The sequence below is a fragment of the Glycine soja genome, chromosome 13 (assembly GCF_004193775.1).
Source record: "Glycine soja cultivar W05 chromosome 13, ASM419377v2, whole genome shotgun sequence".
NCBI classification, from domain to species: Eukaryota; Viridiplantae; Streptophyta; class Magnoliopsida; order Fabales; family Fabaceae; genus Glycine; species Glycine soja.
Genome location: NC_041014.1, coordinates 238,752 through 382,930, shown reverse-complemented (window position 1 = coordinate 382,930; position 144,179 = coordinate 238,752). Strand labels below are relative to the sequence as shown.

Here is a 144,179-nt window from a genome sequence, read left to right as displayed (position 1 = left end):
TAAACTCGTCACTATGGAAGATGGTGAAGATATACAAACCATGCTTGAAATCTTCTAGGGACTATTTTAAATGAATTATGATGTATTAATAGAACTTTTGATAATTATGATAACATTGACAAAATTGTAAGAAATTTGTCAAAGAAATGGAGACCACAGGTGATAGCATTGAGAATTGTAAAGAACCTGGACTCCATCTCCATTGAAGAACTAATTGGAACCTTAAAGGTTCATGAGTAGAAACTTCAACAAGATGAAGGTATTAAAAAGAGTAAATCTTTGGCTCTAACAGCACTAAAAGCCAAAGCTTCCCCAACATGTAAAGAATCCTCATCCAGACTTGTGTCTAGAATTTCATCCAAAGTTATCAACACTGATACATCTTATGATGATGAATTCAATGATGAAAGCTCAGAAAAAATGATCAGTTAGCTTTTATCACAAGGAAGATAAGGAACATGTGGAAGAAAATTAGTGGATTAGTTTGGAAGGGATCCGAGAAACTATATAGAGAAAAAAAAGGACAAGGATAGAAGTTCCATCATATTCTATGAGTGTAAGAAACCAGGAAACTTCAAGTCAGAATGTCTAGACCTTGATAAGACAAATCACAAGAAGAGGTACTTCAAGCCAAGGGACAAGAAAGTACTGATGAGCACATGGGAAGAACTGGACGACACATCATCTAATGAGGAAACAAAAGAGGAAGAAGAAGTCAACCTCTATATGATGGCAAATATTGTATTAGAAGGATCAAACTTTGAATCAAATGAAGAGGTAAATATAAACAAACTTGAAACTCTTCAATTAGCATATCATGAACTTCTCTCTAACTCATCCATTTTGTCCAAAGCTTATCAAAATATGAGAAAAGACTTTAAAAGTCTTTCAAAAGATTACAAACAATTTCAAGGACAACATGAAGAAAAGATAGATAACTCTTCAAAAATTTCCACTCAATCATGTGATGACTTTGAAAGTCTAAAGCTAAAGACAGTAGAGATTCATCTTGATAATGAGGTTTGTAAAGAAAGATCTAGTCTATTGGAAGACCTTCAGAAGTTGAAAAATCAACTGGAAGGCATACAAAATGAGTATACCACACTCAATAAATTTCATGATTGCCTAAATGATGAAATGTGTAATCTTTTGAAAGAATGAACAAGGGTCCATAAGAATTATGGCAACTTGGAAGCAAGTAAACATAACCTATGGGTTGAATGTGAAGGATATAAGAAAAGCCTGAAAGTCTCAAATGATAAACTTGAACAATATGAGGTTCTCTAAAAACAACATCAAGATGTTGTCACACTTCATCAAGAAATTGTATTTCTAAGAGAAACTTTATCCAAATTTGTTGGAAGCACTGAGAAACTTAACAAAATGTTAAGGTATAGCAAATGCCCAACTGACAAATTTGGAAATAGGTATAAACGAAAGAAGTATGTTCATGATGAAGAAACCATAGTATGTTACTTTTGTGCAAAGGTTGGACATATGACATCCAAATGTAGTCATCTACCAAAGGCTAGATTGTCCAATGCTTTTAGAACTAACCAGAAAGGATCCAAGAAAATTTGGGTACCTAAAGAGAAAATAATTCCTGTTGTAGATATATTCAACCACAACAAGAGCACACCAATCATGGTACCTGGACAGTGGTTGCTCACATCACATGACAGGAGAAGAGCGTATGTTCCAATGTCTGACTCCCATGCATGGTGGAACAGTCACTTTTGAAGTAAATCAGAAGGGGAAGATAGCAGGAGTAGGAAACATAAGAATTGATTCATATCTTTCCAATGATAATGTGTTGTTTGTTAAAAGGCTTAAACACAAAAATAGGTGTGTCATCCAACACAAAAATGGGACCCAACTTTTCACTTCTATGAGGAAAGGAAATCTTTATAAGATTTATCTTAGTGAATTATCCAATCAAAATGCAACATGTCTATTATCTATCAAAGGAAATCATTGGGTATGACACAAGAAACTTGGGCATGCAAGCTTGAAATTAATCTCAAAATTGTAAAAACATGACCTTGTGAGAGGTTTACCAAAGATGTCATACAAAGATGACTTACTTTATGAAGCATGCCAAAAGGGGAAATAGATTAAAACATCATTTTCAAGAAAAAACTTTGTTTCCACCTCAAGACCACTTGAACTATTACATATTGATCTATTTGGTCCAACTAGAACAGCCTATGTCAGTGGAAAAAGATATGGTCTGGTAGTAGTTGACAACTACTCAAGATGGACATGGGTAATGTTCCTTGCTCACAAGAATGAGTCTTTTGAGGTATTCTTTAAATTTTATAAAAGAGCTCAAAATGAAAAAGGAGTATGCATTACTTCAATCAGAAGTGATCATGGTGGAGAGTTTGAAAATGAGAGTTTTTGTCTATTTTGTGAAGAAAATAGAATTCTTCATAATTTCTCCACTGCTAGAACACTTCACCAAAATGTTATTGTTGAAAGAAAGAATAGATCATTGTAGGAAATGGTCGGGACCATACTTAATGACAACTCTACGCCTAAACATTTATGGGCTAAAGTAGTGAATCCTGCCTGTTATTTTCAAAACAATATTTATATAAGACTTATTCTAAAAAGGACTCCTTATGAATTGTGGAAAGAAATAAAACCCAACATTTCATACTTTCACCCTTTTTGGATGCCAGTGCTTTATTCTTAACACTAAGGAAAACTTGGGAAAGTTTGATTCCAAGTGTGATAATGGAACACTACTTGGATACTCCTATGGGAACACCAGGTATTCCATGTTTTTGAGATACTGGACGAGGACTACAAACACTCCATCATCAGCAAGGGAACCTTCGTTGCCAGACAGTTACACTTCAGTGTTGTTGTTATGACTTTTGGCAAGCGTACCAATTGTCCTAGTAGGTTTCATATTTATAAAAGAGTTTGTCTCCATAGGGACTCAAGCTTACTTAATTCATTCAGATAAAGGTTATCAGTTTAATAGTTATGTACAAATTTAATCGAATTTCATTGGCTTTAGTTTGATTAACTAAAGACAACTTAAAGTAAAAGAAAAGTAAAAATAATGGATTTACAGAAATAACAGAATTTAGTGAGTCAGAAATACGTAAATTACGGAAATAATAATAATGACTTGAATTAATTTAAGAAAATATAGGATTGAATTTCATCGTTCATACCCTTAGTATCCTAATAAAATTAACATATATAAATCATTTTCTAACATTACTGATGCACACATAATTATCCCAAGTTGATTCCTCGCACTTGGAACCTAAAAATATTTACTAAATATCAATCCCTCGTATATGTCATAAATATCTCAGCATTACAATTATATTCTCGTGTTTTTTGCAATCAACATGTTATGTTCTATTCCTAGAACCGCAACGTAAAGAGTAAAACCATTCGATTCAAATTCTAAGATTACTTTTTGGTCTCACTTAAAATCCAATTTCATGACACTAGTGATCAAATAGAATCAAGCATTATGAGTAGAATAAAATTACCAATAATGAGTAAAAAAGATTAATACATATATAATATGAAAAGGGATACATAAGGGTACAAAGATTACATCCAATCCTTAAGAAAAATTAACTGATCATTGCGCAAAGCACAAGACTGACAAGAGAAATAACGAAGGAAGTGATCCATGGTCACAACTCTGCAACGCCTCGGCTCCATGCAACGCCTCGGCTCCACTTTTCCTCTTCTCCTTCTTCTTATGTGTTTTCTCTATGGTTTTAGACTGCTGGACTATTTTTCTCTTCAACCATGCATGGCTATTTATAGAAAACAACCAAGGAGTGCAGGGAAATTCGCCCAGGCAAGCTGTAGCTCGCCCAAGCGAATTGTGGCTTAATGGTGAAGGCATCGACTTGCCCAGGCGAGTTGCTTGCTTAGGGTTGAAGTTACATCTTAGCCCAAGCGAGCTAGATCTAGCCTGGGCGAATTTAGAGTCAGAAACCTTCATGAAAAGACCATTTTGCTCTTCCTTTTGGCTTTGTCTCTGTATCTAACAAACAACCATCAAAACCTACAAAATCATGGATGAATCTTTCGTATTTAAACAACAATTTTAGTAAATGTACAATATATAAAAATAACTAGATTTAAGGGTAGTTTATAAGAAAACTATTACAATTAAAGAATAAGTGCTAACAATTTAATCTCAAAAATAACTAAAATTTGACACTTATTAGTTGTCAACTTGAAGACAATGAATGTTGATATTAGAAGAAACAACCTTGTCCCTCTTGTTGATCAAGATGATATTCAACAAAGGAGGCAGAAGAAACTGGCCAGAACAGTGGCTGATGAAGACAAAGCTTTGGAGATCTTTGGACTCGCTAAAAAGGTTCAAAGGATTCTTAGAGAGCAGCAGGGCTTGGTTCAGACAAGAAAGCAAGCCCAACAAGAATAAGAACAAGAAATTGTGTCCAAGGAGAAACAGACCAAGAAAGGACATGAGAAGTCTAAACCCTCCTATCCAATATAGTCCTAACGGACTTGTCCATTGACTACTCCAGTCAGGAAGAGTCAAAGGCAAAACACTGAGCAGGCAACAAAGGCTCAAATACTAAGGGGCATGAGTGATACAGAGGACAAACACCCTCTTATCATCCCAAGGAAGCAAAAATAAGACCCTATCGTCCAACAAAGGACTGACCAACATATGATCCCCTCTTCTTTGGAAAAGAAGAGGAAGACAAGAGTTGGACGCAAGTCCTTGACACCAAAGGAACCCATCAAGAACCCATCAGGATCCCATCATCTAACGACTTTATTTCATATGATAATAAAGCCACACCCACTCCCATTCCATAGCCATCTAGTCCACTACCTCTGCAGACCAAGAAGCCTCTCTCTCCAATTAACACATCCATGTTCTCGGTACCTGGAGCCACATGGAGAAGAAATTGGAGACCATGGATTCAAAAAATAAGGGAAAAGATTTCCCGCAGGAAATTCCATGTTGCATTTCTCACCAGGAATCAACAGAACCATTACCCTAAGCAAGACATCGTCCACCGGCCGCATATAGAACCCATCCACAAACAATATGAGGTAGTAACTCCACCTCAATGGACGTAGTTCGAGTATGTTCATACTTCATCTGCTGAATATGCTGCACTGTCACCAGATGCTACAGTGGTTATGGATACACCCTCCTAGATGAGACTAGTGTATCCCAACCTAGTGAGAACGAGTCCTTAGTGGTTACCTAATGGTACCACCAAAACTACGCGTCCATCACCTACACAGGCCAAGGACAAGCCGAAGCAAGCAACCAAGTCCAACTATCCATTTGAGAAGGCGTCCAAGCCCACTCCAGTTGCAAGAATTACCATCATGGATCCTTAAAAAGAACCCTCATTCCTCAACCACTATGGTCCAAGGAGGTGTAGATCTGGACTCCTCATGTCAGATTCATTCCTTCCCATCATGCCTACTTAAGACCCTCCAAGCAAGACCTAAACATGATAAGAGACATCTTAAAACATATGTCTGCCTAACACTGCCCATCTGTGATGAAGGGAAGAAGAAGGGCTTTAAGCTCTACTTCAATGAGGACATGCACAGTAGAAAATGTAACGCCCTAAAATTTTGATTACTAAAAATAGATGTTTGATGCATTTCTTGTATTATTTGATTACTTGATTAATTTGGATTAGTTGAAGTGTTGTGTGAATTATCCTTGTGCAGCTGGTTAGTGTGGATGTTAGGTTATGTGGAGTTTGATTGATCTGTGTTGGAACTATGTGATTCTGAGATTGACCCAAAACATGTTTCAATAAAATCACAATCTCAAACTCGTTAATCGTTGGTTTGCCTTCAAAATTGGGTTGTAGGCTTGCAACCCACGTCTACACGTTTTGACCATTGGGATTTTGCGAAATAACATGGAGCATGAGATATGGCCTTTGCACAAAAGTAATGAAATATATTGGAGCACCTTGGAGATTTGCTCAACAACTCGCTCAACGATGTTAGACAAATGGCCTCAGTTATCTTAAGAAGGGGGGGGGGGGTTGAATTAAGATAACAAGAACAATTCCCTAATTTAAAATTTCGCTTTCTCTTTTTAGATTAACAATGCACCCTTAACATGAATTACTCAAAAGATAATTCAGAATAAACTTCTTTAAAGGCAAATGATAAATAACAATAAATAAAAGAAGTTTAAGGGAAGAGAGAAATGCAAACTTGATTTATACTGGTTCGGTCACTTCCTGTGCCTACATCCAGTCCTCATGCAACCCACTTGAGATTTTCCACTCTCTTTGTAAAATCCTTTTACAAAGTCTGAATCACACAGGGACAACCCTTCCCTTGTGTTCAGGAATCCTTTACAACAAGAGACCCTCAGTCTCTTAACTCTTTTTCAAAAGTAAAAAGAAAAGAAGAAGAAATCTCTCTTGAAAGAGACAGATTGTACAATGAAGATCAATCACAATTCCTTATTTGAATATGCAAGTGTTTGACCAAGGAATTCTTTGAGAGGATAAGACATTTCAATTTAGAAAAACTCTCTTAATCTTTTGAGAGGATAAAACTTTTTGGCCAATCAAAAACTCTCACATTATTCGTGTTTCCAAGTCACATATAGATAGACCTTTGATGGCCATTCATAAACCATTTGAATAGATGTGACTCTTGAAAGTTATTTTCTGAAAATCTCCTCTAGTAATCGATTACAATAATTGTGTAATCGATTACAGGCTTTAATATTTGAATTAAAACGTTTATTAACTGCTGGTAATCGATTACCAATATGGTGTAATCGATTACACAGTCTAAAATTTGAATTCAAATATTTAGTAGCTGTTGTAAACCATTTTTGGCCACTGGTAATCGATTACATCCTCTGGTAATCGATTACCAGAGAGTAAATCTCTTGAAAAACACTTTTTAACTCAAATTACTTGGCCAAACCTTTGCTAAATCAATTAGGAATTCCCTTCCTAAAATACTGGTGATCATCTTGATGTTGTGGATTGTATTTTTGAATCATTTGCATCATTTGCATCAAATCATCATGATCATCATCAAAACATCAAAGTCATTTGCTTCTACAAACGACACCAGCACGTTAAGCACAATTCTATTTAGAGGAAATAATTCACCTAGAGATACCAGCTTGGTAAACTCGAGTTTACCACTAAGTTAGCAAGTTTAAAAAGTTATACTAAAATGCAAGTCATGTTGGGTTATTTTATGTGAGTTTAGGGTTCAACATGTCTCAATTTGGTGTATTGTTCCTGAATCAAAGAAATTATCTAAAATGTAAGTCATTTTCGCAAATTATTATCTAGTGATACATTATTAGACTTAGTTATTTAAGTATTATGAAATTTATGGTTAACTATTTTGTTTTTGCAATATTTACTTGATATATATTATTTATAGGTATTTTGTTATTATTTTTATATGAAGAGTTTACGAGTCGAGTTAAATTCCCATAAATCTATGTAAATTGTTGAATTTAATAATCTCATGAGATTCATAAAAAATTATTTAAGATCAAAGGAGATTGATCTCAACTGTGGATTTTATTAAGTGATGTTATTTGAAATTTTTGATGAAAATAATTATGGTGTCTATTCTAATTAATGTTAACAAAAATAAAGTTCACTCAGATGAGATGAGTGTTTATGTTTTTATTTTTAAACGAAAGTATTTTAAAAATCTATTCTGACCGTATTATGTTTCTTTAAAATGTTATTGAAATTTTTTAATTATTTATTAGTAAACGCTAACCATAACTTTACTGGTGTCCTGGCAATCTCAAGTTGACTGACTAGTTTGGTGTGGTGTCTGTTGATTAACATTACATTGCCTGCCGACTAGTTTACGGTATCAGCAATAGCAAGTGGCTCACACACGCACAGATCTGATCTATCTGAAGCTGAAAACGCCGACGCCCGACGGTGATGATGAAGATGGGGTCCTCACCTTCACGTTGCTCCTTCTTCCTATTCCTCCTCCTCCTAGTGGCGCTCTTCCCCTCGTCGCTCTCCGAGATCCGGTTCTCCGAGATCCGAAACGACGATCGCTCCATCGTTCCCTTCGATCAGTTTGGATTCACCCACAAGGGTCGCCTTGAGCTCAGCGTTTCCAAAATATCACTCTCCAATTCCAATTTGGACCTCTCCAAGGTGGGATTCTTCCTCTGCACCCTGGATTCCTGGCTCCATGTCTTCCAGCAACTGGAGGATGGCGAGATTCGGTGCGCCCTTCAATCCGATCTGGTCAAGTCCGTCTACACCTTCAATTCTCTCAACGGCAAGGACTCTTTCAGCACGCTCTACAAAGAAGAAACCGACGCCGATCAGTACAACCTCGTCTTTGCCAACTGCCACTCGCCGCAACTCAAAGTGACCATGGACGTTAAATCTGCCATGTATAATCTCGACGGAAAGAGCGACGTCCGCGACTACCTCTCTGCCGGCAGAACCATCCTTCCGAGGGTTTATTTCCTCTTCTCGCTTGTGTATTTCACCCTCGCAGCTCTCTGGATCAGCGTCCTCTACAAGAAGCGCTTGACCGCCTTCCGCATCCATTACTTCATGCTTGCCGTGGTTATCTTGAAAGCCCTGAATCTCTTGTGCGAGGCCGAGGACAAATCCTACATCAAGCGCACCGGAAGCGCCCACGGTTGGGATATCATCTTTTACATTTTCAGCTTCCTCAAGGGCATCTCGCTCTTCACTCTCATTGTCTTGATTGGCACTGGCTGGTCCTTCCTCAAACCCTTCCTTCAGGATAAGGAAAAAAAGGTTCTCATCGTTGTCATCCCCCTTCAAGTCATTGCCAACATTGCTCAGGTCGTTATTGACGAGAATGGGCCCTACGGCCATGACTGGGCTACCTGGAAACAGGTCTTCCTCCTTGTTGACGTCGTCTGTTGCTGCGCTGTGCTTTTCCCCATTGTCTGGTCCATCAAGAACCTCCGTGAGGCCGCTAGGACCGACGGCAAGGCCGCTGTTAATTTGATGAAGCTTACTCTCTTCAGGCACTACTATGTCGTCGTTATCTGTTACATTTACTTCACCAGGGTTGTCGTTTATGCCTTGGAGACTATTACCTCCTATCGTTATTCTTGGACCAGTGTGGTTGCTGCTGAGTTGGCCACCCTTGCTTTCTATTTCTTTACTGGCTACAAGTTCAAGCCAGAGGCTCACAATCCGTATTTTGTCATCGATGACGAAGAGGAAGAGGCTGCCGCAGAGGCCTTGAAGCTTGAAGATGAATTTGAATTGTAATTTCTTTCAAAATACAAAATTAGTTGTTGAACAAGTTGGTACCATGCTCAGCAATGCTCTCAGGTTTCATCTCAACAGCCAGTAGAAATTTGCATGTTACATTTTATGGGTATAGTCATTATTCATAAATCATTGTGCTATATTTTGTGTTCTGGACTCATGCCAGTTTTTGCATTAGTGTTATAATATCCTAAACCCTTGTGTAGTGCTCTGAACATATATTACTTCTAAGTATAGATACTGATACCTTGCAAATATTTTTTTGTCATGATTACTTTTATTGTACCTATCTTCCAATTTGGAACTTCTTTTCCTGCAAATTTGCATTGGAATTTGTTTGACCATTGATACTATATTTGTTGCAAACATTAATCCAACTATTACCACTGGAATTCTGAATTTGCTCAGAGGTAAAAGTGTCATGTTAGCTACACCCCTGAGCTAGTTGTATGTAAGAATCAGGGTCGAGGTAGTCATTGTGCAATTTATTTATACAATAGAAAAATGAAATCTCTTACCCAAAAAAAAAAAAAAGAAATCTCTGGTATCCTTGGTTTCGGGGGAGGAGAGGAGTATTCTGGCATGAATTACGGGCCCAAGCAGCATCTATTCCTCAATCCTGTTCCACCCAAAATTAAAGCCTTGTTCTGATGTGACCAGGAGTGCAGCGACACTGTGAGTGTGTTACAGAAATAGAGAATTCAATCCTCTGGAGAATTTGAGAAGTAGCAACCAGCGCCCTTTCACCTGTTCTTTTACCCCTTTTTGCTCTACTACTGCCCCTCCGTCCTAACCATCGCAAACTTCTTTCCGCTGACCTTCAATCATAGTTGTATAAGTAATTTGTCATAAACTTCCATTCTGTTTATTTAAGAGGATGACAAGCAAGATCAAGGAAAAGAGCCTTGTGATGTTGGGAGAAGAAGATTTGAGATTGGACAGGGTTATGCCTAGGCCAAATAATCAGAGAACACCCTCATTCCCTCTCATTTTCCCAGGATTACTATTATTGGTCAAAGTTTTATCTTTTGTGATTCTTGCAATGAATCTTGATTTTTGCTGTGTGGATTCTTTTGTCTTTATTTAAAGCCCATTGAATGTGACTGAGGCTTAATGGCATTGATTGAACATGATTATGGTCACTTTCCTTTCATTATGACCTTGACTGTTAGTAATTGTAAAGCTTTTTGAAATAATTTCATTATAATTCCTGTTCTCATTTTTAAGTTACAATTTGTGGAAATTTGGTAGGAATAGTAAGCCTTGCTTTGTTACATTACAATTTAGCGTTGGTGGTGTGTGTGTGTGTACGAGTACGAAAGGTTATAGTTTTTGTTAGCTTTTCAGTATACATTTGATATTGTGATTGGCATGTTTACTAAAGTAGTAGGTTGTCTAATCTTTCTTTGTTCTAATATCATTGCGAGTGAGAAGACAAGGGGCTGTTTTCAAAAGTAATGTAAAAAATATCATACTATCTCGATTGTATCTTCGGAGTATTTTGGAATATCTTAGATAATATCTTACGAGTTAGGACTCAAGAATGATAATTGAAAGTCTAAATTGAAAATTAGGATTTATGAGTTCATCTTCTCAAAACAAATTGCTAAGCTTTGCATTGATTATCAGTCCCAAAAAATAAAACAAGTTAGGAAGAATGCCCATCCTAGGTAGGATGGATAAGCCACAAATGAAGATTCCTTGTTGGAGAAATATCTTTAGCATTTTGTGTTCTTTCAATATTTTTTTTTATCATTTATCATATTTAAGTTGTTTTCTAAAGTATTTTTCTTTAAGAAATCAAATACTTGATTTTTTCTTACAATAGCCAGGTGCTGTTAAATATCAGGCCATATTTGGGTGTCTGCTGAATTGCTAGGCGGCCTAGACCATCATTAGTGCATGTCTGAGTTGGCAAAGTTTTTCATTTGGATACTGGTTGAGCAGTGTCAATACATTCATAGTTACATACTCTATATAGGTGTTGAAGGAGTATCAATCCAATGCTCTGATACAAGAAATAACTATGTTGGTGGCGGTGCCTCATTTACCAACATAGAATATTATCCATAGTTATGTTCCAAAAAGGAATCTCATTCACAGTCTATTTTATCTTTCTGGGCCTTCTATACCATCCTCCCATCCCTATTCCTTTGTGAATCTAATTTCCACACTGCGAAGTTCTCTTTCACCTGCTGGCTCTTTTGCTTACCTTGATGTGGCCAATCTGATGACACCCAGCCTCATTGGTCTGGGTTCATGCCCCTATGAAAGGTGTTTGGCTGTGTTTTGGGTCTAATTGTCTTCTGACCCATTTGACTGACTCTTACCTTATGTTTAGATTTTGAACCGCCTTTCCCTTGGTCAATGCTGTTGGTGTATGTTCTTCCATCATTTTTAGGTTCTTGTTAAATTTTCAGCTTTGATGCCTTTTTGGTATTATCATTCGTTTTCATTGTTGTCCTGTCTTTTTGTCCAAAATGCAATGACCATTGTCTGTCTCGAATGAAATCTAGCACTCAATCCCCTGCTTGGCCTTGTTTTTGTCCTAGATGCAGTTTGGCTCTAGCTCCAGTCCCATGAGTCACCTAACTTTCACAAGTTTAAAGCTTAGTAAACTTTTGCCAGTGGAGAAATCTTAGATATTCACAGCAACTGGTTTGATTTCACAGCAACTAAAAAACAAATGTTGACATGTTTCAGCCATCTTACAGAAAACACACAAACCATCAATGGGCATGCCAAACCTGATCATTCTCTCTTTTGTTAACAACCGCTTATTACAAGCCAACCACAGAGTGAAAATTGCACGAGGTCTAGCATGGTTACCTATAATAATTTTTCTCCATTCCACCTGCGATTTAATACCTCTAATCACTTGGTATATTTTCCTCGTATTATACTTTCCAATATCACACATCTCCTTCCAAACCGCAGACTGCGTAAGTAAATTTTTATACTTGAAAATAGCTTTCAACGTCCAAGAACAATTTTGCCCTGGCTGGAAGTTATCTGCATTATTATTTTTCATATAATAAATGTGTATCCAATGAATCCACAACTTGATCCTTTTTCTCCCAAATATTCCAAAGAAGTTTACCAATTGTAGCTTTATTCCAATCCTCAAGACCAATCAGATTCAGTCCACCTGCATTTTTTGGATCACAAATATGATCCCAAGAAATAGGGGCTTTCCTACAGTTACTGCTCTTACCTGTCCAAAGAAAACTTCTACAAATCCCTTCAATATGCTTCACCACTTTCTTAGGCAAAGGAAAGATTTGGAGCCAATAATTTGCGATGGCAAATAACACGCTGTTAATTAATTGCACTCTGCCAGCATATGATAGCAGTTTGGAGCTCCAATGTTGAACTCTTTTCAACATCTTATCGATCAAAGGTTGACAATTACTAATAGTGAGCTTTTTGCTGTCAAGAGGAACACCAAGGTACTTAAAAGGCATTTTACCAACCAAAAAACCAGATTCCTGCTGCATTCTAACTTGAGTATCCTCATCCACCCCTCCAAAATAGATTTTACTCTTGGAATGACTTATTTGAAGACATGTTGCTTCTGAAAACTCTTTCATTTTGTTCATCATCAACTTCATTGATCCACGACCCCCTCTTAAGAAAATCAGAATATCGTTCGCAAAACACAAATTAATAATTTTCAGCTTCTCACACTTAGGGTGGTAATTGAAGTTATGGTTTGAACCAAGGCCATGAAGCACTCTATGGAGGTATTCCATAACTAGAACAAAGAGGAGAGGAGAAATTGGATCACCTTGCCTCAACCCTCTTTGAGCTTTTAAAATACCCGTTGGAGCACCATTAAGGGAGAATCTGTAGGAAACAGAATTAGCACAAGCCATCACCCAACCTATAAACTTCTGAGGAAATCCCAACTCCACCATAATATGCTGTAATGCTTGCCACTCAACCGTATCATAAGCCTTCTGAATATCCATTTGCACCAAGCATCTAGGAGACACATTTTTCCTACCATACCCTCTCACCAGCTCTTGAGCGAGAAGAATATTGTCCTGGATATTACTACCAGGAATAAATGCTGATTGAGTGTCTTCCACCACATTGTTTATCACAACACTCAGTCTATTAGTCAATATCTTCGAGATCACCTTATATATTGTACTACAACAGGATATTGGTCTCATGTCTTTGATGGTTTTTGCCTCTGGGGACTTAGGGATCAGAGAAACAATAGAGCAATTTACAGCTTTGTACAACTTACTAGTATTAAAAAATTCCAGAATAACATTCTGCACATCATATTTAACAATGGGCCAGGCTGCTTTGAAAAAATGTGAAGTGAATCCATCTAAACCAGGAGCTTTGGTCTCACCAATATTCACTAAAGCATTCCAAATTTCTTTTAGGTCAATAGGTCTAATGAGCTGCTGAGCAAGATCTCTAGACAAAGTTTTACCATCTCTCAAAACAGGGATATCAATTCCTTTCAAATCAGTTTCTTTACTACCTACCAACTTTTTGTAAAAGCTCACAATCTCTTTTTCAATACTCTCTTGTGCGCACAACAAATTTCCATCTAAATCTGTCAAAGTATAGATGCCTTTATTCTTATTTTTTTCCTTCACAGTTGCATGGAAATAAGCATTATTGCTGTCACCAAGCTTAAGCCAATTGACTTTAGATTTTTGCATCAGAATGTCTTCTTCCATTTGGGTCAGCTGAATAATTTTCTCATTCTTCTGCTTCACTTCCTTCAACAGCAAATTATCAAAAGGATTATGTTGTAGTAAATTTTGGACCTGATGTAACTCCTGCCTAACTTGCTGGATTTGATTTTGCATATTGGTGAACTGTCTAGACAGAGGTCTTAAAACACTTTGGAGCCTTTTAAGCTTGTACCAAAGTTTTTCCATAGAAGTCCCTCTAGATTCCACATGCCAGCTACTAGCAACCAACTGCATAAAAGATGGATCTTTAGTGATACAGTTGATAAATCTAAACAAGTAAACTCTTCTAGGCTTTTGAATTTGCAGGCCAATTTTGATAGGAGAGTGGTCTGAAATATTAGGATCCAAAACTTCATAAGAGGCATCTTGATACTTCTGAAACCAATCAACATTACCAATAACTCTGTCAATCCGAGAGTAAATCACATCAACAACATGCTTATTCGACCAAGTGTAATGGTTCCCTTTCATATCAGCTTCAAACAATCCCATATTTGACATAATGGTTTTAAGGTCCCTAACTTCAGTCGCAACAACATTATTATCACCAATTCTGTCCTGACTATTCAGAACATTATTAAAATTACCAATCACAATCCAAGGCCTATTTAGATTTCTAACAATGTCCTCAATTTTGTTCCACAGCTCCTTCCTTCTATCCAGTTGATTAAAAGCATAAATCACCAAAGCTACAAACTTAAGAGATTGATCCAAGGAGTATATTTCCACATGAATGAATTGCTCATCAATTTGAATAAGTTTCAGATTCACTTCCCTGTGGTCCCATAGCAACCAGATTCTCCCATTCTCATGTCTATCATAATTGTCCATATAATTCCAACTGCCACCTATGTTATTCCTTACTTTCTTAGCATTATGCATTTTAACTCTAGTCTCTAGTAAAGCCACTATAGGAACATTAAAAGAATGGAGGAAGGAGCTAACCTCTTTATTCCTAGCTACCTTGTTAATGCCCCTCACATTCCAACTCACCATCATTTGTCAAGTTGTGTTGTTCCCCTTAGGACAATCTCCAATCCTAAGTGGGGTGAAAATGATTGAGTTCTGATAAGGCCCAAATGAACTTTTAGGAGTATGGATCATAGCTCTTTTACCTCTATCCACTTTTCCTGATGTAACAATTGTCCACTCATTCTGTGTCTCTTTATGTGGCTCATCTTGCTCTCTTTGTGGTTCTTCCTGTTTCTTTTGTGGTTCTTCTTGCTTCTTTTGTGGTTCTTCTTGCTGTTCTGCACTCTTAATGACAACATTCATGGGTTTCTCTTCATTCTGTGTCACCTCATTTTGCTTGGTAGGTTTCCACACCTTTTCTTGTATAAGCTTTTTCCCAGGACCTTTCTTAATGGCACAATCATGTCCAATCTTCAAGCATGATTGACAATACATTGGTCTCCATTCATATTCTATTTTCTGCTCCACGAGTTTCCCTTTGTGATCCATGATGTCAACAGTTTCAATAGGTTTTTGAGTAATATCCACTTCAACCAGAACCCTCGCATACGAGATTCGTAGTTTCTTCGCAGTGCATTCATCTGTTGTTATAGGTTTACCAACCACACTAGCAATTTTCGAAATACTCCTTTCTCCCCACAGATGCAGAGGCAATTGAGGTAAAGTTATCCAGATTGGGAGAACTCGCAATAGATCTTCCTTCATCTCAAAATCAGATGTTCACTTGCGGAGGAATAATGATTTATCGTAAATGAAATTGGGACCTTGTTCCATCACCAACTCCATGTCTTCCCTATTCTTGCATTTCACAATGAAGTAACCATCATCATTGTAAAATAATTCTGGTAGTGAAATGAAATTCTAGGTCTTCTCCATAAACTTCTTCACAACATTCATAGAAAGAGACTCACCTAGTGCAAAGCGAATAATCCAATTTTCCCAAAATTCAAGTTCCCAGATACATCAGATTCATCAATCGTAATTTTAGCTTTACCGTTCACAAATGTTGGAGCTACAAAATCAACCGCCATTCCACGATTCAAGCTTCTATTACCCTAAATTACCTCCACCCACGGTTTAGGTTTACCGTTCACAAATGTTTAACATTGTGTTTCAATGTGGCTTTGATGCTTGTTTTACAAAAGGGTTTTGGTAAGAGTCTTTAACCTATGCTTGTGTTAACTACTCTACATCATCTTATAAACAGACGATATAAAGTCTTTTGAAAGATTTGCATTAATTGTTTTGAAACAATTCAACCTCCTTGTGTTTTCCTATGTTTTACAAGGTTTGTCTAAATGCATCTTTTCATAACTTTATCCAAACAAGTATCAAAATACGAACTATAAACTAAAATTATCCATGAAAACTTTAGTACAACTTTCAAGAATATCAGAGAAAATAACACCATGTATCACTCGTCTATACCCAAAAGTTCCAAATAAACATGTGAATGTGGTCTTCTCTTTTCTTTTCTAGTGTTATGAGATTATACAAATCATTTGAAAGTCCATCCAAAAAATAATAGTGATATTTTCAAGTTAGCCTTTCAAGCATTTGATCACTAAATGGTAAAGGAAAATGTTCAGTCTGGTTGCTTGATTCAATTTTTTTTGTAATCAATACAAATTCTTCGGCTATTCTCCACTCTTGCTGGAATCAATTAAATTCTCTTATTCTTCACCACAGTATTTGTAGTTTTCTTTGGAACCACCACTTGCACAAGACAAATCTCTTTATTCTATGAAATGCGATAAATAATCACACCTTGCAGAAGTTTAGTTACTTTGTTTCTTTACCAAATCAAGAATTAATGGGTTTAGTCTTATTTGTGATTGTCTCGTTTGTTTAACCTCTTTTTCTCTTTTAATAAAATTCTATGCATAGATCTAGAACGGTTATTCTAGGAAGATTTGATAAAAGTCCAACCAAGTGCTTTTTATTTCTCTCCAAAACTTGTAGCAACATCTCCTTTGGCTGAGCTTTGAGATTTCTCGCCTAAATTGCAAGAAAATTTTCATCATCTTTAAGATAAACTTACTTGAGATACTATGGTAAAGGCTTTAGTTCTAGTGCAATAAGTTCTTGAATGGATGAAAGCAATTCAATTGTTAGCATTTCACTCATAGATTGTATTTATGATACATCTTCAATCAAAGGAAACATGTAATAGAATTGATTCATCTTATATTCAACAGATGGCCCTTTAATTTATTTTTCATTATTTTCTACATAACAAAATTCAAAAATTAGAATTAGAAAGGAAAATCCTATGATGTTATGCTAGAGGAAACTTAGCATAGGCAAGCCTAAGGTGTATGTTAGCAAATGAAGTGGGTTGCTATTGGCCCCTACATAGGATTGACCCCTTTTTTATTCCAAAATATTCTTTCCATGGAATCAAGATTCCATTGAATAGAATCACGATTCAACTGTGCATTCATCTTCGCAACCCCACAAAGAAATTGTGATTCCATTATATAATGTATATGAAATCACAATTCCGTTTATATTTTTTTGTCAACCCACACATTACAATGAAATCAAGATTCCATTGTAATTTCTTTTGGCACCTTAATTAACACAACGAAATCTAGATTCCCTTGTCTTGTAGAAAAAACATAACAACAGAATGATGATCCTGACATAGTTTTTTTGGCACCGCCTTTAAAAAAATTCTCGTTTAATTGACTTCTAAATCCCCTTTTAAATCTATATGTTGAGAATATTGAAGATGAAGATGAAAGTTATATCAACAGAATACTTCAAGTGTACAAGATAAATAAAATATGCAAGATAAAGTAATCAAGATAGGGAAGAGAGGAATGCAAACTCAGTTTACCCTGGTTTGGCTACTTCCTGTGCCTACATCCAGTCCTCAAGCAACCCACTTGAGATTTCGACTGACTTTGTAAAAATATTTTTTACAACTTCTAAACACCCGAGGGATCTCTTTCCCTTGTGTTCAAGAAACTCACAATTCAAGAGACAAACAGCCTCTTGATCTCAATAAGTCTTTCAAGAAAGTACACATGTTTTTCTCTCTTTTAGAGAAGAAGATACAAGATAAAGTTCTTAGAAGAATCCTTAATTGATTTGCAAGTGTTTGACCAATGATTTGTTTTTGAGAGGATAAGATAATGATGTTCTAAAAAACTCTCTAAAAACTTTCGTAGATAAGTCACATATTTATAGGCTCTTGGTGACTTTTCAAAAACTTATGAAGGGATGTGACTTTTCAGAGTAACTTTCAAAATTTCCCCACTGGTAATCCATTACAACTCTTTGGTAATCGATTACAAAGTTATGTAATGAGGAGTCATGACTTTTCAATTTCAATTTCTGTAGTTCCGTTACTGGTAATCGATTACAAATTTCAAATTTTAAATTTCAAATTTTCTGAAAAAGCTTTTTAAAATAATTTTGCTTCTGGTAATCGATTACCAGTGGAAAAAATGCCTTTTTTCAAAAAATATTAAAAATATTTTAAAACCTTTTTATAATCAATTTAAAAACTATGTTGTGAGGGCAAACGTTTGCAATCACTAAGAGACTCTTTTAACAAAGATAGACTTAGACTTAGCTTTCTTCTTGATCTTTGTTTTCTTGGTCTTGATTTGGACTTGAAATAAAACTTGTGTTGCTTTTGTCTTTGCATCATCAAAATCTTCACACATACATTCACATATTGTGATGGTAACATACTTTCATCATCTGAAGGGATATTGTTTGAATGTCCTAGTGGTCCTAAAATCATCAAAATAAGTGAGGACATGCCGCTTGATGCTTTAAGGAAAACAATTATGGATGCCATTGGAGGTTGTAAAATTTTACTTGATCTTTTTTTACCGCCAACCTGTTTATGTAAGTGATGGTTGTGTTGAATACGAGTGTATGGAGCTTAAATGTGATGATGATGTGAGAAAATGTTTTTCATCTTTTTAGAATTTAATAACAAAGGTCCAATTGAGTTTAATGCAACTTTTGGTTGATCTCCATATGAAATCCTTGCCCTGTTGTGCAAATCGAGTAAACCAAGATCTGCTGATGAGATCATTGCTCTAATGCGTACTAAATTCGTATATCCATGTTTTTGCTTTATAAATATCGTACATTGGTCTTTTTTATAAAAAAAACTCTGTATTATAAGTGCTTCTTTAGTTGTTGATGTTTGTTTTATGAATCAATTGAAGAAATCATTGTTGTTAAATTACTAGGCGCATGTTGTTTAAATAGTTTATGAACAAAAAAAAAAGTAATTCAACCACAACATATATTGAAAAAAATATTTCAAAACAACATTAAAAAAATTGTACATATTACATCAAATCATTAAAAATATAATAATAAAAACAACAACAACGGCAATAACATATGTCCAATGCAATAATCAACCACCTCTGTCAACTTTCTTGCAACCCTTGACACCATCCTTGCCAACCTTCTTCCTAGGTTTCTGTGTATTTGAGCTACACTCGGCTGCTATAGCCTTTTACAATATTTGCAAAGCTTATTGTATGAGCTGATGATGACTCGTGTCATCGAGCACAACTCTAAGGTCCAACAAGCTCTACATAGCTTCAGACACTATTCAGAATCGATTATGCAATAATATTTACAATTAGTAACTATTCCTTTAGTGACAATTCAGGAAAAAAATCAACAAAATCCAATTTGCAATACCTAACAAGAGTAGTCTCCACCATGTACACAGTTCGCTAGTGGCTACCTAGGTTGTAACTGTATTCTGATGAGCGGTAAACGTACAAGACCATGTGGTGGTTATCCCTCCTTCGATAGAATGACATAGGGATGTGAAACCTAGTAAAACCAAGGAAGATAGTCATAGGTGCAAGGCCAAGGACCCCTAGGTGGCACAACATCGCCAAGAGGAATGATATTTTTCTGCCACTCTGCCTACACCTGATCACAAAGCTAATACGTAGGACAAAGAGGCAGCTAGCTTGGAATCGTATGTACATGGCCAAAATTCCTTTGCACATTCTCTAGATGATAAGGCCTCACGTCAGTCTTGCATCTGGTGAAGCCAGAGAAATGGGTTTGTTGTGTGAAAGGCCTTATATCTTTATGGTCCTCATATGGGCACCACACGATAACATCCATTTGTAGGTCATCTAGTCTCTCCCTGACCAGAAAAGCACGCTCGGTACCTCAAAATATGTTCCATCTGGTGGTTATTGGATCCTCCACCACATAATCCTTCATTCCATATGAGTAGCCAACATTGGACATATGCGCAAACACCCATGACTGTAACAAATATTAATTACAGTAATAAAAAATAATTAAAATACTAAAATAATTTACTTACCATGAGTAACGTCATATGACCTCCACACTGCTTGTTGGTATACCAGCTCACATAGGAGAGATGGTCATAGAGGTACACCAATGTATGCATACAAATGGAAAGCATCTAGGTTGTTGAGGTACTAGAGGTAAACGACATGGACATGAATCGAGGACTTGTTAGAAATATCGTACTATCGATTAAGTGCCAGAGATATGTTGTGGCTGGCCAACATATGAGCCTAACTCAACATAGTGGTGATAAAGGTCTTCCCCTCACGTCAACCTCACCCTAACACATGTATTTGCCACCGCTGAAGCCTTTGTCTCTATTGGAATGCTCAGATGAGTCATCCGCAGGATCTTCACTACTTCTCTGTCAAAGAGTGAGGGGATATGATCAATGGGTCTACTTGTCACAGGAAAGTGTAGCAAACAAGACACATCATCTAGAGTAATGGTCATCTCTCTAACAGGCAGATGGAAGGAAAATGTCTCCTAGTGCCACCTCTCAAAAAAGCATTCACTAAGCCTGTGTTTGTAGTAGGATACCGTGCAACAACAAGAGCTAATAATCCCCATTAATCCACGTAAGCCCTAACTTCTAGATGAGTAAGGAGTGGTAGCACCAGGGCACCATGGCTAACAAGCTTCAACTCATGATGGATCCAAGCATTGCCTACACAATGGTCCCCATAAGATTGAAGATAGGACAAATCAACTAGACCTCTTTCAAATGGAGGTCCAATGATCCTATCAGTAGCTAGCCTTAACTATGGCAGTGGCTCTAGTTGGTACTGTCGTCACCACTCACCATAGGAGTAATGATCCAAGTGAGCACACAAGCTAGAAGTCTGTGTTCTAGGAACAAGAGGCATATACCAAATCTCTCTTTGCCCTTGCCTTTGGACATAATAGCAGTGTAAGTGGAGGGGTCCTTCATCAGATTCTTGTACTTGGTGATTTTGTTGAAAGTCACACCAACATCTTTCATTCCTCTATCATTTACCATCGTCCCTTCAGATGACAAACCAACAACCTTTACTCACACCTCAAGGGTCATCACAATCTGTTTCCTTTTTACCTTGGCACATAGATAACCAGTGTCACCATCAATGTTAGTTGTAGTATAGATGAATCTTACAAAGCCAGGGTAGTAAGTGCCCTTCATCTCCACAAGCTTCTTGAACCCATGGTACTCAAGGAGTTCTGGAAAGAAAAATCCTTGAGACTTCAACCATTGTAAACTTAAGTACTTGGGTTGAATCAACTCCTTCTTAACATAGTTGAACTTGTAGGATTCCTCATAATGTTCCTAAAAAAACCACGGAGTTACCTTTGAAGAGGGTAGTGGTGATGGAGACTTTGTTATCCTCTTGCCCTTGCTGGAAGAGTGACTCTTTATTGTTTCCTTCTCCTTCTTCAAGCTTGGTTTTAGGGTTATAGGTTTGTGCCCAATGCTCTTCATCCTCTTGCTTTTGGTTTCTGCCATTGATGGAGGTTGAGGATAAGAAAAGAAAGAGAGATGGAGAGGTTTGGAGAAGATGAAAAGATGTGGTTGTAGACACTTAGGTTTTGAAAAGGGACTGAGAGATAAAGTATTAAGGTTTCTTGGTCAGGAAAGGGTTTAATAAAAATAAAGCAAGTGTTCTTTCATTTTTGAAAATGTTTCAGACACTTTGTAATCAATTAACCAATTGTTGTAATTGATTACAGCCTAACCCAAAAGGGGTTTAAGGCCTCTGCAAAGATGTAATTGATTACCAAACATTGTAATAGTACATACCCTTAAATCCTAGGAAAGTAGCCTTAGCTCAAATTAATCTATTATATGCCTATGTAATCGATTAAGATGAATGAATATAAATTTTTTTACAAAAAATGATATGCAAAAAGGATTTTCATGCTTTCTAATGCACATAGCAAGCAGACACTTAAACAAGACATAATGCAATCATAAACATAAAAACAAATGCAAATGCATATGTACATGAAATGAATGAAGGCTATCTAATTAACTCAAGTGAGATTAGACTTACTTAAAATGACAAGTTCATTTCGAAGATGGTAGAACCTATCCCTTGCTAGAGGTTTGGTAAATATGTCAGCTAGTTGTGAGTCTGTATCAACAAACTTAATATCACAATCACCATTATGAATATGATCCCTAATGAAATGATGCCTAATCTCTATATCCTTTGTCCTAGAAGGCATGATAGGATTATTGGTGAGACTAATGGCACTAGTGTTATCACATCTTAAGGGAATATGTTCTAAATGCAAACCAAAATTAGAAAGTTATTGTTTAAGCCATCATATTTGTCCACGACAGCTTCTTGCAACTATGTATTCAAGATCAGTTGTAGACAAGGCAACATATGCTTGCTTCTTACTATTCCAATGAACTAGGTTATTTCTTAACAAGTGACAAGTACCATTGGTGCTCTTCCTGTCCAACTTGCATCTAGAAAAGTCTGAATTTGAGTATCCCACAAGAGAGATATGAACACCATTAGGATACCATAGTCCAACATCTAATGTTTTCCTTTAAGGTATTTCATGATCATCTTAATAGTTAAGAGGTAAGACTCCTTAAGACTAGACTGATAGCGTGAACACATGCAAACACTAAACATAATGCCTGGTCTACTAGCAATCAAGTAAAGTAAGGAATTAGTGATAGCTCGATACCTTGTTTGATCAATGGATTTTCCTTTTTCATCAGCACTAAGGTAGCAGTTTGTAGCCATAGGAGTTGCAACCTCATTACTTTTGTCCATCTTAAACTTTTTAAGAAGTTTCTTGTAGTACTTTGTTTGACAAAGAAAAGTTCCATGATCCAATTGCTTTACTTGAAGACCAAGAAAATAATTTATCTCCCCCATTATTGACATTTCAAACTCCCCCCTGCATCTTGTGCATAAAATCTTCACAAATAGATTTGTTAGTAGAACCAAAAATGATGACATAAACTTTCACAAGTAAAATTTTATGAGAGGACTTTTTGACGAAAATCATTTTATCAACTTTACCTCTCTCAAACTTTTGTTCAAGAAGAAAGTTGCTAAGTCTCTCATGTCGTTGCCTTGAAGCTTGTTTAAGTCCACAAAGAGCTTTCTTAAGCTTGTATACATGATTTGGATTTTTATGATCCTCAAAACCTAGAGTTGGGAAACATAATCTTCCTCTTCAATGTATCCATTTAGGAAAGCACTTTTGAAACCCATTTGATATAACTTGAAATCCACAACACAAGCATAAGCAAGCAGTAATCTTATAGCTTCTAATTTAGCTACTGGTGCATAGGTTTCACCAAAGTTTATATCCTCTTGTTGGTTATAGCCCTTGGCTACTAGGCTTTCTTTATTCCTAGTGATCAAACTATGTTCATCCAATTTATTTTTAAACACCCATTAGGTGTTAATGATGTTCATGTTTTTATAATAAAGTACCAATTCTCATCCATATTTTCTTTTAAATTTATTTAACTCATCATGCATAATCATAATTCAAAATTGATCTTTGAGTGCCTCTTCTATAGGAAAAGGTTCTACTTGAGACACAAAAACAATATTTCTCACAAAACAAGTTCAAATAATGTCTAGAAGTTACTCCCTTTTCTTAAAGGTTATTGCTCACCACCTCTTCACTTCTGAGAGAAACTTCCCTTGGGCTTCCTACATCATCATAAAAAACAGACACGTTTCCTTCCTTTTGGGAGTTAGATTCATCAAATACAACATGGACATATTCTTTGATCTTTAATGAATGTTTATTAAAAGCTCTACATTCCTTGCTAGTAGATGAATATCCTAGAAATAAACCTTCATTGGCTTTTGCATCAAACTTGCCAAGTGACTATTTTCCACTATTTAAAACAAAGCATTTACAACTACATACATCTAGATGTGATATGTTTGGTTTTCTTCCTTTGTAAATGTCATAGGGTGTCAATTTCAAAATTTGTCTTATAATCGTTCTATTGAGAACATTACAAGCTTTACTTACCGCATCCGCCCAAAAATACCTAGGCAGGTGGTTTATGTTTAACATGGTTCTTGCTGGTTCCTCAAGAGATCTATTTTTCCTCTCCACAACTCCATCTTGTTGAGGAGTTCTTGGAGCTGAAAAGTTGTGGTTAATACCACATTATTCACAAAAAGTTTCGAAAACATCATTTTGAAATTAACCTCTATGATCACTTCTCAAAGCTTTGATTTTCAAATCCTTTTCATTTTGAATCAATTTGGCTAGTTTGTGAAAGCGGAAACCTTTTGCGAGTTTAAGTTAAATTTCTCTTAGTGACACCAGCTTGCTAAGCAAGTCTTTCAGGTTATAAATACGTCCAACACCGAGAAAAACACGATTTTCTACCCTTCTTCTCCCCTGACCCTAAACCCATCTCCTCCTCGACCCACGACCACCATGAGTTGTCACTGCTTGCCGTCAGACCACCGCATGCAGTGGAATCCTTTGATCGGAACGGAACCTTCAAAACCCAACTCATGAATTTGGTAGAGAACGGAGCCCCAACCCTCTATTTGTGATTTCTGAGGTAACTGCGATTTCTATGCTTTCTCCTAGTTAGATTGAGCCTATCATTGTATCTCTTGTGATTTGGTTACCATTATTGAATGTTTTTACATTTCCTTTGAAAAACACTTGAAAATTAGATGTTGTAAAAGTTTCCTTTTTATAAAATTGATTTAATTTTTGTGACCTTTTGCTGAACCCCGATCACATTGGCATGATTGGAATTTAAAAATGATGTCTCTTTGATGTGGACCCCAAAAATAACACCATTTTAGCCCTTTTAAAAACTGAATAGGTATTTGACCCCAAATGTTAAAATTGACTTTGTCTTTGAAATCTATATTGAATTGTCTTCGATTTAGAATATAGAGCTCTACATTTGGACCAACGGACGTGAACCTAAGAGATCTCAAAATAACACTATGAGGAGCTAACAGGGAGATATAGATAGGTAGGGGGAGTTTATAGTTGTTGATGCCATAGTTGGGGTTTGGGGACCCAATTATGGGGTTGTATGTTTGTCCATGTTGCATGCTAGTTTTCAAGAAGAAACTATGTTTTAAACTTATAGGATACGATATATTTGTTATTGATGAATAAAGTCGTGAATGATGTTGTTGTTGTTGTTGTTGTTGTATCGATTGGAATTTTTGGGAAAAGTCTTAATTATAAAGGAGACTTTATCCAAAATTTTATATATGTCCTCTTTATTACTTTTTTATTAAATTTTAAATGGTCTTAAGATTTTGCTTTGTATACTACAACTCTTCTCTTTAATTTAGAAATTTTCCTAAAATATCTGTCTCGTTATATTACAAATTATTTTTATATGTGATTTATGTTGTCTGAAGACCTGGGGAATGTGAATCTCAAGCATGAGTTTATATGTATATATGTGGAATGCGATTGCTTGTGATGTTGATGACATTGAGATGAGATGATGTTGATGTTGATGATGTCATTGAGATGAATGTATGTTGTGTATGTACATAGGGGTGTAGTGACCTTGTCTAAATATCCCTGGAGAGGGAAGAAGATTGGTTTAAAAACTATAAGCATCCCTAGAGAGGGAAGAAGATTGTTTAAAATTTTTAACTATCTAGGGTCAGTGTTTTGTTGGAGGCCATGTTTCATATTGCATAATTGCATGGAAATAGTATAAACTTGTTCATGAGGAAAAATCCTAGTACTTGGGGGGTATTTCACTCGGTTTGAAACTTCCTTGAGACTCATACTGATCAACATGTGGGGAGAGTGACCTGTGCTCGACTGGGTGACCTCGATAGTTGCTGCCAAGTTTTCCTGAGTGAGAGTGTCATGAGGGCATACATAGGCTATTTTCTTTCGAATGGTACCACATAGCATTTTAGAGTTGAGTTAGTGTATGCATCATTTTAAGCATAATTGATTTAAATTGTTGAAAAGTTGTTGACTAGTTTGTTAAGTGTATGTTGAATTGATAGATTATTGAGAATGATTGCGATTATTTGGTATTGTTTTCTTTCTAATTATTTTCTTATAATATTCGTTAATCTTTTACAATAAACTCACCCTTGCATTTTGTATCGTGTGGTTGGTACCTATGATGATCTTGAACTTTCGCTTGTGGGAGCAAATAAGCAGTAGTAGGGGTCTTTGGAGGGAGGTATTTTGTTAGAGCATCCAAGCCAACTTGATAACGTTGGAGTTTCTTTTGGGAAAGTTGTGTTTTGTTATCAAACTCTTCCTTAGTTAGTTTCTTGATGTTATGATTGGGCATGTAAATTTCAAATTTAGATAGATGTATGATGTATAGTGGTTTAATATATGTGTATATACATACGTGTTTATGCGTTATTTGGTGAATGTACACTTAAAATTGAAATTTTGAGTTTTGAGAGTAGTGATATCGTAGTGACGAGGCGAGTTGTTATACTTTCAACTACATTGCTTGAATATTTGCTTCTTCATTGCTTGAATAACTTGAAGTACTAGAAGCATTCTCATCCCTTGCTATGTAAGCCCTCTTTTTCTTACTATGACTTTTTGGCTTCTTTTCTCATCCTTGTTGTTTCTTTAGGAAAATGGAGCATACAGAGGATCAAGAACCAAAGTCCATCAAGGATTATCGACAAAGAAATGATTTGCCAAAATGGAAAAATGCAATTGAGGCAGAATTAGACTTATTTTCTAAGCAAAAGGTTTTTGGACCTATAGTTCGTACACCTAAAAGTGTAAAGCCAGCTGGATATAAATGGGTTTTGGAGAAAAATAATGTGAGAATGGGAAAATTGTGAGATACAAAGCATGACTTGTTGCATAAGGATTTTCACAAAGACCCGATATTGATTTTGAAGAAAAATATTCACCTGTACTAGATGCAAGTACTTTTTGATACTTAATTAGTCTAGTTGCACACGAAGGACTCAATTTACATCTAATGGAAATTGTTACAACTTACATGTATGGTCTCTTGAGAATGACATTTATATGAAACTCCCTGAAAGATCCAATTTGCCCAAGAAAGCATGTTCTAGAGAATAATACTCAAACAAATTGAATAAGTCTCTTTATGGGCTAAAGCAATCAGGATGAATGTGGTACAATCATCGTAATGAGTATTTGCTAAAGAAAGGATATAAGAATGATCTCATTTGTCCATTTGTTTTCATAAGAAAATCCTAAAATGGATTTTCCATAATTGTTGTTTATGTATATGACATAAATATCATTGGAACTACAGAAGAACTTCCAAAATCCATAGATTGCTTAAAGAAAAAGTTTGAGATGAAGGACCTAGGAAGGACAAAATTCTACTTGGGATTACAAATAGAATATTTAAAGGGCAAAATTTTTGTTCATCAAGAAACTTATATAACAAGGTGCTTAAAAGGTTCTATATGGACAAATCACATTCATTGTGTACTCCAATGGTTGTAAGGTCTTTAGATGTGAACAATGATCCTTATAGACCTAAAGAAAAGCATGAAGAACTACTTGGTCTCAAAGTACCACATCTTAGTGCTATATGAGCATTAATGTATTGAGCTAATTATACACGATCTAATATATCATTTGCAATTAATTTATTAGCAAGATATAGTTCTTCACCTACATGAAGAAATTGGAATGGAGTGAAGCACATACTTCGTTACCTTAAGAGCATTATGAACATGAGCTTGTTTTATTCAAATGTTTCAAAGTTAGATCTAATTGGTTATGCATATGCAGGTTATTTGTCAGATCCTCATAATGATATATCATAGACATGTTATTTTTTTACATGCGGTGTTACAACTATTTCATGGAGGTTTGTGAAACAAACCATAGCTGCTACATCATCCAATCATGCAGAAATTTTAGCATTACATGAGGCAAGTAATGAGTGTATTTGGTTTTGATTCGTAATTCAACATGTGCAAGAAAATTGTGGTTTATCTTCAAGGAAATGGTGTCAACGATTATATTTGAAGACAATGTAGCATGTATTGCTTAGTTGAAAGAATGAAACATTAAAGGAGATAGAACAAAACATATTCTACCAAAATTCTTCTTCTCTCATGATCTTCAGAAGAATGGTGCTATAAATGTTCAACAAGTTCGTTCGTAGGAGAATCTGGTTTATCTCTTTACAAAGTCGTTGCCAAGAAAGACTTTTGAGAACCTAATTCATAAGATTGGCCTTTGTTGTCTTAAAGATGATTGTCTACATGAGGAGGAGAAATAAATACATTATGCACTCTTTTTCCCTTCGCCATGGTTTTGTCTCTTTGGGTTTTTTTGATAAGATTTTTAATGAGGCAGGTGATAACGTATCGAATGATGCTTTCTTTTCCCTTCACTAGGTTTTTATCTCATTGTGTTTTTTCCTAATAAGATTTTAATGAGGCACATTCTCAAATAATAAACATCCAAGATAGAGTATTATGAATAATCTAATTGTGATTCCATATTATATATGCTTAGGATATTTCCACATTTATATATATTATTAAGGTTTAGGATCTTTCCACATTTATATTTATTTTTTGTAAACTCTCATATGTCTTTTATACCTATAAATAGGTTATTCTTGTTGGAAAGAATACATAGAGTTCTGATTCTGGTCATAGTGTTCTCTTCTCTACTTTTCTCTCTATTCTTATTTTAGTCAACAACTATTAAATTTTTATAGAGACTAAAATTAAATTTTGAAATAATTTTCTCTAGAAAAAGAAATAGGCATTAAAAAATAAGGCCCCGCCCCATTAATACAAGATATCGTTGAGAGTTTTTACAGGCCTCACTCGGGAGACTATAGGATACGGCTTTTTATCCGAACTGAACTCTTGGGGAAGGGAATTCCACCCACTCATCGTCTGCGAAAGAATCAATGGCATCTACTCTCTTCGCTTGCCCGTCGTTGTGTTCCTCCTCTTCTTCTATATTTTCTACTTCCGTCAAATTCTCCTTAAACCCGAATAAAATTTCTCTTCCGTTCGCCGGAAACAAAAAACCTCTTTCAGCTCCAATTCGAAGGCGGTTCAATGTCATTGCTATGGCTCCCCCTAAACCCGGTGGGAAGGCCAAGAAAGGTAATTTCCTCTCTCGTCCGTTATATATTTACATCACACTCCCTCACCCAAAATTAAGGATATTTTTTGTTTGGTGTGTGCAGTGGAATTATAAAGCTGACTCTTGAAGCTGGGAAGGCTACACCTGCTCCTCCCGTTGGCCCTGCTCTTGGTTCCAAGGGTGTCAATATTATGGCTTTCTGTAAGGATTACAACGCTAGAACCGCCGACAAGCCCGGTTATGTCATTCCTGTGGAAATTACAGTCTACGACGTCAGTTCTTAGCTCTGCTCTGCTCTTTTTATCTTCTTCTTTTTTTCCCTTTCCTGAATCGCAATTTGCATCATATGTTTTACTTACCTTACCCTTGTAGGATAAAAGCTTTACTTTCATATTGAAGACCCCCTGCTTCAGTTCTACTTCTTAAAGCCGCTGGTATGCTCTCTAGCCTCCAAGCTGTTTGATATTATGTTGTCCTCTGTAGTATAAGTTTGAAGGTTCAAAAGTATGAATTATTTTAGCCTCCTTTTACTTTACTTTTCAATTTCCTGTGATTTTAAGCTGGATTTGTACATGCGAATTTCTTGTATATTCTAGTCTAGTGTAATAATCTCACCAGTTGAGATCTGTTACGAACCAAGAATCACGAATACAAAATAAACGATGGATTTTATTGAGTTGTATGAAAGGGACTGAAAATAGGAGAGAAATCTCTCCTCCAATGGTTTACCTTTCACAAAGAGCCAATTTTCAATTTACAAATGAAATAATAATACATCTCTCTAAATCCTTCCATCCTTCTTCCCTTATTTGTATCTAATTAACCCCTCTAACTAATTAATATCCTAACCGTCTTATCTAACTCCCATTCTCCATCCTTATCTCTAGGACCAGGAAGTCAGGAACCAAGAACAGAATTGAAAAAGAAAAGAGACTTTTTTGAATAGGATGAAAAGAACAATGAATAGGAGAGAAATTTCTCATCCAAGGGGTTCCCATTCACACAGGGTCAATGTTCCATATACAAATGACTCTAACTAATTAATATCCTAGTCTCTTAACTAACTCCCCCTTCTTCTTATATCCTAACAAGATCTGATTTAAATTTTATATTTTATAATACTTTACATTAATCCAATAATGTTATGCAATGTCTTTCGTCTCATATTGCATAAAATTTTCTCCTACACTAGAAACAAACGAGTTCTTCTTTGTGAGGGTTTTATTTACTTATTTGTTTATATTGTGGTTATACAACGATGTGTTCTTAGCTATTACACCCTTTGAGTATTTTGGACTAACCTCTTGTCATGGGTTGACTTGCCTTGGCCACAAGGGGTGCTTTTAATGGGTGGAGAACTCTGCGTTGCAGTACCTAAAATCTGTCTATACGGATTATGGAACTAAGTTTGTCTTTCTTTGTGTGAAATTTTATTATCATTAACTCATGATTGACTTCATATAGGTAGATATCGGTGATTGTAATAGCGTTCCTAGCATAAAATGAGTTTTACTTTCGTTAGCTGAAATTCAGTTTTTGAGCGAGTAGTCTAGCTTCGTTATACTCATAATCAATCTAAATAAATAAACAAAATGCAAGAGACATGTTAAGGTTATTATTTTGATAGAGCATCTGGCATTAAAATACTCTACGCCAAGCTTATTGTGTTTTTCAATTTTCAAAGTTTCAAACCGTCTAATTATATTGATCTGCTATTTAGGGGTGGAAAAGGGTTCAAAAGACCCCAAGGCGGAAAAGGTAGGAAAGGTCACGATTGATCAATTGCGTACAAGTGCTGCTGAAAAGCTACCGGACTTGAATTGCTCGAGTATCGAATCAGCTATGAGAATTATAGCGGGCACTGCGGCAAATATGGGGATTGTGGTTGATCCTCCTGTTCTTGAACCCAAACAGAAGGAATTTGTGTAGAGAAATTTCAGTTTGGCCGAGTGTAAAATCGCCCAGGACATATTTACTGACTTGTTTTGTCTTCTAAACAGCAAGGGAAACAGTTCTTTTTAGTTATTTGTTATTTGCATGAATGATATTTAATTACATAGCATATCATCATAAAGAGATGTGGCAACTAGTGTTGTTCACTGGGTCATTAACATGGAAATTCAACTCAAACTAAATTAATTTGGTTTGTTTCGAATTAACAAGTCAGATTAGGTCAAATTCAACCAAACAAATCAGATTTGATCATTAAAAAGTGAATATTAAATTAGTTAATATAAAAAGTTGAAATTTTGTAGATGGGTTTCAAAAGTGAGTTAAAAAGTGAATTTGTTTGATAGGTACTTTCCTCTCTTTTTCTCATGTTTGTTGTTCTCTGTCTTGTGTTGTTCTCCACTTCTCCTTGAGTGATATGCCCATTTGGATCATTTTTACAAACTTTTTATTAAAATGGTTTGATTCTAAAACAAATTAGTGGCATGGGTCTATTTTTTACTAAGGCAAAGGTGAAACAACTATTTTGACTTGCTATTCTATTGTCACGTATTTTTTTGGTTTAGAAAAATTGAGGAAAGCTTCCATGTAAACCCCCAATTTACAATTGTTGGTTTAAGATTGTCAAGTTAGTTGTATTTTGTTAGATAGTTGAGACTAATGATTGACTAATAATGCTTCATGAAAAAAAAATACATAGCAGGTAGATGAAACACAAACAAACAACAGCCTTGAACTGCTGATTCAAGCAATGCACGCTACCTGTCTCAGCTAGATATAAAGTAGCATCGCCAATTTGTTGGTTACATAATAGCAAATGTTTTGTTAGTCACTATTCACTTAATGTGATAGATACTTGAAACAACAAATTCATTTTACTGGTCACCATGTGCTTGCTTGCATGTATCATCAGAGTAGGAGGTCACTAGTTGTGTCCCATCGACGCAGAAGGTCATGTAAAAATAGCTTTGATCCAACAAATGTAAAAATGTTGACTCCCTAAGTTGAAATAATAATTGTTTTTACTCATGTTAAATAATGGGACCTGGCTGTTTGTAGTTGTTTTCACTTCTATTCTTTCACTTTCTCCCTTTGTGTTTGGATACTTTGAGACACTTCATAATTGGTGGGCTCTCTTTGCACCAATTAGTCAAGTTTCAAGTTTTGCTAGCTTCTAAAATTTGAAAGTCAAGTACATGTTTTGTAGTTCTTACAATATATTGTATTTGAAACATTGCTTTTAAAATTTTTGTAGGTGGAACATCGTTACGGTAATTGAGTTATAAGTGATTTTAGTATTCCAATAAAGAATTTTTATTTTTTAAAATTTAAAATTTATTTACATTATAAAAATAAATTTTTTGTATGTAATTTTTTTTTCATAAGTTGATCTTTTGTAATTTTCACAACTAATTTTTTTTCTTAAAAAGCATAAAATGAATAATAATTAAACTCATATTAAAAATTGTATAGCCCTTTTGTTATTGCCTTAATTTTGTGATTATTTAATTTTTTGTTCCTATAGAGTTTAATTTTTAATGTTTTGTATTTAAATTCTAAATTTGTAAATTAAAAATTGTGTAGTCATTTTGTTATTGTAGTTTAAATTTTTGTGATTATATAATTTATTCTTATTATAGAATTTAATTTTTAAGTTTTTTTATTTAAATTATAAATTCGTAAATTAAAAATTGTCAAGTCTTTTTGTTATTGCAGCTAACTTTTTGTGATATATAATATTGACGGTAGTCAGATGGCTTCTTCTTCACAATCTTCATTAACTGACATCCATTTTGGACCTATTGATGATGATATCTTATGGATGCAAGAAAAACATATTTGTCAACACATTTGAAATGGTCACACTAAATGTAAATTATCAATGAGAGGCGCCCTACCCAAAAATGACAAAGAAGATCAAATTCCACCCCAAATTATAGCAGTTGAAGCTAGTTTTTATCATGTTGCCTATCTTGGATTTATGCACATCAATGCAGGATTAATAATTCCCTTTGTAGAGAGGTAGAGACCCGAAACTCATGACATACAATTATAAATACACAATTTGAATTCGAAAGACTTTCTAGGCTTGTACTGAGGCTGGGCTGCAATCAATTCATGGTTTTTCTAGGATGCAAAAGCTTAAGTTCTAGGAGAGCATTCATCCTTAGATCAACTCTGTTTCTTTTTATTCCAGCTTCGATTACTTGACTTTTACATTTAAGGCACTTAGCTTCAAATAACAACCTACACAACATTTATTCTTGAAATTTCTTCTTCTTTTTTATTTTAGCAGCTTTTACTTTCTGCTTCTTGATAATAATTTGTGTGGTTGTTATTTGTCTTACCATTCTTATCATCACCCAATAATCTCCCCCAAATTTGCTTTGAACCACAATTCTCTCCTACAACCTAAGAAAAGGTAAATGGAGATATGACTTACAAGCTTAGGGTTCGAGTCAATCAATAAAAAACAAGCTCAACATGGGTGCAAGGGATTCAACATTCATAAACAGTGTAAGCTCTTTTGGCTAAGTGACTATTTCAATCAATCATGGCCTACATCATTTCCAAAATTCATGCATTCATTCAGTATTCAGAGATTTATGCAAAAATCAATACCCAATGCTAGTCATTCTCTCACAATTAAGGATCACACAACTCACCGGATTGTGGCTAATGATTACCTTCACAATTTACCTGTCAAACCAACTAACATTTTTAGTCATGCTCCTAATTCATGTTCTTTATCTTCTAATTACCGCATACTCATTCAAAGCATATGATCTAATCATTGCAATTCACTCAATTCATGTAATTGATCAATCCAATTTCATTCACAAACACACAATTTCCAAATCAAACAAACCACTGCATAAATCAGACTGTAAAGTGTTCAACAAGCTTCAAAATTTGCTAACTAAATAAACTGAATATAAAAATGAAATTAAAAGCATAAAATAATCATAAAAATGTATTAAAATCAGGAAAAGTGCATAAAAATCCTGTCAAAGCTCCTCCCGTGTTGCAGTAGGCTCATCCTGAGGTGAGGAGGGAGTATCTTGGGTTGGATGAGGTGTCTCCTGTGCAGCTGTAGGCCAGGGATCCTAGGTACTCTGCGTTGCTGCCATGTCTGCTGCATAATCTGTGTCTGCAGCACCATCATTCTCCTCTGAGACCTCCACAACTGATGTGGTGACTGGTGAGGTCCTAGGAGTGGTCTCTAGAGTGGCCTCTGGTGCAACCTTCGGCTATGACTGAGGCTCCTGGGTTGCAGAAGCCCCGCCTCCCTTCAAAGGAGAAGACTGGACTCCTGGTCGGGCCACCTGAGCTATGAACTCCTCCATGCTAATAATGGGCCAATGTTGAGCCAGGTCGTGGATACTCTGCATCACCAGGCATAAGCCATGGTGTAGGCTCTATAGCATCGACACTGTAAGGTCAGAGCTCGAAATGGAGGTGCCGACAGGTGCTGGAACTGATGGTGAAGGAAGAGCTAAAGTAGAGGGAGCTGGAGTAGAGGTAGAAGCAGGAGCAGAGGAAGGAGGAGCAGCTGAATCAGGTCCCCTAGCCTTAGACTTGTAGGTCCCTGGAAAAGTGATCATGGGATCATCCAGGTTCCAGCAGTTCTTCTTAATATATGCCAAATTAATGGCAGGGCTAAGGACTCAAAAGTCAAAGAATTAGATACTACCCCTCTGGCGATGCATAAGGCTATGATAAGAGCTGGGAAGCTAAGCTTGGAGGAGCTGGACTGGGCCATCTAAGATATCTGGCCTGAAATGAGTGAGCCCAGATCCATATCCCTTTTCATCACAAGTCTATAAACCAGCATCGCCCTGTCCATGTTTAGATCGGACGTATGAAAAGTGGGGGTGAGGTTAGAATAGGACAGGGCGCTCCAAGTCTGCGCCAGAGTAGTCAAGTCCTTCCTCAGGAGCTTCCAGGGTGCTCCTTCATCATTTAATACAAAATTGTGCCCTGGAATACAGAGCTTGGAAGCAAGCTCCTGAGGATTTGTGTGCGATCTACAAAAAAGAGAATAAGAAGTGTACTACTCCCTTGGCTGAATGATTGGTGGTGTCTCTAGGAAAGCATTCAGAGAAGCAACATCAAATTTAATCAATTTGCCCCAAACTCTGACTTGTCTCGGGGACTTATCCTCTGGATCATAGAGATTGGCATAGAACTCTTTGACTAGGGCCACATCAATGTGATCGTCAAGCTATTTGGTCAAGGCTCTATGCCACTGCCTCCGCTCGAGCTCCCTGCAGAACTCGTCGTACTCCAAAATATATAAGGTGGTGTTCCTCTCTGAAAGGATGTTCTAGGAGTGAACGTTCTGAGCATATAGCTCCTATGCGACCTTGGACACAAATCTGGTCGTGTCATATGGTTCCCAAGGTTGGGAAGTTGTAGCTTTCCTCATCCTGGAGGCCATCTGCATCAAAAAGAGTCACAGGATTCAAGTTAGACAGGTTTTTATTTCAAACTGAAATCAGAAAAATAAAACAAAAAAACAGACTAGGTGCTTAGCGAGACTGCTCTCTTAGTGCTCCTTATGAAAATAAAAAAAACTCGCTTAGCGCGCATTACGTGCTTAGGGCAACAACACAAAATTAAAGACTCTGGCTAAGCAAGACACCCTCGCTTAGCTTGACATAGCACCATGGCTAAGCAAGCATGGCTCGCTAAGCCTTATTCTCTAACAGAGAGCTAATTGTGCTTAGCACGCAGGGTGCGCTTAGCATGACACACAACACAAGCTTACCACCATCGGGCGCTTAGCCCAATTATACTACTGGAACTTAATTGGCTTAGCGAGCAGGGCTGACTTAGCGCATGAACAAAAACTTAGAAAACATAATTTCTTTGCGCTTAGCGAGGCTGACTTGCTTAGCCCAGGCTTATTCAACCTACAGAGGTCGATTGGCTTAGCGAAGCTAACTCGCTTAGCCACCAATAGAAGACAAAAAGCCTCTTAGACTTTGACCCAAGTAACACAACTCACTAAGCGTGGCATGCCGGCTAAGCGAGTTCATATGACACATAAACAAAAATTGGAAACTTAAACTCTCGCTAAGCCAAAGTGCAATGGCTTAGTGACTTCATACAAACATTCACATTTTCAAACAAAATTGATGAACATGCTTAGCGGGATAGGGTCGGCTAAGCAAGTTCATCCAAAAACCCAGAAATTCAACAAAAATTGATGAACTCGCTTAGAGTACAGGCGGGCTTAGTGAGCACATCAAATTTTCTAGAAAACTTGGAGCTTTTCAGCCCCTAACCATAGGCCCATATTAGACCTCAAAACCTAATCAAATGACAGAAAAATAACATACATTGCATGTGAAATTAAACCCCTAAAAACATAGCATCTAATAACTAACCTAACAACAAGATTACAAATCACAAAATTGAAACTTTAAAACAGTACAGTAAAGCTTCTACCCTAAGGTTTAGAACAAAATTAAAATGAAAAGTTAAGAACAACTTACCTGAGTTGCAGTGGGTCGGCTTAGCGGTCCATGGGTCGGCTTAGCGAATAAAATGCTTCCTGATGCAGTAGTGGGGCACGCTTAGCGAGATGGTCTCACTTAGTGCAATTCCAAACCCGAGAGGGATTTGGGCTTAGCGGGTTGACCCACTGGGCCTAATTCTCATGAATGGTCCAACAAAGAGGGAATTGCGCTTAGCGCACAGGGGTGCTTAGTGAGATGAAGTTGTGCGCTTAGTGAGATGAATCACTTAGCCCCATTCCAAGAGATAAAATTCCAAAGAGGTTTTTGGGCTTAGCGCACAGGGCTCGCTTAGCGAGACCCTATCAGCCAATGAGTGGGGGTTAAAGTGCTTAGCGGGAGAAGTGACTCGCTCAGTGCGTGTACAATTATTCGCTTAGCGCATAGGGCGCGCTTAGCGAGTGGATGACTGAAAAATTTTCTAAGTTATTTTTCCATCCATAGCTTCAAAAAAGCTTAAACAACCCCATTCCAAATGCAAAACATTCTGATGACTTCACATACAATCACAAATAAGTTAGTCCTAGCTAGATGAAATGAAAATGAAATTAAAAAAAGCTGGGAGGCATCCTCAACCATTTTCTTCCCTAAAAATCTGTACTTTGTGCTGAACAGTTCATTGCTTGTAATGGAAGGTTAAATATCTTGTTGGGGAGTTCTGCTGAACCTTTGATGTAAAACTCTCTTACTATGTATTTAATGATGTTTTTATATGTTCATTGCTTTTATCTATGCTTATTCATGTATGTTTGTGGCTTGATCACCCATTAATATGCATAGTTGGGATTTTTAGTACTAGGAAGTGCTTTAAAACCTTAGAACTTGATAGAGCAAGCTAGTGAACTATATGTTGTTGGATCAAGTGACCTTGGAATAATTAAGAAGGGGGGGTTGAATTAATTATTAATGTGCCTTTACTAATTAAAAAACTTATCCTTTTTAATGTTACTAGATTCAACTAGGCTTTTACTACTAAGTTAAGAAAATAAAGAACAGAAACAATAACTTAACCAAAAATAAAAGCGGAAATTAAAAGTACACAGCAGAAATTAAATAGTGTAGGGAAGAAGAAGACAAACACAAGATTTATACTAATTCGGTCACAACCTGTGCCTACGTCCAGTCCCCAAGCAACCACCGGTTCTTGAGATTTTCAGTAACCTTGTAAAAACCTTTACAAGCAAAGATCCACAAGGGATGTTCCCTCCCTTGTTCTCTTTGAACAACCAAGTGGATGTACCCTCCACTTGAACTGATCCACAAGAGATGTACCCTCTCTTGTTCTCAGTATAACAACCCTAGTATATGTACCCTCTACTTGTACCACAAAGGATGTACCCTTCAATGTGTTAAGACAAAGAATTCTCAGGCGGTTATTCCCTTGAATCTTTGTAAGGGGAAACAAAAGATATCTCAGGCGGTTAGTCCTTTGAAATCTTTTGTTTAAAGGGAAAGGGAAAAAGATATCTCAGGCGGTTAGTCCTTTGAAATCTTTTGTAAGAAACAGAAGATATCTCGGGCGGTTAGTCCTTTAAAATCTTTTGTCAAGAGGGAGAAGGGAAGAAACAAAAGAATTCTCAGGCGGTTAGTCCTTTGAATCTTTTGGCAAGAGAAAGAAGAGAATGAAGAAGAAGAATAGCACAAGTTTTTGAACAATGAACTTTTCTTGAAAGAGAAAGTATTGAACAAAAACTCTATGAAAGATGAATGAATGAATGAAAGAAATTTGTTTTTCATCTATTTTTTGAAATTCGTGTCATAGTCATGTATTTATAGTCATTTGATGACTCAAGTTAAAAGTTTATGACTCTTGGCAATTTCTTCAAAACTAGCCACTTTAAGAGTTATGACTCTTGTGAAAAACTAGTCACTTAAAATTTGTGACTCTTTTTGAAAAATAGTCACTTTAAAAGTTATGACTCTTAAAAAATCTTCAGAAAACTAGTCACTTTAAGAATTGTGACTTTTGGTAATTTATTTTTCAAAGTAAGTCACGGGTAATCGATTCCCATCAAGGTGTAATCGATTACACATCAACAGATGTGACTCTTCATGTTTAAATTTGAAAATCAAAACGTTTAGAAACTTTGGTAATCGATTACAAGTATTGTGTAACCGATTACACAAGTTTGAAATGATTTAAATAAGTTTTATCACAAGTTGTGACTCTTGAAATTTGAAATCTAACGTTTAAAACATTGGTAATCGATTACATGCTCATGGTAATCGATTACAGCTTTGTAAATCAGTTTGAAAACAATGTTGGCTACTGGTAATCGATTACTACCTTCTAGTAATCGATTACTAGAGAGTAAAACTCTTTGGTAAAAGATTTTTTGAAAAATCCTTGTGCTATTCAATGTTTTGAAAAACTTTTTTAGTACTTATCTTGATTGAGTCTTCTCTTGATTCTTGAATCTTGAGTCTTGAATCTTGATCTTGATTATTCTTGATTCTTGAAACTTACTTGACTCTTGATTCTTGAAACTTTCTTGACTCTTGATTCTTTGGCATCATCAAAATAATCTTGGAAGGCATTGCTTCCATATATGTCTGGGGACGGAGTGCAATAATCTAGTCCTTATTATGTTGTAATCTTAATGCAACTCGTTTAGACTAAGTTTGTTGAAGGATCCAGGATGAGGTTTAAAGAGAGTTAGGCCCATTCACTAGAGGGATCTTGGTTTGGGTAATTTCTCAGCATAAGAACACTAGAACACCGTTATATAGAGAGAGAAATATTTAGCAACATCAAAGGAAATTTAGTAGAACGACCCAACACTTTTTACTTGACTTTTTTACTTCTCAACATCTAGATATTTTAGCTTGTATTTAAATAGATTTTCATACAATATCCCAAGTTAAAATTTACTTGCTTTAAACAAAATGTTTGCTCATTGAACATATATTTTATGAGTGAAACAAGTTCCCTGTGAATTCGATACTCAGTTCTTAGCGTTTTATATTACTTGCGCGACTCGGTACACTTGCCGATTAGCATCACATACAAACCCAACAAACAGAGTTGCAGTAGAAGATAAAGGAGTAGAGGTGAGAAGAGGCGTCATCCACTAGAGTATACGGAAGGATAAGCTTAACCATCAAGAGAATGCCTTGGATAAGAAGTTTAGAGAGGAAGCTTCAGTGGAGGAAGAGAATGAGAGAGGGGGGGTGTAGGAATTGAAGGAGATTAGGGAGAGAAGTTGAACTTTGAAGTGTGTCTCACAAGTTTCTTATTCATCAAAGTTATGAAAAGTGTTACATGTGTTTCTATTTATGGCCTAGCACATGGGAAGCTTCCTTAAGAAGCAAGGAAGGTAGCTTCCTTGGGAAGCTAGAGGAAGAAAGTTTCCTTGAGGAGCTAGAGGGGGGCTACTCACACCTCTCCAATAGTTAAGCTCACCCCATGCCGAAATACACAAAAATACACAAAAAAAATCCCTACTACACAAACTACTCAGAATGCCCTGAAATTGTAGGCTAAAATCATATACTACTAGGGTATCCTTAACTTGTAGGTTATGGTGCCCTTAATTTGTAGGGTACCCTATAAACCTTAAAATGGCCAAAATACAAGGCCCAAAGAAAGGAAAACCTATTCTAATATTTACAAAGATAAGTGGGTTCATACTTAGCCCATGGGCCCAAATTCTACCCTAAGGCTCATGAGAACCCTAAGACCTTCTCTTGCATCTCTGGCTCAATCTTCTTGAAGTCTTCTATCCAATGCCCTTGGGGGGTAGGATTGCATAATGTTAGGAATCCATACTTATGGCACCACACATAACAATAACATAACAACTTGGATAATGAAAAGTTGAAAATTGTCCACATTGACTTTGTCGTTCATTCAAGTTAACAATCCACTTTTTTCCACCTTGTTGAGTTTTAGGATTGAATGACTCCTTAACCTCAAATCTTGTGAAAAAAGATGATGGAACTCAATAAACCAAAAGGGGGGTGAATTGGTTTTCAAAACACAATGTGCTTTTGAAAATAAAGTTTACAAAATAACTTTTTTATGTGAATCATATCACAAAATAAATATGAATCGAATGTAATCAATACTTAATCAATCCTTCCTTACACATGATCCTTCATTAACTTCCTTTCTTCCAAAATCATAAAAATTGAATCTTTAAAATCTTGAATGAGTTGATTAAACCTTGAATGAGTGAACGATATGATCAAGAAAGAAAAATAGATAATCTTTTATACTGGTATCTTTAATCATTAATCATTAACTTAGGCATAAATGCCAAAAGATAAGGGAGTAAGGGTTGTGTGAAACGCCCTATCAACTTGTATATAGTTCATCTTGATTTTAGGATTGTCATCATAAAAAAGGGGGAGATTGTAGAAGCAAGATATCATGAAGTTTTGATGATGCCAAAGGAAGATGCTTCTCAAGATTAATTCATGAAAATACTTCATGAAAATCAAGATAAATGATCAAGTTGATGCTTCTCAAGATTAATTCATGAAAAGACTTCAAGAAAATCAAGATAAATGATCAAGTTGATCTCTATAGTCTTAAGAGAAGTTTCCAAATTGAAAAAGAAAAAGGTTTGGCCAAAGAATTTTACCTAAATTATTTTAAATTGAGATTTACTCTCTGGTAATCGATTACCAGAGTCTGTAATCGATTATCAGTGGCCAAAATGTTTTCTGAAAAAGGTTTTAAGTTATTTCAAATATTTTTGAAATGATGTAATCGATTACACATTGCTTGTCATCGATTAACAGCACTTTTGAACATTTTAAAACAACTATAAGAAATTTGAATTCAAAATTTCAAGTGTGTAATCTTACCAGTGTGAGAAATTCAAATTTTAAGTGAAGAGTCATAACTCTTTAGAAAAATAACTGTGTAATCGATTACACCAATATGGTAATTAATTACCAGTAAAGATTTTCAAAAATTATTCCCAACAGTCACATCTTTTCATTTAACTTTTGAATGGCCATCAAAGGCCTATATATAGGTGACTTGGGACACGAATTTCCTGAGAGTTTTCATTGCCCAAAAAGTCTTATCTTCTCAAAAGGTTAAGAGAGTTTTTCTGAACTGAAATGTCTTATCCTCTCAAAAAATATTCCTTGGCCAAAACACTTGCAATTCAATAAGGAATTATTTGAGTGCTTCATTGTACAATTTGTCTCTTACAAGAGAGATTTCTTCTTCTCTTTCTTCTTACTCAAGGAAATTGATTAAGGGACCGAGGGTTTCTTAAGTTGTAAGGATTCCTGAACACAAGGGAAGGGTTGTCCCTGTGTGGTTCAGACTTTGTAAAAGGATTTTTACAAAGAGAGTGGAAAATCTCAGGTGGGTTGCTTGAGGACTGAACGTAAGCACGGGAAGTGGCCGAACCAGTATAAATCTTGTTTGCATTTCTCTCTTCCCTTAAACTTTTTTTATTTATTGCTATTTATCTTTTGCTTTAAAGAAGTTTATTGTGAATTGTCTTTTAAGTAATTCATATTAAGGGTGTATTGTTAATCCAAAAAGGAGAGAGTGAAATTCTTAAATTGGGGAATAGTTTTTGTATCTTAATTCAACCCCCCCTTCTTAAGATAATTGAGGCCACTTGTCTAACAGATAATCTTTTATACTAGTTCACTCTCTATTTCTATAGAAGCTAATATAGTTATCTAATCCACAACTTGAATTAGATTTCTACTATGCATCAAGAATTCTTACAAGCATTCACTATCAATCTATAAATCCTACCTCGGAAAAAGAGACTAAGGCATCCAACACTAGGACCCTCTACAAATATAAGCCAAAGAGAACCTTACTCTTAGCCTAGACTAGAAAACCCTATTCTAGCATGATGTAAGCAATTCACACATAAACACAAGATCGTGTAAAAACCATACACATGAAAAAACCAAGTAGGAGAGGTATAACCTGACCAATCTTTCCACAAAAACCTTGTTGGATTGAGAAGTTGATCTTCTTCTACTCAAAAGAAACATCTCACTTCCAAGAATAGATCTTCCAAATCAAAATATTAAGAAGTTGTGAGTTACTATAAATCCTTTTTCTTCTATTTTCTCGTTTACCAATGAAAGCACGAAATTTTGCTCATTATAAGGCTAAGAAGTAATTTTTGCAATGTATTGAGTATTCTCTAATGATCTCATGATGTGTAGATGTGAACACAAGCTGGTTATTTATAGAGAAAATAGTTATAATCGCCTGTAGTTGATTAAATCTATAAGGTAATTGATTATTTTAATGAAATAATCGGTTATATTATCTAACTAATCGATTAAAGTGTTCATCTAACATCTGGAAAGCAACTCAAGAATAATGTAATTGATTAAATGACCTAAGTAATCGATTAAAGTGTTATTGTTTACCTCTGAATAACTTAAAGAAGAGAGAAGTAATCGATTAATTCACCTGGTAATCGATTAATGTAGAGACTTCTAAGAAAATCAGTCATTGTCTCAAACAACAGTGTAATCAATTAAAGTACTATTGCAATCGATTAAATCGATACAAGACTTAACTCTTTAAGCTTCAGACAACTTGTTGTAATCGATTATGACAACTCTGTAATCGATTAAAATAAAGAGTTTTTGCCTTTGAAGAAATTTTTTTAACTAAAAAAATTTCTTCGCACACACTATGATGATGCATAATACAAAATAGATATCAAATGTACTAAGATACAACAATCAAGTTAACAACCAATACAAATGTCACTCAAAGGAGTTCGACATGTAAAAGCCAAAACTTCTTCAAACTTTTCCTTGAGCTTCAAGCTTTAGCCTTAGGTTGCTCCATGCTCATGTTGTTGCTCCCCCTATCTCTAACACCTTGTTCTTTCGATGTCATATCGACATAGAATATGAGAGCATTCTTCTTGTTGAATTTTTTGCATTGCCTGAAGTAACTTTGCACAATATTTATTACTAGATGTCAATTTAGCCTTTGCATTTTCTCCCAATTGAACAAAGTAGTCAATGCATTAAGTGTATGTAGTCTTCACCAATGCACTTATTGAAATATTTCTACAATCCTTTAGAAACTTTATTCGCACTCTGATAGATTCGTTATCATGTTACCAAATCTATGACTTTCCGCATCGTATGCCGTACTCCATTTTTCTTTTGATATTCCACTAATCCAATATTTCACTTTTGGACTCGACTCACAAAATTTTCCAAATTTTCATCAAATACGTGTTTGCATGGAGTATATCTTGTAATGTTAAAAAATAACATCAATTATTTCATCATGGACTATTAATAATATTCATAAATTATATTATAATTAAACCATGTGACATACCTAACTTGACCAACATTTTTTTGTTTGGCATTTTTAAACTGATGGTTGAAGTTGCTTGCAATATGTTGGATGCAATACATATGATACGCATATGGAGGTTGAAAATTGAGTTCTTCATTTTGTACAACAAACTTAATCACAATATGGTGATCAGACATAAGACATATTCCTTGTTTATTTGTCACACGTAGATGTATATAGGACAAAAACTCTTACCATGCCAATAATGTCTCACTTTCTACAATGGCAAATGCATAAGGAAGAACATTGTTATTCCTATCTTGTGTGGTTGCAATAAGTAAAGTTCCATGATACTTCCCATATAAATGTGCTCTATCCACTTGTATCAAAGGCTTAAAAAACCGAAAATCATCAGCACATTGCTTATATGTCCAAAAAACACAATGGAACTTACGATATCCTTGAATGACACGATTTGCAAACACAATTTCATCAGCACAAATCTAATAAAAACACCTCTGAGACACCTTGGATAAATTTCAAAAATTTAGGAAGAATGGAAAATGACTCATCCCAATCACCAAAAACACGAACTATTGCCTTTTGTTTTGCTTTCCATGCCTTCCTATAAGATAGTATGTATGGATATTTGCTGCAAATTGTCTCCTGAATCATGACAACTTTCAATGATGGGTCTTTTTCCACCATTCCTAGCACACAAAATAACAACTTTTATTCTAATTAATCATGTTTGTATTATAATAAAATAATTGAATTTCACAGTCCATGAAATATTATACCAACATACCTCCTACGATATTGACAATTATTTTTTAAATGTCATGATCTTATGATACTGTTTGACTCAAGCATGTGTGTTGACCATCCCCATTGAGTCACTTTCTAGGAATCAGTTTTTGTAGACAAAATGCCCTCATATAAAATGGACACCCATTGTGCATGTTCTTGGAATTCACAATGTATTTCTTTGATTTTGATTCAACAACAAATATATGTTTGGTGTACCTTAATGTGATATGGTATCAATGCATTTTTTAACAACTCTTTACTCTCAAAAATTAATCCTTTGTCTAATTCATCTCTAACATTCCAAGAGTCACGGACATGTTCACCCATAATGTCTTCCTGGTCAAGATGACTTTAATTAGTGCTATTATAATGTGATGCATCATTCCAAGGTGGTCACTAAGTTTGTGCTAAAAAATGTGAGTATTATGAAAAATTACAAAATAAATAAAACATGCATATATTTTAATTAAATTAAGAAATAAAATAAAATAGATTGATATTGTTAGAGATAAAGGGAGCAACATGAAGATCAAGCTATAAAGAGTTTTGTCTTTTACATGCTCAACTCCTTATTGAGTGACATTTGTATTGATTGTTGTTTTTTTAGTCTTAATCTATCTGTGTATAAATCATGCACCATCATATAGAAGTAGTGATGCAATCCTACCCCGCAAGGGAATTGGATAGAAAACTCTAAGTAGATTGGATCAGAGATGCAAGAGAAGGCCCTAGGGTTCTTGTGAGCCTTAGGATAGATTTTGGACCCATGGACTAACTATGAGCCCACTTATCTTTGTACATATTAGAATAGGATTTCATTATTTTTTGGTCCTTATATTTAGGGCTCCATAATATAGGTAGGGTACCCTAGAAATGTAGGATTTTTCAGCCCTTGTATTTTAGGGCACCTAAACTAGTTTTTGTATTAGGGGTAGTTTTGTAATTTTACATGCATTAAGTGAATATTTGATGTGCGTGTTGGGAAATAAATTTAATTGAATTGGGAGAAGCCCAATCCAATTAAATTTTAAAGGGGGAGGTGAGCATTTGATTACTACACCCCATTGCCACATCATATAGTCACACTTTGTGCATGTCCTTCATGTTTTATATGCCTCATGACACCTAAGCACACTTAGTGGAGAATCTTGGAATTGATCTTGGATTAGTGGGCTTAACCATAACTGAAATTCACTAATCATAATTACTGAAAATTTGGCTCCAAAAATTCAATTTCAAATTCAAGTGAAATTTGAATTGAAATTCAAATTTTCCTCCAATTTTGAGTGACACTTAGGCTATAAATAGAGGTCATGTGTGTGCATTTTTTGAACTTTGATGATTTGAAAATTAAACTTTAGATTTTAGAGATCTTTTAAAGTACAAAATTTTGTGCTCCTTCTCTTCCTCTCCCTCCATTCATCTTCTTCTACCTTCAAGCTCTTATCCATGGCTTCCTATGGTAGTGAACTTCTTCTAGACTCATCTTTTCCTTGAAGTGGTGTCTCCTCTCTCTCTTCCTTCTCCATTCCATTGCAATCAGACCTCAAGAAGTAAAGGAATCCAATGATGAAGAAGATCCAAGGCCTACAAGCTCCACATGGAGTTACATCAAGTAGGAACATAGTTTCTTAGGTAAGAAACATCTTTAGTGCTATAACTGTTTGTGTTAATCGATTACCATAGATTCGTAATCGATTGCACAAGTCTTTTGAGAAGCTTGCATAGATAACATAGTTATGGTTTAATTGATTATCATATTTTCATAATCGATTACATAATTCTTTAGAGACCATATCCATTTTTCTTGGGTCTCTAGTTTAATCATTACGAGGATATAATAATCGATTACATCATCCTTGAAAGTGTTCCCAAAAGTGATCAAGAACACTTTAATCAATTAAATCAAGAATCTAATCGATTACACCGTTCTTGAATACTTCCAGGTTTGGGGAAGAACATTTTAATTGATTAAAATGATAATTTAATCGATTACCTTCTCAAGATAATTGATTACATCACCAATTTAATCGATTACAGGTGGTTGTAATTATTTTCTCTATATATAGCCACCTTGTGTTCTTGTTTTTAAGAGATTGAAAATCATTTTCAACAAACCTTTATGACTCACAAATTTCAGCTTTTGTTTCTTGAAGCTTTCAAAAGGAAAGTGAGTTATAAACATCTTTGAGATCAAGAGAGGTTCATTTAATCAAGTTTTTTGTTCTTGCATTTGAATGTAAAGGTTGTATCTCTCGTTGACTCTGTTTTGATATGTTTTTACATATTGTTGCTGCATGTGCATGAGTCTTTACAATATTTTAGGATAGGTGTTTCTAGTTTGAAGTTAAGAGTAGGTTTCTCTTAGGATTAGATTCACAAAGAATCTTAGGGTTGGGTGTCTAAGTTTCATTTTCTAGGTAGAATTTGAAATTGAGTGCGATTGCTTGTAAAACTCACATTGCATAATAGAAATCTAATTCAAGTTGAATTAGATAACTAGAATAACTTCTCTAGAAATAGAGAGTGAACCAGTATAAATCTTGTTGTTTATCTTCTCTTTGACTTTTATCTCTCTATGCACTTTAACAAAAGGATATTGTGTTCAGGTGATTGATTCAGTATTGGTTATAAACAAAAAGTTGTGATACGATCCTCAAAAGTTTTTAAAAACTTATTTTTATTTTGATTTGATTTTGAAACCAATCCACCCCCTCTTGGTTTGGTGAGTCATGTTATCTTTTTTAGGCACATTCTTTAGATAAATTATAAAATATTCTAAACCCAAAAACCTCATGTGGGATAATTGATTTACAATATTCTGATGTATCATTAACTCTATTCTTCTATACATGATATGTTTCATCAACTTCAAAGTTGGTGAAAGATATCACGTGTAGTGGAAAAAACTTAATGCCACATCAAAAAAATTGTAAACTGCAATTTCATTATTCCACATGTGATGTATGTATATTGGAGGAAGATTGATGTTTGTATGTCACTATTTATGATGCACGATGATCAATTTTTTCTTCAAATGTATTTACTTATTTTAAATTTACATTATTTATTGAATTTTATTATTACTTATTTACATGTTTTACATTTTAAATTGTACAATATATAATAAATTAATTTTTTACTTAGCAAGGTTTTTTAAATTTTTTTAACAATATTAATCTATGCTATTTTTATTTACTTGCTTAATTTTTTTATCAAATTTAATAGCAAAGGTATCTTCTTGCAATTCATATATTGATAGTGGTTGGATAAGCTCACTTGGCTCAATAGATGTTGCTTCATCATTCATGTCAGAAGAATCCATGTTCGCTACATGTTCTTCATCAGATGTTTCCTCAACAAATGAGTTTGACACAACATAGTCACCATCGTCTTCATTCGAATCCACAATCGTTTGCAACATGCAAGAACTAACTTCATTAAATTGTGATGGGATAGTAGAACAACCCAGACCGTCTACTTTAACATACATTTCTAATACTGCTATGTCATTATGTTGATCAAAATCATTAATCATGATTTCTACATCTTCATCATCATATATATGTAATGCAACATATTTTTCACTTGCTATGAACCTCGATATTATACATGACATAACTTGATTTGAATGTAGCTTTAATTTATCATGTATATTAATCTAGAATACATCAAAATTGATACCACGTCTAATCTTAATTGCTTTTCTAGTGCCTTCAAATATCAAACCCTCATCACCATCATGCATCCTCCCATTAACATACACAAATGCTACAAAAGCACATTATTAACTTAAATTGAACAATTATACATAATTTTCGGAAAATAAAATAGAATTAAACTTACAAATACATAATTAATAATATTTTTTAAAAAATAAAGTATACAATATACCAAAAATAAAAAATAATGTTTTATTGAAAATCATTTCAAAAAAAAAATTACATAAATCTTCACAAAATAAACATAATCATATTAAAAAAAAACAAATATTACATATTTATATAGTTATACATATGCATAACATTTATGTCTTAACATATAAAAAATGAATTGGTAAGAAAATACTCAAGCCTTTGGTGTATTTGTTGAATGTGTGAAGAAGATTGAAAGAGGGCTATATTTATAGTTACAACACAAGTTAATGTAAATTGTTGTTTCGATGCTAAGTATAATGTTGTTTTCACGTGACTGTACTTGATCCAATGATTAATGATTCATATATTCTATAATTTTTTATTGCGGACTTGTGCTTCTTGCACACAAACCAATGAGCATGGATTGCTGTATCAATGAACCAACAATTTTAAATTGTTGGACTGGTCATGCTGACATGAGAAATCAACAATTTTGAATTGCTACCTTCTTTAGACGTGAAAGACCGATAATTTCAATTTGCTACATCCTTTTGGCGTGACAAACCAATATTTCTGAATTGCTACCTTCTTTAAAGTGACCATCTAGTAAACCCCAACTTGTTGTATCCTTGGTAAACTGTTAGCACCTCTTATTCTCATAAAAAGCACGATCAAATCACCCACTTGGGTGATTTTGGTAATGTTTCAACAACTATTAGTCGTCTTATACAACTAACTTCTGTATAGAAAACATTCTCTAAAACTTGTATAGTTCCCCAATTTATAGTTATTTTGTAGGAATTTGTATATAAATCTTGTTTTGTTTTAATAGCTATCTTTAGAGTATCTCCCATGTGATTTAATGATAAAATTTGCATAATTTCAGGTCAAAAGAGGCTAAAATCTTGAAGTGCAAAAAGGAGCAGTCACACTTAGTGGACCATTTGGGCTCAACATGCATCCGACGTTAAGCATAGCTTCAGTGCACTTAGCGTGAGAAGAGAATCTGGCAGAGTACAAGAATCAAGGTCGCGTGCTAAGCGCGATATCAGCTTGCTAAGCAAGACGTTTGTCCTTAGCCAGACTCAGCGCACGATTGGTGCTAAGCAAAAATCCACTTACTCGCGCTAAGCGCGAGGGTGGCGCTAAGCGCGACGTCGCGATTTCAAAGCCTACTTAAGCCTAAATTGTCAGAATTAGGGTACAACAACACACACAATTTTTTAGATTCCAGAGTATACTACTTGGCTCATACTTCGAGAGAGACTCTAGAGGCAGCAAAGAGAAGCAGTTGTGCAGAGAAACCTAGGGTTCTACATTTTTAGAGATTAGTGAGTGTTAGAGTGATTGTGAGGTGCTAAGAAGAGGAGGAGGGATCCCCCTTCTTGTGTAATTAACAATTATTCTGTACTCTCTATCTCATTTGTGTTAGGGTTTCTTTGTATGACTGGCTAAACACCCTCGTTGGGGATTTCTAAGGAACATTTGATGTAATTATCTTTAATATCTAATTAATTGTGTTTTGTGTGTTCAATGCTTCTTTCAATGCTTAATTATTGCATACTTTTGGTTTGATCACCCATTTGTGTGTACTGTTAGGTGACTTTAGCATTGGGAAATGTATTGTTGTCTTAGAACTTGATAGAAGCAGGACTAAATAACTACATTACCAGGGATGGATTGTGGGGTTTTGGTTTTCTAAATATGTTGTGATGATAATGCTATTTAAGTTAAGCCTAGTCTTACAAGAGGGATATACGGATGAAGCTTAGGTTAAATTAGTCTAAACTTACGAGGGATCAAAGTTTAGTACTTCAGGCTACATCATAGAACACAAGAACATGATTAATTAGAAAAATGTCCTCAAATGCATCAACTTGTTTGTTAGAAAGACCCAACACTTTTCACCTATTGCTGTCAACTTTTACTTGCATTTACTATTTTTACCATAGAATTAGTTTATTTCTATTTTTAATAATCAATTATCAATGTTTATTTTGCAATGCTTTACTTATGAATAAAACTTTGTCTAATAAATAAGTTCCCTGAGTTCGATACACAAATTACTTCGTTTTAATTTTAAATACTTGACAATCCGGTGCATTTTCTGGTATTTCATTTCCCTTGAATATATTGCTAAAAATTGGAGAAAAAGGAACCATATGAAAAATTGAACAACAACTACTAAAATTTATAGTTCTAATTAGGATGAAACAACTATTTAAAATCATTGTTTCATCATTTTTATTAACTGAACTCTAACATCCTCAAATTGTCAGTTTGACCTTAGATTTTGCTCAAAACAAACTTATGCTAATAATTTGTTTTAGAAAGAACCCATTTTAATAAAAAAAAATTAAAAGTGACCTACAAGGGTTAATCATCCCTCCTCCTTTATTCTCCTATATTTTGTGAATCCCTCTCTTTCTCTGATTTCCTAACCCTCACATTGCATATGCATTACGGATTATTTTTCCTAACCATGTTTGTGCACCCAGCAAAATATGTAAAGTGGCAAAAATACCCTTCACTTAAATTTTACAAACCTTACTTTCTCCCACGTTTCCGTACAACGTCTCTAGGTTGTGCCTCCTTCTTCCTCCTTCATTTTCTTATTTCTGTCGCGCCACCGCCACCGTTTAGCCAGTCATTGCCACCACCGTCGCGTATTCACTGGTGTGGTAAGCGCTTCTCCTTGTAGATTTCGTTGTTAATGGGTGTGTGTGTGACTTGTTTGGATTGGCAATCCATATAGGTTATACAGATTACTAATCCGTAAAACTCAAAACGGATTGTTAAGCCATATATTTAAGTAATTTTTATTTTATTTTATTAAATAACAAAATAATAATATATTCAATTTTTTATAAATAAAGAGAATGAAATCATTTATTTGTAAATTTTATTTATAAGAAAAAAATATTGTTGTACATTTTTTATGGGTTTATATTTAATTAATTATATATTTTTTAAAGTTGTTCTTAAAAAAATTAACTATTGTGTTTATTTGAAAATGAATGTATAAGTATTATTGTTATTTCTTTATTTGTAAAATGTAAGTAGTTTATTTATATTTGGCATGTAAGTAAATTATTTTTTATTCATATAGTGGTGTATATTTTAGTACAATCATAGTTATAAATATGGTATTAAATATTTTTATAAATAGTGGTTGCAAGTATAAAAAATTATTTTGTTTTGTTTTGTTTTAGAAAATTAAAAGTTTTTGTGTTTGTAAATTGTTAGAAATGAAAACCAAAATTGTACTTACATTTTGGTCATTAATTTAAATTTACTTCATTATTGTTGTCAAGTTTATATATTTAGAAAAAAAATTCCACATACATTTAGAATTTATAAAAGTAATAAAAAAAGTAATTTTAAAAATAATTTTTTATATTTAAGAATTATAAAATAGTAATTAACTGTAGTATTGTTTGAATGAATGATGACTTTAGTTGTTATGATTGTTTAAATGTGCAGATTATGCTTAGAAACAAAGGTTTGGGTTGGCCTTTAGCCAAGGTTATAGGAAGAACCCTAGGGAGAGAAGTAAATCATGATTCGGATGAAGCTCTCCAGAGACGAAGGCCCACAACACCTACACATAAACCACAAGAAGCTGCACCTGTTGTTGAGGATGTTCAACATGTGGATCATGCAACTGACAAGTAAATCATGATCACATGTTCCTTGAGCAATGACAATCGGGGACTTATATCGGCCTATACGGAGAAGTGACATAAGGAAACTAGTAGTTTCCATCTTCCTGTAGGAGGGGTGACTATCACCCTCAATGATGTGGCATTATTGCTTCATTTTCCCATCACATGCACCTTTCATAGTTTCGAGGCTCTTCATATGGATGAAGTTGTGTTGTTGTTAGTTGAATTGCTTGAAGTGAGTGCAAATGAAGCAAGAGCTGAGATAGTACAATGTCATGGGGCATATGTTTAGCTGTCATGGTTGCGAGACATTTATCGTAGCAAATGTGATACCACATAGTGGACTGTAACAGCTCGAGTTTATCTGTTACATCTGGTAGGTTGCACTCTCTTCGCTAACAAGATTGTCACACACGTGCATGTGCTATCCTTGGACGCCTTTCATGACCTCACCCAAAGTGGAAGCTACACATGGGGAGTTGTCGTCCTAGTCCATATGTACCACAATTTGAATGATGCGTCTAAGAGCAGCACCATACAACTTGCAAGATATATCACACTTTTACAGGTAATTATAATTGAATTTAGTTTTTTTGTTTTGTAATGTATTTTATGTTGACTATTGTGGTATTTTTTGTTTGTTTTCAAAATATGTGTAATGTTGGATTTATGAGCATTTTTCTTCTGTTGTGGAAGATTATGATGAGAGGAAACCAAGTGCCTGCGACTAGAATTCTGTGAAGGCATTACCAGTGTTGATGTATCGAAAGCATCTAGATAGATTGACTTCTGATGCTATGTGTTGGATTCCTTATGGTGATCGTCATGCAATTAGAGAATTCGAGCTGATTTATTTATTTTTTGGACATATTCGATGGGATTCATCTATTGTCATATACCGACCAAAAAAGGTTGTGTGGCAATTTGGGTATGCTCAAACCATTCCTCCATACCCTAACGCGTCAACGTTATGCATATAAGATATTGATGATAGATGAATTCAGTTTTCCGAATACCTTGCACCGATGGGTGAGATATGTGTTTTGTCTAGACAATGTGTAGCAGACTACATAGAGTGGTTCTACATGATTTCTTATCTCTTCATGAATCCAACACAACCTGGGGATCCACCTAGGCATCCATTTGTCGTGCACAATGACATATTTGTTGAACCAGATATTCCTCAGCACTCGGTGGCGGCAACAACTATGGACGAAGCACCTGCTTACTGTGTCACTCATTTTATTTGAACATTCAATATGTATAAACCTTTTACATTGTCGTCAATATCATAGGAGGCTTGCCAAGCAATAGCTAAAAGGTTGGAACGGTTACATAAGGATAGTGACTAAAGGTAAAGAAGCATACAATGTCATGGAAGACTGTTTAAGGATCGCCAGAGGTGTGACTGCGGATCGCAATGTATATGTGCGGTCACGACGAAGGTGGCGTATGGAAGATGCATGAAGACATTTATAATTTTTTAGGTTTTATACGTTTTTTGTATACAATAAAATTAGATAATGTTTATCATTTAATTTTATTTGAGAACTTTTTTATATTAGTTTCGAAACCCTAGACCATAGGCCGTGAATTAAACAATGAACCATATATTAGTCACGTAACAATAAACCCTAAGTTTCGAATTACCAGCAAACCCGAACTTGTGATGCACCACTAAACCCTAATTTGTTACGTATCACTAAACCCCACACATTCACGTAAAATCAAACCCTAATAACACATGTAACACTAAACCATAGGTATTATAGTAATCCTAAACTATTTGAAAGTTAAGTAAAATAGATAATTATATGAATGTCCAATGAAACACCTGTATATTATTGTATTACATGACAATTACATAAGTAACTAAATATTCACCCTTCACTTAAATTAAAATAGTTTGTTTTCAACATCAACAAATTTTGTACTACTGCATTCTACTAATATATGATGTTGGTCATTGGTTTACTCGGGGGTGATAGTGCGTAGACCATAACAATGCTAAAGGTAATAAGGGACGACAGTCTCTTAGAAATACTTGTAACATATGGACATACAAATTCAAATTATTATAACATAAGTTAATACATAAATTAAAAAAATAAGATTATCATGCATTTACCTGAACAAAATGATTGTCATACACATGACCAATAAATATTACGCGATGCACAAAACAATCTATTGGTAGTTGACTTCTAAGAGGAAAAAACATCATGCTTTGTTGGAGAGAAAGAGAAACAAGGATAACATTATACCTTGATGCAATCACATATCCCATGTCGATTATATTCATCCATTTATCCATCGTAACCTGCATGTTACAATTATAATTACATTTATTTAAACCAAATTTAATAATAAAAAAGTAACAAAACTTATATACCATGGATAATCCATAAACAAGTAGGGACCGCTTGAATACTTCAAATTTGTCTACGCCACCAAGCAGGTTGATATACTCATAAGACCATTTGGCAACTTCTTTAAGCAAATGGTTGCACACCAAAGACCATGAATCTTCACCCATACCTAATAAGGCAACAATTGCATGATATTCATAGTTACCATCAACTTTGACATCAACAATGTTTTCAATGGAATCATGAATGCACGAATGGAATTGATCCAACATCGGCATAGTCCTTCTTGGAATTGCTTGGTCAGATGATGATGCACTATGTTTGACTGAAGAATTACTATTTTGCATAGAATGTAATGCATCAGCATACTCATAGTAAGACGGATCACACTTTGTTGATCTTTGATATTTGGTCATTGGTTTCTTTTGAGCACATTCTGTTTTGACCTTTTCTGGAGGAGGACACATAGAGTTTAAATCAGGGTAGGCAATTTCTCGAAGTTTACTCTATAGAGTAACTTTGCCACAAACATCAAGTTCTTCAAACCGCTTAGATATGGTTTCCATCTCTTTGGTTATGCTAACTTCGGGCTCATATAACTTTTTGTCTAAAAAACTTAGCCTTTGCCAAAACATATGGATTACACCTAAAGGTATGCTACTGACAACATATCTAGTTAGCTCACGTTCATAAGGAAGATCGTGAGTAGTTATCACTACACACCCACAATGAGAACTATCAATACTAGCATAATTCACACTCATACCCAGCATCAATTTGGTTTAAAGCATACCTTAATACCATGCCAAATAGTTTTTTGCATAAGGTAACTTTAAAAACATGTCCAACCACATGTGTACTTGTCTCAAAAGATGCCTTAATTTCACTGTTTTGCAACGTGATCATGTTGTTCATGGCTTCCCAAACACTACATAGATCTCCAGAGCTATTATGTAGTAGTCTTTTTTAAGGCATAATGAGCAAATTCAATCCTACATATGAAATACACAAAAATCAATAAACAAATACAACTACTTTTATCCATTAAGTCCTAAACCCTAAGAAAAAAAATTACAATTTTCATACCTGTTTATTGTTTTTTTTCCTAAGTGCATCACCTTATTCGTCTAGACTTTAACAAATTTTTCTTTGAGGGGAATTATTCATGTTTGGTTGACATAGTCAACAAACACTGACCATGGTGAACAAGCAATTTCAAACTTCTTAAGACACTCATCGAACTCATCCTTAGAAGGACAATCAACCAAACTCCCTTAGGCTTCCATGACATAATCCCATGCATTTTTTTTACCAACCTAGGATTTACACTTTGGCTTCACATTCTTATAAATGTGAAACCGACACAACAAGTTGGTACACTTAGGGATTATAGTTTTCACTGCATTCATCAATGCTAAATCTTTGTCAGTAACAATAACTCTAGGGAGGGCATCACATCTGAGAAAAGACCTCAAAACCGTTCTGGAGACCAAACAACATTGTTTAGACATTCTCCCTCCAAATAGGCAAAACCAGTAGAGAATGACATTCGTGTTGGTGTGACACCAACAAAGTCAAGTAATGGGAGTCTGTACTGTTAGACAAGTGGCCTCAGATATCTTAAGAAGGGGGGTTGAATTAAGATATTACAAACTATTTCCCCAATTAAAATTCTACTTTGATTTTAATGTAAATTCCAAGTTCCCTTAAAGATGAGTTTCTAAAAGATGATTTCAAAATAAACAATCTGAACGTAAATGTAAAGCAACAACAAATAAAAGAGTTTAAGGGAAGAGAAAGTGCAAACTCAGTTTTATACTGGTTCGGACACACCCTTGTGCCTACGTCCAGTCCCCAAGCAACCCGCTTGAGAGTTCCACTAATCTTGCAAAAACCCTTTACAAGATCTGAACCACACAAGGACAACCCTTCCTTTGTGTTCAGATTGCTTTACAACAAGAGACCCTCAGTCTCTTAATCCCTTTCCAGAAATAAGACGAAGAGAAGAAGAAATCTCTCTTGAAAGAGATAGATTGAACAATGGAGCACTCAAATAATTCCTTATTGAATTGCAAGTGTATTGGCCAAGGAATTTTTAAGAGGATAAGACAATTTTGCCTTTGAGAGGATAAGACCTTTTTGTTTTGAAAAACTCTAGGCAAATTCGTGTTCCAAGTCTCATATAAATAGACCTTTGATAGCCATCTAAAAACCATTTGAACAAATGTGACTCTTGGAAAATATTTTTTGAAAATCTCCTTTGGTAATCGATTACAAGACTTGTGTAATCGATTACAGGCTTCAAAATTTGAATTACAATGTTCTGTAACTGCTGGTAATCGATTGCCATCCATGTGTAATCGATTACACATTGTAAAATTTGAATTCAAATTTCTAATGACTATTGTAAATAGTCTCAAATCATTTTGGCCACTGGTAATCGATTACATCCTCTGGTAATCGATTACCAGAGAGTAAATATCTTGAAAAAAAACATTTTAACTCATATTCTTTGGTCAAACCTCTTGTTGTTTCAACTTGGAATTCCCTTCCTAAGTCTCTAGAGATTTTCTTGACGATGAATCTTGAATTTCTTGGATTCTTGTCTTGAATTAAACTTGAGAAGCGCATGATCCTTTTGAATTAAACTTGAGAAGCACATGATCACATGGCATCATTAAAACATCAAATTCTTTGCTTCTACAATCTCCCCCTTTCTAATGATGACAATTTAATTCCTAAAATCAAGATATAAGATATCATATATTCAAGATATAACGTTCACTCATTCCGTTCACAAATTCCATACTCCCCCTATGTTTTGGAATTTATGATCTCTTGATTTCTAATTTCTAAGCTTCTAAACTCCGTCCCGTTTCTCTCCCCCTTTGGCAACATCAAAAAGCCAAAGGTCGTGGTAATCAACATAAGGTAGAAAATAAGAATCAAATATAACTAAAGTTCACATAACCATTCACAAGTTAAAAGCAAATATAATTCAGTCATAAAATACTAAGTACCAAATACTGAAATATAACTAAAGTTCAGAGACTAATCACTTAAAAAACATAGCCAAATACACGGCTTAAAATAAAAGATAATCATAATCTAAGTTAATGAAGGTGGTGGTGGAAGGTTGAAGCACTGACGAAGATAACTCACATCCTCTTCAAGCTGAGTGATGCGGGTAACCATTCCTTCAAAGCGAGCATCAATGGAATCTATGCGACCATCTAAGGAATCAAAGCGTTCACCAACATAGCTGCGAAGGCCTCGTAATTCTGAAAGAACTTCATTCATGAGGGCTGAGGAATCATCTCGTTGAGGCAGAGGAGAGGTAGTACGTTCGTCTTGCGGAGGTTACGCGTCCTTCTTCACCCATTTCCCATCCATGTCCTTATGGTAGCCAAAGGAGGTTACCGCACAAGCACCAATAGCAAAGGATCGTTTAACAAGCACAAAAGGCTCAGAATCCAAAGAAACTTCAAAATGTCAAAGAAAAAAGTCACAAGCTGAGGGTAAAGGAGAGGTGCACCAGACCGCAATGCCTTATACATGCGGTAATGAATCAAATGGGCCTAGTCAATTGGACGACCGGTCAAGAAAGCCCACATCAGAATTAAGTCCTCCTCAGAGGCTTGAGCGACATTAGAAGAGCGAGGCATCAGAATTCTAACAATGATATAGTGCATGATGCGAAAATTAAATGCCAATGACCCGGCAAGTAGTCTACCGGTCATATCCGCCTGGTCAATGCAGACCATGCGGCGGGCATCATGACTGGAGTAATCAAACTTCCCGTCGTCAACAAGGGTACCCTCAAAAGGTGCACCCTGACTGGGTAGTTGTGTCAAAGAAAAGAAAAGAGACTCATCAATAATCATGGGTATGCCATGCACCTCAGAAACCAATGTGCTACCCTGAATTTGCAAATTTGAATAAATGACTCGGACTAATTTAGGATAATATGGTAATTTCAATGACATAAAAGGAATCAGACCAGTGTTTTGAAACACTTGATAACAATCAAATGTTTCCCCATCAAAAAATTCAAGGTCAAGATATTTAGGATCAAGAATTTGACGAGATTGAAAGAGAGAGAAATACTAGATACGTTGTTCATCAGATGAAAACAGTGTAGAGGATGGCAAGGATGGTGGAATTGGTGCTGGGGAAGCTCCGGTGACTCCAGGACGTGATGTTCTATGTGCCACAGCGGAGGTGGATGAACCCTTGCGCTTCTTGGAAGATTCTGCCATTTGGTGAAGTTATTGAGGATTTTGATTGGTTAGAATAAAAGAGAATGGAAAATAATGAAGAATGGGCTTTGTGGGAGGTGATTTGGTTGAGAAACGAGTGAGATATGAGGATTGGAAGTTTTGGGAAAAGGGGGCGTCGTAACTCGAGAATTTCGTGGCTGCAGTTCTGAAACATGGCTATTTATAGAAGATGGCATTATGTAATCGATTACAAGGTTTGGTAATCGATTACAGGAGCACTTAGCCTTCTGGTAATCGATTACAGGATGTTGTAATCAATTACAGGCTATCTATTCTTGTGTAATCGATTACATGTAATGGTAATCGATTACCAGAACATGAATTAGGCTTTTTCCTCTAAAAATTATCTATGTCTATGCTAAAAACATCTAACTATATCAATCATCAATACTGATACTTATTTAATTCAATCAAACAAGAATTAATCACACAATAACACACCAACCAAACACAATCAAAATTTTATAATCAAATACAAGCAATCAATCATTAACCATATATATTTCAATCAACCAATCAATCCTTATCTATCCAAATCACTAATATCTAAGAGGCCTAATTCTCTTCTAATGGTAAAGAATGTTTCTTTGGGGAGAGGTTTTGTGAAGATATCAGCAAGCTGATTCTTTGTATCAACAAATTCTAGCATACAATCTCCCTTTAGAACATGATCTCTTAGAAAATGGTGCCTAATTTCTATATGCTTGGTTCTAGAATGTTGAACTGGATTTTTGGAAAGATTAATTGCACTTGTGTTATCACACCTAATAGGTATATAGCCAAGAAAGATTCCATAGTCAGAGAGTTGTTGCTTCATCCATAGAATCTGTGCACAACAACTGCCAACAGAAATATATTCTGCTTCTGCAGTGGATAAAGCAACACTATTTTGTTTCTTACTATGCCAAAATACTAGAGCAGATCCAATGAATTGACAAGTTCCACTTGTGCTCTTTCTATCTGTTTTAGAACCGGCAAAGTTTGAATCAGAGTATCCTATTAAGGTACATGTGGAATTTCTAGGATACCATAAACCTATATTCATAGAGCCTAACAAATATCTTATGATTCTTTTAACGGAACTAAGATGTGACTGTTTGGGGTTTGATTTAAATCTAGCACACATACACACACTAAACATAATATTAGGTATGCTAGCGGATAAATAAAGAAGGGATCCGATCATACCTCGATATTGCTTAAAATCTATTGACTAACCGGTTTCATCTTTATTTAAATAACAAGCAGTGCTCATTGGTGTAGCCATGTGCTTAACATTTTCCATCCCGAATCTGTGAATTAACTCTTTGCAATACTAGGATTGATTGACAAATATTCCATTTTTGGTTTGTTTAATTTGTAATCCAAGAAAGAAATTAAGTTCTCCCATTATTGACATTTCAAACTCACTTTGCATGTCATGAGAGAATTCCTTGCACAATAATTCATTAGTAGATCCAAAAATAATATCATCAACATAAATTTGAACCAATAAAATATCATGTAATTTTCTCTTTATGAAAAGAGTAGTATCTACTTTGCCTCTAGAGAAATCCTTTTCTAAAAGAAACTTACTCAGACGCTCATACCAAGCCCTAGGGGCTTGCTTTAAGCCATATAATGCCTTTTTTAATCTAAAAACATGATTGGGCTTGTCTAAGTTTTCAAATCCAGGGGGTTGATCTACATATACTTCTTCGTGAATAAAGCCATTTAAGAATGCACTTTTTACATCCATTTGATAAAGCTTAAAGTTCATTATGGATGCATAGGCTAATAACATTCTGATGGCTTCTAATCTAGCAACTGGAGCATATGTTTCCTCATAATCTATTCCCTCTTCTTGATTATATCCTTTGACGACTAACCTAGCCTTATTTCTAATAACTATGCCATTTTCATCTAATTTATTTCTAAACACCCATTTTGTCCCAATGATTAGGTAGTTTTCAGGTTTCTCAACTAACTCCCAAACATTATTTCTTTCAAATTGGTTTAGTTCTTTTTGCATAGCTATTATCCAATTTTCATCTATTATGGCTTCATTTAAATTTTTAGGTTCAATCATAGATACAAAAGCCATGTTATTGCATAGATCTTTGAGAGAGTGTCTAGTTGTTACCCATTTTGAGATATCACCAATAATTTTGTCAATGGGATGATCTCTTAAAGCTTTCCACTCTCTTGGAAGATCATTATTTGCTTTGACTTCTACTGGAGGATCTTCATTGCTTCCTTCTCCTTTTCCTTTAGGATCTTGTCCATGAATGTGCATTTGTTCTAAAGATTCTGCAATATCATCTAAAGTATCCTTTCTTGGAGAATAGCATTAGACTCATCAAAGGAAACATGAATCGATTCTTCAATTGTCATTATTCTCTTATTATAAATTCTATAAGCTTTACTATGCAAAGAATATCCAAGGAAAATTCCTTCATCTGACTTAGCATCAAACTTTCCTAAGTTTTCTTTTCCATTGTTTAATACAAAACATTTGCAACCAAAAACATGAAGATGTGAGATGTTTGGTTTTCTACCATTGAACACTTCATATGGAGTTTTCTTTAAAATGGGTCTTATTAAAGCTCTATTCATGATATAACATGCGGTATTAACGGCTTCAACCCAAAAATATTTTGGAAGAAGAGTATCATTTAATAAGGTTCTAGCAATTTCTTCCAAAGACCTATGTTTCCTTTCCATAACTCCATTTTGTTGAGGGGTTCTAGGTGCAGAAAAGTTATGCTCAATGCCATGCTTATCACAAAATAAATCAAATTCTTTATTTTCAAACTCACCCCTATGATCACTTCTAATAGATATAATTTTGAGATTTTTCTTATTTTGAATAACTTTTGCAAGTTTCTTAAATGCTTGAAATGCATCATTCTTATGAGTGATAAATATTGTCCAAGTATATCTAGAATAATCATCAACAATGACAAGTGCATAATAGATTCCACCAAAACTCATAATTCTAGAAGGACCAAACAAATCCATATGTAACAATTGTAATGGTTGAGTAGTTCAAACAATGTTTTTGGATTTGAATGAGACTCTAGTTTGTTTTCCCTTTTGACATGCATCACACAGTCTATCTTTTTCAAATTTCAATTTAGGCAAACCAACAACTAAATCTTTTGAAATTAATTTATTTAAGTGTTCCATGTTTATGTGAGCAATTCGTTTATGCCACAGCCATGAATCATCATCTTTGCTAAGAAAACATTGATTATTATCTAGTTTTTGGCTTAAGTCTATCATATAAACATTGTTGACTCTATACCCTATATGCTTTATATTAGTATCATGTTTATGTTCAATGAGACATTTTTGAGAATCAAATGATACTAGATAGCCTTTATCACATAATTGGCTATCACTAAGCAAGTTGTGCTTAAGGCCTTCAACAAGTTTGTGACTTAGGTACCCAAACTTTATTGGGTCCTTGCGTGTTAGTGTTAACCGAGGATCCTTTTGGGACCCATATCATTTTAATATTGTTGCAATTTTTCTTAAAATAACATGTAGATGTGTCATGCCCTTTTCTTCCACAGTAAAAACAAGTAATGAAAGGAGAATTATATTTTTGTGTGGAAGCAAAGAAATTTTTGTTGTTTTTCAGGTTTATATCCTATTCCTGCTTTATCAAAGACACATCTTTGTTTTCCTAATATGACATCTAGGTTATTTTTACCAATGGAAAATTTAGCAAGTGAGTTTTTCAAATCTTTAATTTCTTTTTCATACTTGCTACAACAGTTACATGAATTAGATATTACTTTTTCATCAGGAATAGTAGAAACATAAACTTTATCATTTGATTTAGAAATTGAAACTTCAGTTTTAAGATGATCTAATTCTTTATTTAATTTTGAAATTTCTTTTTCTAAATATGAAATTGTTTTCTTAGAAGATGAAACTAATTTTGCAAGTTTGATTGATTCTCTATGCAAATCAGCAAATGCATCTTGTAATTCATCAATAGAAATGGATAAGTTGTTATTTGAAGATGTTACCTCTTCATCACTTTCATAAATTTTACCCATTAGACACAGGTTTATTTCTTCATTTTCTGAATCCTCAGATGATTCCATATCATTGTCATCCCAAGTGATGTAGGCCTTCTTCATCTTTTTTTCACTAAAATTTTTCTTTTTAGATTTCTCCATTCTTTTCTTGAAGATCGGGCAATCAACCCTCGGATGTCTAGGTTAATTGCATTCAAAGCATTTTGGAGTAGAGGATGAATCTTCTGTCCTTCTTTTAGATTTAAAATTTGGTCTCCTTTGATTTCCTCTAATTTTCAAGAACTTGTTGAACCTTTTTACAAAAAGGTTAAGATCATCATCTTCATTCAAATCAATTAAATCTTCTATGTCACCTTCCTCTTGGATTGAGGATGAAGCTTTAAGCGCTATTCCTTTCTTCTTCCTATCATTTTCTTCATGTTGATTTAGTCTTTGCAACTCCATCTCATGTTCCTGTAATTTTCCAAAAAATGTAGCAAGAGACATAATAGATAAATCTCTCGATTCTATGATGACTGTTACCTTTGGTTGCCATTCTCTACTTAGACATCTTAACACTTTATTTATGAGATCCTCATTTGGAAATATTCTCCCTAATGATGCAAGATGATTTACTATATGTGTGAATCTTTTCTGCATATCTTGTATACTTTCATTTGTCTTCATCCTAAATAATTCTTACTCATGAGTTAAAGTATTTATCCTAGATCATTTAACATCAGTTGTGCCCTCATGTGTAACTTGTAGAGTGTCCCACATATTCTTAGCACTCCTACAATTTGAAACCCTAAAATATTCATCCATTCTTAAGGCAGAAGTAATGATGTTTTTAGCCTTCAAATTGTTCTGCACTAATCTTCTTTCATCTTTAGTCCACTCTGTAGACAAAGGATCAAGCTGAATGTTTTGATGATGTCAAAGTTTCACATGCATCTCAAAGCTTTATTCAAGACAAAGAAATTAAAGATATTCAAGATGGATGATCAAGACAGTCTCTAGAGTCTTAGAAAGGGTATATTAAATAGGAAGGGAATTCCAATTGAAGTAGCAAAAGGTTTGGCCAAGAAATTTAAGTTAAAAAGTCTTTTTCAACAAATTTACTCTCTGGTAATCGATTACCAGAGGATGTAATCGATTACCAGTGGCCAAAACTGATTTACAACAGCTATTAAAATTTGAATTCAAAATTTGCACTGTGTAATCGATTACACATATATGGTAATCGATTACCAGCAGTTTCTGAACGTTTTAATTCAAATTTTAAAGCTTGTAATCGATTACACACATACTGTAATCGATTACCAGAGGAGTTTTTCAGAAAACATTCTCAACAGTCACATCTTTTACTTGGTTCTTGAATGGTCATCAAAGGCTTATATATATGTGACTTGAGACACAAATTTGCCAAGAGTTTTTGAAGAACAAAAAGGTCTTATCCTCTTAACAAGAAAAATTGTTTTATCCTCTTACAAATTCCTTGGCCAAAACACTTGTGATTCAATAAGGAATTATTTGAGTGCTCAAATTGTTCAATCTATCTCTTTCAAGAGAGATTTCTTCTTCTCTTCTTCTTTATTCTGAAAAGGGATTAAGAGACCGAGGGTCTCTTGTTGTGAAAGGATTCTAAACACAAAGGAAGGATTTTCCTTGTGTGTTTAGAACTTGTAAAAGGAATTTACAAGATAGTGGAACTCTCAAGCGGGTTGCTTGGGGACTGGACGTAGGCACAAGGGTGTGGCCGAACCAGTATAAATATGAGTTTGCACTTTCTCTTCCCTTAAACTCCTTTATTTATTATTGTTTTATATTCATATTCAAATTGTTCTTTTGAATCATTATTTAAGAAATTCATTATTAAGGGAATTTATAACTTGAATAGAAAGTTAAATAGAATTTTTAATTGGGGAAATAATTTGTAATATCTTAATTCAACCCCCCCCCCCCTTCTTAAGATATCTGAGGCCACTTGTCCAACAAGTGGTATCAGAGCTTCATTCTTGTATAAAGTTTAGAAGCTTCAAGAATTATGGCCTCATCAAACTACTTGTTTCCCGAGGGAAATTCTATAAATAGACCTCCCATCTTTAATGGAGTGAGTTACCACTACTGGAAAACCCGCATGCAAATCTTTATAGAGGCAATAGATTTAAATATTTGGGAAGCCATAGAACAAGGACCTTATGTTCCCTCTATAATGGCCGGAAGTGCAACAATAGAAAAACCTAGAGCAGATTGGACTGAGGAAGAAAGAAGATTAGTATAATATAATTTAAAGGCCAAAAATATTATTACATTTGCCCTTGGAATAGATGAATACTTTAGGGTTTCAAATTGTTAAAGTGCTAAGGATATGTGGGATACACTACAAGTAACACATGAAGGCACAACAGATGTTAAAAGATCTAGGATAAACACTTTAACTCGTGAATATGAACTTTTTAGGATGAATGTAAATGAAAGTATACAAGACATGCGAAAGAGGTTCACACACATAGTTAATCATCTTGCATCTCTAGGAAAAACTTTTCAAAATGAAGATCTAGTAAATAAAGTCTTAAGATGTCTTAATAGAGAATGACAACCAAAGGTAACAGCCATCACAGAATCTCAAGATTTATCTAGTATGTCTCTTGCTACGCTATTTGGAAAATTGCAAGAGCATGAAATGGAATTACTAAGATTAAATCAGCATGAAGAAACTGATAAGAAGAAGAAGGGAATCGCTCTTAAAGCCTCATCTGCAATCCAAGAAGACAGTGATAAAGAAGATTCAATTGACTTGGATAATGATGAAGATATTAGTCTGTTTGTAAAAAGATTCAACAAGTTCCTGAGAGTCAGAGGAAATCAAAAGCGACCCAATTTTAAACCTAAAAGAAGGACATAAACTTCATCCTCTACTCTAAAATGCTTTGAGTGCAATCAACCTGGACATATGAGGGTTGATTATCCCATCTTCAAGAAAAAGATGGAGAAGTCTGAAAAGAAAAATATTAATGAAAAAATTGAAGAAAGCATACATTACATGGGATGAAAATGATATGGAATCTTCTGAAGATTCAGAAAATGAAGAAATAAACCTCTGCCTTATGGCAAAAAGTTATGAAAGTGATGAAGAGGAACCCTTGAGGAAAAAGTGGTACATAGATAGCAGATGCTCAAAACATATGACGGGAGACGAATCAAAATTCACACATATCTCTCCCAAGAAAAGCGGACATGTAACTTATGGTGACAACAACAAAGGTAGAATTCTTGGAGTTGGAAAAATAGGTACAAATTCTTCAACATCCATTGAAAATGTTCTACTTGTTGAAGGTCTTAAACATAGTCTGCTTAGTGTGAGTCAATTATGTGACAAAGGCTATCTGGTATCATTTGATTCTCAAAAGTGTGTCATTGAACATAAACGTGATACGAATATAAAGCATATAGGGTTTAGAGTCAACAATGTTTACATGATAGACTTAAGTCAAAAACTAGATAATAATCAATGTTTTCTTAGTAAAGATGATGATCCATGGTTATGGCATAAACGGATTGCACATATAAACATGGAACATTTAAATAGATTAATATCAAAAGATTTAGTTGTTGGTTTGCCAAAACTAAGATTTGAAAAAGATAGGCTATGTGATGCTTGTCAAAAGGGAAAACAAACTAGAGTTTCTTTTAAATCTAAAAACATTGTTTCAACTACTCAACCCTTACAATTACTACATATGGATTTGTTTGGTCCTTCCAGAATCATGAGTTTTGGAGGAAGTTTCTATGCTCTTGTTATAGTTGATGATTATTCTAGATACAGATGGACTCTTTTTATCACTCATAAGAATGATGCATTCCAAGCATTTAGAAAACTTGCAAAAATCATTCAAAATAAGAAAAATCTCAAGATTATATCTATTAGGAGTGATCATGGGGGTGAGTTTGAAAATAAAGAATTTGAATTATTTTGTGATAAGCATGGGATTGAGCATAACTTTTCTGCACCAAGGACCCCTCAACAAAATGGTGTTGTTGAAAGGAAAAATAGATCTTTGGAAGAGATTGCTAGAACTTTATTAAATGATACACCTCTTCCAAAATATTTTTGGGCTGAAGCCGTTAACACTGCATGCTACATTTTAAATAGGGCTTTAATAAGACCCATCTTAAAGAAAACTCCATATGAATTGTTCAATGGCAGAAAACCAAACATCTCACATCTTCATATCTTTGGTTGTAAATGTTTTGTATTAAATAATGGAAAAGATAATTTAGGAAAATTTGATGCTAAGTCAGATGAAGGTATTTTCCTTGGATATTCTCTGCATAGTAAAGCTTATAGAATATATAATAAAAGAACAATGACAATTAAAAAGTCTATACATGTTTCCTTTGATGAGTCTAATGCCATTCTTCCAAGGAAGGATTTTTTAGATGATATTTCAGATTCCTTAGAAGATACACATATTCATGGAAATGACTCTAAAGAAAAAGATGAAGGAAGCAATGAAGATTCTCAAGATAATGGAGTTAGAGCAAATAATGAACTTCCAAGAGAATGGAAAGCCTCAAGAGATCATCCCCTCGACAACATTATTGGTGATATATCAAAAGGGGTAACAACTAGGCATTCTCTTAAAGATTTATGCAATAATATGGCTTTTGTATCTATGATTGAACCTAAAAATATAAAAGAAGTCATAGTAGATGATAACTGGATCATTGCCATGCAAGAAGAACTGAATCAATTTGAAAGAAACAATGTGTGGAAACTAGTAGAAAAACCTGAAAATTATCCTGTCATAGGAACAAAATGGGTTTTTAGAAATAAATTAGATGAACATGGCATAATTATTAGAAATAAGGCTAGGTTAGTAGCAAAAGGGTATAATCAAGAAGAGGGAATAGACTATGAAGAAACATATGTTCCATTTGCAAGATTAGAAGCCATTAGAATGCTCTTAGCATATGCATCCATAATGAATTTTAAGCTCTATCAAATGGATGTTAAAAGTGTTTTTCTAAATGGTTTAATTCAAGAAGAAGTATATGTTGAACAACCTCCAGGTTTTGAAATCCCGGATAAACCAAATCATGTTTATAAATTACAAAAGGCTCTTTATGGTTTAAAACAAGCCCCTAGGGCGTGGTATGAACGTTTAAGTAATTTTCTCCTAGAAAAAGAATTTTCTAGAGGAAAAGTGGATACCACATTATTCATAAAGAGAAAGCATAATGATATTTTGTTTGTTCAAATATATGTTGATGATATAATTTTTGGATCCACTAATGATTCATTGTGCAAGGAGTTTTCCCTTGATATGCAAAGTGAATTTGAAATGTCAATGATGGGAGAACTAAAGTACTTCTTGGGATTACAAATCAAGCAAACTCAAGAAGGTATATTCATCAATCAATCCAAGTACTGCAAGGAATTGATCAAAAGATTTGGGATGGAAAGTGCAAAATACATGGCTACACCGATGAGCACTAGCTGTTACTTAGATAAAGATGAATCTGGTCAATCTATAGACATGAAACAGTATCGAGGTATGATCGGATCTCTTCTCTATTTATCTGCTAGTAGACCTAATATTATGTTTAGTGTATGCATGTGTGCTAGGTTTCAATCCAACCCCAAACAATCACATTTGAGTGCAGTTAAGAGAATCATGAGATATCTATTAGGTACAATAAATTTAGGATTATGGTATCCTAAGAACTCAACATGTAACTTAATAGGATATTCTAATTCTGACTTTGCTGGATCTAAAACTGATAGAAAAAGCACAAGTGGAACTTGTCAATTCATTGGATCCGCTCTTGTCTCATGGCATAGTAAGAAACAAAACAGTGTTGCTTTATCCACTACTGAAGCGGAATATATTTCTGTCGGCAGTTGTTGTGCACAGATTTTATGGATGAAGCAACAATTATCTGACTATGGTATCCTTCTTGATCGTATACCTATTCGATGTGATAATACTAGTGCCATAAATCTATCCAAAAACCCTGTTCAACACTCTAGAACCAAACATATAGAAATTAGGCACCATTTTCTTAGAGATCATGTCCTAAAGGGAGATTGTATATTAGAGTTTGTTGATACAAAGAATCAGCTTGCTGATATCTTTACAAAACCTCTCCCAAAAGAAATATTCTTTTCAATAAGAAGAGAATTAGGCTTTTTAGACCTCAGTGATTTGGATAGGTAATTTTTATAAATGATTGATTGTGTTTTGATTAAGTATGACGCTTGTTTTGTTTAAATTAGTTTACTTTTCTTGTTAGTATAATTAACTCTTAAGATAGTATAAGTTTTTAGACTTAGAAATAAGTTTTCTTTTAGGAAAAGGCTATTTTTTGTTCTAGTAATCGATTACATGAATACTATAATCGATTACACTAGAACAGATGGCCTGTAATCGATTACAGTATTCATGTAATCGATTACCAGTAGGCTGCCTCCTCCTGTAATCGATTACCATTACTTGTAATCGATTACCACGCATCCTGCTCTATAAATATCATGTTTTTCAGAATCCCCTGCGCAGCCCCTTCCCCCTTGCGACGTTCCTCCATTCCCAAACCTCCAAACCTTCCTATCTTACTCATTTCTTCATCAAATCGACTCCCGTAACTTGCAATCTTCTTCTTTTTCACTTTTCTTTTGATTTCACCGATTGAAATCTACAAAAACTCCTTCAAATGGCAGAATCATCAAAGAAACATAAGGGTTCATCCGCCTCCGCTTCGGCTTCAAGAGCTCATCGTTCCGGAGCCACTAGCACATCCACAACACCAATTCCACCCTCATTATCCTCTTCCACATTGTTTTCTTTCGAAGAACAACAGAAACAATATTCAAATCTTTGCTCATCTCGTTCCATTATCGACCCTAAGTTCATTGATATGGAATTCTTTTTTGCTGAAACCTTTGATTGCATTCAAGCATTTCAGAATTTAGGTCTCATACCTTTCATGTCATTACAATTTCCTGTTTATCCTGAATTGGTTAAAGCCTTTTATTGTAATCTTGAAATTCAAGACAGCACTTTGATTTCTGAGGTTTTTGGGATAAAAATGGTCATTGACCAATCCCTTTTCCATGAGTTAACCCAATTGTCCAGTGACGGTGTACCATTTGAAGGTACACTGAATGACGATTGGAAGTTTGATTTTTCTGCACATGATGTCCGCCAGTTGGTTTGCACCAACAATGCGGATATGAACGGACGCCTTCTTGCCGGCTCATTGGATTTTGAAAGCCGCATCCTTCATTATCTGATTATGCGGATTTTGCTTCCACGATCTTCCAATCTTGCCCAGGTTTCTGAGGAAGATCTTGTTATCATGTGGGCCTTTCATACAGGGCGTCAACTTGACTGGGCACATCTTGTAAGATATCGCATGCATAAGGCATTGCGATTAAATGCACCTTTGCCCTATCCACATCTTGTCACCCTCTTTTTCCGCCATTTTCAAATTCCTCTTGATTCTGAACCTTATGTTCCAATCAAGAGATCTTTTTTAATTGGTGCTGCTGTGATTGCTTCTTTTGGTTACCGCAAAGAGCATGATGGCTCTTGGGTCAAAAAGGGCGCTCAATCCGCTGATGAAGAAGGCAACCTACCAGTTGAAGATAATTCCACTCTTCTTCGAAGGCTTATGGACAAGTTTGATGGACTTCAGACTTTTGTAGGTGACAAGTTTGATGCCATGGAATTGCAAGTCGACATGCGGTTCGATGCCATGGAATCAAGGATCACCAAAGTTGAAGAAGATGTCTCCTTCATCCGTACTTGCTTTGATCCACCACCACCGCCTCCATCATTGATGCAAGCTCCATTGGAGCTTGTAGGCCTAGGATCTTCTTCATCAATGGATTCCTTTGCTTCTTGGAAGATGAATGGCAGCGGAATGGAGAAAGGGAGAGAGAGAGGAGACGCCACTTCAAGGAGAAGATGAGTCTAGAAGAAGCTCACCACCATAGGAGGCCATGGATAAGAGCTTGGAGGAAGAAGGAGATGAATGAAGGGAGAGGGAGAGAAGAGCACGAAATTTTGTGCTCTAAATGAGCTTTGAAATCTGAAGTTTAATATTCAAATCATCAAAGTTGAAAAAAATGCACACACATGACCTCTATTTATAGCCTAAGTGTCACACAAAATTGGAGGGAAATTCAAATTTCACTTGAATTTGAAATTGAATTTGTGGAGCCAAACTTTGGAGCCAAAATTTCACTAATTATGATTAGTGAATTTTAGTTATGGTTCAGCCCACTAATCCAAGATCAATTCCAAGATTCTCCACTAAGTGTGCTTAGGTGTCATGAGGCATGAAAAACATGAAGGACATGCACAAAGTGTGACTATATGATGTGGCAATGGGGTGTAGTAAGCAAATGCTCACCTCCCCCTCTAAAATTTAATTGGATTGGGCTTCTACCAATTCAATTAAATTTATTTCCAACCACACACATCAAATATCCACTTAGTGCATGTGAAATTACAAAACTACCCCTAATACAAAAACTAGTCTAGGCACCCCAAAATACAAGGACTGAAAAATCCTATATTTCTAGGGTACCCTACCTACATTATGGAGCCCTAAATACAAGGCCCAAAAATAATGAAACCTTAATCTAATATTTACAAAGATAAGTGGGCTCATACTTAGCCCATGGGCCCGAAATCTACCCTAAGGCTCATAAGAACCCTAGGGCCTTCTCTTGCATCGCTGGCCCAATCTACTTGGAGTTTTCTATCCAATGCCCTTGCGGGGTAGGATTGCATCAATCATCATCTTAGCTTAAGTATTATGACTAAGTATTATTAGTAATTAAGTATTATTAGTACTTTGGTTTATCGCCGTGTATTTGGCTTTTTATTGCTTAGTTATCGTAATCTTGCACTTATATTATATTTCTTGACTTTGATTTGGTTGGTTACGACAATGAATGGATTTATTTTGGTTTATTGTTTGGCTCTGTTTGGATATTGATTATGTTGCTTAGTTCTTTTTGATGTTGCCAAAGGGGGAGAGAACTTGGGTTAGAAATCAATTATCAATTAGAAATTTATCATTAAGTAAAGTTTGGCATACATGCCAAAAGATAGGGGGAGTAAGGGTTGTGTGAACGTGCTATCATCTTGTATATAGCTTGTCTTGATTTCAGGGATTGTCATCATCAAAAAGGGGGAGATTGTAGACAAAGGATCAAGTTGAATGTTTGGATGATGCCAAAGTTTCACATGCATCTCAAAGCTTTATTCAAGACAAAGAAATTAAAGATATTCAAGATGGATGATCAAGATAGTCTCTAGAGTCTTAGAAAGGGTATATTAAATAGGAAGGGAATTCCAATTGAAGTAGCAAAAGGTTTGGCCAAGAAATTTAAGTTAAAAAGTCTTTTTCAACAAATTTACTCTCTGGTAATCGATTACCAGAGGATGTAATCGATTACCAATGGCCAAAACTGATTTACAACAGCTATTAAAATTTGAATTCAAAATTTGCACTGTGTAATCGATTACACATATATGGTAATCGATTACCAGCAGTTTCTGAACGTTTTAATTCAAATTTTAAAGCTTGTAATTGATTACACACATACTGTAATCGATTACCAGAGGAGTTTTTCAGAAAACATTCTCAACAGTCACATCTTTTACTTGGTTCTTGAATGGTCATCAAAGGCTTATATATATGTGACTTGAGACACGAATTTGCCAAGAGTTTTTGAAGAACAAAAAGGTCTTATCCTCTTAACAAGCAAAATTGTTTTATCCTCTTACAAATTCCTTGGCCAAAACACTTGTGATTCAATAAGGAATTATTTGAGTGCTCAAATTGTTCAATCTATCTCTTTCAAGAGAGATTTCTTCTCTTCTTCTTTATTCTGAAAAGGGATTAAGAGACTTGTGTAATCGATTACAGGCTTTAAAATTTGAATTACAACGTTCTATAACTACTGGTAATCGATTACCATCCATGTGTAATCGATTACACATTGTAAAATTTGAATTCAAATTTCTAATGACTGTTGTAAATAGTCTCAAATCATTTTGGTCACTGGTAATTGATTACAACCTCTGGTAATTGATTACCAGAGAGTAAATATCTTGAAAAAAAATTTAACACATATTCTTTGGCCAAACCTCTTGTTGTTTCAACTTGGAATTCCCTTCCTAAGTCTCTAGAGATTTTCTTGACGATGTATCTTGAATTTCTTTGATTCTTGTCTTGAATTAAACTTGAGAAGCACATGATCACATGGCATCATCAAAACATCAAATTCTTTGCTTCCACATGTACCTACTTGTTTTGTAGGTACTATCTATCAAAAGACCAAATTACATGCATTGTATAACTTTACTGCATTAGGATGACACCAAAAGATATCACACACAATATCTTCATCCTTTAATCTATGTCAATGAATATATTGATCCCGTTCAAGAAGCTTCATTAGTTGTTGCATTTCAGTATCACTGCCTCTTATGAAAGAATGATATGCACTTCTTGCATTGTATATTTGCTTGATTGTTGTATAACTATTGGCAATATACTCCATCATTAGCAGAATATTTATTGGTTTCATCATTGACTTTGTCATATCAACAACAATAATCTTTTCATCCATAATCAATCGACCATCGTATGAATGTCCAACTAATGACTTTTTCATTTCATGATTTTGATTCCCATACATTAACTTCACCATCCATCCTTGGCCTCCAATCACTGGTTTCTTATGCCTCTTAAAGGGACATCCACTATCTGTTCTTACCAAATCTTTCTTCTTGACCCTATATTGATCACTCCTTTCATAACCAATTAAGACAAATGATGTCCTTCCTTTCATAACAATGTTTGTGTCTAACCTCATAATGACAGTCACAAAACCAATTTCATAAGCAACAACTCGAGCCCAATTGGAAACATCATCACGGGTAGCAAACACACACAATACAATCCATACATCTTTAGTCTTCAAGAGACATTCAGTAACTTACTTTAACAAAAAAAATCATATTAATACTTGAAAAGTATTGAAGGCATCAGAACAATCAACATGTTCTAATTTCACACCAGCTTCGTCTTCCTTTTATTCATTCATATTAATTTCTCCATTGGTATGCACCCACTGATCTTCGTCAATCTTAACAAGGCATTGAAAAATTTCAATCACAAATATATGACCCCTAACCACACCATACATATACTATCACACATTTTTATTTTATTTTATTTACTGCATTTAATAATATAAAACATTAAATTTGATAACTAGCTATATATATATATATATATATATATATATATATATATATATATATATATATATATATTAGAAAGCCAATAACATTAACTTTTTCTACTTAAAATTCATAACCATATAATACATAAAAGATCATAACCTAACCATATATACTAAAATAAATAATATTATTGAACTTAGTTCTAATTCATCAAATTATAAGCACCAAACCAATTTTAAAGCACAAAGACTCAAATAAATTATAAGTTTAAATTATTTTAATATTAATATCACTTCCAAAAATATAAAAAAAACAAATACTTACAAATTAATTATCAAACTATACTTATTTAAAATAATAATATTAATTACATTTAAAATAAACACACAAAATTTTTTAAAAAGTTATCTTATAGAACAATTTGTAAGTAACATACGGATTGACAATTCGTAAGTATCATACAGATTGACAATTCGTAAGTACCATAAAAATTGACAATCTGTATGGTACTTACAGATTGTCAATTCATAAGTAACTTACGAATTGTTAATCCGTAAGTTATATAAAACTTACGAATTATCAATCTATAAATATTATATAACTTACGGATTCTTAATCCGTAAGTGTTATACACAGAAAACAAAAAACTATCAAAGATACCTAACCTCAACTATTAACAATCACACCAACCACCACTTGCTAACGTACCTCCGTAACACTTTCATCTTGACCAAAGCGAACACAATGGACCTCTCCTCTCATGAAAGTGAAAAAACATGACAAAACAAAAAAAATGAATGAATGAACGAGTTAAGAACATGAAAGAAAAAGATAAAGGAAGAAAAAGAGAAAGAGCAAACAGAGATATTTTTGGAATACCATAATATTGTTGGATGCACAAGCAATATGCCTGGTGCATAAAGCAACAACCATCCAACACGTAGTTCAATTCTCTCTTTTGGGTGTTGCTAGGTGCACCAGAAATATTGGTTGTGCACCCAATAATTTTTTCTAATTCTGTAAATGCCCATGCGACTTCTTCTTCATTTTTAAGTTGTTGTTTAAGCTTTTTTTTTCATTTACAGTTTTTTTTTCTTGTTTGCTTTCTCCTTTTAGTGTTGGTTTTTCATTGTTGATAGAGGTGTCACTTCAGTGGAGGTAAAAGTGTTATGGGTCGGTGGTGATTGTTGCGTCGGTTGGTTCGTCGTTGGAGGTACACCAAGTATGCGTTGTTGTTGGGTGAGTGAGTTAATCCATATGTGTAATTTCAACATATGGATCAAGTTTATTCGTATGATTTATAAATTTTGAATTTTGTAAAAATTGTTTAAAGTTTAATTTTTTTAATTATTAATATGTTTGTATGTAAATTTGTAAAAAGAAATTATTTGTTTATATGTGTATTTGGAATAATTCGTATGTAGATTGATACAGAGTTTTTGGTTTTTAATATATATGATTATGAATTGTAGTGTTTATAAGATGGTATGCACTAAAAGATTATGTAGAGTTTTGTATGATATTATATATATAGTGCAGTTAGGTGTTGTATGTTTGTCATGTGGAAATTTTATATTTTTTTGTTAAGATGGACGAAGATCAATAGATGTATAACAATATAATGTCTGAAGAAGATGATATGGATGATGAAAATGAACAAGAATGTGGTCTGAATGAACAACATATTGATTGTTCAGATGCGTTCAATACTTATCAAGTAATAATCTTCATTATTGTTATTAAATTGATAAAATGAATGTCCTTTTGAAGACTGAAATTGTCTGGGTTGTGTTGTGAGCTCGATCAATTGCTCATGAAAATGGATTTGTGGCGATGATTATGAGGTCTGACACAAAAATTGGTATTAGAGGAATGACTTCATGTGTGTTAATTGGTTGTGAAATGAGTGGTCAGTATAAGTCTTAAAAGAAAGATTTTGTTAGAAGAGATACTAGGTGTAGGAAATGTGGGTGTCCTTTCAAGCTTTGTGGGAAACCAGTGGTTGGTGGGCCAGGTTGGATGGTAAAGTTTATGTGTGGGAGTTATAATCATGAATTGGCGAAGTCATTAGTTGGACATCCATATGTTGGACAATTGACTAAGGATGAAAAGATAATTATTGTTGATATGACAAAGTCAATGGTCAATCTAAGAAACATTTTGCTAACGTTGAAGGAGTATAATGCCAATAGTTGTACAACAATCAAACAAATATACAATGCAAGAAGTACATACTGTTCTTTCATTAGAGGAAGTGATACTGAAATGCAACATCTAATGAAGTTTTTTGAACGGGATCAATATATTCATTGACATATATTAAAGGATGAAGATATGGTATGTGATATCTTTTGGTGTCACCCTGATGCAGTGAAGTTATGTAATGCATGTAATTTGGTGTTTTTGATAGATGGTACCTACAAAACAAATAGGTACAAACTCATACTACTTGACTTTGTTGGTGTGACACCAATGGGGATGACATTCTCTGCTGGTTTTGCATATCTAGAGGGTGAATATGTTAATAATGTGGTATTGGCTTTAGAATGATTTTGAGGTTTATTTCTAAGACGTGATGCCCTCCCTGGAGTTATTGTGACTGATAGAGACCTAACATTGATGAATGCAGTGAAAACTATATTCCCTGAGTGTACAAACTTGTTGTGCAGGTTTCATATCAACAAAAATGTCAAGGAAAAATGTAAGTCCCTAATTGGTCAAAAAAATGTTTGGGAGTATGTGATGGATGCCTATGGAAGTTTGGTTGATTGTCCTTCGGAACATCGGTTCGATGATTGCCTTAAAAAGTTTGAAATTGTTTGTTCACCTTGGCCAATGTTTGTTGACTATGTGTAATGAAACATGGATAATCCCCCACAAGGAAAAATTTGTTAAAGCTTGGACGAATAAAGTGATGCACTTAGGAAACACAACAACAAATAGGTATGAAAATGTTCAAGTTTTTCTATTAGGGTTGATGAATTGATGGATTTTAATTATTGTATTTGTTTATTGTTTTTTGTGTATTTTAAATGTAGGGTTGAGTATGATACTAGGCTACTCCACATCAGAAGGGACATGTGCCGGTGGTGCTGCTGGTGCCACTGGGACCTCAGGGATATGTGGCTCCACATATGTGTCATCCTGCGTCACAAGTGGATGTCTGGTCAGATCAGTAGGCTGTGCCGGTGTCATGAACGGATGAGAAATCCTGAAGAACCACTACATGTTATCGGATGCACATTGTCTTGGCACAACACAAAGCTGCCCCGCTACTGTAGGATAGTCAGAGTAATGCATCCACTTGTCATCAATATCTTCAAATGGAACATGGAACTCGTAGTCTGTGGAGGAATGGTCTGAACATATCCAAATTTCTGCACCACCTTCTCTGGTTGGTGTTTGATGACAACGAGACCCATTGTAGATGACCTGAAAAGCATGAAATCAAATCAAACTCCCACACTCCATAATGCTCACTGTAAGGCATCCAACAAACATCAGCAATTGTCAGTCCATCTAGATGTTTCCGGTACGTCGATGCTGATAATGACTTCGAAGAAGCCTTCGTAGCAATCCATCGGTAGGCATGTGGTGAGATCTCATCATAGTCTAGATCATTCAAACACTCAGAAACAGAGGGAAAATGCTCATATATCCAACACTACAAAGATTTGATCAAAATAAAACAAATGTCAAATTAACATATTAAAAACATGGTCCAAATTAACGTAATAAAAACATATTAATTAACTTTAATAGGGTGATGTAACCATGCATCATTCAAATGATCATACATATGAACTAGGGCGGCAACTCCCCATGCATAGCTTTCACTCTGACTCAAGTCTTAGAAAGCATATAAAAAAACAACATGAACATGTGTTGCACTCTTGTTAACAAAAAGAGTGCAACCTAACAACTGTAGCAGATAAGCACGAACTACAATAGTCCAATGTCTAACCTCACATTTACTCTAATAAATATCTCGTAGCCATGATAGGCGTACGTATGCCCTATGACATTGTGTTGTCTCAGCTCTAGCTTCCTCTCTGGAGACTTCAAGTAACTCCACCAACATCAAGACCGCTTCGTTGACATACAGAGATTCAAAGTCGTGGAATGCGCTTATAATTGTAAGATGAAACAGAGACGCCACATCATCCAGGGTAATGGTCAGCTCTCCAATAGAAAGATGAAAATTGCTAGTTTTCTTATGCCACCTCTCCACAAAAGTGAATATAAGTCCCCGATCGCCAGTGTTTACTGAACATGCGATCAAAGGACTTAATCTTGTGGCAGCAACTAGCCCTTCAATTTTTGGAGCAGGCCTCCCAAATTTCTGAACCTTCCTTCCATGGGAGGATAACTTCAATTCAGGACGTTCCTACAAAAAAATTAAATGATTCGACAACTTATAAAAATAATAATTAAAATTATGACAAATTTAAATAATAACAAATACTTAACAAATAAGTTTAATTAGAAATTTTAAATACCTTTCCATTCCATACAATGAATGCAACATGGTCACCATAGTTAGTCAGCACTGATGGGTCACACGACTCACTTGAAAATCCCTCAACATCATCTCCAGTTTCTTCAACATATGCATGTACGTCTTTAGTCACCATAGGATCATCCTTAGCAACAGGGACAACTTCCCATTGCTTACGTGCAGATGCTGTAAGCCTTCGCCACTAGGGAACATCATCTGAATTATGATGATCCTTTCTCCCCAAGGCTCTACTTATAACCCTACCTAAGCCACGACCTAACCCTCTAGTTCTAACCATAATTTGCAAATTTTGACACACATGCATTTTTTTGGTCAAATTCAATATTTACTATTAAAATAAACATAAGCAACTACAAAATTTATAACTACAAATAATATATGACTATTTTTCATTAAAATAAAATAACATCATTTATAACTATTTCATAATAGCATATATGACTACATAATTAAAACACAAAATTCATAAATAAAATAACAACTACAAAATTAAATAATATATGACTATTTTTCATTGAAATAAAATAACAGCATTTAAAACTATTTCATAGCACCGTATATGACTGCATAATTAAAACACAAAATTCATAAATAAAATAAAAACTACATAATTAAATAATATATGCCTATTTTCATTGAAATAAAATAAACATAAACAACTACAAAATTTATATATTTACTATTACAATTTAAAACTATTTCATAACACCATGCAATCATACATATTATTTTTTAAAACACAAACAATACCTATTTTTTTTAAAAAATTAATAAATAAAATACCTATTTAAAAACATTTTTCAAAACATAAATACCTATTTTTTATTTTTTATTTAATTAAAAGGGGTCATACGGATCAACTGTATGCATTATATAGATCATGTAACACTTACGGATCATGTTGATTCATAAGAATGCACAAAAAAAAAAATACAAAAATGCAGCCATTAACGAAGACATGAAGCTTACCTTGATGGTGGAAGAGCAAAACGAAGTTGTAGGTCCTCAATGCCAACAACGAACCACCTAATGCACGACAAACAAACCTCCAAAGAAAGAAAATGACGTCGAGAGGAGAAGAAGCTCGAACGTTGTCGCGAAAACAAGCAAACGGAACAGGGAAAAAGAATGTATGGGATGCGTGAACTAGAGTGTTGAGTGTATAGGTTTTGTATTTTAAGTGAAGGGCATTTTCACCCATTCACTTAAAATGCTGGGTGCACCAGCAATAATGCTAGGTGCACCTAGCAACACCCCTCTCTTTTTCTTGAGTGGGCTGGACGCTACTGAGCCCGACAGTTGTGGCATGGTAGCAAGGAAAAAGGGTTGTACTTGCACCGAACCAAAACCGCACGGCAATACCATTCATTCAGCAACAGCGATATGCCGCCAATGAAGTTTGTGGTGAAGAAGGCATGGAGCAGTGGTGGATGTGGTCGGGTAGGAGCACTAGAGATGGGAAGCTGCCCGGGACCCATAGAGACACCCGCTCTTCTCCTATCTACTCGTAAAGGGCTTCCTCACTTTATCTCCCCTGACCTACTCACTTCTCTCCCTTCCCCCGATTCCCATCTCCTTCAAATTTCTCCACTCCACTTGTAAGTTGTAACTTGTAATAGTGGCGGCTTCCATTTTTCATAATCTAATACCAGTCTTCATATCATCCACATTCTCTTGTCTTTTATTTTATTTTTCTAGTTTGGAAGGACTTGCTTCAACCACTATATCAAAATTAGGAGGGCTTCACCAAATGCTTGGTTTGCACCAATATGGAATGGCGGCTGTAGCCAGGGATTCCATTCAATGCCTTCCTGAGTCTAAGGGAGCTACCAAACTCGGAGCCTCTTTTGAAACTCCTTGTGGTCGTCTGTTGGTAAATGCTGCCTGCCTTGCATTAACTTGCTCTCTAGTCTCTATTCTCTGCTTTACCTTTACATTTTAAACAAATAATTATAAATCTATTTTTACATTACATGACCAGATTAAACCCAAAGATTATGTTGAAATGATTTCATGCATGAGGCCTAATATATGGGCCACTTTGGCTGATGAAGTACCTGCTTGGGTGACTGATAAAAGGAACAAAACCTCAGTAGACAGAACTGTGCGATGGCTTGATGACTGCCTTGCATTAAATCCGGTAAAGGACAGTTTTATGTGCTTTTCTTTTTTTTTCTTCTTATTACTCTAGTCGGGATATGAATTGCATTCTGAAGTTCACGAATTCTTAAAAATATAATAACTTTAGTGATTGTGGTTTCAATAATGTTTTGTTATGATTTGAGTCTTAGGAATACGAAATTGAGTTTCAAAATAAGTAGTAAGTAGTAAGGAATGTGAAAACATTGCCATCACAAGCTTCACGAGTTTTTTTTTACTTGTCATTAACAAGATATAATGATATCCTAGAAAACCCTAGAATTTTTAGCATGGCTATGATCAATAAATGATTTTTGCTTTCACTTTGGCTGAGGCAACTTTTCTCACTAAATGTGAGTTTTCTTTTCTTTACTTTTTATTCAAAAACGACAAAAGGCATGTTTGGGTATTGGGTAAACAATTTAATTAAACTCTTGTTCCCTAAGAACTTGTCACATGAAAACTTATTCACAAACTTAACTGTGAAGTTTGTCATTGGCCCCTTATCAATTGAACATTATAAATGCTTTCCTTCGTGGGGACCTAGCTGAGAAGGCCTTCATGTAGCAACCTTGGTTTGTTTCTTAGGGTAGTCCTTTGGCTTAGCTTGTCATCTTCACAAGTCTCTATATGAGCCCAAACAATCTCGGTTTGGGAGTGGTAGTTTAAGGTTAAAATATGTTTGTGATCCCTAATAAATATCCAAATTTTGTTTTTGCTTTCTAATAAATTTTTTCTTTGTTTTTGCTCATTATAAAACAAAAAAATTGTTTCTGATTCTTGCTAGTTTTTTTAGTCCCTGATAAATTAACGAATTTTGCTTTTGCTCCTTGATAAAAATTTTCATTTGTTATTAGTTCCTTTGAAAAAGACTAATAACAAATGTTTTTTTTTTTTTTATCAAGGAGCAAGAACTAAATTCGCTAATTTATCATGGACTGAAAAAAATATCGAGGACCAAAACAAAATTATTGTTTTATTAGGGATTCAATGCAAAGAATTTTTTTTATCATGGAACAAATACAAAATTTGAGTATTTATTAGGAATGGAGAACATATTTTAGCCTTTTTCAAACAATTTAGTATGATTTGGAGTGAGATGATGTCGGTGTTTTGTTTGCACATTGCCCAAGGCTATATCTCTTTTTTGTATATATGGACATCAGTGTCATCATTGACAATGATCGCCATGGCATATACAAGGGAAACCATCATCTCTGTGATCACTTTGATTCCAAAGATGTTGGCAAACTCGTTTATTTCTTTGGAATTTAAGTGAATCGATTTGTGGTGGCATAATTATCTCACAAAGGAAGTATGCTATGAACAGCCATGGGAAATAGGGTTGTTTAATCCAAAGCTTATTGACATTCCTATGAACCCTCAGGTTATTTTGTTATTAAATAAAATTATAAGACATAATTGACTAATTTTAGTTAACTTAATTATTAGCATTAAATTTATAATACTTTTCCAAATTTATCTTTAATTTTATAGGGGACCTATTCATCTTCTCTAATCTTCATAGGAGAGAGAAAGAGATAATTCATGGTATTTTAGTCAAAATAGTTAATGCACCATATAGATGAAATAAAATCTTATAATAAGAAACAAAAAAATTTGTTGACTATGTCTTGTAAATAAGGACTAAGTTAGTATTTTAATTAAATTGATGTTTGAAAGTTTAGGTAGTTGGATCAGTCTTTGGTGCCATTGTTGGAGGCACGAATTTGGATGAAAGGAAGCGATGTGCAGAGGAGGTAGCCAAGCGAAATGTATCAGGTTTCTTTTTCTTTTGTTGTTTTGTAAATTTGGTATTAGTGTTTTTGAACTTCTTTTAATTATACTTTTTTATGTTTCTTTCTATCATTTCTATTTTTTTTTTAATTTTATCCTCTCAGGGGAGATGACTTATGGTTTTTGAATTTTGTGTAATACACTCAACATAATCAAGCTTATAAATAAATTCATTCTTGTGCAAAGCTTTTAACATAAATCAAGCATTGATTCTCCTTGCAATCCCTTTATTTTAAAATAAAGAAAATAAAAATGAAAGATGTAAGTATCTTCTTAGATATTATTAGATTTAGAGAAATATCTCATTATTCCCTTAATAGTGTTAGTCATTTCATCCTATAAAAAGGTTATTAGTTCTTTCATTCAATATAGAAACAAATACAACAGTTTCTTTACTTTGAAGTTGGTATCAGGGCTCTTGATCTTGGGGGCTTTGTTTTTGCTGCATAGTTTTGGTGCCACTGTTTGCTTTCACTGCTGCTTATTGGGTGATAGGGATGTAGACTTTGATGTGGGTCCTAAGCCTAAGGTGTGGAGGGTATATCAGAGAAAGCGCGTGAGAGGAGAGAAGGAAGGGTTACGTGGCAGACTTAGCAAATAAGCATGTGCATAAGGTGCATCAGGAATTACCACTATATAAGGAGTGATAAGGAAAATAGAAGAGGGGGGTTAGAATTCTGTTAGAGTCAGTGGGGTCACCTCATCATTGGTGATTACAGGGAGAGTCTGCGTGCTCTTGGGAATTGGTAGTGTCACTATCAATTTGTTATCCATTTTCATTCCTCAACTGCAACTTTACACAATTGTTCCTTCATTATAATACAATATTTCCTTCCAAATTTTACTGTTTGATCTATTTCTGTGCTAAGAACCCATCAATTGGTCCGACCTGCCGGATCAATACCCCCTCACACCAGTGATTGTAGATGCCAAGGAAACCTACAATGGGTGATCGGCTGGACGCTTTGGAAACACAAATGGGAGATGTAACAACAACATTGCAAGCGCTGGCTCAACAGATGCAACAACACGCTCAACAGATGCAGCAACAGAGTTTGGTTTTAACTGAACTAAGCAAACAGATCGGTCAGAAGGCGACGGAGACACAGAAAAGTGAGCGTTCAGTAGAAGATCATGTGAATGGCGAATCTCGCCTTGCTGGGAAGAAGGTGAAATTACCAGTGTTTGAAGGCGATGATCCAGTCGCATGGATCACGCGTGCAGAGATCTATTTTGATGTTCAAAACACGGCGGATGAGATGCGTGTCAAACTTGCACGTCTGAACATGGAAGGTTCAACCATCCATTGGTTTAATCTTCTATTGGAGACAGAGGACTATTTGACGTGGGAGAAGCTAAAGAAGGCGTTAATTGCTCGTTACGGTGGTCGTCGGTTGGAGAACCCGTTTGAAGAACTGTCAAATCTACGTCAGATTGGGAGTGTGGAGGAGTTTGTGGAATCATTCGAATTACTTTCTTCGCAGGTGGGGAGGTTACCGGAAGAACAGTATTTGGGTTACTTCATGAGTGGATTGAAACCACAAATTCGGAGGCGTGTTCGCACTCTGAACCCAGTGACGAGAATGCAGATGATGCGTATGGCGAAGGACGTAGAAGATGAACTGAGAGAAGACGATGATGAAGGAGAGAGAAGTTACGGAAGGAAGCAGGGTGTAGATAGAGTAGGCCGAAATGATTGGGCCGGGTCTTCACAAAGACAGCGGAGCGGGTCCAGTTTCAACCCGAAAGAAACAAACCGATCCACAAATACGGGTTGGAATAACCCAACTATGAAATCGGGTTTGATGGGGTCAAATCAAAATTCGTCGCCGTCAATGCTTTCGACGGGTCGAAAAGGTGATACAGAGCGTCGTGGAGGGTCGACTGACCGATGGAAGGGAGTTAGAAGTATCCACAATGATGAAATGGCTGAGAGGAGAGCGAAGGGATTGTGTTTCAAATGCGGTGGAAAGTATCACCCAACGTTACACAAATGCCCAGAAAGAGCAATGAGGCTATTGATTCTAGGAGAGGGAGAGAGCTTGAACGAGGAAGGAGAGATTGTGTCCTTGGAAGCTGAGGAATCTGTAGATGGAGAGGAAGAGGTTGACGCTGTATGCAACGTAATTGGAGTCTTGGGTAGTATGGGAGAATATAGAACTATGAAGATCGGAGGGAAATTAGAAAATGTGGATGTGGTGGTGCTGATAGACAGTGGAGCTAGTCACAATTTTATTTCACCAAAGTTAACCACTGCTCTAGGGTTATCTGTGACTCCCATTGTTGAAAGGAAGATAAAGTTAGGTGATGGCCATAAGGTAAGCTCTCAAGGGGTCTGTGAAGGAATCAAATTGGTGTTAGGGGCATTAGAAGTGAGTGTTGATGCTTTGGTTTTGGACTTGGGAGGACTTGATGTGGTATTGGGAGTATCTTGGCTGTGTACTTTAGGGAAGGTAATGATGGATTGGAAAAATCTGACAATGCAGTTTTGGCATCAAGGGAAAACAATTGTGTTACAAGGACAAGGAGAAAACCAAGAGAGACAATGTTTCTTAAATTCTTTCTTGGAGGACAGACAGGGGCGTGTGGGTGAAGAATGGTGGTTGTCTTCTCAAAGACAGAAAGTTGGAGGTAAGGAAATGATGGATGAAGGATTGAAAGAAGTCTTGAGCAAGTTCACTGAAGTATTCCAGGACAGCATTAGGTTGCCACCTAGGAGGTCTCAGTCACATCAGATTAAACTTTTTCCTGACCATGGACCTGTGAATGTGAGACCCTACAGATATCCCCACCACCAAAAAGAAGAAATTGAAAGACAAGTCAAAGAACTATTGGAAGCAGGAGTAATCAGACAGAGTATGAGTGCTTTTTCCAGTCCTGTCATATTGGTAAAAAAGAAAGATAATAGCTGGAGGATGTGTGTGGACTACAGGGCCTTAAATAAAGCCACAATACCAGATAAGTACCCTATTCCCATTGTTGATGAGCTACTTGATGAGTTGTTTGGGGCCACTATTTTTTCTAAAATAGATTTAAAATCCGGGTACCATCAGATTAGAGTGCATGAGGAGGATGTCCATAAAACGGCTTTTAGAACACACAATGGGCATTACGAATATCTTGTGATGCCATTTGGGCTTATGAACGCACCAGCTACATTTCAGTCAACTATGAATGATATTTTTAGACCTTTCTTGAGAAAATTTGTGTTGGTCTTTTTTGATGACATATTAATCTATAGCCAAAATATGTTGGATCATTATAATCATTTGGAACAAGTCTTGGCTGTTTTAGTTTCAAACTGTTTTGTGGCCAATCAAGCTAAATGTAAGTTTGGTTATGAGCAAGTGGATTATCTGGGCCACATCATATCGGGTAAGGGTGTGGCAGTTGACCCAGAGAAGGTGAAGTGTATTCGTGACTGGCCTCCTCCCAAAAATGTCAAAGGGGTGCGTGGTTTTTTAGGTCTCACTGGTTATTACCGGAAATTTATTAAGGATTATGGAAAGGTCGCAAAACCCTTAACTGAATTGACTAAGAAGGATAATTTTTTGTGGGGAAAAGAAGCAACTGAAGCTTTTGAAAATCTCAAAGACATTATGACAACCTCACCGGTCCTTGTACTTCCTAATTTTGCTTTACCCTTTGAAGTGGAATGTGATGCTGCAGGCAGGGGTATAGGAGCAGTTTTGATGCAAAATAGACAACCTATAGCTTTTTTTAGCAAGGCTTTGTCTGCAGGTAATTTGGCTAAATCCGTCTACGAGAAGGAGCTGATGGCACTGGTCTTATCTATCCAACACTGGAGGCATTATCTTCTGGGCAAACAATTTGTGGTGTACACTGACCACAAAAGTTTAAAGCACTTTTTGCAACAGAGGGTAACTTCACCAGATCAACAATGCTGGGTAGCTAAGTTACTGGGCTACCAATTTGAGGTCAAGTACAAACCCGGCCTAGAAAATAAAGCTGCTGATGCTTTGTCCAGATGTCATGGGGAGGTGGAAATGAATGTCTTAGTGTCCTCTCCTACATGGCTAGAAGGGCAGAAGTTATTGCAGGAGATAGCACAGGATACGCAGATCCAAAAGATGATTGTTGAGTTGACTGCCAAACCTGATGCTAAACCAGGATTTTCTGTGCAGCAGGGAGTGTTATTCTACCAGGGAAGGTTAGTAATACCTGCTGATTCACCTTCTATTCCTGTGTTACTTGAAGAGTTCCATAGTACACCTATGGGAGGTCATTCTGGGTTTCTTAGGACCTACAGAAGGCTTGCAGCAAACATATATTGGACTGGAATGCAGAAGCGGATTAGAGACTTTGTGAGAGCATGTGATGTCTGTCAACGGCAAAAATATGCTGCTACTACGCCTGGGGGTCTACTTCAACCCTTACCTATTCCCAATGCAATTTGGGAAGATTTATCGATTGATTTCATCACAGGATTGCCTAAGTCAAGAGGGTTTGAAGCTGTGTTAGTGGTGGTGGACAGGTTGTCCAAATATAGCCATTTCATCTTGCTGAAGCATCCTTATACAGCAAAATCTGTGGCTGAGTTATTTGTTAAAGAGGTTGTTAGACTGCATGGTATTCCTTCTTCCATCATTAGTGACAGGGATCCAATTTTTGTGAGCCATTTTTGGCGTGAGTTGTTTAAATTACAGGGCACACAACTCAAAATGAGTTCTGCGTATCACCCTGAGACTGATGGTCAGACAGAGGTGATAAATCGTTGTTTGGAGAGCTACTTAAGATGCTTTGCTTCGGAACAGCCTAAGGCTTGGGCACACTGGATTCCTTGGGCCGAGTTCTGGTATAACACTACTTATCATGAGTCCATTGGTAAATCCCCTTTTGAGGTCGTATATGGGAGGCCACCTCCTGCTCTGACCAGATTTTTGAGTAATGAAACGAAAGTAGCTGCTGTGGCTCTAGAATTAACTGAGAGAGATGAAGCGTTAAATCAGTTAAAGCTGCATTTACTAAAGGCTCAACAACAGATGAAAGCTTATGCAGATAGAAAAAGGAGAGATTTGCACTTTGAGATTGGGGAGTGGGTTTTCTTGAAGCTGAGACCACATAGACAACAATCTGTTGTGAAACGAATTAATCAAAAATTGGCAGCTCGTTTTTATGGACCTTTTCAGGTGATTGCTAAAGTGGGAGAGGTTGCTTATAAGCTAAAACTGCCAGACCAGTCCAGAATACACCCAGTGTTTCATGTGTCTGTGCTCAAGAAGGCTGTGGGTAATTACCAAGTACAGGGTGAACTTCCTAGAGAGCTTGAGATTAATTTGGAAGAAGATATCTATCCTGATAAAATTCTGGGGTCTAGGATTACATTGCAAGATGGAGTGGCCATTCCTCAGAGCTTAGTTCAGTGGAAGAACAAGACAGTGGATGATGTAACTTGGGAGGATGATTTTTTTTTGAAGGGCCAGTTTCCTGATTTTAGCCTTGAGGACTAGGCAATCTTTAAGGAGGGAGGTATTGATAGGGATGTAGACTTTGATGTGGGTCCTAAGCCTAAGGTGTGGAGGGTATATCAGAGAAAGCGCGTGAGAGGAGAGAAGGAAGGGTTACGTGGCAGACTTAGCAAATAAGCATGTGCATAAGGTGCATCAGGAATTACCACTATATAAGGAGTGATAAGGAAAATAGAAGAGGGGGGTTAGAATTCTGTTAGAGTCAGTGGGGTCACCTCATCATTGGTGATTACAGGGAGAGTCTGCGTGCTCTTGGGAATTGGTAGTGTCACTATCAATTTGTTATCCATTTTCATTCCTCAACTGCAACTTTACACAATTGTTCCTTCATTATAATACAATATTTCCTTCCAAATTTTACTGTTTGATCTATTTCTGTGCTAAGAACCCATCATTGGGTCAATGACTGCACTAGGAGGAGCGACTTCTCATCATCGGCCAAACCCTAGAAGATTGCAATTGTCCAATGCTGAGCTTGTCACTCCCATCTCCGATGTGTGTGTGCCAAGCATTATTCTCCAGCGAGATCCACTCATTGACGATGCCACAAAAAACTCATTAGCGACTCCTTTGTCCGTTTCAGGGGTTGGTTTCCCCAAAGATGGTGACATTTTCTACATGTCCACACCGTACATCTTACTCTTTTTATTGAAGGTTGTTCAATATTGCTTGCTGCAAATTTGTACCTACGTGATCCTGTTACCCTAAACCTGTCATGGCAAAAGAAAAGACCATTTGTAAGCCTTTTGGCACTTGGTCCTTGACCTTGAAGGGTAAGAGTTCTCTTTTGCTTTCGTTTTTTTTTTTGATTAGCAAAGATATATATATATATATATATATATATATATATATAAAAGAGTACCAGAGGTACTGAGTTACATGTGATTGGCTGGCCGTGTAATTGGTTCCGAAGGAGACTTAATAAAGTCTACAAAGGAACCAAAAGCAGGCTGCACTGAGGTAGAAAACTAGTTCTAATCTATGCGTGTATTCTTTCCTAGTACAAAAACCCATCTCTAAGGTTGCTAGACCACTGATTAAAGTGTGTTGAGAAGTCTTTCTCTAAATTCGATAGCCATGTCCACAATAGGAATGCTGCCTCATCAATGATTTTGTTGCTGTCGAAGGAGTCATTGGAGAAAATCATCTTATTCCTCTGCTGCCAAATAAATAGTCCACGTTACAACCAGCCACCAGCACTTCCATCTAGTAATCTGTATCCCCTCAACCATTAGCAGACCTAATTTTTCGTATCTCTTCCTTGCTAATGATTTCATCTGATGAGGGTGTAATTTGAGGTACACCCAATCCCCCTCTGTAAACTGCACCTCTCTCCTCTTTTTGTCAGCTTGACTGCTTGAGCCTTCATGCGGTCTTGAGCTCTCAGCAAATTAGCTCTCAGCTCTTGCAAAATAGCATCTCTGTCTTCAAGCCATTGTTAACTTCTTCCACCTCTGATGTTGGCAGTAATCCCTTAAAGATAAAAGGTGGGTCTCTGCCATAAAGTGCCTTGAAGGGCGTAAGTTTCGTGGAGCCACTGTAGGTAGTGTTAAACCAAAATTCAGCCCAAGCCAACCATTTCTTCCATTGTTTTGGTTTTCCACCTGTAAGACACCTCAAGTATGTCTCCAAACATTTGTTGACAGCTTCTGTTTGCCCATCCGATTGAGGATGATAGGCTGAACTAAACTTCAACTTGGTACTGGGAAAACGGAATAACTCAGTCCAAAATTGGCTGAGGAATATTTTATCTCACTCAGAAACAATAGTGGAAGGGAAACCATGCAACCATACTACCTCTTGGATGAAGGATTTTGCTACCTCTCTGGCCGTAAATAGGAGGCTAAGGGGGATAAAATGTGTATACTTGGTTAAACGATCCACCACAACAATGATGGTGTAGCAAACTTCCAAAAATAAATGAGTATTTCTCTTAAATAAAATTAAACAAACACTCTTTGTCCCTCCATAAGATTCAGAATGAATACTCTATTTTACTTTTCTAGTGTTTGTATATTTTCTTTTTATGTGATTCATTTGAGATCTTTAAATGCCTTTACCGTTGTGTTGTGATACATATGATAGATGAACTGTAATGATTGATGCAGGTTATTGGATTGGAGGATTTGGTCTTGGAGAGGGCATTGATGAGCGACCTGCTCTTCTAAGTGCTATTATAGTAAGTGCGATTGCAGTATTAGTTTAGTTACTTAAGTAAGTTGTTATTATAATTGGATTTTATTTAATATGTAAAAAAAACTTGTAATTATTCCTGACTAGTATTTGTGAAATACACTGACTAGTACTGTAATCTAATTTTCATATAACAGTGTATCTGTTTGTGAACATTCCATAAAGATTACTATTTATGCTTCTAAGAAGAATTCATGTCTGCATATTTTCCTTTTTTTAATCCTAATATACAACAATATCTCAGTATTGTAATCTGAATAAGGTGGATGCCTCAGATGGCACTCTGTTATTAGCAAATTTGACTACAGAATAATGTGCGTGAAGGTTGAGCTGTGTTCTGTCAGGCATAATGATAATTACTTATTCATAATTTTAATCAAAATACACCTTTTGTTAACAATAAAGGTCACCCTTCTCATGGTTTAGTTATAATGTCATCCTCTTACTATTTCTATTCTCTCTCTCCTTGGGTATAGTCGTAATGCTTCTATTTGGGAGTGCAATATAATTCAAAACATGTTGATGTTGGAAAGTCGACTTAATTGTGGTACCACTAGCCCAAGGTGTGGCCTCTTTGGGGGTTGCTTTAATCATAACACTTAGAATTTGAATTCTGTGTGGAAAATCTCACACATACCACACTTTGATTGCTTTCAAAATAAATATATATATAGAGTACAAAGAGAATGAGAGGGACAGCTGTTCACAATGACACACACAGCTGTCCTCTCTGCATAAAGCTGAAACATGAAAGCTACTATACACCAAATTACACACACATTCAACACTCCCCCTCAAGCTGGAGTATACAAATCACATGCACCAAGCTTGGAACATATAGATTGAATCCTAGTTCCCCTTAAGGACTTAGTCAAAATATCTGTTGGCTGATCATTAGAACTAATAAACTCAGTGGTAATCTCCTTGGACAATAATTTCTCTCTAATGAAATGACAATCAATCTCTATGTGCTTAGTCCGCTCATGAAAGACTGGATTTGAGGCAATGTGAAGAGTTGCCTGATTATCACAATATAACTTTATTTGCACCACTTCACAGAACCTCAACTCTTGGAGAAATTGCTTAATCCACATAAGTTTGCAAGTAACCATAGCCATAGATCAATATTCAGCTTCTGCACTGGATCGAGCAACTACATTTTGTTTCTTGCTTTTCCAAGAAATAATATTTCCCCTAATAAAAACACAATATCCTGAGGTAGATCTCCTATCCATGGAACAACCAGTCCAATCCGCATCACAATACCCAGAGAGTTGAGTGTTACCCTTGTTTTCATACAACAATCCTTGTCCTGGAGCTCTCTTTACATATCTGAGAATACGCATGACGGCATTCCAATGATCAACATGAGGATTTTGCATAAATTGGCTTACCACCCCAATAGCAAAGGAAATATCAGGTTAGATGAGTTTGTCAAACTTAGAGAAAATTAGGATGAAAACTGTGTGCTCTCCTCTGGAGAATTCTCATTTAAATAATGTGATACAAGCTGATTTCCCGCCTTGAAGTTTGCTAAAAAACTATATATGGTAACCTACAGCTGTGCTAAGTAATTAAGGATATAATTACACAATTACAGCTATACAATCATAAAAGATATATTGGTTTAAAGGGTTAATAAATCTGCACAATTATTGACAAATAATCTGGCTATCAATCTTATTGACATCCCCTCTCAAATTGATGTTGGTGGATCTAGAAGCATCAATTTGCTGACTAGGAAATTATGTCATTGATGTGTCAAAGATTTGGTGAGGATGTCAGCTAGTTGATCAGATGAGGAGACATGAGGCAGAGTGATAATTCTACGGTCATAGGCTTCCCTGATTGAATGACAATCGACCTCTATGTGCTTTGTTCTTTCGTGGTACACAGGATTTGCTGCAATCTGTATGACACTTGTATTATCAGCATACAATGGAGTTGGTGTTGCTGGTAAATAACCAAGTTTTGAAAGAAGGCCCCGTAACCAAATAATCTCAGAGCATGCAGCAGACATGGACCAATATTCTGCTTCAGTAGAGGATTTAGAGACTGATTCCTGTTTCTTGCATTTCCAAGAGATAGGGGCATCTCCTAAAAACATACACCAACCAATAGTAGACTTCCTTGTGTCGGGACATCTAGCCCAGTCAGCATCACTGTAGGCTTGAAGTTGCATTGGTGCACCTGCAGGAAAGAAGAGACCACGACCAGGAGTGGCAACCAAATATTTAATGATTTGTTGTACTGCCGTAAGATGCAAGTGTCTAGGATTTTGCATGAATTTGCTGATTGTGTGGACAGCAAAAGAGATATTAGGTCTTGTGATGGTTAGGTAAATGAGACTTCCAACCAACTTTCTATATAAAGTTGGGTCTTGTAGGAGTTTGCCTTCATCCCGTCTTAACTTGACGTTAACTTCCATGGGAGTGTCAACCGTAATTGCAGTGGTGAGACCAGCTAGCTGAATTAGATCTTGAGTATATTTGTGCTGAGTGACAAAGATGCCTTTTTGTTGGAATTGTACTTCTAATCCCAAGAAATAAGTGAGTTGTCCAATATCTTTCATGTGGAAAATTGTATGCAGCAATTGTTTGATTGTAGTGATAGCCTCTTGATCTGAGCCAGTGATGATAATGTCATCTACATAAACAAGGAGGATCACAATTCCTTTCGCTCCTTTGTAGGAAGAGAGATGGATCATAGCTACTTTGGATGAAGGAAAAACCAAATAGTGTCGTGCTAAACTTTTCAAACCACACTCTTGGTGCCTGTTTTAATCCATACAAAGAACGTTTTAGCTTGCAAACAGTATTAGGTAATGGTGAGGACATACCAGTAGGAAGTTTGATGTAAACTTCTTCCTTGAGGTCACCATGAAGGAAGACATTTTTAACATCTAGCTGGTGAATTTGCCAAGATTCAGATGCACCAATGGCAATAATAGTCCTCGCAGTAGTCATCTTAGCCACTGGTGCAAAGGTGTCTTCATAGTTTAGGCCAAATTGTTGCTTATTTCCAAGAACAACCAATCTAGTCTTGTATCGATCTATTGATCCATTTGAACGCAACTTTATAGTGAATACAAATTTACTGCCAAGAGGTTTAATCGATGGAGGACATGGAACAATGTCCCATGTTTGATTTTCTTCTAGTGCAAGAAGTTCAGTTTCTATAGCATCCTGCCAACATTTATGCTCCATTGCCTGTTTATATGAAGAAGGAATATGAACAGATGCTAAGGTTGCTGTCAAAGATAAAGGTTAAGAAAAATCATACTTTTCCGGTGATTTACGAACACGAGTACTGCGACGTAAAGGAACTGGTTCTAGTTGAAGCGTTGAATCAGCAACCAGGTAATGATCGGGAGGGGGCCTTGGAGGGATTGAATGCTGAATTAGCGGAACAATCGAACGTCTTTGGTAAATCATGAAAGGAGGACGAGCTCGTTCTTCTGCAAAATTGTTAGAAAATAATGGCAAAACAGATTTTGATGTAGAAGAGTGAGTGTCTTGGTTATTAGTAAAAAAATATGTATCTTCTTGAAAAATGACATTTCTAGAAACTCGAATCCTATGTAAATGAGGATCATAGCATATGAAACCTTTTTGATGGGCTAAGTAACCAAGAAAAGCACATTTAACAGATTGAGCTGTGAGTTTAGTGCGTTCTGGTGGCTGAAGATGAACATAACAGACACAACCAAAGGTGCGGAGAGTGGAATAATTAGGTGGCTTACCAAATAACCTTAAGAAAGGGGAATCATTGTTTAAGACTTGAGAAGGCAGCCGATTAATAAGGTGGACAGCAGTTGAAAGAGCCTCACACCAAAAACGGGAGGGCACAAAGGAGTCCAACATTATGGTACGGACAACATCAAGAAGATGATGGTTTTTTCTTTTAGCTACCCCGTTTTGTTGGGGTGTGGAAGGGCAAGACCTTTGAGATAATATACCATTTTCTTGCAAGAACTCTTGAAACAAATGAGATGTATATTCCCCCCCATTGTCAGAACGCAGAGTTTTGATTTTTGATGAAAATTGAGTTTGAACATAGGCATGAAAGAATTTGAATGCAGAGAATGCTTCAGCTTTAGAACACAAAAAATAGACCCATGTAAAACGACTATAGTCATCAATAAAAGTGATAAAATATTTGTAATGTGCATGAGATATTACAGGTGCAATTCCCCATAAATCACTATGAATTATGTCAAAAGGCTGATTTACATTTGATTGATGAAATGGAAACGGTAGAATTTTACTTTTATCAAGTTTACAAAAATTGCAATCAAATTGAACAGCACTAAAAGATGGGGAATCTTTATTGCCAAGAACTCTGGATTTCATCAGTTCATGAAGTACTTTGGAATTTGGGTGACCAAGACGTTTATGCCATAATTAGAAATTATCAGTTGTAGAATTACAAGAAATAAAAGGCAGAAAAAAACATGGTGACAACGATGAATAAAGAGGAAAAAGACGTCCAACTTTAGGCCCCTTTGCGATCATCTTCCCTGAGTGTTGATCCTGCATAAGACAACCAGATTTTGAGAATTCAACTTTACAATCATTATCAACTAATTGTCCAACTGAAATAAGGTTACTGGTGAGATCAGGGGAAACATAAACATTGGTAAAAGATGAAGAAATATCACCAATTGCTGTGATAGGTAAATTGTTTCCATCTGCAGTGTGTATTTGCAAATTACCAGAGTAATTTGTGACATTGGTAAGTGCAGCAACATTGTTGGTCATATGATTGGATGTGCCAGAGTCAAAATACCAAGGAGAGTTAGGTAAAGAAGCTTTACCTGAAAGACCCAAAGCAAAAAATGCTGAAACGATCATTTGTTGAACAATTTCAGGGGTTAAAGTTGGCACTGGAGCAAGCGGATTCTGATCCCTACAAACATGAGTAGTAGAAGATGAATCAGTTGCAGTGAAGGCAGTTTCATTTCTCCGTGGTGGTCTGATTCGACATTCTTTTATGACATGACCTTCTTTTTTGCAGTAATTGCAAAACTTTTTAGGACACTGGGAAACAAAATGTCCATGGCCTTTGCAGCAAAAACATTGGACTGTGTCCATGGCCTTGTACTGCATATTCCACAGGAAGGGATGTAGATTTATGTTGTTCCATGTTTGTCTGAGTGAGGAGACGTTGTTCTTCACGAAGTAGTTCATTTAGGCATTCATCCAAGGAGGGGACAATAGCTCAATTCATTAGGTTGGTTCGAATGCCCTCAAAATCAAATCTCAATTTCGTAAGAAATTGATCTCGTTTTGTGGTGTCATGAACATTTTGAACTGCAATTTGTCCTTCAGTTGACAAATCTTTATGGACAATGTCAGTATATTCAGCCCAAAGATTCAGGAAATGAGAATAAAAATCAGAAATTGAAAGACTATCCTGTTGAAAAATGGCAATTTCATGTTCAAGCTGAAACCTGCGAGCAGTGTTGTTTTGGTTATAAATTTTCTTCAAGTAGTCCCACATCTTTGCTGCAGTGTTGAAGGGTCTGAGATTGAGGATAATATTAGGCTCAACAGAGCCTATGATCCAAGTCATGACCTGTGCATCTTTCACCTCCCATTTGGTATGTGCCTCCTTGTGCGTAGTTTTGTCAGGAGCAGAATCAGTTCCGTCAACATGACCCCAAAGCTCCTTGCCTTTGACAAAGATCTTGAATTAGAATGCCCAGGTGGAGTAGTTCTTTCCATTAAGACGAACAAAGAAGACATCATATTTTTTAGTAGACATGATGCTGAGAAAGAAAGGATCACAGGAGGAGAAAAAACAAGAAACTCGAGAATCGTGAATAGTACCGAGTGAACAATGTTGCGTGAACAGTAAACTGGGACTCAAAGACTGGGACCGATGTGGAAATAAAAGGTTTGGATCGAAACCTAGACTGATACCATGTCAAACTTAGAGAAAATTAGGATGAAAGCTGTGTGCTCTCCTCTGGAGAATTCTCATTTAAATAATGTGATACAAGCTGATTTCTCGCCTTGAAGTTTGCTAAAAAATTATATATGGTAACCTACAGCTGTGCTAAGTAATTAAGGATATAATTACACAATTACAACTATACAATCATAAAAGATATAATGGTTTAAAGGGTTAATAAATCTGCACAATTAATGACAAATAATCTGGCTATCAATCTTATTGACAGAGTTTTCCCACAAGTCTCCTATATCTCTCAGGATCAGGGTAGATTTCACTTTGATCTGCCATGAGCTTCATATTAGGGTCCATAGGACTATCAACAGGTCTACAATTTTGCATGCCTGTTTCCTCTAGTATATCAAGAGTATACTTCCTCTGTGAGATTACAACATCATCTTCTGATTGAGCCACCTCAATACCAAGGAAGTACTTCAAATATCCCAGATCTTTGGTCTAGAAATGACTGAACAAGTGCTCTTTTAGCTGGACAATCTTAGTAGCATCATTTCCTATAATCACTATATCATCAACATAGACCATTAGATAAACACACTTTCCAGGAGATGTATGATAATAAAAAAACAGAATGATTTGCTTCACTGCTTTTCAACCCAAAAAGTTGGACAATACGACTAAATTTAGCAAACCAAGCTCGAGGAGATTGCTTCAACCCATAGAGAGATCGGTGTACCTTGCACACAAGACCATACCCCATGAGCAACAAATCCAGGGGGTTGCTATAAATTTTCTCCTCAAGATCACCATGAAGGAAGACATTTTTAATGTCAAGCTGTGGAGGGCCCAGGAACACATGACAGCCATAGTAAGAAACAAACGAACAATAGTGATTTTTGCTACAGGAGAAAATGTATCACAATAATCAAGGCCATAAATTTGAGTGTATCCCTTAGCTACTAACCGAGCCTTATGCCGATCAACCTCACCATTAGGCCCAACCTTAATAGTATAGACCCACCTGCAACCAACAGTTTTCTTGTCAGGAGGAAGAGGAACAAGTTCCCAAGTACCATTATGTTCAAGAGCCTGCATTTCATCAATCATGGTCTGTCGCCATCCAGGATGATCAAGTGCCTCATGAATATTGGTAGGAACAGTAAGAGAAGACAAAGAAAAAACAAAAGAAGAATATGAAGGAGATAACCGATGATAACTCAATAAATTATAAATACGATGAGGATTACGAGTAGATCGAGTACCTTTCCTGATGACAATAGGCCAATCTGAATCAGAGTGATGAGAAGAAGTGGAGGAATAAGGATCCATGGTTTGAGGATCTGTTGGAGGAGGATGGGAATCACGAGGAGAAGATTCAGGCACTGTAGAACCAATTTTCCGTGTCCTGCATTGATATGTAATAAGAGGTGGAGGAACAACTTCAGTTGAACTTGGTGGAGGAGATGGGATTGCACTAACATTTTGACTGGGAGTACCTAGTGGACAAGGATATGGAACTGGAAGGACTTGCTGGAGAGAAGAAGGATAGTCCAAGGAAGGTGAGAAGAAGGGTTTGTCCTAAAAAAAGGTTACATCAGCAAACATATAGTATCGTCTCGTGGTTGGAGAATAACATTTGTAACCCTTTTGAAGACGGGAATAAGCCAAAAAGACACACTTGATGGCCTTAGCAGAGAGTTTGTTTGAACTAGGAGAGAGATCATGAACAAAACAAATACAACCAAATACTCTAGGAGAAACATGATATAATGGATCATGAGGAAAAATAATGGAATGAGGGATTTGGTTTTCAAGAGAAGAAGAAGGCATTCTGTTTATTAGGAAACAAGCAGTAAGAACTGTATCCCCCAATGTTGTGTAGGAACATTGGTGTTTAACATTAGGGAACGTGTAGTTTCAAGGAGATGATGATTCTTTCTCTCTGCTATGCCATTTTGTTGTGGTGTATGAGGACATGTAGACTGATGTAAAATACCTTTTGAGGATAAAAATGAGGACAAATCATGAGAAAAATAATCTTTAGCATTATCACTTCTGAAAATCTTAATGGTTTTTTCAAATTGGTTCTCAATTTCATTCAAGAAAGACATGAATATAGACAAAAGTTCAGATCTGTCCTTTATTAGATATACCCAAGTACATCTGGAGAATTCATCAATAAATGTTGCAAAATATCTAAAACCAAAAGATGTGACACGACTTGGTCCCCAAATATCAGAATGAATGGTAGAGAAAGCCGAGTTACATCTTTGTGTAGTTTGGGGAAATGATGATCTAACATGTTTTCTTGGTTGACAAGATTTACATTCTAAGACTCGAACATTCTTAAGACTAGGAATCATCATTTTCAACTTGGATAGACTTGGATGACCCAGACGATCATGCAAAAATTTGGGTTCTGAAGTTGCAAAACATGACACAGGAAAGTTGGATTCTAAGTAGTAGAGTCCTCATGATTCACGTCCTTTTCCAATCAGACGACGCATACCATGTTCCTGAATAACAAAAGAATTAGCATTAAAGGTTATTGAATAATTTAACGAATGAGTCAACTGACTTAAAGAAATTAGGTTATAGGGACAATGAGGAATAAATAATACAGAGTTCAACTTTAATGAAGAAGACAAAGAAACTTGACCAATTCCTTAAGATGCAACTTTGGACCCATTAGCTACAGTAACAAAGTAAGGAGTTTTTGGAAAAGACATGGATGAAAAGGATGATTTGTTACCAGAGATATGATCAGAGGCACCTGAATCAAGTATCCAAGGACTAGAACCTTCCATAGATTGAGAAATACATGTTGTTAAAATACATGGTATGGAGGAAGATTATGCTTGGTTGCTGGATTTTTCAGATTTGAGCCGCAAATATTCCTGGTACTCCTCATCAAAGAACTTAGACTCTGACTTTTCAGCTTTAGAAACATGGGCTACTTTATTAGGAAAACCATGTAAGGAATAACAATTTTCTTGTGTGTGACCCATCCTCTTGCAATAGGTGCATTGAGGACGTCCACTCCTTCCACTACGGCCTCCTTTATTGTTGCGACCTCCTCCTCTTCCACGAGGTGCAGTCATGTCTGATGTTTCCACGACTTCCGCTAAGTTTTCATCTTTCAACGCATGAGGCACACAAAGGAGTCTAGTGATGAGGGAGTCCATTGACGGAACTTGATCACCAACAAGAACTTGATCACACACATGATCAAAATCTGAATGTAGACTTCTCAAAATCAGAACCATGTAAAACTTGTAAATAGGATTCCTATTTACTTCCTCAAACAAATCCGCGACAATAAACCTCTTTAGCTCTTCCACTGCCGCTCGGGCTTTACCTATATGTGCAATCATATCATGGCTGGTTTGTTTGAGAGCAGTAACTTTTTGGGTTGCATCAAACAGACTTTGAATGTCGTTTGCAAATATCTCTTGGGCCTTCTTCCAAAAAGAGCAACATGTTTTGAATGATCTAATGATTTCCAAAACATCCGACTCCACAGATTGCCATAGCACAACACACAATTGAAAATCAAGTTTTTCCCACTCAGCTTTCTTGTCGTTTGGGACAGCACTAACTCCCCTTTCCAAGTGGTCATAATGTCCTTGGCTAAGAAACCACAATTCCACTGAAGCTGACCAAGATAGGTAAAGTTGAGTTTTGCAGTAGTGATAGTGGGCGTTCCAGAAAAGGAGAAAACCGGGCCAGAAGCAGCCATTTCTGATCAAATAGACAAAACCCTAATAGAGAAAAAGGGAAGAAACACAAGGCTAACACATTCCGAGTGTCAACACTGAAAAACAAAGGCTGAAACGAACTCAGGACTGGCCGCACCCAACACTGGTCTCGCCAGAAAATTTGGCAGCGGCAGTGGTGGTGGACGGCAGCCGGAGGAGCTGGCTCTGATGCCAACTTAGAATTTGAATTCTGTGTGGAAAATCTCACACACCACACTTTGATTGCTTTCAAAATAAACATATATATAGAGTACAAAGAGAATGAGAGGGACAGCTGTTCACAATGACACACACAGCTGCCCTCTCTGCATAAAGCTGAAACATGAAAGCTATTATACACCAAATTACACACACATTCAACAATAACCTCAAGGGTTGCTTCAAATATAGCTTATAAAGCTTGGACAGTCCCCACCTTGCAAATCAATTTTATGAAGTTGAGTTAAACCTTAAGTCCAAATTCTAAGAGTTGATTTTAAGAAATTGTAGTTGGTTGTTGTACCTCTCCATTTCTTTCTTACTACATTCATTATGAATGTTTTTAGTGTTATATGATACAAATTTCCTTTGATTAACAAATCTCCTAAATGAGGAAATTATGAAATAGAGAAATAATAATAAATGTATATTAATCACATAATCAACTGATATAGAACCATTCGTGTCATTGCACAGCTTAAGTTTTTGGTGAAAGTTGTAACTTTTGATATCATAAAGTGGCCTTATTTATTCTCAGGATCTCTTGCCAGATGAAAAGCCACGCATGATCAGTGGGCTTGGACTCCCGGGTACACATGGTCTAACTATTTAATATTTGTATTCATTGGCATCCTGCTTTGCTCAATAGATGTGTTTTTCCTTGTTTTCATTGCTATATGGTTATCTTTTCCTCTTCTCTTGCAGTTTTTTTTCTTATTATAATGAATATTGAGTTCATTGACCTCAATTGTTCTACATATTTGGCTGATGATTAGATGATTATGTTGAGAACTGCTACACAATCATGAAAACAAAGTCATTAAGACTGTTAAATTATAGATGTTGATTCAATTGACTAGACATGAAGTTGATAAAAACTCATCGTGATTGTTCTATTCACTCGTGTGCTCAGCTAATCTATAGAACTTGTCTTGGATCTTAAAATGGATTGTTTCTTGATTAAGTTGGAATACAAATTTATTGTACATAAAAATTGATTTTAACTTTACAGAGGAGATCTTGGAGGGCATTGATGCTGGGATTGATCTTTTTGATTCAACGTTGGTAGCTAATTCCAATTTCCATTTGCTCAATATCCCTATTCTCGTTAATGTATTTTGTGATGGAATTTGGATGGTTTCCGTGATGGTTCATAGGTACATCTATTCCCTCACACTTGGAGGATTTGCACTAACGTTTTCACTAGACAAGGGTGGGAATCAATATAATTTTCAGAAAAGCCAGATTGGAAGTGACTTGACTAAAATTAATTTGAGAGCAAAAGTTTACAGGTAATAGGATCATTTTAATTGCTTTCTAAATTTTACACATTCAATTAGCAATGAAATCTTTGTTAGTTGGTTAAAACAGATTTCAGTAAACTTGGATGTAAATGGATGCTATATAGTTGTTGTTTCAGTCAATCTAATTTTGTTAAGGATTTTTCTGGTGTATGCAGTAGTCTTTTTTGTCTAAATTAATTCTGTTCACTCATTTTTTCATTTCGTCTTTAGTGAGTTGCTTGAGTATTATCAAAACATTCAATATATGAAGAGCTTCTGTATCATCACAACATAATTTCATCTATTAGATATCTCCAAACTTCAATTTTTGAAGATGCTTTTTTTTAATCCAAATGAGTTCACAAGTAGCTATATCCATAGCCCCGTACTATGCTTCTGCACTAGATCGTGCAACTTTTTTGTTTTTTTATTTTTCCTAGAGACAATATTTCCTCCCATAGAAACAAAACATCCATCCTGAAGTAGAACGTTTGGCAATAGGTGAATTTGCTCAATTTGAGTGTTTCCTTTATTTTCATAGAGAAGCCCTTGTCTCGCAATGGTCGAGTTTACCTAATTTGCATCATAATATCCAACAGTTTGAGTGTTTCCTTTGTCTTCATAGAGAAGTCCTTGTCTAGCAATAGGCGAGTTTACCCAATTTGCATCATAATATCCAACAATTTGAGTGTTTCCTTTGTCTTCATAGAGAAGGCCTGGTTACCATTTTACAGATTTGGTTAGATTGTTTTTTTGGGCTCTTTGCCTTGTACAGACATTGATGTTTTCTTCTTTATTTTTCTTTATCGTTAATATTATTTTGGGTTTGCAGGGTAGATGATTAGTAGTCTCCTAGGTGCCAACCTAGTTGGGATTTATGGGGCTGCTTTGATGCTCTTGCTCTCCTAGTTTTATAAAAAAATTAGAGAAGGCCTGGTCCTGGTGCCCTTTTAATACACCTTAGAATTCATACCAATGCATTCCAATGTTCAATATGAGGTGATCACATAAATTGGTTTATTACCCCAACTATAAAGGAAATGTTTGGTCTAGTAATAGTGAGGTAGATAAGAATTGAATGATTGGCTGGAACTACCAAAGCCTGCATTTCATCAATCATGGCTTGTCGTCATCTCGGATGATCAAGTGCTTCAAAAAGATTTTTAGGAAGAGAAACACAAGATATAGAGGAAACAAAAGAATAGTACGAAGAAGAAAGACGATGATAACTTAAGAAGTTATAAATAGGATAAGGATTACTTGTAGACCGAGTACCTTTCGTAAGAGCAATGGGCAAGTCAAGATTCTCTTCGGGTAGGTCCATGGTTGGGTTGTTTGCTAGAGTAGGACATGATTCAGCTGGTCTTTCATTACCTTCAAGTTCTACGTCAGGAATTTGAGGACGACGTCGATATACAATGGGTGATCTTTGAGTCTGCTCAAGTGGAAGATTGTTAGGAATATCTATGGTAGAATCTGCAGTTGACTCTGATTCCTGCAAAGAAGGTGATGGACCAAGATAGGGAGTAGGAAAAACTTCTTGAAGAGTATTGGACTCAACCATGGAGGGAGAAAAATATGGTTTTTCTTCAAAAAAAAGTTACATCTGCTGAGATATAATAATGATTGTGAACAGGAGAGTAACATCGGTAACCTTTTTGTAATCTGGAATATCCAAGGAAAACACATTTGATGGCCCGAGCAGTAAGCTTATCAAGACCTGGAGACAAGTTATGAACAAATTAGGTGCATCCAAAAATACGTGGATCAACATGAAATAACGGTTCTTTAGGAAACAAAATGGAATGTGATATTTTATTTTTAACAAAGGAAGAAGGCATCCGATTTATAAAAAAACAGCCTGTCAAAACTGCATCACCTTAATGCCGGACAGGTACATTGGCATGAAGTAATAATAATGTCCGAGCAGTCTCAACAAGATGCCTATTCTTCCTTTCGGCAATGTCATTCTATTGAGGAGTATGAGGACAAAAGGACTGATGGAGAATGCCCTGCGTTGACAAAAAAGAAGAAATAACAGAAGAAAGGTATTTTTTCGCATTATCACTCATAAGGATCTTAATTGTCTTACCAAACTAAGTTTTAATTTCATTAACAAAAGAAGTAAGAATGGACAAAATTTCAGATCGTTCTTTCATTAAGAAAACCCAAGTACATCGAGAATATTCATCAATGAAAGTAACGAAATATCTATAACCCATAGACGAAACACGACTAGGACCCCATATATAAGAGTGAATAACCGAAAAAGGGGAATCAACACGACTTTCAACATGCCTAAAAGAAGAATGAACATGCTTTCCTAGTTGACATGACTCACAAAATAGGTCCTTTATTTTTTCAAGACTCGGAACCATTATTTTTTATTTAGATAAATGTGGGTGTCCCAAACGTTCATGGAGGAGCTTTGGTGATGTGGCAACACTGCAAACCCAAGAAAGATTAGGCTTGAGATAGTAAAGACCATGAGATTCATGTCCTACGCCAATCGTCCGACCCGTATCACGTTCCTGTATGACAAAGGAGTTAGCATCAAATGTTACTGAACAATTATGAGAACGAGTAAGCTGACTAAGAGATATTATATTGAAAGGACAATTAGGTATGAGCAAAACAGAGTTTAAAGACAAAGAAGTGGGTGATACATGGCCGATTCCTGTTGTTGCAACTCTAGAACCATCGGCTAAAGTAATGAAATGAGGAATTTTAGGAGAGAGAGATGAGAATAAAGAACTATTACCAACAATATGATCAGAAGCACCTGGATCAATTATCCATGGACTTTGATTATTACCAGACTGGGAAATGCAGGCGGTGGAGTTATGACCACTTATGGTAGATGATGTTAGAGATTCCTTGGCAGCTTTTAGCTGGAGATACTTTTCATAGTCAGCCTTCGAAAACTTTATCTTGGATGTTTCAGACTTTGAAATATTCATCGATTTTTTGGGGAATCTGTGAATAGAATAACAAGTGTCTTGTGTGTGGCCCACTTTCTTATAGTAAGAACATTGAGGGCGACCTCCTCTTTCAGCTCATCCTTCTCGGTTTCCACGACCCCCTCGTCCCCTTCGATTAGATACCATGGCAAAAGTTTCAATACTGTCAACTGAATTTCCTCCTATTTTTGGTTAGGGGACTCAAAGGAACTGAGTAATTAAATTCTCTAGAGAAGGAATTTCTTGGCCAGTTAAGACTTGGTCACGAATATGATCAAAATGTAGATGCATCCCATGTAGTACAAACACCATATATAGATTATCAAGTTTCATCTTTATGTCTTCAAGTTTATCGGTTTCCAATGATAATTTTAACTCCACTATAGATTGGGCTTTTGAAACATAGGCAACCATGTCATGATCCGTTTGTTTAAGAGTGGTCAATTTCTGAGCAGCATCATACGATTGTTGAATGTCATTAGCAAAAACACTTTGTACCTTTTTCCAGAAAGAATAACAAGTTTTGAAGGCTCTGAAATTTGTCAATATAGTTGGCTCAACAGACTCTCACAAGAGAGCACAAAGCTGATAATCAAATTTCTTCCATTGCTCGCATTTGTCTACTGAAATATTTTCTGAGGATTACTCTAGATGTTCATGATAACCTTGGCCAAGAAAACAGAGGCTGACCATGCTAAATAATTTTTTTCATTCAATTTTTCTGAAGTGATTGTTGGTGTTCCAGAGATAGAGAAGGCAGGACCATCAATTTTCTGAGAGTCCAAAGTCATTTCAGCACTTTTCAAAAAGTTGTCTAATCGAATAACTGATCACCTAGGAAGGAAGAGGAGAGGCTGGCGATTTTTGGTGAGGGTGACCAAGGCAGCCTTGGATAGCGGGCAGGTCGGTGGAAGGGACTTTTGGATATTGAGGTTTCTGTTTGGACAAAGGGACAAAGACGAGATTTTAGGTTCTACTGACCAGATGCAGAAACTTTTAAAGAACAAACGAGGTAGCTCTAGATACCATATTGAACAGACTAGAGATTGTGAAATGCTTGAGTGCTTAACCCACTCAGCTGATCTATATTTATATAGACTTAGGGAGTAAATACAATTTGAAATTTATAAGAATATTAATGAAGTTCTAGTACCTATGTACATGCATGTGAATTCCTAGATACATGAATATGTAATTTACTAGGTACATTAATAACTATTCTTTGTTGGAACAAGTACCCATACAATGTGTGTAATTCCAACACTTGGAACAAGTATCCATACAATGTGTGTATTTCCAACAATTCCAAAGGTGGCAGATCCACAAGGGCTAAATGATTACCGTCCAATCTCCTTAGTTGGTTGCATGTACAAGATTGTAGCAAAAATCTTGTCTAGAAGGGTAAAAAAGGTTCTGCATTAGGTGATTGATTGGCGTCAAAGTGCATTTTTGGAAGGTAGGCATTTGCTTCATTGTGTGCTGATTGCGAACAAAGCAATTGAGGAGGCCCGGAGGAGTAGGAGGAAGTGTCTTATGCTTAAGGTCGACTACGAGAAGGCATATGACTCTGTACAATGGGGGTTTCTTTTCTACATAATGAGGTGCATGGGCTTTTGTCAGAAATGGAAATCCTAGATTGAGGGTTGCTTGAAATCTAGTTCGATATCTGTTCTGGTCAACAGAAGTACTATAGATCAGTTTATCCCTCAAAGGGGATTGCGTCAGGGGGATCCTCTAGCCCCATTTCTCTTTATTATAGTAGCAAAGGGACTAGCAAGGCTTATGAGGGAGGCAGAGAAGAAGGGTATGTATGCTGGTTTTCTGGTGGTGAAGGATAAGATGGAGGTAGACTTCTTCAATATGCAAATGACATTGTGTGTTTTGGAGATGCAACAGTGTTGAATGTCCTTACAATCAAAGCCATGTTGAGGGGGTTTGAATTAGTATTGGGACTGCAAATAAATTTCAATAAGAGAAAGTTTGGGACATTTGGAGTTTCAGTGGCGTGGGTGCAGAATTCAGCCACAATCCTTAATTGCATGCTCTTTGTGTTTTTGTTTGTTTATTTGGGTTTACCGATAGAGGCTAACCCAAGAAGAGCAGAAACTTGGGAATCGATTGTGGTAAAATTTCAAAGGAAGCTTTCTAAATGGAGGCAAAGACACTTGTCATTTGGTGGAAGGGTTTGCTTGATAAAATCAGTGCTCAACTCAATTCTAATCTTCTATTTCTCCTTCTTTAAGATTCCTAAGGTCATAGAGATATTGGTAAGGTTGCAAAGGAGGTTTCTATGGGACGAGAGGGTGGATGAGATCAAGAGTGCGTGGGTGAAGTGGGAAACGGTATGCCTACTAAAATCCCATGGAGATTTGCAAGTTAGGGATTTGGAATTATTTAATAGGGCACTGCTAGGGAAGTGGAAATGGAGCCTGCTTCAGGAGGATGATTCTCTTTAGAATGGAATTTTGGTTTCTAAGTATGGGGTTGGAGAGGGCTAGATGTGGAGAGGGTCAACCAACAGGAATCACTATGGTGGAGGGATTTAAAGAAGTCATGTGGTGCCTCGACGATTGGGGAGTGGTTCAATAAAGGCATGAACCTAAATATTGGATGTGGGAGTAGGTGAATTTTTGGACTGATAAATGGAGTGGTTCCCGTGCCTTTTTGTCTTATTTGAACACCAAAACTGCAAAGTGGTGCAGATGGGCTTTGTGGGGGGATCTTCTCAATGTGATTTGTCCTCACTCACTTTTTGGAAAACTTTCCGGAAGGTCACTCATCCCACAACTATTCCAAGTCAAACACGCTTAACTATGAAATTCTTAAGTGATGAACTATAAAATAGTAAATACATCTTGTTGTTATTATTAGTATCAATTAATTATTTTAAATCATCCTCGGTTGTACAGTCTCATACTTGCACAGCCTTTGAATCCCTCTCATCCTGGTGGGATTCAATCGGGGTGTTACATGCCCACTAGCTTCTATCTGGTTTGTCCTCAAACCACACCGTATTGGGAGAAAGGTTTGCACTGATATCATTTGTAACATTCCTAATTGTCGACTGTTCGACGGCTCGTACTCTACGGTACTTAATACTATGGCATTTCACTCAACATCCTTATTAATCAATCCCTTCATAGATGCCCTTTACGAGACCTCAAAAATCAGCGCTAGCTGCTTTCAGGATTAACGATTGACCTCACAAACCAACATAAAACTTTTTAGTGTACTTTGTCTTCACTCACATGTTTTCCAGGAAACTTCCCAGAAGGTCACCCATCACACAACTATTGCAAGTCAAGCACATTTAGCTATGGAGTTCTTAAGTGATGAACTACTGAAAAGTAGATACATCTTATTGATTCAATCAGAGTGTTACAAAAACCATGTCTAAACTACACAACGCAGTGTGTTTTATAAGGGTCAAATGTGATAAATACAAATACAAATAAATATAGGAGAATTTGTTCCTATAAACATCATATGATATGCCTACAAATTAAATCTGTACACTAATTACAAAGATCCTTATCAAATTAACAAGACTCCCCTTTATGACGGAGCTTATAAATCATAATGCACCAAACTTGTTAGTTGTTACATATATAACTGATTCGAGGACCACTTAGGGATTTGGTGAAGACATCTGTTAAATGTCAATTGATCATTGAAGTTGACAAAGCTAGGGCCTAGTGGTGATGTCTTCTGATTCGATCTTCTCCCTAACAAAATGACAATTTATCTCAATATGTTTGGTTCTCGTAGAAAACTGGTTAGAGGCAATATATAATGCGGCTTGATTATCACAAATTAGTGTCATTTGCATAGTATCTTCAAATTGAAGCTGCTTGCGTAATTGTTTGAACCAAATGAGTTGGCAAATTAGTGCCATGGCCCTGTATTCAACTTTAGTACGGGACCTTGTCACAACATTATGTTTTTTGCTATTCCAAGATATCAACTTTCCTCTAATAAGCACACAATACCTACAAGTGGGTCGCTTGTGAATAGCAGAACCTGCCCAATCAACGTCTAAGTAACCAACTATCTGAGTATGTTCTCTGTCCTCATAAGTGAGACCTTTTCCTGGAGCACTTCAATGTATTTTAGGATTTGTATCACACATCTCAATGGTCTTAACAAGTAGAATTTAAGAATTTTCTTACCACACTAACTGCAAAAGAAATGTCAGAATCTAATAGTGATTTATAAATTTGATCTTTGGATTCATAGGAATGTTAACCGACTTGGCATTCAACAAACCTGTCTCTTGAAGAATATCATGTGCATATGGTATTGATATTAGTAGATATTCCAACAAAACATTGATTGAAAATGAAATAAACTGAACACTATCTTGCTCTTTAAAATATTCCAGCATATAGTATTGATATTAGGAGATATTACAACAAAAACATATTGATTTAAAATGAAATAAAATGAGCACTGCCTTATTTACTCATTCATCTGCTTGTGTTTCATGCAGGAAAGATATGTCACCCATTTTAGGAAACTGCATCTGCTATACATGCCAGAATCATACTAAAGCATACATCAATCACCTATTTAATGTTCATGAAATGCTGGCACAGATTCTGTTAGAAATGTATGAATTTCTTCACTTAAAATTAATGAAGAATGCTTTTACAAATAACTAATACTTATATTAATAAAGCATGCAAGTATTAATTTATACTGAATTTTGCAGCCATAATACACACCACTACTTGACGTTCTTTCATGTAATAAGAGAATCAATAAAGGATGGAAGGTTTGAGAAATTTAGACAGACATTCATCGAGAGCAGGCGTGCCCATCAGGAAAGGGAAGCTGTTTGTGCTTGAGGTCATATAAGCTTAGGTGTATTCATCTGGGTTTTAACTTGGATTTCTATGAAGCGCGAACCAAGTATTGTACAAAAAGACTTCAATTTTAGTTGTGTAAACTGGTTCGTTTAAATGCCAATAGATACAATTTATTTGATTGCAGAGTGTTATCTTAACTATTACTTTTTAACTAAAGATGCTAACATTACTCATCTTACGGAGAACAAGTATCATATGACCTATATACGTAGTATGAGGCTTGACTTAGGGTGGCAAAATGGATGGATTGGATAAATCTCATTTGTATGTTAATGGATTGAATCAAAATAATCTATTTGGATCCGTTAAAAAAGGGTGATGCTAGGTTCATCTAGCATTATCGTTGGTGCACCCAACATTTTATCAAAAATGTCAAAAATGTCCCTCTTCTATCTTTCTTAAAAAGTTGGGTGAGCGTGAGTAAATCATATGGATCAAATTGATCTGTATGTGTAATATTAACATACAGATCAACTTGATCCGTATAAGCTTTATAGATCAACTTGATCTGTATGGTTTACTAACTCACCTAACTTTACAGATCAACATGATCCGTAGGACTCATGGATTAACTTGATCCATATGACTCATATGAATCAATTTGAGTGAAAGATATTTTTGACTCATATGGATCACCCATTAAAAAATTATGTAAAAAATTTGATCCAATCCAATCCATTATATAAAAATTTATTTGATCTATTCATTAACATTATTTTCATGGATATATATAATCCATCTACCAAAATAAAATATTTTAAAACTTAATTATCTTTAATTTAAAAATAATATATTTTAAAAATTTTATAATACTTTATAAAATAATAACCTCGGCCAAAAATGGCCTACACGATTATTAGCCGACCTTGACCCGAGGTTAATTTTTGGTTGAAATCGATTTCAATTATTCTTCAGTTGACGTTGGTCAAGGTTTTTTTTGGCCAACAATGACCTGAGTTGTTTTTCATTGATGTTGGCCAAGGTTTTTTTAAGTTAGAATGTTTTTTTGTATAACATAGGTCAAGGTTGTTTTTTGGTCTATGTTAGGATTTTTTTTCGACTAATGTTGATCAAGGTTATTTTTTGTTGATATTTGCCATTGATATTTTTTTGTTGATGTTATCTAAGTTTTTTCTGTAGACATCGACCAGTGCTGATTGGATGATTGACAACAACTATTGATATTTTTTGGTCGACATCATATGTGACACCCCTACCCCAAGTAAAAGATCCTAATTTTGTTCAAGTCCAAAAGAAAAAAAAAATAAAAAAAGAAAAAAAAACCTATTATAATATTAATAATAATAAAAGAGAAGAAAAGAAAATAAAAAAACCAAAAAAATGAAAGAGCAAAAAAAAGCAAGGAAAAAAAAAGTGAAAAAAAAGAAAAAATGTGGAAAAAAAAGATGAATGAGGAAAAAAAAAGAGAAAAAAAAGAAAGACAAAAAAAGAAATGAAAATAAAAGTAAAAAAATGAAGAAGAGAAGACGTGAAAAAGATAGATGAATGAGAAAAAAAAAAGAACACTAAAAGTTAAAAAAAAAAATTGACCTATTGAGCTCTCAATGAGAGCCCATTAGGTCAAGAAGATGATAACACTACATAAGAAAAAAGATAGAAGGAAAGTTTGGCAATGAATGCAGAGAGCAGCATGAATCTCGAGAAAGACCAACATACCAATTACATCACGTCATTTGGCCATGACGTTAGAGAAAAGAGAGGGATCACCAGGTAACCCCTCATTCCCTCACCCTCTCATGTTTCTTCTCCCTCTTTCTCTCTTCTTCGTTTTTCTTTCTTTTCTCCTACAAAGCATCGTCGTTCATCTCGTTGATGAGTTCTATGGTCACCAGCGAGATTTATACATGATGATAGTGTTCTTTTCTTGGTGTTTAACATTTCGTCATCCTTCTTTTCTTTTCTATTTTTTCTTCTTCCTTCCAATTTCCAACGAAGCTAGCACACCACCACTGTGGGCCACTTCCGCGCCATTGCCGCTGCCACCATCCCCGTGGCAGCCTCACGTTGCGACGCCATGCACCAGTGGTGTCGGGGAAGCACACCACTCTCTATGGTGGCTTCTCCTTTTGCGGCGCCATTTTGGGGCTAGGTCATCTAGGGTTGTTTCAACCTTGATGTCTAAATGCGGGTTGGGCCAGGTTGCCCTGACCCATTTCCAACCCAACCCTAAAAAAGTACATAAAACAACAACAACAACTGATGTTTACACTGTTTTTGTACATGCACCCAATTTTTTGTTTTAGGCCTAGCCTATTTTGTAGTCTATAAAATGATAGAAATGTTATTCACCACATTTTTTCATACATGCACCTTTTGTTTTAGGACGGTGTCTAGGGTGCGAAAATGAAACTACTTTCGCACCCTACGAAAGTTTGTGCAAAAAAAAAAAAGCAATTGGAACCGTCTAATTAGTTATAACCAAATCGAACGGTGGAGATGTGTTCATGGCTACCGGTAGTAAATGGATCCCTCGAGTTCTGTGTCAGCTTTCCCCAAGGCGCGATTGAAGGTATGGAGCCCTCGAGTTCTGTTTTGCTTTTTCCAGCATACCCTACCATAGTTCGCGATTTAGCGATTGCTGCGATTGAAGCTTAGGAGCCGTGGAGTTGTGTGTGAGGTTTCCCTGTTTTGCCATTGAAGGTTACCCCAACATACCCTAGCAGAGGTCGGGATTGAAGCAGAGGTTGTTTTCCTTCAGTATGATTGAGTAGAGCAGTAGAGCATTGTCTTCGTCGTGGTAAAACGATCCAAGCAGAGCGTTGAGCACGATTGAAACAAAAGACGAAAGAAAGACCAGGTTGGTGGAGCTTCGGGGGCAGATACGCAACGAACGTTCAGCCCTTCGTCCTACGACGTCAATAACCTCGACAAGAGTATGGCTTAGGCGATTGTAGTTTTCGTTTTGTATGTTAGTTTTTGTTTGTTCGGACTTGGTTGGCGATGGTATCGTTGCAGACCTTGGTCAGTTTTTGTTATTACGGTTTTAGTTTGGTTGAGTTGTCCCTTTTATTGAACAGGTTGTTATTTTGGTGTTTTGAATGATGTTTGTTTTGCAAATTGGGTTGCCTTAATGTTGTAATGTGTTGTGTGTTGTTGTTAAGTGTTGTAGTTTTGAACGTGCATGGTCTTTGTATTGCAATATATGTGGTAGTTTGCAAGGTCTGGATTGTGGTAAATGTGAGATTTGGATGGAGAGTAGAGTGACAGTAAATGACACCTTGAAAGAGTAAATTAGGTATTTCCTGAAAGTAGAATTATGTTTACAATGACATCCAAACAAGAAGGTTGAATTGCTCAAGTATAAGTGTACAACCATAAGAAAAATGAAATTTTAAATTTACAGTGATAAATTTATATAGAGTAGCTGAATAGCATGCCTAATAAGAAAAAGAATCATTTGTTGGTTGTCTAATAACAAAGTTAACCCTCTGAAGGCAATGAAAAAAGAAAAATAGGAGTGCTTTGATATTATGTTTTGGTAGAAGATGTGTAAGGTTCGAGGGTGTTATTTTTGGTGTTTTATATGCCTAAAAATGATGTGGAAAATATTAAAGATAAAGGTCATAACAGAGTATGTATTTGATTATAGCCATAGAATAAGAAAATACATGTTTCCTTATTGTGCGTTTGTGTGCCAGGTCCGTAGTCCAGTCAATGTGATGGTAAGTGCATTATGTAAAATGATAGAGAAATTACGGTGTTTGAAATGCATGAAGTAGGTGATGTATTTATTTGATATATTTTAAAATGTGTTGAGGTGTAGGATTTGGACGATATAATGTCAGAGTTGGAAAGTAGTGACAATTTTTGTAGCTTCGTGAATGGTGATGGTGACAATGATGTTACTGAAGTGTATCCAAATGATGATGATGACCAACATGATGTCAGACTTGAAGATGAGGACGAGGTGGATTCGGAGGTACACAACGACGATGGTGGAGATTATGATGATTTCTGGATTCCAGGTTTGTTGAAAGAGGAATGCATAAGTATTGATAGCATGATAGATATTAGACAATTTGACATGGAAGAAATTACCGATGAAGTTGTCCGCAGGTTGGATTTTGGTGATTTGGAGTTAGCGTATCAGTTCTATTGTTGGTATGCTAAAAGTAATGGTTTTTCTATAAGGAAGAGTCATATTGTTAGAAACACATGTATGAAAACACTACAACAAACATTTGTTTGTTCATGTGCGGGTTATAGGAGAGTTTCAACATCAGATAGAAGGATGCAGCGAGAAAAAAAAGAAAGCAGGTGTGGTTGTGAAGCAATGTTTTGTGTTCATGTGCATTTTTGTACAGGACGATGGTATGTGACATGTTAGAATTTTGACCACAATCATTTATTATTGGACCTAAAATTGTCATGTTTGTTGCCAGGACATAGGAAGATGTTCGCATTTGATATTATGCAAGTTGAAAACTATAGAAAAGTTGGGATTAGACCTCCACACATGCATGCAACATTTGCCAATCAATGTGGTGGATATGACAAGGTGTGGTTTATTAGGAAAGATATTTACAATGAAGAAGGGCGCATGAGAAAGCAACATACTTCAGATGGAAGTGGTGCATTGAAGTATTTACATGATTTACGCAAGAAAGATCCAATGATGTATGTTTCGTACACCGCGGATGAAGGGTCAGGACTACAACAGTTGTTTTGGTGTGATACTGAGAGCTAATTGCTTTATGAGGTATTTAGGGACGTTCTGGCATTTGATGCCACTTATAAGGAAAATAAGTATTTGTGCCCTTTTGTTGTTTTCACTAGTGTGAGCAACCATAATCAGACAATAGTTTTTGCTGCTGCTGTTGTAACTGATGAGACGGAAGAAACATATGTTTGGTTGTTAGAACAATTGTTGGTAGCAATGAAAGGAAAAACTCCTAGTTCAATAATAACTGATGGCTATCTAGCTATGAGGAATGCTATAACAAGAATCATGTTAGGTGTTTTTCACAGATTGTGTGCATGGCACTTATTGCGTAATGCATTGAGCCATGTTCGAGACAAACAAGTTTTGAAATGGTTGAAGAAGCTAATGCTTGGTGATTTTGAAGTGGTCGAATTTGAAGAAAAATGGAAAGAGATGGTTGCTACGTTTGAATTGGAAGACAATACTTGGATTGCTGAACTGTATGAAAAAAGGATGAAGTGGTCTCCCGCCCATTTGAGGGGTTATTTTTTTGCGGGCATACAGACAACATCTCGTTGTGAAGCCTTCCATGCACATGTTGCAAAATATGTTCATTCACGCACTAATTTAACCGATTTTGTAGAACAATTTCAAAGGTGCCTAACATATTTTTGATATAGAGTGGTTGTGGCAGATTATTCGTCAACATACAGGAATGGAGTTTTGCAAACAAATCTTCGATCTCTTGAGCGGTCTGGTGATCATTTGCTTACTAAGGAGTTGTTTAAACTTTTTCAGTCGTATCTATGTAGGACTATTAAGCTAAGAGTCGTCGATTGCAAAGAGATGGTGGCATTCTCAATTTACACGGTTGTCAAGTACTGTAGTGGAAGTGTTTGGCTTGTGTCCTATTGCCCATCGACGGTTGACTTTAGTCGTAGTTGTATGAGAATGAAATCCATTGGTCTTCCATGTGATCACATATTAGTTGTGTTGGTTTCTTTAAATTTTATGGAGTTGCCAAGTAGTTTGGTTTTGAGTAAGTGGTCAAAAGTTGCCACAGAAAATATCAAAGACAAATATCTGGATTCTGCAATGTATTGGGATTCCCAATTGATGGCCAGGTATGCCACTTTGGTTGAAGTGTCTAGACAAGTTTGTGAAGCTGCATACTGTGATGAAGAGGAGTATGACAAAATGTTGCATTTCCTATCCAATGAGGCTAGAAGGCTTAAGTCCAAGAAAAATAGGCAACCTTGTGTTGATGATAACAATGACTAGCAACAAGATGGTGATGATTATGATGGTATTTTAGATCCTGTTGTGGTTCAAAGTAAAGGATGCAGACAGGTCGGAATGGATGAATGTGGCAGACAAATGAGAGTCCAAAAGTGTGGCCAATGTGGTGGAAGTGGCCATAATAAGCGTTCTTGCACCAACCGTCCTCGAAATGCAAATGCTTCTTTTGGTGGTTCATGTATTTCATCCAGTGAACAAACTAACACTATGTTGCAACCTACAGATGAATATAACTATGAACTGGTAATGAAGTAGTTGTTTTGGACAATTTGTGTTTCAATTTTTTATGTTATGCAGTTAATGATTAGAATTTGGTTTTTTTTTTGTTAATGTTGGAGTTCATGCAGCAGCCGCAGACATTTGTTGTTGGTAGTAGCCGTCTTGGTCCATAATTATATTTTTGTTGTGTTGCAGAAATTGATTGGTAATGAGTTCATGTTTGCATCAGTTTATAATTGTATGTAGTATTCTGATATAAATGTCCTAACCTTGTTGTTGTGCATATTTCTTGGTGGTTCATTTTTTTTTGCAGGATTATCGACTTGAAAGTAACTTGTGCAAGCATTAAGCAATTATATTCAATGTTGATAGCGCATGAGGTTGTATGTGATCCATTTTTTTACTGAAAGAGCAGGTTATAGTTGGTGGTTCCTGTTTATTTTGTTGTAAGTTGGTGAACGAAGTTTGGATTATCAATTGAATTATTAAATAAGCGTAACCATTGATCCAGTTTGTAACCAAATTATGTTAATGGCAGATTTTGTGTATAGTTTTTGCATTGTATACCAATTTTTGGATTATTATTGATGATGTCATTTGAAGGGTACAAGACATAAATTAGAAGCAATTTTTGGAATATTATTGGTCACGTGAATTTAAGGGTACAACATATATATTACCAACAAATTTTCTATTATTATTGGTGACCTGAATTTAAGGACACAACACATATATTACCAATTGAAGAAGTCGGCAGATGTACGTCTAATAAATTAAAAACTTCTGACACTGGGAAAATCATCAATGTGCATATCATAATTAAATATACGAGTCTTTATTTTTTCATATTTGTAGCTACACATAGTTGATGTCTTTAAAATAAAGTTATAACATATTTTTTTAGGAAGATAATAAGATGTTACATTTTCAGAGAAGAGCGAACCTTTTGCAGAAAGTTAAAAAAATTGTAATATTAAGTAACATGAATATTATGAATTGTACAATATAAAAACTATGAATAAAGATACTATTTATATAACAATTCAATTAAAAAAGTAAATATATTGAATGGCTTTAAGGAAAAACCGACTGAGAATTTCAACCATAATGAAAAATAAAAAGAAATATCACTGGGTGAGGAATATGATTCTCCAGTGTTCGCTAATAGGTAAAGGATAAGCCGTTTCATATATCAGAATTTGGAATATGCAATTATGATTAACTGATAATGGATTTATGATTAAAAAGTATATGGTAATGTACGAATAAGTCCATAATTAATATAATTGGAGTAACAAATAAAAACCGAAAGAGAAATTGTTTGTTACCCGAAGGTAGTTAAATAAGAACAATAATATAATAACTAAAATAACAATAAGAAAATTAATATAATTAACTTCAGTTGGAGTCGACGTCATCCCATGTAAGTTGCTTCCTAAAGAGTACCTTCCATCCATGTTGGTTGAACTTGTAGTAGAAGACAACCTCATCTCTGGACATTAAATCATTGTCCGATAAGTATTGGTATCATGGGTCAGCAACACAAGGGAGGCCGTTTTGCATGTTAATCTTCCATAGGCAACGTCTGCCATGACTCCGTTGCACATTCATGTATCGTTTATATTTATTTTTTGCAAGTAAATATTTGAAAGCCTCCTGTGGCAGCACCTACATTACAACGAAGACAGTGGTTAAACTTATGAAAGTGAAAAAAAATAAAAATAAAGGTCTATTATTATATTAACAAAGGCCTACCAATGGATAATTTTGTTGCATCATATGTTCAGTAACATCGACGGTAAAAACATGCCTTTTGCTCGTTGCAGCTAACCTTGCAGATGGTTGTGTATACCGAGGTCTACTGAAGAACACATGGAAATTTGTATTTTTGTTGGGTGCAACAAAGTTGATGACCACAGTTTCATAGATGCTCATCTCTTTTCTGAATTCTTTGATGTCATCCGCAAAATAGAATTTGTTTTCATATCTTTGAAGCCTTATAAAAAAAAAATGCTTCTCTCCGTTAACATCAAACACAACATAAAATGGATCATTGGGGTACCATTGAATGTGGTAGGATAATGAAACCTCAATGTAGTTCTGCAAGTAAAGAAGTTAATAAATATAAGACATTTGATTTATGACGGGATTAACATAAATACACAAATGTTAGGGTGCGAGAATACTGACTTTGTGAACATCCAATGTGGCCTCAAATCGGTGCACTGGGGTACATTCCATAAAATTTGAGTGGCCCTATATAACAATAATTTATGTATTCAATGGCAGCAAAGTTATACCAATTTCAAACATAAATATGGAAGTTGTCAGAATTCGAAAACGTTTGTGTAAGGAAGACATACAAATAACGAAAACAAAAAGTTAGACAAAGTCAAACCAACTTATAACATTCAATGGACGTCTACTCATTTAAAACATATATGTATCGTCATTTGTGTAGTGGATAGATACATATAACAGACAAAACACAAGGTTTAAAAAACTGAAACAAACTTATCTAATTGAAAGGAGATGAATGTGGAAAGTAGAACAGAACACATACTTAATAGAACCAATACAGAAATGAGGGTTTACATAATGCAATCAGAAAATCGGAAGAGGATGATAAATATTGTTAGTGACACGTACAACACAGCATGAGAAATTGAAGTTCAATTACGAAACAATAATCAACATACACATATAAGGAAAATATGGATGATGGAAACGTAGTCAAAACATACAAAAAATGACGAGGAGGATGAATGGGAAGTCATTCTGCTTCGCGGAATGAATGATGTTGTTCCTTTTAGTTTCCACAGGCCGACAGACAAATAACACAATTTGTGATTGGAAACCGATTTTTATAATGTAAACCCCTTCAAATGTAACTTCCGTGGAGTTACACGGGTATTGGAAACTGTTTTTATTTTATGCTTACTCGAAAAGTTAAATCAGTAAGTAATACCTGGTAGACTTCCAATGATGAATAATTAAAATTAAGTATGTACATTTCCTACGACATACTAGTTTTTCATTATGTGTTACTTAATACTCATTAACTTAACATTTGTCATATTAATTGTACTATGTATAATAATACAACATCGTTTTCGCTTCCAAAAAAGTTGCACGTAGTTATCAATTAATATTAGTGTATTTAGATTGCGAGACTTTTACGCTTCTTGAGAGAATTGAATTGTTTTCAATTTAAATAAATTGTGTATTGTAGTAATAGTCATAATAATATGTTTATGTATTATACGTACATTATGTTATTTTGAATGTGTGCACGACAATTAAGACATCCATTCATCGATGTCAAACTACCACTCATCATATGTCGCCTCTATCGACTACAATGTAGTAGTTTTACATTTAAGAGTAATAGGTTGACCATTGAAGGTAAGCTGTGACAGTATATTCATTAAATGGATGGCTATATGTATGCTATGAAATATTAAAGTCGAATGTACTTGAATCCGCATGAATTTGAATGATATGTAGTGATTTTAATTTCTATATATATCAGTATTACGACGTCAGCATTGTTGCAGTCTTGCAATTTTCAACCTGCAAGTCATTGTAAATGTTATTTTTTAATACGACTTTTGCATGTAACGCATATAAAAGACACAATAACAATACAAGAGTTTCATAGTACAATGCAAGGGGTCCAAAATAAAAGGAGAAATGAACATATAAATTAACCATAAACCATAAACATATTTCCGTTAGTGACGAAAAAAATAAAGGCAATAAGTCATCAAACATTGTGTTGTACCCGAAGGTAAGTAAGTAGCATCACTAGGCAGAAAATAATAACTACATCATTCAAAGCTTAACAAAAAAAATTAGCAAAACATATTGGACTATGGACTGTGAACTGCAACATTCAAGTGGAGTCGTTGTCTTCATCCCATATGGGCTCCTTCCTGAAGATGATCTCCCACATGTTGGTTAGGCCGATAATAGAACACCACCTCATCTTCACCCATCAAGTCATTCTCCGTTAAGAATCTGTGCCAAGGGTCTGTAAAATATACAGGTACTGATCTAAACATGCAAATCAATTTAAATGGCATATTCAGATCAAACAATGGAAATTAAATATTACGAGCGTACCTCCAGCCATTGCAAATCAAACACGAAGCGATGCATACACGAATCTGAAGGCAGTTTTGTTCTTCCAGACCCTTACTCGCTCTGAATAGAGAAGTGGGTTTTGTGATACAAAACTGAGAGCACCCCATCCTATTTATAAAGTCTGTCCATCACAGAGCTCAACCAACTTGTTATCAGAACGTGAGATAAAGGATGAGTACGTGATTTGTTACTGAAGGTGGTTGCAAATATGTTGCAAAGATATGGGTTGAATGTGAATGGAAAATGGACTAGATTCAGAAATAATAAAATTTTTCAAAATAATGTAATGGGAATAAAATTGGAATGTGGAATGCAGGCTTCCAACATTCTCCCACTTGGTCCATTTAACTCAACATCAACCGTAACAAGAAACATAATATATGAGTCATGGCGATAGGTCCTCTGATGATGAGTAATATCTTCCATGTACCACAATATTGTAGACAAAGGATCAAGCTGAAAGTTTTGATGATGCCAAAGGATTGCATGAATCATATGCTTCTCAAAGATTTACTCAAGACAAAGCAATTAGAGTTAATCAAGATGGATGATCAAGACAGTCTATAGAGTCTTAGAAAGGATATTAAAATAGAAGGGTATTCCAATTGGATTAGCAAAAGGTTTGACCAAGAATTTTAAGCTAAAAAGTGTTTTTCAATAAAATTACTCTCTGGTAATCGATTACCAGAGGATGTAATCGATTACCAGTGGCCAAAACTGATTTACAACAGCTATTAAAATTTGAATTCAAAATTTGCATTGTGTAATCGATTACACATATATGGTAATCGATTACCAGCAGTTTCTGAACGTTTTAATTCAAATTTTAAAAGTTGTAATCGATTACACAATTACTGTAATCGATTACCAGACAGGATTTTCAGAAAAATAATTTTAAGAGTCACAACTTTTCAAAGGCTTTATTCATGACCACCAATGGTCTATATATATGTGACTCAAACACGAAATTGCTAAGAGATTTTTTTCAGAACAACAAGTGTTTATCCTCTCTAAAAGCAAATTCATTTTATCCTCTTAAGAATTCCTTGGCCAATTCAATTGCAATTCATTAAGGAATTATTTGAGTGCTCAATCTGTAAAATCCATCTCTTTCTAGAGAGATTTGTTCTTCTTCTTCTTCTCATTCTCTAAGGGATTAAGAGACTGTGAGTCTCTTGTTGTAAATGAATTCTAAACACAAAGGAAGGATTGTCCTTGTGTGTTTAGAACTTGTAAAAGGAATTTACAAGATAGTGGAACTCTCAAGCGGGTTGCTTGGGGACTGGACGTAGGCACAAGGGTGTGGCCGAACCAGTATAAAACTGAGTTTGCATTTTCTCTTCCCTTAATCTCCTTTATTTATTATTGCTTTATATTCATATTCAAATTGTTTCATTTGAATTAATATTTAAGAAGATTGTCATTAAGGGAATTCATAACTTGGTTAAAAAGTGAAATAGATTTTTAATTAGGGGAAATAGTTTGGAATATCTTAATTCAACCCCCCCTTCTTAAGATATCTGAGGCCACTTGTCTAACAAATATATCAAGTCTCTCAACACTAGCTCTCAACTTAATGAATAAACCATATGTTTATTTTATATCTAAATCGAATGATTTTTCTCGAAATAAATAAATATGTGCACAAAACCATATGAGAAAATATCTAACAGAATAAGAGTTTCATTGAAAATAACAAATGTACGTACAATGAAATTACATCATGGAACCAAGTCCCATTCGTACTACATGATCCTTAAAATTTTTTGGTGGCATGCCTTTAGTTAAAGGATCAACAATCATCAACTCAGTGTTGACGTGTTCAATGACCAATTTCTTTTCTTTAACACGTTCTCTTATGGCTAAGTACTTGATGTCGATGTGCTTACTTCGACCTCCATTTTTGTTGTTTTTAGCCATAAACACCGCAGCAAAGTTGTCACAATACAACTTTAATGGCCTAGAAATAGAGTCCACAACTCTAAGAACAGACATGAAACTCTTCAACCATACACCATGCGAGGTAGCCTCAAAACAGGAAACAAACTCAGCCTCCATAGTGGAAGTAGCAGTTAAGGTTTGCTTGGCACTTCTCCAAGATACAGCTCCACCGGCTAACATAAAAATATAACCAGATGTTGATCTTCGTGAATCAACACAACCAGCAAAGTCTGAGTCGGAGTAGCCAATCACTTCTAGACAATCAGTTTGTCTGTACATGAGCATGTAATCCTTTGTTCCTTGAAGATATTTCATCACTTTCTTTGCAGCTTTCCAATGGTCAATACCTGGATTACTTTGATATCTTCCCAAGACTCCAACAGCGAACACAATATCAGGTCTAGTGCAAACTTGAGCATACATAAGGCTTCCAACTGCTGAAGCATATGGAATATTTTTCATGTGTTCCCGCTCAAAATCATTTTTGGCGCACTGACTCAAAGCAAGTTTGTCACCCTTCACAATGGGAGCTACACTTGGTGAACAATCTTTCATGTTAAATCTCTCTAAAACTTTGTTGATATAGGTTTCTTGAGACAAGCCTAAAATGCCTCGAGATCTTTCTCTTTGGATCTTTATGCCTATGACATAAGATGCCTCTCCCATATCCTTCATATCAAAGTTCTTAGAGAGAAATTATTTCACCTCATATAGCATACCCTTATCATTAGTCGCAAGTAGAACATCATCTATGTATAATACAAGGAAACAAATCTTACTCCCACTGACCTTCTGGTATATACAGTGATCCATGACATTCTCTTCAAAGCTGAATGAAGAAATGACCTCATGAAATTTTAAATACCACTGGCGGGAGGCTTGTTTCAATCCATAGATGGACTTATTAAGCTTGCAGACTAAGTGCTCACTAACACTAGATAAGAATCCCTCAGGTTGTTTCATGTGAACCTCTTCTTCTAGATCACCATTCAAGAACGCCATTTTCACAACCATTTGATGCAACTCAAGATCAAAATGAGCTACTAATGCCAAAATTACTCGAAGAGAGTCTTTCTTAGATACAGGGGAAAAGGTCTCTCTGTAATTGATTCCTTCTCTTTGAGTGAATCCTTTAGCAACAAGTCTTGCCTTATGTCTCTCAATGTTGCCTTTTGAGTCTTTCTTTGTTTTGAAGACCTATCTACATCCGATGGCTTTTACACCAACCGGCAACTCAACAAGATCCCAAACTTGGTTAGATGCCATAGAATCCATCTCATCCCTCATAGAATTATACCACAAATTTGATTCCTTAGAACTCATGGCTTGTAAAAACGTCTCAGGATCATTTTCGGCTCCAATGTTGTAGTCTGATTCTTGTAGGTACACTACATAATCACTAGGAATTGCTGTCTTTTTTACTCTAGTAGATCTTCTTAATGCTGCTTGGTCATCCTGCTGAGGAACTTGTTCAACCGGTTCTTCACCAGTTTGTTCAATATCATTACGTTGTTCCTCACAAGCAACTTGATCTACATGATCACTTTCAACAGCTTGTGGAACTTCAATCACTAGTTGTCTAACACCCATTTTAACTTGAGGGGTGGAAATGACTACCAACCTATTACTTGTCCCAGAAGGTTTAGCTTTATAGTGATCCTTTTTAGAAGAAATGTTCTGAAATTTATCACTCCCACTGATCAAGTCATTTTCAGGAAACTTTGCATTCCTTGATTCCACAATCCTAGTGTTGTGGGATGGACAATAGAACCTATACCCTTTAGACCTTTCAGCATATCCAATGAAATACCCAGTAATAGTCCTAGGGTCTAGTTTCTTCTCTTGTGGATTATAAATTCTTACTTCAAACGGGCATCCCCAAACGTGTATATGTCACAAATTGGTTTCCAACCCTTGAATAACTCAAAAGGTGTCTTTGAGACAGCCTTGGTTGGAACTCGGTTTAATATATACGCGGCTATCTTAAGAGCATCAATCCACAAAAATTGAAGAAGCTTTACATTACTCCTCATGCTTCTCACCATGTCTAATAAGGTTCGATTTCTTTGTTCTGCCACACCATTCTGTAGAAGCAAATGACTTTGATGTTTTGATGATGATCATGATGATTTGATGCAAATGCACTTTTCAAGTTTAATTCAAGACAATGGTTCAAGAATACAAGACACAACATCAAGATGATCACTAGTATTTTAGGAAGGGAATTCCTAATTGAAATAGCAAAAGGATTGGCCAAGTAATTTAAGTTAAAAAGTATTTTTCAAGAGATTTACTTTCTGGTAATCGATTACCAGTGGCCAAAAATGGTTTACAACAGCTATTAAAATTTGAATTTCAAATTTTAGACTGTGTAATCGATTACACAATATTGGTAATCGATTACCAGCAGTTAATATACGTTTTAATTCAAATTTTAAAACCTGTAATTGATTACACAAATCCTGTAATCGATTACCAGAGGAGATTTTCAAAAAATTATTTCTAAGAGTCACATCTTTTCAAATGGTTTTTACATGGCCACCAAAGGTCTATATATATGTGACTTGAAACACGAATTTGCTCAGAGTTTCTCATAACAAAAAGTTTTATTCTCTCAAAGAGCAAAAACATTTCATCCTCTTAAGAATTCCTTGGCCAATACACATGCAATTCAATAAGGAATTAATTGAGTGCTCAAATTGTACGATCTATCTCTTTCAAGAGAGATTTATTCTTCTCTTCTTTCTAAATTCTCAAAGGGGATTGAGAGACCGAGGGTCTCTTGTTGTAAAGAAATTTGAACACAAAGGAAGGATTGTCCTTGTGTGTTTAGAACTTGTAAAAGGATTTTACAAGATAGTAGAACTCTCAAGCGGGTTGCTTGGGGACTGGACGTAGGCACAAGGGTGTGGCCGAACCAGTATAAATCTGAGTTTGCATTTTCTCTTCCCTTAAACTCGTTTATTTATTATTGCTTAATATTTATATTTATATTCAGATTGTTCTATTTGAATCATTATTTAAAAGTTCATTTTTAAGGGAACATGCAACTTACATTGAAATTGAAATAGAATTTTAATTGGGGAAATAGTTTGCAATATCTTAATTCAACCCCCCTTCTTAAGATATCTGAGGCCACTTGTCTAACACATTATGATCCGGAGAACCAGGCATAGTGTATTGGGCAACAATCCCATGTTCTTGAAGAAATTTCGCAAATGAACTTGGTGCTTGTCCATCCTCCGTGTATCTACCATAGTACTCCCCACCTCTATCTAATCTCACGATCTTAATTTGTTTTCCACATTGTTTCTCAACTTCAGCCTTAAAAACTTTAAAGGCATCTAAAGCTTCATTCTTAGAATGAAGTAAGTAGAGATACATATATCGTGAATAATCATCTATAAAGGTTATGAAGTATTTCAGACTATTTGCATCCATGTCTGGACAACATATGTCTGTATGTATGATTTCTAATAAATTAGAACTCCTCTTTGCACCCTTTTTAGACTTGTTAGTTTGCTTACCCTTAATGCAATCTACACAAGTCTCAAAATCAGCGAAATCCAAAGTACTAAGTACTCCTTCATTTGCTAATTGCTTGATTCTCTCAATAGAGATATGTCCTAATCTCCAGTGCCATGACAGAGAAAATTCTTCATTCACAATACATCATTTTAACCCAACAGAAACGTGCATAGAATTATAAGTAGCGTCTCTTTTCAATTCAATCGAATAAAGACCATCAACCAATTGACCACAACCAATAATTTCAAATTTATTCAGTAAATTAAAACCAAAGTCTGTAAAATTAAAATAGAATCCCAAAGGTGCAAGTTTAGAAATAGAAATTAAGTTTTTACAAAAACTAGGAACATAAAAAACTTTCTCCAAATGTAATTTAAAGCCACTACTTAAAACTAAGATGCACGTTCCAATGGCCTCTACATGCGAGCTCGTCCTACTCCCTGAGTAGATGCATTGCTCACTTCCCACTGGCTTCCTTAGGTTTTCCATACCCTGCAAGGTATTAGAAACATGGATTGTAGAACCAAAGTCAATCCACCATGTATTATGATTCACATTAATCATATTAGATTCATAACAAATGAAAGTAAATGGTGTACCTTTCTTCTCAAACCAACTTTTAAATTTGGGGCAGTCCTTCTTTATGTGTCTTTTCTTTTTACAAAAGAAACACTTTGCCTCCTTTTTAATTGTTGGTTGAGTCGGAATCCTTCGTTTATTGGTGCCTACAGACTTCTTCCTATCATTTCCAAAAGTAGAAGTAGTCAAATTTACCTTCTCACCCTCTTTCATTATCAATCTCTCCTCTTCTTGAACACACATGGTCATCAATTCATTAATAGACCATTTATCCTTATGTGTGTTGTAGGAGATTTTAAAGGGTGTATATTGTTGAGGTAGGGTGCACAAAATGAAATGTACCAGGAAGGATTCAGACATGGTAACTTCCAGGGTTTTCAACTGAGCCACTATGTCCCTTAAGCGCATGATATGTTCATGCACACCTCTCATTCCAATAAGCTTAATGGAAGAGAATTGCATAATGATTGTGCTAGCAAGCGACTTCTCAGAGGTCGTAAACTATTCATCAATGGCTTTCAACAGATCTCTGACCATACTGGTCAAATGAACCCCAGATACTAGCGGATATGTTGGTTTTTATGAACATAACGGAGAGACGATTAGATCTCTCCCACTTTTCATAAAGGTCAACAACATCAGGTTCGCTAGTTTCAGTAATACCCGGTGGCTCATTCCTCCTTATAGCATAGTTATTATCCATCCAGCCCAAATGAAGGAGAATTATTTCCTTCCAAACCTTATAATTATCACCTTTCAATATGGGAAGGTCACAAGAAATATTCGTAGATTGTGAAACTGCAAACAAACACACATGCTCATTAAGAAAATTTAAGACTAAACAAATGTCCTGTTTTGCCAATGCAAATCATGTCTCAATATATGAATCTAGTGACACAAAACTTGCTTGCAGGCTAAAGTCCTACTCAATTAGATTCATCATGCAACTTTACGATAAAACTATTAAATCATGTTCTTCTCCTTAATTCCTGTGGGTAAATTAAGAAATATAATCTAATATTTTATCCTAATTAATCATACAAATACAACAAAATTCTTGTGGGTAGATTTCATCACATTACATATGATTAATCACAATTAATATTTCTAATGTGATTATAAATTTAGCATATAATTTTACTCAATTAAAGATGTTGTGGCTACTCTCTAGTTTAATAAAATTATATTAATCACTTAACATTCAAAAATAATCTTTGCAAAACATACTTAATAATGCAAACGTGCTCAATATTAAATCATAAAAATTACATGTATACCAATTCAAAATAATATTGTACGTATATTCATTCAGCATGTAATAAAATTTAAAGGATCAAATCCAATACATACCAGTATTTAACATAATATTGCCTGTTCAGCATAACTTAGAGACACACAATTTTAAAAATAAACAAATAAATCGCAATAGCTTAGTGGCAAAGGGAGTCATTTAATGCTGCAGGGCAAGGGTTTGAGACCAGCCCAAGGTGTTTCCATTTATGGATTCCTTTTTATTAATTAAAAATGAAAACATACAATTAAAGGCTACCAGTGAGATTCAAACCCATGACAAGAAGGTAATATAAACCGCATCTACCACTGGATCAAGCCAGACTTTGTTTAATATTGTTAGTTTACAATGTATATTAACAATTCCAAGAAAGTAAACAAAACACGCACATCTTCATCTTCAACCTCCAATGGGGGGTCATAAAAAATGTGATTATTACCTCCAAACCCGATTTCGAGAAACCCACACCATTATATGCATTTTAGACACCCAAAAATACGTTTTAAATCATAGAAAAATTAGAAAACTCATATCATTCCTAATTTTGATGTTATTTTGAATTAAGGAGGCTTAAAACATAACACCCATATAGTCAGAAAATAAACTCTATAAACGCATAATAGGAACGACCCAATAAGCAAGACAGAGGTATAAAAAGGCTCTAATACCAAATGTAAAATATACAGGTATTGATCTAAACATGCAAATCAATTTAAATGGCATATTCAGATCAAACAGTGGAAATTAAATATTACGAGCATACCTCCAGCCATTGCAAATGGAATGCGAAGCGGTGCATACACGAACCTAAAGGCAGTTTTGTTCTTCCAGGCCCTTACTCGCTCTGAATAGATGGTGTATTTTTTCTGAATAGAGAAGTGGGTTTTGTGATACAAAACTGAGAGCACCTCATTCTATTTATAGAGTCTGTCCACCACAGAGCTCAACCAACTTGTTATCAGAATGTGAGATAGAAGTTATCAGTACGGGAGATAAAGGATGGGTACGTGATTTGTTACTGAAGGTAGTTACAAATATGTTGCAAAGATACGGGTTGAATGTCGATGGAAAATGGACCAGATTCAAAAATAATAAAATTTTCCAAAATAATGTAATGGGAATAAAAATTGGAACGTGGAACGTGGGCTTCCAACAGGGTCATCCACATATTGTAGACCATTATGCATGGAGATGCTCCATATGTGACGAATGCCACCCCTATGTCGCACAGTCATACATTGTGTTGATGCATCAAGAAAGTTGGCAGCAGCAGTAGGCAAGAACTACATTACAATAAAGGAAGTCAAATGTCATAGTAATGTTAATAATAAACAAGGATGACTTCATGATATGCATAACGTCTCACCAATGGTGTATGTTCGGAGATGATAGCATCGGTAACATCCACAGTAAACACATAAGTCCTAGTGGTTGCGGGAGGCCTTCCACATGATTGTGTATGCAGCAGTGGCATAAAAGCCAGATGAAAACTGGCATAATTGTCGGGTGCAACAAAATGGACCAATACACCTTCATGTATGTCGATGTTTCTTCTGAAGTCTTTCAGTCCATCGGCCAAGTAGTATTGCTGACCATTTTTTTTATGCTTTATGAGGTGCCTCGCTCCATTGTATTCGATCTGCACATAAGCAGGGTAATATGGAGCCCATTGCGTATGATAAGCTCTGGGTACCTCAATGTAGTTCTGCAATTTTGCATTTCATTTGGCAATTGTAACTTGGATCATTTATTAAGTACATCAAATTTGATTCATTGTTTTCAGAAAACGTATGACATACTTACCCTATCAACATGAAATACTGCCTAAAATGAGTTTACAATTTTGCATGGCAAGAAACGAGGTGGGGACTGAAATCCAAAAGTTGGCCTAATTAGTTATTGCCGCAAATGGTGTATTTAACATGAATATGATAATGACAACTTACACCAATGGAAATTAACATATAATTTGTCATATACAATGACGAACATGATGCATGCAACTATATTCAAGATTGGCATATATAAAGCAAAATACGAAGAAAGTAAATGTGGAACGACTTACAGGACTGGACGCGGTGGACGCCTCACTCCTCATGATGTGTTAAGAGTGGCGTCTGCTTCTGGGCAACAATAGTTGAAACAAAACAAAGGTTAAAGGTTGTGTGTGACACAAAAAGCTGCAAACAAGGAAGCCTAATTCCGAATAAAACATATTGTAAACAATAATGCACAACTGCAATGGTATTGGAAGCGAAAAACGTATATATTTCTGTTTCGTTAAGGGTTGCAAAAATGACGATGAAAATTGCAACAGAAATAGAAAAGATATGTATGTATTTGTGTTTCGGTAAGGGTTGCAAAAATGAGGTGGCAAAACGTGCAAAACGTGATGAGGAAGCAACAAATAACCAACAAATGAGACAAAGACAAACAAAATATTGGTTATCTAGACGGTATGGAGTGGATGAAATCATATAAACCAAAGGTATTGGACACGATATACACGGCAAACAGACGAAAATATATTTGTATCCATTACTGTTTCCAAAACGGAAGGAAAATCGTCGGTATTGGACACGATATACACGCTAAACACAACATACCAAACATGCACAAAGTAACGGGAAAACGAAGTTAAACCAAAATGAAGACACCAATGCAACCAGAAACTCATTACGATACGAAAGCATAGTGACAAACATGAACCTCTAATTACGTTTTGGAATTTTCGATGAGGACGAAGATGAAATGGCTGAAACCTGAACTTCGTCACAGGAGGTAATTGGAAACGGGGGAAAGTTCAAAAGCCAAAATGCACAAACAAGCAAAATTTGAAAATCAATCACTGAGTTGAACATCGCAATAAATGACCTTGGAAAGCTAAACGTACGGTTCACTATAGGGTCACGTCAGTAAAATACAAAATGAATAAATGCACCAGCAGTGACGTGCATCAGAACGACATTGTGACGATGGGTATTTTGGACTTTTCACACAAAAACAAGGACAACTTTATTTACCAAACGTGTTCATTTGCACTTTAAAATCCACCAATGATGACGGAACTGAAGAGCCGACACTTTGAAGTCATGATTTGATGCCTTCCAATCTAAAAAGCCATGTTAATTGATTAGGGTCGTCTTCATTTGGAGGGCTTTTAATTATGGACGCGTGCTCCTTCGTTTTTCAATGCATTTCGCAATTAATGAAACAGGACGAAAGGGTAAGGCTTCAGTAAAAAGATTTAGCCAAATCTGTCCGACATGATATAAGACTCATGGGTTCCATTTTTAACCACTTCATATGGTTAAAAAATATAAAATACCAAACGTTGTTAGCGTCAACCATAATGGACCCACGTTTGACAGGTCACAACATCAACATCAACGGTCGAAAGCTTGTTATTGTGCTCCATCATTTGAACACGTAGAAAAAACATTTTTCATGTTTTTTTCACGCGAATAATATTGTCAATTAATTTTCGTGAATGTATTCGTCGGGCCTATATTATACTATTTCATATTTAACAATGCATTATATTTATTTGAACCACAAAATATATTTTGTGTATATTTATGAAACACAACACTTGTAGTTATATACGCCATTTATTATTAGGAAGGTATAGGTAATTGTGGGATTGTAGTTATATTCGTAAAATATATTAATTTGTTTACTACATTTGTATAATTCTAATTATTTGTGGTTATATTATTATAATTGGAACCTAAATTAAAAATTAAAAGGTAAATACTTTAACATTACCAACTATGATCAAATAAGCCTAATGCGAAATTGGTCAACTTTGAATAAAGCATAATTACTTAAGTAGACGTAAACCCTAATTTATGAACTAAATATATACGATAAAATGTAAAATAGACATAAACTCTAATTGGTAAAACAACACATAAAAGCATAATTACTTAAATTGACATAAACTATATTTTCTGAAGTACCCCTAAATACGGTTGGGAATATGGCAGGCCAGGCCACGCATTAAAAGGGTTAAGCGTACCCAATGATGAATTTTGTTGCCCTCAACCTGGCCTATAGCCTATCAAAGGTCGTGTGTTATGTTCAATGCAATGACACATATATGTTGGTAAAAAAAATAGTCACAAGTATATATACATATATAGAAGTATGTTTATCAGCTTTATAAGACTTTTAATAAGCCTAAGGCTGATGTATGTAATTCTATAGGCTTTTTAAAAAGCCCTAGCCTAACATTTTTATTAAGTAGGCTAGTCGAGGCCAGATGTACGGCGGCCTGCAATATTCCCAGTCCCACCCGTACACACTATTTTGGAAAATGCATGTCGAATAACCCTAATTAGTAATGGGTCAAGTAACATTAGACACAATTGATTGCACTACACAAAAACACTAATTAGTCAAATACGTGTATACCTACATTTGTCAAGTAACTATATAATGCGTCGAATCTCGCTAAACCCTATTTACTGAAGTAATCGTCAAACTAAATTCGTTAAATAAACCTAAAGTTTAATGGGTTTTGTAACAATAAAGCCTAATTACTTAAGTACACATAAAACCAAATTAATCATAATTAAAGTCTTACTTCTTTATAGGAATGGAAGGTATGGACTAGTAATGTGTAATCAAACTTTGCGAGTTTCAACCAAAAATATTAATTGTACCCAAAAAATAATATAAGTATATATTGGTACCCAGAAAATAATATAACTATATATAGATATATATAGGCCGGTATACTAGGCTTATAAGGATTTTTAATAAGCCTAAGCCTGGTGTATTTACTTTAATAGGGTTTTTAAAAAGACTGAGCCTAACCTTTTAATTAAACTGCGTAGTCCAGACCTGCCTTCATGTAGGCCAGGTCGGCCTGGCCTATTCTCACCCCTAACTTAGGGATTCTACACAAAATAGTACATTTCGTCAGAAATTCCAAAACAAATACCTACTTCTATATATATTCTATTGAACAATACAGTCACATAAGCAAATTTAACATTAAATAAAAAAAACAAACATTGTTGTGAATATAACGACTAAAAATGATACTTAATATAATAATATGTTAACAATTTAATATAGTACTTTTGATTTATTAAAGCACTAAAATTATTTGTAGCCACATGATCCACTTAAGTTCGAAAACATTATTCTATAAAGGTACCTACATCTTTATTTAACTTGTTCCACATTGGTAAAATGTTAGGCTTCGAATGCATTATTTGGTACATATTCATTAAATTCTATATCAAGACTTGGTTGTTGAGGGATCCTTATAGTTTGTTTTATAATTCAATATGGATGATTTCATTATGTATTAATTACAACAATTAATCATACAACACGAACACTAGGGTGCAAAAAGGAAACTACTTTCTCACCCATCGTGTGTTGGAAAAAAAGAAGAAAGAATGGGACAACAATGATGTACAACGTCAGATGTAGCTATAAAAAAATGAATGCACGGGATTTGTTGATGTCTACCGGCTTGGGGGCTATCGTTAAAAAATCAAGAGATTGAAATGTTTTATTGGTGTAGTGGCGAATGTGTGTTATTTGTTTCGTAGGGACGGGTTCCATCCAGCTGCAATGCTTTGTTCTGTCTTTATTTTTTTAAGGTTGTTTTTGTTAACAAAAATGGAACACCAAAAATTATTTTAACATACAAGTCAACACGGATATTTTTAGGTTGTTTTTGCATCTAATGAAAATAATTACGAATGATGATGTTTCTTTAAGACATAAATACATTTTCACTTAACAATAGTCAAATAATTAAATATCATACTTAACAAATTTGTACTTTATATATAATTTAATGGATTTATAAAATATCAAGTAAAATTATTTGAAATAAATTTATGAATTTATAATAATTTAAGACATTCTATGGAATTCTACGAAATACTTCAAATAATTTAAGACATTCTATGGAATTTTACTACCATAATTAAAATGATCATAAATAATGCATTATTAACCATCAAACTTAAGGCCAAAAGCATCAACATTAATGTTGTTAACCAACACGAATTTCAAATACAAGAATTCATATTCAACGATATTTTTTTACAAGCCACGTACCCCACATCTCCCGTTACCACAAAAATAATAGTTGTCAACACAATACGACTACGGTAAATATAACCCGTCTAAGCCATTAACAATGTCCAACTTTGCCTTTAAATATTTCAGGACATCATATACACAAATTGAATTTTTGGGTATTACCCAAGTAACAAATAATGACAAAAATGGAAAATATGAATAAAAATTACATAACAAATTTGGTTTCCTGGAAATCGTTTCCTATGATAAGTTTGTCCCTTAAATCACTCTAATAACCCCAACCATTGGTTGCTTCGTATGTTGGATTTTCTTTCCTTCAAAATTGCCTTTTGCTCCTTTGATTGTTACCCTCACGCAAACACCACGTTTTACTAACCACTTCATTTAGCTTTCACTATATATATATATATATATATATATATATATGTTAGAACAAAGGAGACAATGAGTGAAAGTTTGAAAAAAAAAAGCTTCAAGTCCCACATCGCTCAGAGTAAACACTTGAATAGTGTTTCACTCCCTATATATAGAGAGTCCCTTTCTTCATTTTTTCTTGTCCCAGTTGAGAAGCATTTCCTTAACTTTTCTTTCTCCCTCCCAAATCCCAGTCAATGCATTTTGGCAAACTTCTCCCTCTTTCTTTCTGTCGCACTAAATTTCCGGTTGGCTATTAGAGTGACTTTTAAAGTCATATTTTCAGTTGGCTATTAGAGTGACTTTTCAAGTCATATTTTTAGGTGGCTTTAGAGTGACTTTTCAAGTCATACAAGAGGGTGTAATTCTAGAAAGGTTCCCTCAATGCAATGGGAATCTTATACAGTGATCTAGGCTGTTTTATCCTGGGGACTTCGTGGTTGATAGTCTGCTTGCACAATTTTTGGCAGTGCCACGAAACGTCTTAAAGAAAGCGACATTGTCCGTGACTCAACCAGTAATTTTTTCGGTTTGCCATAAATTATTTTTACAACAATTTTAAGACAAGTTTTGGTTCTGCCATGGCTACCGTATGTTGGATCAAGTGGCCTCAGAATAATTAAGAAGGGGGGTTGAATTAATTATTCCTAAACCTTTACTAATTAAAAATTTACTCTTCTAAGGCTTTTACTATGTTGTTAAGTGAATAAGGAGTAGAAGAGAAACTTAACCAAAAGTAAAAGCGGAAATTAAAGTGCACAACGGAAATTAAAAGAGTAGGGAAGAAGGAGACAAACACACAAGAGTTTTTATACTGGTTCGGCAACAACCCGTGCCTACATCCAGTCCCCAAGCGACCTACGGTCCTTGAGATTTCTTTTCAACCTTGTAAAAATCCTTTTACAAGTAAAGATCCACAACGGATGTACCCTCCCTTGTTCTCTTTGAAAACCTAGTGGATGTACCCTCCACTAGAACTGATCCTCAAGAGATGTACCCTCTCTTGTTCTCAGTCAAACCCAAGTAGATGTACCCTCTACTTGTACCACAAAGGATGTACCCTCCAATGTGTTAAGACAAAGTTCTCAGGCGGTTAAACCTTTGAAACTTTGTGAATGGGGATACAAAAAAATTCTCAGGCAGTTAGTCCTTCGAAATCTTTTGTATATGGGAAAAGGAAGAATCAAAAGAATTCTCAGACTGTGTCGTTTTGAATTCTTTGACAAGGGAGAAGGGAGACACAAAAGAATTCAAGCGGTTAGTCCTTTGTTCTTTTGGAAATGGGAGAAGAGAGACACAAAAAGAATTCAGGCGGTTAGTCCTTGGCGAATTCTTTTTGGCAAAGGGAGAAGAGAATGAAAAGGATGAATAGCACAAGTTTTCAAGGTTTGGAAAACCAGAAAACTTTGGAAATCTTTTTGGCAAAAAGAAGAAGAAGAAGAAGTTCAAAGAGACTCAGAAATCAATGTGGAAAAAATGCTTGTGTAAAGAATGAATTGGAAAAGACAAATGTATAGATTGATAGATTGGATTGATTGAAAATGCAAAACAAAGCCTTTCTTTTATAGACTCTTCATGTCTGGTCAAAAGAACCATTTAGAAGAGTTATGACTTTTAGAAAAACTTAAAACCAATTTGAAAAATTCAAAAACCATTTGAAGAGTTACATCTTTTGATTTATTCAGAAACAATCACTGGTAATCGATTACACAAAGCTTTTTTGTGAAAGAATGTGACTCTTCACATTTGAATTTGAATTTCAACGTTCAAGCACACTGATAATCGATTACCAAAACATTGTAATCGATTAGAGCTTTTTGAAATCAATTGGAACGTTGTAAATTCAGTTGAAAGCTTTTTGAAAACCATTTTGCTTACTGGTAATCGATTACAACAATCTGGTAATCGATTACCAGAAAGTAAAAACTCTTTGGTAAACATGTTTTGAGAAAAATCCGTGTGTTACTCAGTTTTTGAAAAAACTTTTTCATACTTATCTTGATTAAGTCTTCTCTTGATTCTTGAATCTTGAGTCTTGAATCTTGATCTTGATTCTTGGAAGCTTGAACCTTGAATCTTGATTCTTGATTCTTGAAATCAAATTTCCTCTTAAACCTTGAAGTGTTCTTGATTCAATCTTGAACATCTTGAACTCATTCTTTGATTATCATGAATTGACCTTTGAGCTTTTTGTCATCACCTTTGTTATCATCAAAACATCTTTGAATCAATCTTGATTCATCACGAAGCTTTGCTTCTACACCATAGATATTACAGGCTCGAACAACAATGACCTCAACAAACATTTTAGGTTTGAAGGGTATCATTTCAAACGTTGGCAACAAAAGATGATGTTTTCTTTAACTATGAGGAAAGTTGCCTATGTTTTGAACACTGATATTCCAGTGGCACCTGAAGATGCTGAGAAGGAAGTGAAGGATAAAATGACTATGGAATTAGCTCTCTGGAATGAAAATGATTACCTATGCTAGAATTTCATTCTAAATGGGTTTGCCGATGATCTCTATGATTATTATAGGCCATATAAGTTTGCCAAATTAGTTTGGCTGGCTCTGGAAAAAAAGTATGATACTGAGTAGGTTGGGACTAAAAAGTATGTTGTTAGCCACTACCTCAAGTATCAAATGACTGATGACAAATCAGTAGAGTCTCAATCCCATGAGATACAAAAAATTGTTCATGATATCATATCAGAGGGTATGGCTTTGGATGAACAATTTCATGTTGCTATCATTATAGACAAGCTGCCTCCTGGCTGGAAGGATTTCAAAAACCTTCTCAGACACAAGACCAAAGAATTCTCTTTGGAGTCTCTGATCACACGTCTGTGCATTAAGGAAGAGGCACGCAGACAAGATCAGAAAGATGAAGTGTTGGTTGTGTCTCACAACAACACTAAAAGGAAGAACACATGTGCAGTTCTGAAGCATATTGGCAAAAACTTTAAGAATCAGAACTGCAATGTGAACAACACCTCCAACCGCAACAAGAACCCCCCAAGGGTCCAACATGCTAGACAACATCCACCTGCCAAGAATAATCCTGGTGAACCATTCCTCTACTACAATTGTGGCAAACCAGGACATATGGCACGTAAATGCAAAAATCCTTCAATGACAGGTGCTCCCCAGGCTAACATGACTCAAGAGCCATACATAACTGTGATAATTGAGATCAATATGATTGGAGGATCAAATGGATGGTGGGTAGACACTGGTGCCTCCCTCCATGTTTGCTATGATCGTGCTATGTTTAAAACATACCCGAATGTTGAAAATAAGAAAGTACTTCTGGGTGATTCCCACACCACTACTGCTGCTGGAACTGGAGATGTTGAACTGAAGTTTACCTCTGGAAAGACTTTGATCCTCAAAGATGTGATGCATACTCCATAGATGAGAAAGAATCTGGTTTCTGGTTTTCTTTTAAACAAGGCTGGGTTTACTCAGACCATAGGTGCAGATTTATTTACTTTGACCAAGAATGGGGTATTTGTAGGGAAAGGGTACGCCACTGATGGCATGTTCAAATTGAATCTTGATATTAATAAAGTTTCTCCTTCTGCTTACATGCTATGTGATTTTAATATCTGGCATTCCAGACTTTGTCATATAAATAGTCGTTGCATATCTAGCATGAGTAACTTAGGTTTTATTCCAAAGCTATCTTCAAATCACTTTGAAAAATGTGTTTTTTGCAGTCAATCTAAAATAACTAAGAAATCACATAAATCAGTAGTTAAAGAATCTGAGCCATTGGATTTAATTCATTCTGATATATGTGAATTTGATGGAACGTTGACCAGAAATGGAAAACAATATTTTATCACTTTTATTGATGACTGCTCTGATTATACGTATGTATATCTTATGAAAAATAAAAGTGAAGCGCTTGACATGTTTAAGTTATATGTAACAGAAATTGAAAATCAATTCAATAAAAAAATTAAGAAACTTCGAAGTGATAGAGGCACAGAGTATGATTCTAGTTTGTTTAATGAGTTTTATAATTTGCATGGAATCATACATGAGACGACTGCTCCATATTCACCTGAAATGAACGGTAAAGCTGAAAGAAAGAATGGAACTTTTACAAAATTAGTTGTAGCTACTACGTTGAGTTCTAGTGCAACATCTTTTTGGTGGGGCGAAATTTTATTAACTGTTTGTTATGTGCTAAATAGAATCCCCAAATCAAAAAGCAAGACATCTCCCTATGAGATATTAATGAAAAGACAACCAAATTTGTCCTATTTGAGAACTTAAGGATGTTTGGCCTATGTAAGGATCCTAGACCCCAAGAGGGTTAAACTCGCAAGTAGAGCCTATGAATGAGTGTTCATTGGTTATGCTATTAATAGCAAAGTGTATAGGTTTTATGACCTAAACGCAAAAGTGATCATAGAGTCAAATGATGCTGATTTTTATGAAAATAAATTTCCTTTTAAATTAAGGAATAGTGGGGGTACTTCATCTAGTCACCTTCCTGCTATTAGTAGTGAAAATCTTGCACAACTAGAACCAGAAATAGAGCCTCGAAGAGGTAAGAGAGCAAGAATTGCTAAATACTATGGGCCCGATTATATGGCCTATACATTAGAGGAGGATCCATCAAACCTCCAAGAAGCTTTGTCTTCTTTGGATGCTGACTTGTGGCAAGAAGCCATTAATGATGAGATGGATTCTTTAGAATCTAACAAGACCTGGCATTTAGTAAACTTGCCTCCTGGTTGCAAACCAATTGGTTGTAAATGGATCTTGAAAAAGAAACTAAAACCTAATGGTACTGTGGATAAATAAAAGGCTCGCCTTGTAACCAAGGGTTTTAGGCAAAGAGAGAATGTGGATTTCTTCGACACCTTTTCACCAGTCACTAGAATAACATCTATTTGGGTGCTAATATCTCTTGCTGCTATTCACAGTCTAGTGGTACACCAAATGGATATTAAAACTGCTTTTTAAAATGGTGAATTGGAAGAGGAAATCTATATGGAGCAACCTGAAGGGTTTGTGATTCATGGATAAGAAGATAAAGTCTACAAGTTAGATAAATCTTTGTATGGTCTAAAACAAGCACCTAAGCAGTGGGGTGAAAAGTTTGATAACTTAATAGTCTCGAATGAGTTTAAGGTGAATGAAAGTGACAAATGCATTTACTACAAATCTGTAAATAATATTTGCACTATTATATGTCTATATGTCGATGACCTTCTCACATTTGGTTCAAATATTCATGTAGTGAACGATGTGAAATCATTGTTGTGTAACAATGTTGATATGAAAGACCTCGAAGAAGCAAGTGTAATCCTTGGTATTAAGATTACCAGGTCAAAATAGGGAATTTCTCTGGATCAATCTCACTACATTGAGAAAATCTTAAAGAAATATGACTACTTTGACTGTAAACCTGCTAGTACACCATATGATCCAAGTGTGAAACTGTTTAAGAACACTGGTGAAGGTATACGACAAACTGAGTACTCAAGTATCATTGGCAGCCTTAGGTATGCCACTGATTGTACTACACCCGACATAGCCTATATTGCGGGATTATTATGCAGGTTTACCAGTAGACCTAGTATGGAGCATTGACATGCTATTGAAAGGGTAATGAGGTACCTTAAAAGAACCATAAACCTTGGATTACATTATAAAAGGTTTCCCGCTGTACTTGAAGGATACAGCGATACAGATTGGAACACTCTTTCAAATGATTCTAAAGCAACCAGCGGCTATATATTTAGCATAGCTGGTGGAGCTGTTTCTTGGAAGTCAAAGAAACAGACTATCTTAGCTCAGTCCACTATGGAATTTGAGATAATAGCACTAGCAACTGCTAGTGAGGAAGCAAGTTGGCTGAGAAGCTTACTTGCAGAGATTCCTTTATAGGAAAGACCGATACCAGTTGTGTTGATCCATTGCGATAGTACCGCGGCTATTGCAAAAATTAAGAGCCGTTATTACAATGGTAAGAAATGACAGATACGTTGTAAGCACATCACTGTTAGAGAATTACTCTCAACATGAGCTAATAGAGTGGATCACGTACGCACTGATGATAATTTTGCAGATCCTTTGACGAAAGGATTAGCTAGAGAAAAAGTCCATAACACTTCTAAAAGAATGGGACTATTGCCCTTACTGCGATGATCATTCATGATGGTAACCCGACCTAAATGACTGGAGATCCCAAGAACTAGGTTCAATGGGTAATGACAAGGTATGAAGTGATATGAGATGAACATGCTGTTATAAGTGAAAGCAGCATGATTCCTGAAGTAACAAGAGGATGAGTTATGAAAAAATTCTTAATTCTTAATGAGATCTATACTCTATGTTGAGTGGAGTACCTAGGCTACAAGAGTACTCTTGATAGACTCACCTATGTGAATGTGGAAGTGGGGGCCGCTTCATATGAAATTTTGGGCAAAAATTTCTAGAGTGTTCACTATACCGAGATAGACGTGCATGGCCTTTAACGCACGGGCTTTATAGAATACACTTATGAAAAGGTTGTGTGTGGTTTGATGTCGGAGATAGAGTTCAAGACTTCGAGTCACTCTAGTAAAATTTGAATCTTACTCACTATGCAAAGGTTCAAGTTGTATGACACCTTTGTTTATGCACAATTTTATGAAATCCTCGAAAATCTTATTTTCAAATTTCAAGTGGGGGATTGTTAGAACAAAGGAGATAATGAGTGAAAGTTTGAAAAAAAAAAGAAAAAAAAAAGCTTCTAGTTCCACATCGCTCAGGGTAAACACTTGAATAATGTTTCACTCCCTATATATAGAGAGCCCCTTTCTTCATTTTTTATTGTCCCAATTGAGAAGTATTTCCTCAACTTTTCTTTCTCCCTCCCAAATCTCAGCCGATGCATTTTCGGAAAACTTCCCCCTCTTTCTTTCTGTCGCACTAAATTTTCGGTTGGCTATTAGAGTGACTTTTCAAGTCATATTTTCGGTTGGCTATTAGAGTGACTTTTCAAGTCATATTTTTAGGTGGCTTTAGAGTGACTTTTCAAGTCATACAAGAGGATATAATTCTAGAAAGGTTCCCTCAGTGCAGTGGGAATCTTATACAGTGATATGGGCTGTTTTATCTTGGGGACTTCATGGTTGATAGTCTGCTTGCACAATTTTCGGCAGTGCCACGAAATGTCTTAAAGAAAGTGACATTGTCCGCGACTCAGCCAGTAATTTTTTTGGATTGCCATAAATTATTTTTACAACAAGATATACATACATACATATATATATATATATATATATATATATATATATATATATCATTATTATCATTTTACATTACTTTATAAAAAATAAATAGGACACAACATTAGACTCGGTCATGACTCCCTTTGGAAAATTAGCAATATCGTGCCTTTGCAAACCCATTGAAGCCATTGTCCTCGGTTACAATATTTGTGTACGACAATGACAACCTGCCACACTGTCTTTGGCAACCATCATCAACCTTCCGAACTTGATATTCATGGACTGCGACAGGTTGGGGAGACATGAAACACGGTGAGTGTTGTCGTTAAATATGACAAACAGTCAGGTCCTTATACTGCCTTTCTTGGTTGTGTGTCCGATACTACTCAACGTTGCTGCATGTGTACAAGGAATGCACACGATGAGGCTCAAACATCGGTTCGGATGAACGACGAAGCTGGGACACAACATTCTTTGCAGGTACACCATGTTGCATTGAATTGATTTTTTTTAGAAACAGGTGCACAACATTTATCATATGCCGCCACTTTTGATTATGAACTGTTATTGCTTTGAACTTCCCTTAGGTACCATTCGCAACCAATGTGGCTACATTCACTGTGGAAAAGGATAAAGGGTCCTTCGGGATACCTCTGCAGGTGTAACCATGGATGATGTCGTGGGTGCAATAAAGGTGCAACATTCTCCTTCACTTGACAACCTGTTTTATGTTTTAATATGAACTAAATTTGATGACAAAACAAAAAACAACCAAATATGCACTAAATCATAAATGAATGTTATATTATTAGGATTTACACATATTTGACGTTCGCATGAAGCATTTGGCTGAAACGATGGAAAACATGGATAAGCATAACAAAACAAGACTTGATGCCATGGAAAAGACTAACTATACAATGCTGAAGGCCATCTGCAACTTCGTCAAGCAAGACCACAATAAGTCAACCAAAGATGGTATCGAGGATGTAGGAATGAGTGCAACTCAGAATACTTCTCTGAATGATGAAACACTACACTGTCAAAACCCTAAGAAGCCGTTGTCCACCCCGACTGTAAGATGCACCAAAAATGAAGCATATGGGAAATCGAAGCCAAATTTGAAGAATATTGAAACCATTTTCATCCCGGGGGACGGCGATGATGACTTTCCAAGGCCGTTGCCAATGAGAATCAAGGGGAAATTCCTGGGTCAGGAAAATAATACCACATACTCGTCTCCCAAAACAATCAACCTTTCAGGACCCAATGACGTCAACACCACAAATGAGTCCTCCCCACAAGAACCATTTATGAGCAACTACGTTATAGGACTCAGAGCAAAGGTCAAACATTTATTAAGTTGTATTGCCAAAAACTTACATACTAAATATTGCTTATTCCATTTTTTGACGTGCATGTACTCCAAGCCAAAACCAACAAAGACTCCTCAATGGCGCCTAGGAAGTTGTTGTTCCCCCTAGAAAGTTGTCGGACTTCAAAGAAGCCAGAAATTGAGCAGCATTCACAAACTTGGAATGCTCCAAAAATGCAATACATTAAAGGCAGTTCGTCTGGAAACATGAACAACAAAAAGGCAAGCCAGATCTTTCATAGGCCTCGGACTAATTCCACTAGGGGATACACACATACAATTCCTAAGGTCTTTCCAAAAATACCATTTGCATTTAACTATACTCTTGCATAATATTAATATGTTTTACATGTACAGGACATGCCCTGTAGCTTCAAGCCAACTATTGACATGAATCTTACTTTTGAGGAGACATAGGTTTGTGCATATGTCTGCAACCCTAATGTCGACCCGAGGTACGTAGCTGACATTCTACTTATAAAAAATACATAAGTTTTGGTTCGTATATATTGATGGGTATTCTTTAGTTGGAATTGGATTGAAATCCAAATGTTTCTTTTTTTTTCTTTCTTATAATAGTGGGAACGAAATCTTGTATAGGATAGGAAACAAGTTGGGCACATGAAAAAACTTTCAGTCGTTGTGTCCCAATAAGCCAGTAAGGGAGGAGGTATATGGTTCTTTCATCCAAAAGTATGCTATTGTATACATGCTAAAAATTAGTCACAAACTTCGAAGTTGTTAAATTTGTTATTGAATTCATTGCAGACAATATTATTCATGGCTTTAAAGGTTGCTTACAGCCAACTTTACCGCACAAGGAGTGTTTGGTGTATGCCACCAGCCTTTGCGGTATAGCATACATTATATGGTTATTGAATACAACACCAAAATTAATTAACCTTTATAATTCATGTAATTCATTCCAAAAACTGTCATTTCAATTTCATTACAGTTGGACGTCATTCATGGAACTGTAGTGGAAACTCTCATTCACCAGTATGGAAATGATTCGATGCCTCCATTCTCGAACTTAAAGCTGGTAAGTAATGTTTGTAAGGAAATTCAACTCATCATTAACCTATACAAAATTTAAATACTTCCAACAAAACTAAAATCATGCTCCCCGATGAAACACACACAAAAATTCATTTGTTATTACAGGGTAAAAAAAATTAATTTTAATTTTTTTTTAGATATGCATACCCATTGTTCAAAATACGGATCATTGGTATCTCATGGTCATAGACATGCATGACAAAAAAAATTTCATCTGTATTGTGACCTCACAAGTGAAATCGCATATGATCGGAAAGATACTATTAAAATCATGGTTTGTTTATATATTTTGAATTTATTATTTATCAAATTAATGACATTTTCATATGTACATTGACTAACAATAACAATAATTATATCAACAAGCCCATGTCATGCTCATTGTTCTGGAAACTATGTTTGCAAGCCATGATTTGCTTTTTGGATTTGATGGAATGGATTGTTGGAATATTGTGGAAGCTAGAGGAATTCCTAATTGTGGATCCAGGTGACTTTTACATACATAACACATTGACTACAAATTCGTGTTATTTTTGACAAATAATGAAATGCAAAATATGTTTATTCGTTAATTGTAGTGAAAAATCGGCATTATGGGTCCTAGAATGGATGCAAATGGAGGAGTCATTTGTTAGTCTGTTGTATGGAGTGGTAACAATGTTGCAAATGTGGTTGAAATTTCTTAACTTTTATTTTATTTCATACGAAAGAAGCCCATATTGGTTTCATGTTGTCCATAATGTACATAATAAATTAAACATTCTAATTTATGACATCAAATTACAGCTAGATGCAAAGGCGGTCAGAATGAAGGTCACAATGATCCTGCTTTTAGGGACACACAAGTAGTACAAGGGAGACTTGATTAGAAATGCAAAGCGCATTTGGCATG

General features: G+C 35.5%; 2 protein-coding genes and 1 pseudogene across 3 annotated transcripts; all 3 read left to right on the top strand.

The window, feature by feature from the left end:
• The first annotated feature begins 7,771 nt into the window (after window positions 1–7,771).
• On the top strand, window positions 7,772–9,629 carry LOC114382188 (protein GPR107-like). The gene has a single exon (XM_028341444.1). It carries the CDS (start codon window positions 7,947–7,949, stop codon window positions 9,276–9,278), a length of 1,332 nt encoding a protein of 443 aa, XP_028197245.1. The 5' UTR covers window positions 7,772–7,946; the 3' UTR covers window positions 9,279–9,629.
• Window positions 9,630–29,056: 19,427 nt separating this feature from the next.
• Window positions 29,057–31,466, top strand: LOC114381360 (annotated as a pseudogene).
• A 48,715-nt stretch (window positions 31,467–80,181) lies between these two features.
• LOC114382167 (queuine tRNA-ribosyltransferase accessory subunit 2-like) lies at window positions 80,182–109,637 on the top strand. Of its 2 annotated transcripts, XM_028341400.1 has the most exons (10): window positions 80,186–80,464; window positions 80,565–80,739; window positions 80,848–81,006; window positions 82,694–82,787; window positions 90,400–90,470; window positions 100,892–100,943; window positions 101,366–101,414; window positions 101,511–101,645; window positions 109,086–109,205; window positions 109,308–109,637. In XM_028341400.1, the coding sequence occupies exons 1-10, from the start codon at window positions 80,250–80,252 to the stop codon at window positions 109,441–109,443; spliced, it is 1,206 nt and encodes a 401-aa protein (XP_028197201.1). In that variant the 5' UTR covers window positions 80,186–80,249; the 3' UTR covers window positions 109,444–109,637. The 2 variants fall into 2 exon arrangements, with proteins under 2 accessions (XP_028197202.1, XP_028197201.1); XM_028341401.1 differs by lacking the exon at window positions 109,086–109,205 and having other exon boundaries at window positions 80,182–80,464.
• The last annotated feature ends 34,542 nt before the right edge of the window (window positions 109,638–144,179 follow it).

What these genes read in the sequence shown, in the direction of transcription:
- LOC114382188 (XM_028341444.1), top strand. Translation starts at nt 7,947, where the DNA reads ATGATGAAGATGGGGTCCTCACCTTCACGTTGCTCCTTCTTCCTATTC.
- LOC114382167 (XM_028341400.1), top strand. Translation starts at nt 80,250, where the DNA reads ATGCCGCCAATGAAGTTTGTGGTGAAGAAGGCATGGAGCAGTGGTGGA. An exon ending in AGCCAAGCGAAATGTATCAG is followed by an intron (nt 82,788 to 90,399) that starts GTTTCTTTTTCT and finishes TGATTGATGCAG; the next exon opens with GTTATTGGATTGGAGGATTT. An exon ending in CTCTTCTAAGTGCTATTATA is followed by an intron (nt 90,471 to 100,891) that starts GTAAGTGCGATT and finishes ATTTATTCTCAG; the next exon opens with GATCTCTTGCCAGATGAAAA.